This window comes from Ahaetulla prasina, chromosome 7 (genome assembly GCF_028640845.1).
Source record: "Ahaetulla prasina isolate Xishuangbanna chromosome 7, ASM2864084v1, whole genome shotgun sequence".
NCBI classification, from domain to species: domain Eukaryota; kingdom Metazoa; phylum Chordata; class Lepidosauria; order Squamata; family Colubridae; genus Ahaetulla; species Ahaetulla prasina.
This window is the reverse complement of record NC_080545.1, coordinates 79,802,866-79,947,044: the sequence shown is the minus strand read 5'-3', so window position 1 is coordinate 79,947,044 and position 144,179 is coordinate 79,802,866.

The window sequence follows — 144,179 nt, the reverse complement described above, 5'->3', positions numbered from 1 at the left end:
AATTCAACCCATGAATAACCCATTCATGAGAATTGCCTGTCTAGCTTTTTCTTCAGAGGTGGAGAAACCGTAACTTCCGTAGGTAGACTGTTTCACTATTATACAAAAGCCTTTTTTAATTGTTTTATATTTTATATTATACTTATTTTATTTTATTAAATTTAAAAAAATAAAATTATTAAATAATACTGGTTATTTAAAGGAAAAGTTGGTAGTTGCAATTTATACCCATTATCTGTGTAGGTTAAATTTTTCCTTGAGTCAAATTTCAGCTGCTGATGACTAGGTAAAGGTAAAGGTAAAGGTTCTCCTCACACATATGTGCTAGTCGTTCCTGACTCTAGGGGGTGGTGCTCAACTCCATTTCAAAGCCAAAGAGCCAGCGCTGTACGAAGACGTCTCTGTGGTCATGTGGCTGGCATGACTAAACACCAAAGGTGCATGGAACACTGTTACTTTCCCACCAAAGGTGGTCCCTATTTTTCTACTTGCATTTTTTATGTGCTGGGACAAGTAACGGGAGCTTACCGCATTACGCGGCACTAGGGATTCAAACTTCTGAACTCTCGACCTTTCGATCAACAAGCTTAGCTTCTTAGCCACTGAGCCACCACATCCCTTATGATCCCTTAGATAGCTGATGAATATCTGTACATATAATTTCTTCGCCAGAGTAGAGAACTACCGTACCATTGCTTTCTCTGAGATATTTTTGACTTCACAATCTAGTTCCTAGCCTGACATTTCTAGTACTATTCAAGTAATAATCAGCCTTTATGGAAACAGTAAAGGCTATCTCAGTGGTCAGACATGCTTCAATTAAATTGGTTTGTATCAGGGGTGAAAACTAATTTTTTTTTTGCTACCGGTTCTGTGGGTGTGGCTTGGTGGGCATGGCTTGGTGGGGCTCATGTGATTGGATGGGCGTGGCTATGTGGTTGGGGGATCAAAAGACAGAAACTCACTAGCAATGTCCTGCTGGAGCAGGGTTGGACTAGATGACCTCCAGGTCCCTTCCAGCCCTGGATTATCCTCTGAAGCTGTGTCTAGTGCCAGGTTTGTACTCCTTCCTTCCTCCCTCCCTCCCTCCCTCCTTTTTTTCTCTCTCTCTCTCTCTCTCAAAAACGAACACATTTTTCCTCCCAGACGGCTCTGCTAGGCAAACCAAAAAATGGGGGGGAGTTGTTTGTCCTCCCAGCAGGCGTCAGGGAAACTTCAGGGAAGCCTGCTTGGAGGAAAAATGGACTCCCCCTCCCATTTTTTGGTTTGGCTAGCAGAGCCTGCTTGGAGGAAAAATGGACTCCCCCTCCCATTTTTTGGTTTGGCTAGCAGAGCCTGCTGGGAGGAAAAATGGACTCTCCCCCCCTCCTGTTTTTTGGCTAGCACCCAGCTGAGCTGCGTGATCATCAGAGGCTTTTTTTTTGTACTTTTAAAAGCATTTTTTTTCCGGCCGAAAAAATGCTTTTAAAAGTACAAAAGGAAAACAACCTCTGATGGTCGCACAGCTCAGCTGGGCATGGGCTAGGGGGGAGAGATTTTTGCTACCAGTTCTCCGAACCAACTGCCACCATTGCTACCGAATTGGGCTTTTAAAAGTAAAAAAAAAAAAACCTCTGATGATTGCACCACTCATCTGGACATGGGCGAGGGGGGAGGGATTTTTGCTACCGGTTCTCCGAACCAACTGCCGCCATCACTACTGGATCGGGCGATCCGGTCCGAACAGGGAGCATTTCACCCCTGGTTTATATGTGGCATAACATCTCTTCTTCCAAATTTTCCCTCATGCACTCTTTCACAATCACCTTGATAATGGGGAGTTTGGTCGAGTCTTTCTACTTTCTTTTATTGCCCTGCTTGTGAGAATTCAAGGGATGAACCATGCCTGACATCAATCAAATAGAAAGTAAGTGAGCACTATTAGACTGTCTTCCCTTGATGCATATTTGTAGACGAAAGCCGAAGTGATATAGTGGCTTTAAGTGAAGTAGTATGGCCGGTGAGACACAATCCTTCCCCAATCATGGAAACTCATTGACTGACTGAGCCCCTAACTATCTCTGAGTCAAAAACTACTATGGATCAAAAAATAAAAAAAGGGAAATACTGTTTCCAATTTTTTTTGTTCGTGAGAGGGATAAAGACTTTATTTCATCATGTTTTCCCTTGAAACTGAATTGAATCAAATCATTGGAAGCCAGAAAGGCTGCAATATTACAGCTATGATTGTAAAATTAAAGTCTCAACATTCACGCATAACTCTTGCAATGCAACAAGCATGCTCCTCATCCTTGAAAACCTTCCTGAAAAATTCTTCTTCCTGTGCAACTGGTGTTTGGAGGCCTGCTGTTCACCTCCCAGAGATAACATGGAATCTCAAAACTTAACTCTTGATAGACTTGTCCTCCATCCCTCCATCCAGTCTGTTTTCAAACCCATCCAAATTAGTGACCATCAACTTCTCTTGCTTTCATAAATTCCACAGATTAATTATGCATTATGAAGAAGTATTTTTGCCTCTTATAAATTTTGTCTCTTCAAAATTTCTTTTCAGCCACCTTCATGTTCTAAGAGAGGAGTGTTGTGGTCCGCCAGCAGCCTGCGGAGCTGGCAGCGGAGTCGGACAATGAGGAGGCTGGGGAGGACAATGGGCCAGTCCTGGAGTCATGGGAAGGCCTGGACGTCGGAGGCAGAGATGGGGCTATGGCCATCTGGGAGCCATGCACGGACTCTGGAGCCTCCAGAGGCAGACAGCAGAGAGGCAGAGGAACAGGAGGAGCTTGTTCCTAGTGCACACATGCGAAGAGCTGCCAGAAGGCAAGAGCAGCTAAAGCAAAAAGGATGACTCGGGAGTAAGGCCAGGAGATGATTGGCCCCTCCCATAAGGCTTAAAAGAGCAGCAACGGCTGTAGGAAAGCAACGTTGCTACAACTGTTTCTTGTCTTCTGTTTCTGAATTTCCTGGGGTTCTTGCCAAGAAAAGCCTTTGGCAGGGTGCCAAAGGAGACAAAGGTTTGTGATAAGGCCGAAGGACTTTTTATGAAGGACTTTGTTTTGGACTTAATTTGAACTAAGCTGAGAATGAAGTAATTCTCAGCTGTTCTAATAAAATATGTTTGTTTAGGACTGATTGTGTCTGGTAATAACTATTTGGCCTAGGTCACAACAGGGAGAATATTCTATTTGTTTTCTTAACTATGCATGATTTTAAATACTTTGTTAAGGTCCTCCCTTAACTGTTTTTTTCCCCAAGGAAACACTTCCAAACATTCTAATCCCTTTTATAAGAAAGGTATTCAAGTTCCTTGATAGTTTCCATTTCTGCATTTTCCCCCAGCTTTACTCTAATCCTTTTGCAGACCTGGAAGCCATCTTTCTACTTTTGTGCCTTTGGGCTTTAGGCCTGCCACAAATTCTACTGAGGGAAAATGGGAGGGGGGGATTGTGCAGAGTGAAGAAGCTATGTAGTCAAAATAGAATTATTTTAGAAAGTCAAGGCCATTGTACCCTGCAGCTGTGCTGAGGAGAACGAGGAGATATCTTCTGTCCCCGAGGGTACCTGATTGTTTCATGTGATGGACATGTGGGTAAGGGGCAAAAGACTTGAACTTTCTCTTGGGTGAGGAAAACCCAGAAGCTTTCAGATTCGGGTTTTTCCAGATGTGCCAATATGACATCTCTAATAAAAGTTAGCTTTGAGGAACTTCAAGCCTCGGAGTTTGATTTCGATGAGGGTGTTATTTGGAACCCCGACACCTTTCTTTTTACTTATATGAAGTAAATGGGCCAAGGAGAAGTTGAAGACTGAGAAATTAATGGTTGGTTGAAGTTGATAAGTTTCTCAAAGAGAGAGTTGGGGGCAAGAAATCTAAAGAAGAAAAAAAATGAAGAAATGTATAGATATGATGGAAGCAAGAATTTCTTTTGCAAATTTAGAAAAGTAGGATGAAGCAAAATGAATAAAATTGGTCTATATTCGATTTAGTCGTATTTTCCTATTCTCATTTCATGGATTTATTTTATTCCTTTCTGCATTTTGTATAATATTACATAACATGAAAGGGAATTGTGTGATTGCTACATGCGTACATATTATTGTTTATTGTAAATTTGCTTTTCTTATCTCTTAGGAAATGTTTGACCTAATATATAGTGTCTATGTTACAATTTCACATTATTTCTCCCTCCCCCACTAAATTCCATTGAAAATTTATTGGTTTCTGTTTGCTATGCTATTATTGTTATTATTATCGTAAGAGTTACAGTGGCACAATGGTCTACTTTTGCTGACTGGCAGCTGTCTGCAATTTGGCACTTCAAATCTCACCGGGCTCAAGGTTGACTCAGCCTTCCATCCTTCTGAGATTGGTGTAATGAGGACCCAGATTGTTGGGGACCATGTGCTGACTCTGTAAAACTGCTTAGAGAGGCTGTAAAGTACTGTGAAATGGTATATAAGTTTAAATGCTAATGCTATTGCATTCTAGTCATTAGTTTTTAACAATCTTAGTTCTTTGTATAAAACAGGGGTCTCCAACCTTAATAACTTTAAGGTTTGTGGATTTCAACTCCCAGAGTTCCTCAGCCAGCAAAGCTGGATATAGAATACTGGCTGGGAACTAACTATTGGCTGAGAAATATTGTCTTAGGAAAGCTAGTGTCTCCTTCAAATTCAGTTCAGTTCAGCATAATTTTGTGGACACGTTCATGCAGCGCCTGTGATAACATTAAGAAGTGGTTTGCCATTGCCTTCTTCATCAACTTATTAATCATTAATTACCCATCCCTCTGAGGTCACACAGTGAATTTATTTTGCATGATGGGGGTGAAGTGTGAGTTAATGGGATGGCCTACCAAGGATTGCTAAAGCTAAAACAAAGCTATCTTGTTTAAAACTAACTTGTAGTCAGTCCTGCAACATTATTATTGTTATTCCTGTTGTGACTGTTAAATTCCATGGCAAGTAAAATGTTGAATGAACTTTGTTGAATTAAGAGATAGTTATTCATTTTCTTTTTTAATTTTTTTTTAAATATTTTATTATGACACAATATGACAAACACATAACATACAACATATAAATATATCTTCTTTTTAACCAATGTTTCTTAGTAGTCTTCTTTCCGTTTATCTACCTTTCCCCCATCTCTCTTGTACTGTTTTATTTTCTTCATTGTCCCTTTTCTTTGGTTACATTGTATTTTCTAATACTAATAGCCTTACTTTTATACATTTCTATATATTTGTTATATACATATTTTACATTTTTAGATTCTCCCCTGTATATATTGTTCTTTATTTCTAGTCTCAAGCCATTCATACCATTTGTTCCAAATTATGTAATAATCTGTCTCTTCTTTTTCTTTAATTTCTTTTGTTAATTTGTTTATCTTGGCACATTCTAAAACTTTTTCTATCACTTCTTCATCTGTTGGTGTCCTTTCCTATTCCCATTTTTGTGCATATGTTATTCATGCAGCTGTTATAGAATAGAATAGAATTTTTTTTATTGGCCAAGTGTGATTGGACACACAAGGAATTTGTCTTGGTGCATATGCTCTCAGTGTACATAAAAGAAAAGATACGTTCATCAAGGTACAACATTTACAACACAATTGATGATCAATATATCAATATAAATCATAAGGATTGCCAGCAACAAGTTATAGTCATACAGTCATAAGTGGAAGGAGATTGGTGATGGGAGCTATGAAACGATTAATAGTAGTGCAGATTCAGTAAATAGTCTGACAGTGTTGAGGGAATTATTTGTTTAGCAGAGTGATGGCCTTCGGGAAAAAACTGTTCTTGTGTCTAGTTGTTCTGGTGTGCAGTGCTCTATAGCGTCGTTTTGAGGGTAGGAGTTGAAACAGTTTATGTCCAGGATGCGAGGGATCTGCAAATATTTTCACGGCCCTCTTCTTGATTCGTGCAGTATACAGGTCCTCAATGGAAGGCAAGTTGGTAGCAATTATTTTTTCTGCAGTTCTAACTATCCTCTGAAGTCTGTGTTTTGTTGTTGTGTTGCAGAACCGAACCAGACAGTTATAGAGGTGCAAATGACAGACTCAATAATTCCTCTGTAGAATTGGATCAGCAGCTCCTTGGACAGTTTGAGCTTACTGAGTTGGCGCAGAAAGAACATTCTTTGTTGTCCTTTTTTAATGATGTTTTGATGTTTGCTGTCCATTTGAGATCTTGATATGATAGAACCCAGAAATTTGAAGGTTTCTACTGTTGATACTGTGTTGTCAAGTATTGTGAGAGGTGGAAGTATGGAAGGGTTTTTCCTAAAGTCTACCACCATTTCTACGGTTTTGAGTGTGTTCAGTTCCAGATTGTTTTGGTTGCACCACAAGGCTAGTCGTTCGACCTCTCGTCTATATGCGGATTCGTCATTGTCTCGAATGAGACCAATCACTGTTGTGTCATCTGCGAACTTCAGTAGCTTAACAAATGGATCATTGGAGATGCAGTCATTGGTATACAGAGAGAAGAGAAGTGGGGAGAGCACACAGCCTTGGGGGCCCCTGTGCTAATTGTACAGGTATTTGATGTGATCTTGCTTAGCTTCACCTGCTGCTTCCTGTTTGTTAGGAAGCTTGTGATCCACTTACAAGTCTGTTCCGTACCTGTAGCTGGTTTAGCTTAGTTAGAAGAATGTCTGGAATGATGGTATTGAATGCTGAACTAAAGTCTACAAAAGGACCCTTGCATAGGTCTTTGGAGACTCAAGATGTTGTAGGATGTAGTGCAGAGCCATATTAACAGCATCATCTGTTGATCTATTTGCTCGGTATGCAAATTGCAAGGGGTCTAAGAGCGGATTCGTGATGGTTTTCAGGTAGGAAAGCACTAGCCTTTCAAAGGTTTTCATGACTACAGATGTTAGAGCAACTGGTCTGTAGTCATTCAGTTCCTTGATGGTGGGCTTCTTCGGCACTGGGATGATGGTAGAGCGTTTGAAGCAAGAAGGAACATAGCACATCTCTAGTGATTTATTGAAAATATGGGTGAAGATGGGGCCAATTGGTCAGCACAGACTTTTAAGCAAGAAGGAGTTATCTTGTCTGGGCCTGGAGCTTTTCCTGGCTTTTGTCTGTGAAATAGGTCCTGCACTTCCTTTTCTGTGATCACTAGGGGTTGTGAACCCAATGAAATGGGGTCAGTTGTAGGAGGCTTGGCTGTTGTTGGTGTGTCTGAGATGGGGTTGTGGAGATAGGTGGCTGTAGTTTCCTTTCAAACCTGCAGTAAAACTCATTCAGGTCATCTGCCAGTTGTTGATTACCTTCAGCCTGGGAAGGAGGTTTGCCATAGCCGGTGATATTTTTAAGAGTTTTCCACATGTTTGCTGGTTCATTTGCTGAAAATTGATTCTTTAGCTTTTCAGAGTAGCTTCTTTTTGCTGCTCTTATCTCCCTTGTTAGTGCATTTCTGGCCTGATTGTACAGCATTTTATCACCTTTTCTGTAGGCTTCCTCTTTGGAATGTCGTAGCTGCTTAAGTTTAGGTGTAAACCAAGGTTTGTTATTACTGTGTATTCGCAAGTTCCTTGTAGGTACACATAGGTCTTCACAGAAGCTGACATATGATGTTACAGTATCTGTGAGTTCATCCAGGTCTGCAGAGGTATCTTTAAAAATATTCCAATCAGTGCAGTCAAAACATGCCTGTAGCTTTAATTCTGAATCCTCCATCCAGGTTTTCACTGATTTAATTATTGGTTTTATGGCTTTAAGTCTTTGCCTGTAAGCAGGTACAAGGTGAATCATGCAATGATCAGAGTGTCCTACAGCTGCACGTGGTAAAGACCGATAGGCATCTTTTAGTGTTGTGTAGCAGTGGTCTAGAGTATTCTTGCCTCTGGTGGGACAATTGACATGCTGAAAGTATTTTGGTAGTTCTTTCCTTAAGTTTGCCTTGTTTAGATCTCCCAAAACAATGGCCAGTGAATCAGGGTGTTTGGCTTCAGCCTCCATGATTTGGTCAGCTAGAGTTCGTAATGCCTCATTTACACAGGCTTGTGGTGGGACATAAACAGCAATTAGAAGAAATGAGGAAAATTCACGAGGCGAATAGTAAGGTTTGCAGTTGATAATTAGAGTCTCTAAATTGTTGTCACAGAATTTGTAAATTATGTTAAAATCTTGACACCAGGATGAATTAATATATAGGCATAAGCCTCCTCCTTTCTTTTTACCAGATGTTTCTGGAATCCTGTCTGATCGTTCAATTTGAAATCCTGGAATGTTCAGGCTGCTATTTTCAATTGATTCATTTAACCAGGTTTCAGAGAAGCATAGGACTGCTGAATTGCGAAAATCAGAATAGTATTTGTTTAAGAGGAGTATTTCATCCATCTTATTTGCAAGTGAGCGTATATTTGTTAGGAAAATTGAAGGCAGAGGAGTTTTAGTGCGAGTTCTTAGCTTGATTAAGATCCCAGATCTTTTACCTCGTTTCCTTCGTTTCCGTCGTTTGGTTTTTTTAGTAATCCATGGCTCCGTGGGAATTGCCTCCTCCTGTGTTAGAATCTCCTCCGTGTTTGTAAAGACAGGCGGGGGTGAGATTAAAGAAAGCTGCTCCTTAAAGAAATGTTCCTTAATTTTTAGCAGATGGTCTCGTGAGTAGGAAATCCGTAGTGAGTCACAGAGAACAATTAGAAATAAAGAAACAATTAGAGAGCATTTCACCGAGGCAGCCTTCGTCGGCGCCATCTTAGGTGCAAAAAAAAAAAAAGTTATTATATAGTTATTATGTAGTTATAGCTGAGATAGTCATTCATTTTTGATGTTATGTCTCAGCTATTAAGAGTAGAAGACCCTTCCTGAACTGAGTCGCTTCCAAAAGTCTTTGGAATTCCAGAGATTATAAGAACTTTAGAGCAGAGGTCTCCAACCTTGGCAACTTTATGACTTGTGGACTTCAACCCCCAGAATTCCTCAGCCAGATTTGCTGGCTGAAGAATTCTGAGAGTTGAAGTCCACAACTCTTAAAATTGCCAAGGTTGGAGACCCCTGCTTTAGAGGCTATCATTTGGGGACTGGTGTGTTAGAATCCTTCTTTGAATTACATTTTTATAACCAGTTATGGAAATGAATGATTTAATTTTTAACTTTATCTACAGGTGACATTTTGTGAATCATAACTTGTCAGCACTTCCAAGGAACCCAACATAATGCTGAATAGGTTGTCAGTTTCTGTATAATTACTTCAGAGCTGTCATTTTATCTGTGCATAATACGCGAGTCTTCTCTGTACTATATGCTTAATGCATTAACAGTTGCAAAGCAAATGTAAACCCACCCTAGTAATTAATATTCTCTGCTGATCCATTGCTTATTACTAAGAACTTATTACCATGTTATTCTTTCTAATCCTTTCTTTTCAATTTCCTTAATTAATCAAGATGACATTTATTATAATTCTGAACATAATACACCACAGTTCGATTAATTGCAGCCCTGCCACTTGCTCACAATGACATCACTTTGATCGGTTGGAAGGAAGTTCCAAAATCAACAAAATGAACAAAATGAACTATTTCTCTAAGATCCAGGAGTAGCATGGCCAGATGAGAGTCTGTCATCTTGTTATTTGAGCAGGTGCTTCTGAATTTCCTGAATGTTGTCTCTCTTTCCCCCCACAGAAGAATACATGTAAATACATTGGTTGCATCCAAAGCATCCCAGAAGAAGTAAAAAAATGCAGTATAACCGATCCAATTTTCACAATATCCATTAATACGTGGATGAAACGTATCATTTACCCTCCCCATGGACTTCAATAACAGTGCAATTTCCACAATATCTGTCTCAGGAACATATTTGTCCCCATTTAAAAGCATAGACATTCCTTCATTCCATTTATACCTCACTGCGATTTGATCACGATGCTCAACGCTCTACACAACTGTTGCTTATAGCACATTTGTGTTAAATCTAAGAACATTGGACATAACATCTGTCTCAAAGCTAAAAAGTTCAAGAACATAATAGTCCACCTACAGAATTTCATTATTTTTCGCCTTTGAAGAAACTTCAAAAGAAACGTGTCTTTCATAAAATTGAGTGAAAAACAGTAGATAAAGATACCTGTATATAGTGTATAGTAACCTCCAAAATGAATTCTGGTGGAAGACAGAATACACTCTGGATTTACTTTTACATCCCTGGGTGGGAATCCTCAGAAGATCTAGAATAGATTGAAAGATTCATTCTCTTGGCAGAAAGAGAGGTCCCCGTTTTTGGATCTAACCTTAGATGTTTCTATTTCTTAACCATTTCTTTAGTTCTTGACTACCTGCCACTTCTACACTTTTTCCAGCCTGATGATAAACAAGGGCATTCATCAGGGGGTTCTTATTAAAATATCTTTTTTTTTCTTTTGTCTCTAAAAGACCGCAACCATTGTTTGAGTTATGGGTCACTCAGGACAAATTGAAAAAAAAAATCCACTTATATTTTCCTTTCCAGATTAAGAATTCCAGAAATAAATTCAGAATGCTTGGCCTCTCATGATAAGCAAGATTTTAACCATAACTTGCCCAGTATAGTATATTTAAAACATAATTTCAATTACTAAAGAATGGTAATATAGACTAATATAGTTATCAAATCAAATGTATTTAGCATATAAAATGTAATCAAATGGACTTGAACAACCTAGCTGTCTCTTCTCCTGGTCCATTGATTAACTTTTGTATGGGAGCATCACATGGCATCAACTGACATGGTCAATTATTTAATGACTATTTTTTTCCTATAGCAAAGGAAGTTGATAGACTGCCACTTTTATTTTTCTATCTTTAAATTCTCCTTCCCTCAATGGAGGATTCCGCAGTGACACAATTAGAAACAGCTTCACTGTAGAGAGGTCCAAATGAATAATACCCATCATCTGTTAATGTTCTTCTTCTCTTCTAGCTTTTGGTGTAAACACACTGACAAATTGTTTTGAGAAGCCCTGTTGTCATGGGGCTTCAGTAGAACTTTGTCTTGATACTTTCCAACAAGTTATTTTGCAATTAATTGACCCTCTGAGGTAAATTTAAGGACACAGCCCAGTCAACTAATTATGGTCACAGAGTGGAGCTTGTTAACTTGTGGCTAGCACTGAACAGGGAAACACTGCAGAGAAAAACAGAATTCAGAAAAGAGAGCTTGTAGATACTCTAAAAGCTGGACAATATTTGACTTTAAGGCTATGCCTGCTAGATGGAGGACATGAGGACAAAAAGGAGGACATGTCTTCCTTTGGCCAGACTTCTGGTAACCCTACATGTGATGTAAAGGCTAATTAGTTTAGTTTAGTTTAGTTTAGTTTAGTTTAGTTTAGTTTAGTTTAGTTTAGTTTAGTTTCATTTCGTTTAGTTTAGTATAGTTTAATAGACTGCTAATTGTTTAAAATGAGAAGGAATAGAAGTTCCCTACATTTCTAATTCTTGGCCAGAGAGCACAAAATGAAAATGCATGCCGGGAGGACTTCAGACTGCATACAAAAGTGGAGGCCTAGAGAATAGGTATATTAAATGTGCCAGAAAGAATGTGTCGGTCAGCTTCTTGACATCTATTCTCCCTATATTGCACAGCTCCCTTTTTAAAAAATAAAGCTTTTTTAACTTCTAAAGAATCTTGGGAATTGTAGTTGTTGAAACTGCTAAGAGTGATTTAAGTAGCAAAAAAAAAATCATCCTTCACATAATCCCTTTTGCAGAGAGCACCATTATGCAGTGCCTAGAGAAGATTATGCAGTGCCTAGAGAAGAATTCCTGGCAGATAGATGGTGAAGAAATGGAGGTAGTGACATATTTTATTTTCCTGGGCTCCAAGATCACTGCAGATGGGGACTGCAGCCAAGAAATTAAAAGACGCTTGCTCCTGGGGAGGAAAGCTATGGCAAATCTAGACAGCGTACTAAAAAGCAGAGGCATCACCCTGCCAACAAAAGTGCGTATAGTCAAGGCTGGTTTTCCCAGTTGCAATGTATGGCTGTGAAGTTTGGACCATAAGAAAGGCTGAGCGCCAAACAATTGAGGCCTTTGAACTCTGGTGCTAGAGAAGACTTCTGTGAGTCCCTTAGACTGCAAGGCGATCAAACCTGTCAGTCCTAGAGGAGATCAACCCTGACTGCTCTTTAGAAGGCCAGATCCTGAAGATGAAACTGAAATACTTTGGCCACCTAATGAGAAAGGAGGACTCACTGGAGAAGAGCCTAATGCTGGGAAAGATTGAGGGCAAAAGAAGAAGGGGATGACAGAGAACGAGGTGGCTGGATGGAGTCACTGAAGCAGCAGGCATGAGTTTAAATGGACTCCAGAGGATGGTAGAGGACAGGAAGGCCTGGAAGAACGTTGTCCATGGGGGTCGCGATGGGTCGGACACGACTTCGCAACTAACAACAAAAAGAGAAGAACCAGGGAGTAGGAAGCCAAATAAATGAAAGCTGTTAGGTGAAAACAAATAAAAGGAAACATTCATTCCCTCTTGATCCTCATCCACATGGCTTCTGTGCAATGGCACCATGATGGTCTGCTAGCATGTCCTCACAAAGGAGCCGCCATCTTGGTGCCAAAGCTGGAGCAAGGTCAAGGCCCAGAAGCAGTGTTCTGGCAGAAAAGAGCGTTTTCCACCAGAAACACACAATCCCATCTCCTACGTGGCCATTCTGATTTGCATGGAAGAGGAGACCAATGGAGGTCAGCAGCTAACGTGGTTCCAACTAGCCTCTTCCCATTTGGCCATGGGGTGCTAGAAATCCATGACCTTTTCTGAATTAGCTGCTGGAGAGAACACAACTTCCCTGGCATCTATGGTCTTGTGTGTGTGTGTGTGTTATGGGACTCAGGTAGAAATAACATCCTAATGGAAGATAGTCTATCAGAGAGCTATTCCTGCCAGTAAATGTTGGTGCCTCTCTAACTTGAGGTTTGCTAGAGAGGAGAAAAAGGTGGAAGGCTCTGTACTTGTTGGAGAAGAGTAAAATTTGAAATTCCTTTTTTTTTTTTTTTTGGGTAGCAACCCAGCAGGAAAGGAATAAAATTAGCAATTAGCACTTAGACTTATATACTGCATCACAGTGCTTTAAAACAGGGGTCACCTGGAACACAGCCCACTACTGGACCTTAAGAGCCACTGTGGCACAGTGGTTAGAATGTAGTACTTCTGCTGATCACCGGCTGCCTGCAGTTTGGCAGTTCGATTCTCACCAGGCTCAAGGTTGACTCAGCCTTCCATCCTTCGAAGGTGGGTAAAATGAGGAGCAAATTGTTGGGGCAATAGGTTGACTCTGTAAACCGCTTAGAGAGGGCTGTAAAGCACTGTGAAGTGGTATATAAGTCTAAGTGCTATTGCTATTGAGCCTTTCAGAACTGGGCTGCAGAAGTGGCATGTGGCACTCCATTTGTGCAAGAGGTGGGTGCTGTCCTTCCATCTCAAGGGCATTGGGTGTTTTACCATGTGTTAGGTCTTCTATTCCCACTGGAGTCAATTTACTTTTATGTATATGTTTCTCCTGACATTCTGTATCACATGCTGCTCACTACTTTTCTACTACTAGGTCTTAATTTTTCCATCCAATGCCCAATTAATATTTTGTCAAATATTTTAGCAAAGTATAATAATTTATCTACTTTCTCTACTTTCTCTCCCTTTCTCATCAAACACTCTACTTTGGACTTCGATTTATTTTCATATCCAACTTGTTGCATGCAATCTATTTAACATTCACTGCAAATCATGTAGGTTTTCTTCCTACCACAGGGCATCAGATACATGCAACTGATCACCAGTGAATAACTGTCTACTATCGCTGGTATTTCATGAACCTTTATTCATTCATACATTAAACAACAAGAGTTCTTATGGTGCCTGCTTACTTTTTGTTCATCTTTGAACCGTTTGCTAACATTCCATAGTTTCATAATTTAAATGTATTTACTACATCAAGGGTGTCAAAAATTTCATTAAGGGCTGCATCAGGGTTGTGTTTGACCTTGGGGGGCCAGGGTGGGCATGGCCAGTTTGACATCACTTGTTTTGGGGGCACCTGTGGTGGCCTGAGCACTCTGCCAGTCACAATGGGCTCCTGAGCTCTGTTTTCAGCTGCGACAGCTGAAAAGCGACTACTCATGGCCCTCCTGAGCTCTATTTTCTCTGGCAGAGGTACCATAGGCCAGTCCTTCATTGTTTTCTGGGCGACCCCACAGGCCAGATCTAAGTACCCCATGGACTCTGCCATCCTACACTTGCTCTAATTTAGAAAGCAATATTTTTCTCACATCCCCTCATTTCTTTTTTTTTTTTACAGTTTTTATTAAAAAACATTTTTTTACCTATACAGCATAAGAAATACATTCAAATACTTAGATCGTATCATAATTTTCTACAAACACAAAAAGATATAATACTTTATATTACTTCCCAACTATTGTTCATTATTACCTCTCCTACTTTTCTCTCATTCATAATTCCAAACACATTAAACAAACTTGTAATGTTTGCATTCACTCTTATTGCCTTTCCTTTTACACAAGAGAATAATAACAGCATTGTTCCAATTGTCAGGAACAGATGTAATCTTCACTTAGACACTAAACAAGTTGCACAGCTCTTCTGTAAGCAAACCACACCCATATTTTAACATTTCTTTCATTATACCAAACATCTGCAGCTTTACTATTTTTTCAACATTATCATAAAGTTTATGATTTCCTTTCCATCCATACTTCTTGCATGCTAACATACATACTATTTATTTCAGTTCTACTCTTCAACATATCAATAGCATTGTCATAAAAATCTCTAAAACATTTGTTCAGGTAGTCTCTCATGTCAATTTAATCCCAAATCATTTCATTGCTTTTATTCTTCATTTCCTTTGTTGTGCTCTTTCTCTAGCCTTCATTGTCCATTACTACAACATTTTCTTCTGTTTCTAGCAACGGCCCTGTACCTTTTCTCTGAAAACTATAGTAATTAAAAGACAAGCGATGGTGGAAGTGAGAGCATTATAAATAATTCGCTTTCCCTCTACTAATTCACTTTGTAAGTAGCATAGTTTTATCAGCCTTGGAGTATGCTTGGAAAACTGTTCCCCCATCTTTTTAAAAAAAAAAATATTTTGTAGAATTTCTAATTGAATCTAATGAAAAAAAGACTGTAATATACTCTATACTTCTCAATTTTTTACAAAATGGGCAAACTGGTGATGGCACATAGTTAAACTCAGTTTGTTTTGTTATCCAAGCTAGATCAACCATGGCTATTTCTTAGATGGGGAACAGTCTAGGAAATTTGATGGCTATTGGTTAGATAAGAAAGTTAAAAACTTGAAATAAGGCAGTAACAAACTGCTCCTATAATGTTTACTGAAGAACAGCACAAATCTTGCATGGCACAGTTGTATAGTTGAGTTGTGCTCAATTTGATAATTACCTGAACTTTATATTTATGCTTTCAAGAAAAACTGATCGGCAGGTGAAAGATAAAAGCAAAACAATAGCATTGATGATGTATGTAAGTATTGGCACTTGTTCTAAGATATGCATTGCTTTCCATGGATTTAGGGAAGGGGGAAATCCTTATATTTTCCAGTCCCTTTGGTAGACTATCAACTCAGTGATTCCATTGTTGCCAGAAGCCTTCTCAGGTGCTATGATTCATTGCTTAAGTTCTGTATTGTAGGTGAAAGAAATTGCTATAAATTTCACTGGGAATGAACTGATACAGATAGGCCACCAGAACTGCACCAAAAACTAGTAGCACAAACCTGAATCTGCTGTTATTCTCTGCTCAAAAAAGCATCCGAAACATATTTGTGAATGAAGCAAGCATCAAAGCAAAAATGTATCCTAGATGTATGAATAAAGTGGAATTCTTAACTCACTGTGCCCAACTGAATTGAAAATTGCCTGGGTCCATTGAGATATCAGAGAAAGAGAAAGGGAGAGAGTACATGTATCTGCAACCATGGCTGTGTAGTTTCTCAGTAAAAATTCAGTATCAACAGTATCAAGGGAAGGGTGAATCATGAAATCCAGAGATGGAGAGATTCAGCTTCTTTTCTAAAGCAGCAAAACAAGGAAGCCAAGTTAAAAGTGTCTTGTTTAGAGGCTCCAGTGACGTCACCCTCCTGCTGGGTGCTCAAACAGAGCACTCCGTGTTAGAAGATTGTAAAAGTCAGTGAAACAGAAAATAAATCACTGTTCACTGAGCTTAGCATAATCTCTGGGTGAAAGAGATTATCAGAATTGTGGAAGAGTGGCAGGTCTGACAGGGGGTTTGCTCTTAAGAGCGAATTTTCCTGGATTTATGACCCCACCGAATTCCACTCCTTCCAACTTCAGCACGCCCCTGTTTTTATCAGGGAAAAGGAGAGGAATGTTGCTTCTGCTCTAGAGAACTTATTAAATTGATTGATATTCCAAGCAGACGGGAATTTCACAAGCGTTCGAACTTTGATGTGGAATCAGCACGGCAAGTACCGACTCCCTTTTTGAAATTTGAAACCTTTCTTTGTCTTTGATTAATTGACTTTTAAAATGGCGTCTAAAAGTGAAAGTAAAATTTTTTAGTACGATGAAGCAGCGTTACTTGTGGATTGTTACAAACGGAGTTTTTATACTGAAAGGAGGAAGGAGAGTTATTAAGTTTGAATTCCTGATTCTTTTGAAGACAGAATGGCAGCTAAACCTTTAAAGCCTTCTGGAAGAAGGGGATCTGAACCAAGTCTTGAGGAAATATTGAAAGAACAATTAAAACTTTCTGAAGATAGGCAAAAAGAGATGATGGAGAATTTTAATGCAAAAATAAGAGAAGATATTCTTATGGCAGTTCAAGGACTGAGTAAAAAAATTGAAGGATTGGAAGTGGAAATGCAACAGATCTCTCAGTCAAATAAGTATTTAGAAGATGAAATGAAAGGTGTTCAGAAAAAAGTGGATCAAAATGAAGATCAGGTTGTGATATTACAATATAAACTTATGGAAGGAGCTCTTAGAATTCGTGGTATGCGAGAAGAGCGTGGAGAAGACTTAAGAAAAATTATATCAGAAGCATTGGCTGAATTTATTGAAGCGGACCCCCAAGAGGTAGCTTACCAAATTGATAAAATATATAGAGTTAATTCTTGGATTGCAAGACAGAGAAAGCTTCCTCGGGACATTGTGGTTTATTTTGTGAAAAGGACTATGAGAAATCAAATTCTGCAAGTTTCATATCAGACAACTTTAAAAATTGGAGAACAGGAGTTGAAGGTGTTGAAAGAGATTCCTTCAAAGATGTTAAGAGACAGGAAGCAATTTGCTTTTTTTACACAAGAACTTAAAAAACATCAGATTCAATTCAGATGGGAGGTGCCAGTTGGACTGACACTATTCTATCAAGGAAGGAGATATAGAATTGACACGGTTTTAAAGGCAAAGGATTTTCTTTCTACAGTTTTGAAAGTCGAAATAGAAGTGATAGAAAAACTTCAAGAGACTCAAGAAGGCGTGGTGACCCAAGAGCCTTTATTGCTGCCAGTATTAGAGGAACCACAAGAGCAAAGGGTGACAAGAGGAGCCCTTAAGCGTAAAGAAGAGCAACAGTCTCAAAGTAAAAGTCAGGATCCCATTATGGAAGCTGTGGGAGGAGCTAGACGGAAGATACCGGAGGAGGAGCTTCCGTTGTCTGCTTCAAAGCTTCAGGAGGCCAGTAATGGCAAATAGAATCTTGTCATGGAATGTTAATGGCTTGAATTCAGCTCAGAGAACAGAGGGAGGAGCTGAACCGGCCGATAGCTACTGGAGAAATAGTGGAGGCAATTAAACAATTAAAAATGGGGAAAACCCCTGGTACAGATGGTCTTACAGCAACTTATTATAAAAAAACACAGGATGAAATATTAGGCCCACTTAAAGAATTATTTAATCAGATACAATTAGGAGTGGGAATACCCCCGTCATGGAAAACATCTTTTATTTCACTGATACCGAAAGAGGAGCAAGACTGCTCTAAACCTGGTAACTATAGGCCGATTTCACTTTTAAATAATGATTATAAGATTTTTGTAAAAATAATAGCAAATAGATTAATGTTAGTTTTACAACAAAGAATTCATACTGATCAATCTGGTTTTATAAAAGGGAGGCAGATGAGGAATAATGTTAGACAGATTATTAATATATTGGAATATTTGGAAAAGAAGAATACTTCAGCGGCACTTATTTTTTTGGATGCAGAGAAAGCCTTTGATCGATTGCATTGGGATTTTTTATTTAAATTAATAGAGAAAATGCAATTTGGAGACTGTTTTATTAGAATAATTAAAGCGATTTATGGAGAGCAAACAGCACAGATTATAGTAAATGGTAGTTTGACAGAAGTTATTAAGATTGCGAAAGGAACAAGACAGGGATGTCCCTTATCACCATTATTGTTTGTTTTGACTCTGGAACCATTATTAGATAAAATACGAGAATTAATGAAAATAGAGGGAATTAAGATTAGACAATATGAGTACAAAGTTAGAGCTTTTGCAGATGATGTAGTGGTTACGTTAATGAATCCTATAAATTCAAGTAGATTTTTGTTGGAAGTAATTGATAAATATGGAAAGGTATCAGGATTTAAAATAAATCAGAAAAAACAAAAGTGATAATTAAAAATATGTCTATACAACAGAAACAAAAACTAGAGGAAATGACAGGATTTGAGGTAGTAAAAAGGTTAAATATTTAGGGTCTATATTAGCTCATCGAACAAGAAACTTTATAAGAATAATTATGACTTGCTATGGCAAAAAGTTCAGAATGATATGAATGGCTGGAAGAAATTGCAGTTATCCCTATTGGGAAGGATTGCGGCTATTAAAATGAATGTGTTACCTAGATTTTTGTTTCTGTTCCAGATGATACCTATAATTAAAAGGATAAAAATTTGGAAGATTGGCAGAGTGGGATTAATAAATTTATATGGCAGGGTAAAAAGGCGAGGTTAAAATGAAAATAATACAGGATTCACGGGAAAGAGGTGGTTTAAGAATGCCTAATTTTAAACTATATTATGAAGCAGTAACCTCTCAGTAATAAGTGACTGGTTTAACTTAACAGAGGAAAGAATTTTGAATATAGAAGGTTATGACTTGTTATATGGATGGCATGCGTACTTATTTTATGGAAAAAGTGGATAGGGCTTTTAAGAATCATGTGTTGAGAAGTGCTCTTTTGGTCTGGAATAAATATTCCTATAAATTAGATTATAAGATTCCTATATGGGCGAGCCCTAGACATGCAATAGAGAATATAAATATAGAACAGAAACAGGAAATGATTACATATAAAGAACTTTTGTATGCTGAAGGAGGTAGATTGCAATTAAAATCATTACAGGTATTAAATGAAGAAGGGAGGAATTATACTTGGTTTCAATATGGGCAAATAAGTGCTAGATGGAAAGAAGATCAAAAAATTGGTATAATGCAAAGGGAGGAAAATTTAATAAAGCAAATTAGAAATCAGACCCAGGAGCATATAAAGAGATTGTATAATGTGTTGCTTGAAATAGATTCGAAAAGGATTTGGTAAAGGATTGTATGATAAAATGGGCACAGAATATTCAGGAACCAATAATGTTGGAAACATGGGAGAAAATTTGGGTTAGAAATGTTAAGTTTACACAAGCACAGAATTTAAGGAAAATTTTTATAAGATGTTTTATAGATGGCATTTAGATCCCAAAAAATTATCATGTATGTATCCTAATATCCAAGCGAAATGTTGGAGGTGTGATTGTGATGATGCTACATATTTTCATATTTGGTGGACTTGCAAGAAAATTAAGGTCTTTTGGATAAGAATTTGGTGGATTATTCAAAATGTACTGAAGAAGAAGATAAAGTTCCTGCCACAATTTTTCCTTTTGGGAATTATAATGGATTGTACAGGGATTGAGACTAAACTGATTTTGAACTTAATAACAGCAGCAAGACTGTTGATTGGACAATACTGGAAGAAGAAGAGATACCTACAATAGAAGAATGGATATTGAAAGTTATTAACTTGGCTGAGATGGCTAAAATCTCAGCGTTTTTAAAAGACAATACGCAGGAAAGATATTTAATTGAATGGAAAAAATGGATTGATTATCTACAAAACAGATATCAGATTAAGAAATATCAGATTGCCTTTGAATAATTAGAAAGTTATTTTATGTAATGGGGAGGGGGTTGGGAGACGAAAAGCTTTGGATGTGGTTATTTGGATTGGTCTTTACCTTGTGATTGACCCGGGAAGCCGGGGTGGGGAGGGGGATGTTTTGTTTTTTTGTTTTTTTGGGAGGGAGGGGGAAAAAAGGGGGAAAATGTTTTTGTTTTTTTTAAAACTCTTTCAATAAAAAAAAAAAAAAAAAAAAAAGTGTCTTGTTTAATGACTAAGCAGGAGCAAAAATCCAGAGATAAAGCCAGCAAATATATTGCAACCGAATAATCACACATAATTAATAAACTGTGTCAATGTGGACTCTAAAATATATTTTTAAGTCTTTGGAATCAGTTTTTTTTTTAGTAGGCGTTTTGGGGCAGCATTTAGAACAGCAATGGTGAAGGGCTCAGTGCAGGGGTGGGCTGTTGGGGGTTTGCAGGGGTTCAGGAGAATCTCTAGCTAAGATTTTGTGCAGTTCGGAGGACCCCCAAATCCTGTCTGGCCCCACCTACCCTGCCACACCCCTCCTAGGAGTCCCCATGCAGCCTGTTGTGGATGCAGGTAAGTGCAGGGGACACATGGAGGCTCAGGGAGGGCAAAAAACAGGCCTACCAGAAGTTCGGGAAGGCCTCCAGAGCCTGGAGATGCTGTTTTCACCATCCCAGAGGCTCAAGGAAAGCCTCCAGAGCCCAGGGAGGGCAAAAACGGCTTCCTCCGCCATGGTGCAGGAGGCTGACTAGTCCAGGGCTCTCCAACCTTGGCAACATGAAGCCTGGCGGACTTCAACTCTCAGAATTCCCCAGCCAGCTTTGCTTTGCTTTGCTCTCCAAGGTTGGAGAGCCCTAGACTAGGCCACTCCCACCATAGCCACACCCAGCCAGCAACCAGGCAGAGAACCCCTTGCTAAATTTTTTGAAGCCCACCCCTGAATTACATGAGAATGCTCTCACAATTTCCGACAGTTCAGAGGCTATGCAAAAGCTATATCCAGAGGGTTGAGAGGCCTAGCATGTCTTTCAAAATGGCAGGTCCTGTCAAAGGTTCACCATCACTGGTTTAGAAGCTGGTGGGCAGTTGGTAAAATGCATTTTATCCAAAATGCAATGTAGAGGCATGTCAATGATTTACATGCCTCTACACTGAGCATACAACCACCCCTTCAGGTCTAATATTTTCAACCTACTCCAAATCCTTAGCAAAATAATTTATTGGTTTTAAAACAAGCATATTCATCTCCTTAAATCTCTGGCTCAAAATTTGTTTTCAGATTTTGAATAATTTATTGGCATTCATATTAATGTCAGGGTTAGTGCACACTGCTGACAAATAAAAGAGCAGTGAATGGGGAAATCAGGCACACACACAAAAATCACACAGTGGGAGAGTAGCAAGGGCACACCAACATAATTGAATGTTAGCATTTTCTTCCTGTCTGCTTTTTTCTTTGTTCACTGCCTTGTGCTTCAAATGAGAGCCTTGGTTAGTTATATATTTAAACAGTTCCAGAAGGGTTTTGCTAGGACAGGAGTTCCCAGACATTATGGAAATACAAGGTATACTTAAATTTTTCATAGAGAATTTTTTAAGCAAATGAATAAGTCATGCATGGCAAGTTTTAGCTGTCATCCTGACATGGGGTGAAGTTGAGACAGTGATTCTGATTTATAATGTTATTCTGCTACTATTAAATGCTTACCATTTATCAAGATTCCATAATATAACACTGGGAATCCCATTTGATCAAGGTAGGAGGGGGATACATATAGAACACACATCCAATATTTCTGTTCTGACATCCCCCTACTGGCTATTTGATTCTTTTTAAAAGTGAGAAATATAGGTTTAAAAAGTAGTGTGCTTATTAATTCTCTTATTACTAGCTGGACGCTCGTGCTTCACTACAAAACTATGTGCTCAGGTTTGATAAATTGACACTTACAGTCTGAAACTTAATGTAGAATGTGTAACTCTGTAGCATCAGAGTGTGTTAATGTAACGCAACTGGCAGTTGGAACAGAGGGGGAGGGGGAGTAGAATGTCCCAGCCCACAGCATCCATCTGTATTCATCTGGTTAGCATCCTGTCAGTGTGTGAGAGAGTTGAGGGGTGTTTGGAAACTCAAACCATATTTGCTGTGTGAGCAAGAAGAAGACAGGAAGGAGCCTTGCCATGGCTTAGCTCAAGTGTTTTGTATTGTACTTGTTTTGTACTTGCTGTGAAAGTAAAACTGAAAGTGAAACTCCTCTCCTTTGCTTGTGTTTTTGCATTTGTAACAGATTTCTTTTCAGGTGGGGAGGGGGAGTAGAACTCCTTAGCATCAGAGCATGTTCATAATAATATAGGAAATACTAATGTTCTGATGGTCATTTTGAAAAATCCTTTCTTAGTGAGCACCTAGAAGCCAAGAGGAACATACGTGGCAAATTTCAAGTTTGTAGGTTTTACAAACTTGGAGATTTCTGGAGATTTCATGATTACAGTGTGAGTGGTTTTTGCTTTTTCTATATATAGATTTCAGAGCAAGATAATTCTTCTATTATTTTAACAGGAATAAGAGACAAAATTAAAGACCTTTTTTTTACCAGGCCATATTAACAATGGCAGTTGGTGGAAAATGGCACACAGGTTACTGACTTTTACATACTCAAGATATTTTGCTTGGAGTGACTGTTCTTTAGAACCAATCAGGGAACATGTGTGACTTAAGGAATGTAATGGACAACATATAGAAGCAGAATGCCAAAATACAATCTATAATGGAGACTTCGCTGGTTTCCTGGCTGTGACAAATGAAGCAAAAAGTTATATCTCCAATCTAGACATACATTTATAATATTATAGATTTTATATTTCATGTTGTGTACATTTATCTCTTGTGGTTTTATCGAAATGTGATGTGAATGGGCCATACAATAAATAAGTAATAACAATACATACGCAAGAGAAAATGAAAATTGTTTATTTAATTTATACAGCCACCCATGTTAAATAGATGACTCTGGGCAGCTCACAGCAATTAAAACTGTTAAAAAAAATTAAAAAGGAAAATGATAAAGGAAAACAAAAAACAAATACAAGAAGCAAACCTTTATATAAACACAATATTTAAAACCCTATATAAAGCTATGTATGCATAGTGTCTATGGAGATTCTCAATCATCCAGATGTTGTCCCCAAGGTTGTTCAAGAGGCAACTTGACTTTCTTTGTTTATCCTTGAAGATTTTTCACTTCTGGTGGAGGGAGGAGAGGATGTAGATAAGAGAAGGAGACGAAGGTCTGGAAAGTAGAAGAAGGTAGAAGAGGGAAGAGTGTTAAAAAGGGGGGTGGTGACTGGGCAAGCCCGACTAATTGTATATAACTGTACATTGGATGAGCTGTTTGATATGATTGTAAAAATAAAACTTTTTATGAAAAAAAAAAAGATTTTTCACCTCTCATTCCCTAAACTTCTTCAGTTCTGAAGAAGCTTTTGGGATGAGAAACAAAACATCATCAAGGAAAAAATGAAGAAAGTCTAATAGCCTTTTGAAAATGCACCTTCAAGACTATGTATGCATACATAGGGCTTTAGGCTGTGCAAAATTCAGAATAATCTTTGGCTTTGACTATGCTTCAGATGAAGCAGGCCTTCAAAGCTGCTTTCCAAAGCAATGCCCCCACTTTTTCTTAACTGAAGCAATGCTATTATGTTCTTTTTGCTTCATCTGGTTCCTGATGTGTTTGGTTATTAGACATGCCTTAAAAGCAAAAATGAACACAAATTGCATCAACCTGGTGCCTCATCAAAGCAAACTGTATCATTTCTGTGGCACAAAAAACACTTCCTCAAGGCAAAAATGCAGCTTATTCACATAGGACTGGTAGGATTTTCCAGACAATCAGGCAAGTTTAGCAATTCAATTTATGTATAGCTGTACATAGAACAGCTGGTTCTCATATTTTTTTTTTAATGCATTGCTTCATTCATCCTGGATTGCAATGTCTGAAGGGGACTAGCAGGAATTAGCTTGGCCAGGATCTTCTGCATCAGGGGTGTCAAACTCAAGGCCCGTGGGTCGGATCCAGTGCACAGCGTGCTTAGATCTGGTCAGCGGGGATGCCCTGGAAGCAGTGAAGGACCAGCCCGTGGTGCCTCTGCCAGCAAAAACGGAGCTTGGGGCGGGTGGTGGTGGTGAAGCCTTCCCAAGCTTCATTTTCACTGGCAGAGCACTGCAGGAGGCCCCTGCAGACACCCCCACACAAGTGATGTTGAGGTGGCCACGTTCCCCCCCCAAGGTCAAACACAACCCTGATGCAGCTTTCAATGAAATCGAATTTGATACCCCTATTCTACACTGGCCCAGAAGTAAAGAGAACTAGGGATGACATGATACTGAATTCCAGTATTTGAGAGGCAGCCACAAAGAATAGGCGGTCAACTTATTTTGCAAAGCACCAGAGGGCAGGACAAGAAACAATGGATGGAAACTAATCAAGGAGAGAAGCAACTTGGAATTAAGGAGAAACTTCCTAACAGTGAGGACAATTAACCATTGGAACAGCTTGCCTTCAGATGTTGTGGGTGCTTGATCACTGGAGATTTTAAAGAAGAGATTGGACAGCCACTTGTCTCAAACTATATAGGACAGTGATGTGTGGGGGAGTTGCGCACATGTGGGCCCACACCCATAATTCTATGTGCCTCGTGTGCCCCTCCACATTCCCCCTGCTTTTGTCACGCAATGTCACGATGGGCACAATAGGCCCATTTTTCTCTCTGCCCAGACTCCAGAGCCTTTCTAGAAGCCAGGGGAGGGCGAAAACAGCCTTCCCCACCCCCCTCTGGAAGCTGGAAACTACCGGTTTGCTGACTTCCGGTGGGACTGGAAGGCCTGCTTTTGAGCTCACGTGCCCACCAATATGGCTTCACGTGCCACCTGTGGCACGCGTGCCATAGGTTCACCATCACAGGTATAGGATCTCCTGCTTAAGCAGCGGGTTGGACTAGAAGAGCTCCAAGGTTCTTTCCAGTTCTATTCTGATTCTGGTTATTTAGAATATGAACCATAGATTCATTCTCTTGCTTAAAAAAATTGCACAAGATTTTTTTTAAATGACCTACAAGACTATCTTCTGGTTTTATTGCAAGAGTTAAGATAGATATTTTTCATGAAGTTGTTAAAAAATTCTATAGCTCTCATTCTATGATCCGGAGCTGTGGTGGTGCAGTGATTAGAATGTAGTATTGCAGGCTAATTCTGCCCACTGCCAGGAGTTCAATTCTGACAAGTTCAAGGTTGACTCAGCCTTCCATCTTTCTGAGGTCAGTAAAATGAGGACCCAAATTGTTGGGGGCAATATGCTGACTCTAAACTGCTTAGGGAGGGCTGTAAAGCACTATGAAGTGCTGTATGAGTTTAAGGCAGTGATGGGATTCAGCCAGTTCGCACCACTTCGGGAGAACCGGTTGTTAATTTTCTGAGCAGTTTGGTGAACTGGTTGTTGGAAGAAATCATTAGGGCAGAGAACCGGTTGTTAAATTATTTGAATCCCACTGGTTTAAGGGCTGTTGCTATTGCTATCTTAAGGATGAAAGAATGTTCAGCCTCCCTCTCCATTCAGAAATGACTACAAACTCAATTTTTAAAACTGCAGTGGTCCTTCAATATTCCTCAAGTTCTCCAAGAACGAGAAAGAATTACAGCAAATTTTGGAGCCTGCGGAATTCTCCCTCCCATCTGAATCAACAGCAGTGAAAAGTCAGTGAGGGAGGCAAAGAGAACAAACAAAACCAAATGTCTAGGAAATAGTGAAAACCATGATTGCATTTCGAATTCCTTTCTGATTGATACAAGTTGGGTTTTTTTCCCCCTTCCATGTACGATTGTTCTATATCAAAAGTATTGGGGTGGGGGCGGAGGTTGATTGAGTCAAAAAAGCAAAGATATGATTGTACACACATAAAAATGGCATGAAAATCTACTGTGTTGCAAAAGACTGCTTATTAACTCTATGCAACACCTACGGCATGTCCACTTCTGCCGATATGCTGCTGAAGCAGGTCTCCTAAAGAAAGTGCAGGGGTCCCTGTTTATATAATGAATGCATAAATCATGGTGTCATCTTTCTCTTTTCTCCCCATCAATATTTTCCTTCCCAGGACTGCTGCTGTTGACTCACACTTCACTTCCAGAAAAGGTCGTCATCTGTAAACAACTATTCTACTTGATAATTGAAGATTATTAGAGATTAACAAGATCTGAGAAGCAGCTGGTCTCCTTCTCTAATCAGCATTATTTTTTCAAAAAAATATTTCTTTCTTTCTTTCTTTCTTTTTTCTTTCTTTCTTTCTTTTTTCTTTCTTTCTTTCTTTTTCTTTCCTTCCTTCCTTCCTTCCTTCCTTCCTTCCTTCCTTCTCTTTCCTTCCTTCCTTCTCTTTCTTTTTTCCTTTCCTTCCTTCTTTCTTTCTTTCTTTCCTTCCTCCCTCCTTTCTTTCTTTCTTTCTTTCTTTCTCTTTCTTTCCTTCTTTCTCTTTCCTTCCTTCCTTCCTTTTTTCTCTTTCTTTTTTCCTTTCCTTCTTTCTTTCCTCCCTCCCTCCTCTTTCTTTTTTTCCTTCCTTCTTTCTTTCTTTCTTTCTTTCTTTCTTTCTTTCTTTCTTTCTTTCTTTCTTTTTCTTTCTTTCTTTCTTTGTCTGTCAAATGTAATTTTAAAGAAATTTAATGTACTGTGACTCTGTATTTCGGTACTATCAGATTATGTTTCATGGCACCTAATTTCCGATTAAGTGGCTCAACCATGAATAGTTGCAAGTGGAATTTGTACAATCTTGATTTAGAAAAAGAAACCTAGGCAGGGTAACAAATACTGTATGTAAGAGAAACTGACAGTTTGAATCCACATTGGGTTAATTAGATGCTTTCTTCCTGTATTTGGAACTGACATTTAATCACAAATGAGACTACAAACCAGTGATTCTTCAGTGATGGCTGCACCTTATTATAATTTATAATATTCACATGTGCACCTTGTTGCAATCACCCAGACATATGTGATCACACTGTCTTCACATATTGTGCTAAGCCATTGTTTGTTTCATAGTGGTTTGTGGAATATCGTCATTGGCTGAAGTTAACTACTGCATTAACCATCATTAATGCATCAACAAAGGCTAAATAGATAATACTACAGGCAGGGAGGGCATGTTATAGGTTTCATCTACTAAGAAGTTTCATTCCAATGAAATTAGCCCCGACCCTATTGACTTTTTGGAAATTTTTCAAAACCTGGTTATTCCAGCAAGTCTGAGAATCACTTAGAACACAGCAAAGCTGTCCCCCCCCCAAAAAAGCAGCAAAGCTGGCTGGGGGAATTCTGGGAGTTGAAGTCCGCCAAGGCTTAAAGTTGCCAAGGTTGGAGACCCCTGCCTTAGAAATAGGCAGCCTGTGAGATAACTGCATTAATTTGCATCTTTGAAACACTCTCCTCTAGTGTTATTTATATTTAATTGTTGTAATGGCTATTTAAGATATGTTTTAAGATGCATGGGCAGCTATACAAATTTGATAAATAAATAGCCAAATCCAAACATTATGGACACCCCAAGAACCCTTAGATAGCTGTTCTTTTCAGGATAACACTACAATGCTCAATTTATTGTTGCACATAGATGAATATATGAATATGAATACATTTTAATAGGGTAGAATTCATTATGGGATAGCCCAGGCCTCATAAGTCCAAAGCTCGTGGAATGGTGGCTCGTAGGGATTTTGTTTGGAGTTTATGTCTGTAAATATTAGAAAGAATAAACATCTCAAGATGATTTATTTTATTTATTTATTTTATTTGTCACAACATTATATATAAGCATAAGCAAGAAATATCTATACGATATATAAGCATATATATAATCATAAGTATGTAATAACTATATGAAATTGGATATAACAAAAGGAAACAATAGGACAGGAACGGTAGGCACGTTTGTGCTCTTATACACGCCCCTTACAGACCTCTTAGGAATGGGGTGAGGTCAATAGTAGACAGTTTTTGGTTGAAGCTTTGGGGATTTTGGGAAGAGACCACAGAGTCTGGTAGTGCATTCCAGGCATTAACAACTCTGTTACTGAAGTCATATTTTCTGCAATCAAGATTGGATTGGATTGGATTAAGTTTAAATCTATTGTGTGCTCGTGTATTGTTGTGATTGAAGCTGAAGTAGTCTTCAACAAGAAGGACATTGTAACAGATGATTCTATGAGTTAAGCTCAGGTCATGTCGAAGGCAGAGGAGTTCTAAATTTTCTAAACCCAAGATTTCAAGATAGTCCCACATTGTTTCAGAATTCAGTTAAAGTGTTCTTGGCCCCATTTTTGCAGCTACAGGACTAGAGAGCTTCATACTGACTAGCACTTGATACTGTTCTTGATTTAAGATTACTCAGGAGTTCAGGAAAAATGGAGGCTTGACTAAGAACTGGGAAGGTTCTTCTATGTAAACTTCTCGACTGAACCAAATCATTGTTTGAATAAGGAATTCCTTTGGGACACATTCCACCAGTTGCCCAGCTTGTACCTGCCAGCTTTCTGCTACTCTAGAAAGGCAGCATCATACCATGTTTAATGGATGGACTAGTCCAGAGGCAAAAAAGTGGATCAGTCATTGGGGACGTAACATTTCCAGTACATTGCTTGGGGCAGTGGCTTCATGGGCAAATACAACCATGCAGGCTTCAGCTTCAGTCTTTGGCAAGAGCTCAACATGTACTCTAATTGGCTAACAACATGTAAGCTGTCATTCTGCATTACATTAACTTTGGTTCTTTGGAATGAATGGCTAAAAAAGTAGAGGTAGGAATAATAAAGGCAGATTTGTCACCTGGCAACCTTCTCTGGTATTGCACTGCTGATCAAAAGGAACTGTGCCCCGAGCAATACAGAAATAAGAACATTGTGAGTTTTGTACTAACAACATTTTACTCACAGATAAGACTTATTTTCTAAGTCTTTCCAAATATTGGTACTCACCATCCCTAAGTCAATGCTGTGCAGATTTTATGATAATTTACTTTGCTAACATGTTGACTTTAAACTCATTTCCATCCCATCTGTTTCCTCACTGATATTTGGTGATTTTTTAAAAAAACAACTTTTATTAACCAATGAAAGGACATTTTTTTAAAAAATGAATAAAACTATCCCTTAACAACAAGAACAATTGCAAACCATTTTTGAGCAAAGCTTATATGTAAGAAATACATTTATTGTGGTTGTTTAACAGATCATGAAGGTAAAAATTATCAGAATGTCCACAAAAATTTAAATATGGGGGTAATCGATTCATGGTGAACGTCCCTGCAGAACTAGCAATACAAAAGAACATGAGTTGTGGTTTCTATGGAACCCATATCATGGGACAGTATTGGGTTTCCTATGGAATTTTCCTGTACAGGTAGTCTTCGACTTACAACAGCCTGTTTAGTGTCCTTTGAAGTTATAACAGCACTGAAAAAAGTGTTATGACTGTTCTTTCACACTTACAACCATTGTAGCATCCCCATGGTCACATGATCAAAATTCAGACGCTTGGCAACTGACTTATATCTATGATGGTTGCAGTGTCCTGGGTTCATGTGGTCACCTTTTGAGACCTTCTGACAAGCAAAGTCAATGAGGAAGCTAGATTCACTTAACAACCATGTTACTCAGTTAACAACTGCAGTGATTCACTTAACAACTGTGACAAGAAAGGTCACATTTAACTGACTCACTTAGCAACATACATTTTGGGCTCAATTGTGGTTGTAAATTCAAGGACTACAAGTATTTCCCTTCCAGGACAGATGTGGGGAGAGTATTAAATCAAGCTAAAGATAAGAGTCCCCTGAATTTTATTCATAGATGACTGCAAAGTAATATTATCCTTCCAACAGTGCCCCCTCACCCCACATCCTATCAGAACTAATTCTTCCATTGCTCTATCATCCTGCTAGAATAGTGAAGTTTCTTGGACGAGAAGTGAAACATTTTCTTTTTCTTCCTCAAGGATTCTTTTTCCTCAGGGGAAAAAAAAAAAACCAGTCTAGTTGCCTTTTGAAAAAGTACTTTTGAGACAACTATGACCTGGATGATTGAAAATCTCCACATACACAGATACACATATTGTCTGAGTCTTTCTACATGGTGGAATGTGGAAAGCCATCCCCAAGAAAATGCTGTGCTGACTTCAAGATAAGTCACTTAGCTAACATATTGACTTGTTGGAAGGAAAATCCATCTGGTTCAGTTCCAAGCTGAGAGAAAGGCACTGGAAATAAAATGGAGGCTGGAGGCTGATTGGGAAGGAAGGTTCCATTTATTGATGAAGCAGAACCACCAACCACATGTGATTCTGGGACAGCTGACAAAATGGAGTTTAGAGCAGGTGGGTTTTTATACCTTCTGGATTCCTATGGGGTCATGTAGGGGTCATGGCTGGCTCTATAGGTGCTATATCCTAGGTGCTCGTCTGAGCTATTTGTCAGCCAGTGGTGGGTTCTAACTGGAGTTAGCACCGGTTTGCTTTGCGCACACGCTTTGCATGCAATCGGCATGCGAGTACTCGCTTTGCTCGCACGCACGCCAAACTTGTGCTTTGCGCAAATGCATTGACTGGCTGAACAGCTGAGGCATTGTAATCCACTCTACCACGCCTTTCAGCTGGGCTAAAAATGAAGGAATAAAGGTAGGTATAGTGCAGGGGCTGGTGGGAGGACCCAGATGACAGTCAGAGTGAACCGGTTCGCTGTCACATCAAGATCTCCGCTACCGGCTCTCCCGAACCGGGAAGAACCGGTAGCAACCCACCACTGTTGTCAATCTTTGGCTTGTTGCTTAAGTTTCTGCCTGACCCAATCTTTTTGAATGGATTACCAAATCTGCATTTTTAAACGCTGGCATCCTCAATTTCCCTTGGGGCAGAGACACTGGGGCTGGTTTCTGCCTTCCTTAGGTTTTTTTTTTTCTTCATTTTCTCCTTTAGGGGAAATATTCTATCCTGCCTTTTTAATATTCCCAAAATATTTCATGCTTGGGGTGGTGGTGGGGCTTCCCACAAACTTTAAATCCATTTCCACCCCATTCCATGCTTCCTATCTGATCTTTGACATTGTAAAGCAATGCCTTCTGAAATTCCATAAAGAGGGGACCGGGCATGGATAACAGTGGGGCAGAAGGGAACAAACATGACTCTTGCTGATCCCCATTTTATGTGCAACCTCATTCTGCTTCCACTTGATTTCACTCTGGATTCCTGTTACAAAATTGCATGACTATTTTGAAGTAAGTGGATTGATCGGTTGCAAATATTCCTCACTGCAGCAATTGATTTCCCCTTTCTCTGCATGATTACTCTCAAATGAGCAGGAAGACCAGTCTCAGGTTCCATTCTCCACCATTATTGCTTCCTACACCTCCCTTTTCTCTCCCCTCCCACCCCCGCCATTGATGATATTTAAAACTAAGCTAAGTGCAATCATATCCCTTGTAGTGCATGGCTGTTAACATTCATATCCGTAATGCTTTTCCCCTTCTGGGGGTAAGCTGTGTTATGCAAATGACAGCAAAGGAGTAAGAAATAATAAGCATGAGAAATTAACAGCAGGAGATAAGAGGAAAGGGAAAGGAATCTAAATGCAGAAAAGCTTAAAAGCCTTCTGTTCAGCATAATGGAGTGATCAGCAAGCCTCGTGAATTTAGAGTTTAGTGTTGCATAGGGCAGATACAAGGGAGGATTCTGTTTAAGAATCTGTCGGAAAATGGACTAAATAATATAGAGGCAAACTCTAATTTTTGGAAGGGCTGGGCTAATTGAAATGAGAGAGAGGGGGGGAAAGGGACCGGGGTGAAACCCAGCAGGTTCTGGAGAACTGGTAGCAGAAATTTTAAGTAGTTCGGAGAACTGGCAAATGCCACCTCTAGCTGGCCTCAGAGTGGGGAGGGAATGGGGATTTTGCAGTATCCTTCTGCTAGGAGTGGGAGGGAATGGGGATTTTGCAGTATCCTCCCCTGCCACGCCCACCAAACCACACCAAGCCCACCAAGCCACACCCACAGAACCAGTAGTAAAAAAAATTGAATTTCAGCACTGAAAGGGATCCAGCAGTCAGTCTGTTCAGTGAGGAGGAAAATACCCATAGACCCACCATAATTATCTCTTCTTTTGTTTCTTTTCAGAAAGCAGGAATGGTAGTAGAGATGAATGGACATGCAAGAATATAAGCTCCCAATGAATAGATTGATTGCAAAAAAGGTAATTAGGCTATTAAGAAAGAATTCCAGCAACTGCACATATGTTTCCATGAGATGGCCTGGTTGAAGTTTTATCAAATCACAGCACTTTCCTAAAGCTTTACACAGCTGTAATGGGTTTAGAGAAAGGTAGCCTCCGTGAGATGATTGGATTTAAGGAGAGTGGGGTGGAGAGCAATAATCATTTCTCTACTGAAATGCTGCGAAAGATCAATCCAAATAGCAGATGTGGAAAGCAAGCCCTTAGTATCTAGTGAAACCATTTAGAAGTTTGCAGTCTTATCTTGACCAGGGATTGACCCTGTATAGCTTCTCCTTGCAGCATTCTCAGATTCTTTCTAATACAAGAAACTTATTTTTAGAGTACTTATTGTCAACTGTCCCCTTTAAAAAAAAAGAATTTTAACTAGTTTCCTCCAAACTTCACATCAGTCTCACTTCTTAACTAAACCTAACCTTTAGGGCCAGTGGAGACCTGAGTCTAAACAGCAAGTTGAAGCAGGAGTCTTCAAAGCACCTTGGAAGAGAATTTAATAGATTTTCTATTGTTTCTGATGTCCTTACAGACACAATAATCTTTCATTCACTTCCACATATGAGAGTGTCAATACTGAGTAATATAACAGATCAGCTAGCTATTGAGTTTTATTATTTACTTAAATCTCAGAGTGCTTTTTGATTCGTTCATTCTCTCCTTCTCTCCCTCTCTCCCTCTCTATCCCTCCCTCCCTCCCTCCCCACTTTCAGTGGTGGGTTTCTACCAGTTTGCCCTGGTTCACACAAGCCAGTAGCAGCGATGGTGAGCTGAGAGTGAACCGGTTCACTCTGACCATCAGCTGGGCCCTCTTGCCCGCCCCTGCTTATACCTACCTATACTAATTCATTTTTAGCTCAGCTGATAGGCGCAGCAGAGTGGATTGCCATGACTCAGCTATTCTGAAATGGATTGAACTTGCACAGAGTGCAAGTTTGGCGCACTTCGTGAAGCGAACCAGTTGAAACCCACCACTGCCCTCTCCCTTCTCCCCTCTTAAATGACTTTGGATGGCTTTCTTAGCCCTTTAAAGTAACATGTCAAAAGCCTTAACTTTGCTCTGTTTTTCTTATCAAAATCTTTCAGGCAGAGCTGAGTTCAGTTCTACTTGTAGCACTCTCATTATAGGTTCTAGACAGACAATCTAGTACATGCTCTTGAGTTCAATTGTATTTCAAAAGCCCACATGATTGGGATAGATTTAAATCTCTAGATATTGACTGAATGAGTGCTAGATTTAGTGAGATCCTAGCTGTCCTCAAGGATGAGGAGTTGACAGAATGACCATGCAAAATCCCTTTTGAGTAGAAGCAGCTGAAAACTCCTAATGCACTCATTTTGGGAGAGAACCAGCAACAAACAGCTTGCAGAACCAAGCTGTCTTTCCCAGTTGAAATAAATCACAGCCCTATGCCTTAAAAGACAAAACAGATCAGTCTACCACGATTCCAAAAGATCATTTAGCATCTGTTTCAAATCAGGTCTAGCACAATTGTGGAGGTGCAGTAAATCTATAAAAATTAATACTAAAACAACTGGAGCACCACTTGAACACCATTGGCATTGACAGGCCTGCATTGACAATTTACCATCAGTCAATTGCAAAAAGCAAGGTTACTTGGAATAGCTCACATTCTGGGATGATCACTCTAACACAGGGGTGTCAAACTCAAGACTCGCAGGCCGGATTGGCCCACTGGATGCTTAGATCTGGTCCACAGGGCCACCCTGAAAACAACTGGCAGAGGGCAGCAGGAGGCTTTCATGACTGAAAAGAGAGCTCAGGAGCCAGTTTTCACTGGCAGTGTGCTCGGACCACCACAGGCTCCCTGACACAAGTGACGTCAAGCTGGCCACGCACACCATGGCCACACCCACCCCAGCCCCCAAGATCAAACACAACCCTGATGTGGCCCTCAATGAAATCGAGTTTGACACCCCTGCTCTAACACCATTCAACACCTGCATCTGCCTTTCCCCAGGTCCCTTGGCAAGGATTCAATAGGTGGACAAAAATTATATATTGGTAGGAGCAAAATGTTGGGTTGTCCAAGCCACAGTAACCATACAGGGTAGTGTCCAATGGAGATGAGGAACCATGCTTAAAGCATTTTTTAGTGACCAAAGAAGCTGGCCAGATCTAGTATATATTGGAAGAAGAGAAGAAACCCTACCTTAAAACTTCAACAATTACCTACAAACTTTAAGCTATTTCCACAGTGGGTTGAAGATGCACTAGACAAGACATCATTTTCTACAGTTTTCTAAAAATGGTTATTGAGACATCTTCTCACTACAGGTAGCTGGATGTGAGGATCAGATCTGAGACTTTGGTGCTAGGCAGTTTGGGGGTGATTCTGCTGTGCTTTTCTCAACCTTGCTATCAGGATTAATGTCATATGCAGAATTTAGTACTCCTGCTATTTTCATTTCTCTCTGCCAAAAACAAAGCATATGCAGACATTTCTATTTTTTTCCGTGACAGTTTATGAACAATTTTTTAAAAATCAAATCTTGAAGGTACTCAAATCAAATTGATTAGCTCTTAAATTGCAAACATATGTTTTTATTTTATTTATTTTGTCGAGTAGATATTAGATAATATATATAAGTATAAGCATGAATTGAATACATAAAATGAATACAGTTAAAGGGAACATTAGGACAGGAACGGTAGGCACGCTTGTTAGATTCGGGCAATAACGAGGCAGGAGACCAGGATAGTGACAACAGCTCTTTACTATATGGTGAACCCAGCAGCCAGTGCTGGGAAAAACCTCTCTTTATATACAGTTTAGCCGGAGGCTTCAACCAATCAGCAACGTGCTATTTTCCCGCCAAAACTTTTAAAGATACATTACACTCCTTCCCTCCCAGAAAACACTTTACCATTATCTGCATAAAATTAACATCTTATTTTTCAACGTAATCACGCAAGTAGACTGGGCGTCTCCTGACTCTTTCGGACCTGCGCAATTCATTCTCTGGGAGTGAGTCGAGCTGGCCGGAGGGACTGTTTGTTCCTCTCAGCTCCTCCTCTAGGCCATCCGGCCCTGGATTATTTGCAGAGTCGTCCCTGCTGTTTTCAGGAGGAACCGGTTGGCGTCGCTGGATCTCCTGGAACTCAGATAAGTCCCGCGTTTGCCCCGGGTTTGAGTCAGCTGTGTATTCAAATGTTTGATAGTCAGGGCCTGTTTCATCTGATTCTGATTTACCGGTTATGCGTTTCCTTATTTGGTCTATGTGGCGTTTCCATACCCGGCCATCCTCTATCTCTACTAGATATGATTTTGGTCCTGTTATTTCTATGATCTTTCCTGCTAACCAGGTCGGGCCCTCGCTGTAGTTGTGTGCCCACACTAGGTCGCCTATTACCATCCCTCTTGTTTTTCCGTGTGCCCCTTTGTAACCGTCTGGTGTGTAGTTTGGGTTTAAGCGGTCTAGTGGGCACCTAAGCTTCCGACCCATTAATAGCTCGGCCGGGCTGCGGCCAGTTGTTACACAGGGGGTTCTGTGTTGGACTGCTAGATATGTATCAATTTTTGTTTGCCAATCGCCTGGCCTGATTCTGGACAATGCTTCCTTTGCGCTCCGAACGAAACGTTCTGCAAGGCTGTTCGTCGCAGGGTGGAAAGGCGCCGAGAGGACATGTCGGATGCCCTCCTCTGCCAAGTACCCCTCAAACTGGGTTGCCGTGAATTGCGGGCCATTATCGGAGACTAAAGTGTCGGGCAACCCGTGGGTTACAAATGGGTGCCGTAGGACTGAAATCACGGCCTCGGCTGTCATGGATCTCATGAGAATGATTTCCAGCCATTTGGAGTAGGCATCGACTACTACCAGAAAGGTTTGGCCGTGGAAGGGGCCGGCAAAATTGATATGGATCCTAGACCAGGGGCCCTGGGGTCTCTCCCATTCCCGAATCGGGGCCGTTGGGGGTAGCGGTCTGGACTCCTGGCAGGCCTGGCATTTCCCTACCCTTTCAGCAATTTCCGAGTCCATTAAGGGCCACCACACATAGCTTCTCGCTAGACCCTTCATTCTCACAATCCCTGGGTGGCCTTCGTGAAGGAGATCCAATACCTTTTTCCTCAATTTCTCCGGGATCACCACTCGATCCCCCCATAGCAGGCACCCCCCTTGAGCTGAGAGTTCCCCACGTTTTTACAAACTCTTTAAAACGCCGCCCGCGCAGCGGGCCAACCTCTTTGTACCCAACCAATCACAGTTCTTATTGTAATGTCCTTATACGAAGCCCGAGCCACCTCTTTGGATGTGACTGGGCCAGAGTCCAAAGAGTCAATTAGCAGAACTGGTATCCCCGGAGTGGGGTCTTCGATAGTCTCTGGCAACGGGCATCTGCTCAGGGCGTCTGCATGCCCCAATTCCTTTCCTGGCCGGTGTAGTAATTTGTAAGAATACGCTGCCAGGAAGATAGTCCATCGGGTCAGTCTGGGCGAAAGTGCCACGGGCGTTGGGCGGTCGCCTGCCAACAGACCTAGCAAAGGTCTATGGTCCGTGATGATTTCAAAATCACGACCAAATACATATTCATGGAATTTCTTTACTCCTGAGACTATAGCCAAGGCTTCCTTATCAAGCTGGCTATAATTCCTTTCAGTTGATGACATGGTTCGGGAGTAGTACGCAATAGGGGCTTCTGTGCCATTTGGTAATCTGTGGCTGAGCACAGCCCCCACCCCATAGGGAGATGCATCGCAGCTTAACACTAATGGCAGCGTGCCATTGTATTGGATAAGGAGGCTATCACTCGTTAGGAGATTCTTTACCCCTTCGAATGCCCTAGCTTCCGCCTTTCCCCAAGACCATGCAGCCGTCTTTGCTAGTAATTTATGCAGCGGCTCGGCTATTGTTGCCTTATTCCTTAAGAATACCGCGTAGAAGTTGACCAGACCTAAGAATGCCTGTAACTCAGTTTTGTTCTTTGGGGCTGGGGCCTTCCTGATGGCCCGTACCTTGCTCTCAGTGGGGTGAATCCCTTCCCTGTCTATTCGGTAGCCCAGGAATTCCACTGATTCAACCCCGATATGGCATTTGCTCAGTTTAACTTTTAGACCGGCAGACCGGAAAATGCCCAAAACTTTTCTCAGCCTCACCCCTAATTCCTCTAGGTTCTCAGCGGATACCAATACATCGTCGAAGTATGGTACCACCCCTGGTAGTCCTTGCAATAGCCGCTCCATGAGGTTCTGAAATAGCCCTGGAGCCACACTAACCCCAAACTGTAACCGGGTGCACTTAAAAGCCCCTCTGTGAGTCACAATTGTCTGTGCTTCGGCTATGCTGCTATCTACGGGTAGCTGTTGATAGGCTTGGCCAAGTCTAGCTTGGCAAAGACTTGCCCATGCCCCAACGAGTGCAGTAAGTGCTGTACCACCGGGACGGGGTAAGCATTCTTTTGCAGCGCTTTGTTAAGCGTTGCCTTATAGTCAGCGCAAATCCGGACCGACCCGTCCGGTTTGACTGGGGTGACTATAGGGGTCTCCCACTTAGCATGGTCAACTGGCACTAGAATTCCCTGGTTTACTAGTTTGTCCAGTTCCCGGTCAATCCTGGGCTTTAGGGCGAACGGGACCCTCCTAGCCTTTAGACAGATAGGGGCAACTTGGGGATCTAAGTTAAAAGAGATAGGGGTCCCCGTGTACTTGCCCAGGCAGTCTTTGAAAACGTCCTCAAACTCCTTCATGAGTGCGTCTTTGAGGTCGACTTCATTTCTGAAGATTCCCGTCACTCCCATGCCCAATGCTCGGAACCAGTCTAGACCCAATAAGCTTGGCAGGGTCCCATCGACGATGGTTATGGGCAGAGTTTTCTTGTATTTTACGTACTCGACGTGGACGGACGTTACCCCTCGAACAGGGATGCGATTCCCTTGGTAGTCTTGTACCCTTAATTTCTGTGGTTGCAGCTTGCGCTTTGCGATGGCGGGTAAGGCTCTCACGAGATTGTCCCAGGACATGATTTTGATCGATGAGCCGGTGTCCACCTCCAATCGGCACGGCACCCCCTCAATCTTTGCTTTTGTAAAGATTTTTTTCTCTAGGCGAGTTGATGCGTGACCCACTCTCACGACAGTCTGATTCAACTTCGCGCCTTTTTTAAACTGACCACTCACGGGCCGCTTCGCCGTTCCCATGCTCTGATTGGCCGGTTTGAATTTTTGGCGGGAAGGTTGGGGTGCTCGACAGGCCTGTGCTAGGTGCCCCTTCCTTTCGCACCGCTGACAAGTTGCATCCTTCCATTTGCATTGTTGTCGTTGATGTTGCCCTCCGCAACTTGCGCAGTCACCCCGGTCCTCTTTCTCCGGCCTCCCGGTGTGGAAGACCCCTTCCTCTTCCTCACCGTCCGACTCAGCCTGGATCTCCTCGTTGTGGACCGGGGTTGATTTCGCACCAGCCGTTGGTGTGAGCGGTTTTTGTAGGGTTTCCGCTGCTTGGGTAGACATATCGTGAGCCCTGGCTTCGTCCAAGGCGTTTGCCAGCGTTAGGTTGCTTTTAGAAAGCAGCCGCCTCCGCAAACGGATGTCCCTGACCCCGCGGATGAGTTGCTCCAGCAATGCCTCGTCCAAGTCTCGGTACTCGCAATGTTTTGAGGCTTTTCTCAGGGCGGCCATGTATGCGCTGATGGACTCGCCCTCTTGCTGTCTGCGCTCCCCGAATTCGAACCGTTGCACGTACTTGGACGGCGTCGGTGCATAATGGGCTTTCAGCAAGGTCTGCAAAGTTTGCCACGGTACCGACTGTACCGGCGTTGGCTCCGCCAGAGATTCTGCGGTGTCGAAAACTTCTGGACCGCAGTGGCTCAGGAAATACGCTCGTTTCCTGTTGTCTGAAACTCCTTGAAGTTCGTTCGCCTCGAGGGAGCACTCAAAACGAGCCATGTATGACCCCCATTTTTCCTTGGCTGGGTCGAATGGCGCTGGCGGTGTGTAGCCGGACATCGCTGCTTTCCGCCCCTTGTTTGCTGGGTTCGTGTCTTCCTGGTGAGTTCAGCTCTTTTCCTGGCGCTCTTAGCCTCGAGATCCCATCCTCGTCGCCAGTGTTAGATTCGGGCAATAACGAAGCAGGAGACCAGGATAGTGACAACAGCTCTTTACTATATGGTGAACCCAGCAGCCAGTGCTGGGAAAAACCTCTCTTTATATACAGTTTAGCCAGAGGCTTCAACCAATCAGCAACGTGCTATTTTCCCGCCAAAACTTTTAAAGATACATTACAACGCTGGTGCTCTTATGCACGCCCCTTACAGACCTCTTAGGAATGGGGTGAAGTCAACAGTAGACAGTCTTAGGTTAAAGTTATTGGGGGGTTTGGGATGAGACCACAGAGACTGGTAGTGCATTCCAGTATTAACAACTCTGTTACTGAAGTCATATTTTCTGCAATTGAGTTTGGAGAGGTTCACTTTAAGTTTGTATCTATTGTGTGCTCGGGTATTGTTGTGGTTGAAGCTGAAGTAGTCATTGATAGGTAGGACATTGTAGTAGATGATTTTATGAGCTATGCTCAGGACATGCCGAAGGCAGTGTAGTTCTAAGTTTTCTAAGCCTAGAATTTCAAGTCTGGTGGCATAAGGTATTTTGTTGCGAGCCAAGGAGTGGAGGACTCTTCTTGTGAAATATTTCTGGACACGCTCAATTGTATTAACGTCCAATATGCAGTGTGGGTTCCAGACAGATGAGCTGTATTTGAGAATTGGTCTAGCAAATGTTTTATATGCTCTGGTTAGTAGTGTAATATTACCGGAGAAGAAGCTACGCAAGATTAGGTTTACAACCTTTAATGCCTTGTTGTTACAGTGGGCTTTGGTACTTAGATCATTTGATATGAGTACTCCAAGGTCTTTGACAGAGTGAGGGTCATCTACAAGGTCATGTCCACACAGCTTGTATTTTGTGTTCTGATTCTTTTTGCCAATGTATTTGTTGGTTGAGATTGATATCACAACTGCTCTCTTCAATTTTTGAATCTCTCATTTGGATCCAAACCAGGCAGATTTGCACAAACTTAGACCTTGTTTATGTAGTCCCTAGTATATCATAAAAGCTGGTCCTGGGTTCAAGAATTGATTCCTCCCAGGAATCCCCAGAAAGACTCTTTCAGCTTCTAGATAGTTTATTGTAGCTAAGAATGTTGCCAGGAGGGCCGGTTTGGTTTAACACTTAAATTATCAGTCTAGAAATTGGGAGACTGAGTTTTTAAGTTCCACCTTGATGATGTTGGTTTGCAACTTTATTGTTTGAGAGGACTCCGAGGATGACCATGGACAGCCAAGAAAACAAACCAATAAATCATCAAACAACTCAACATGGAATTCTCCCTCAATGCATAAATGACCAATGAGCCATTTGAAGATCTAAGGAATAGATTTGTCATAGAAAAAATCTATCTATGTGGTTGCTAGGAGTAAAAAGGACTTGATAGCACATAATCAATTGTAAACTTTTTATAACTTTTGCTTGCATCATTAAGAACTACTGTAGAGGAAAGGACAGAATAATACAGTAGTAATTTTAAGCAACACTAAGCTATTGACCTTAATGGGAATGAATCTCTGTCTTGCACAATGACTTGTCAGAGTTAGCAATCGTCTTCTTACACAATAGTCAAAGCAATCTTCTTAAAAGTACAGGACATCACTGAAGCCTATTATTGTATATACTAAATAAAACCAACCCTCCTTTGATAGAGATGTTCGCAGTAAAACTCTCATTGTACACAACATTAATTGCTCTTTAGGATATCTAGATCTTTGAAAGAACTACATTCTGGGCTTTTCTAAGTTATTTTATCTAATTGGGTTTTGTTTTGTTTTTAATTGAATGTGTGATCATTGCTGTTCTGAGTTTTAATCTGGAACGTTTGTAGAGAGTAGGATGTTGCAAATGAGTTACAGTTTTGCTTTGCTTGTCCTGCAGTATCTTAAAATATTCTATGAAACCATCTTCCATTGATCACGTGTCTTGAAAACGGGCTGCAACCCAATGGTTATGCTGGCAGGAAATTCTGGATATTATAGTCACTATATAGCTAGAGAAACTTGAGAAGCCAATTTTGAAAATGGCTTGCAACTCTTTTTCTTTATATTGCCTCCCATTTTTCTCTGCATGTAAGCATAGTTTCATCACTAAGCCTTTTAAATTAAATAAAAGAAATGGCCACAGCTTGCCCACAAGCTGATTGAAACAGATTGTCTCATACGTCTGTCTGATGGACTGCCACAAAGTGAGTGGGCTGAGAAGGAGTGACTGCCCAAAAGTCACTCAGTGAGTTTCTGTGACTGAGATTGGACTAGATATTGAATCACCCTACTCCTAGTCCAGGGACGTGGTGGCTCAGGGGCTAGGACGTTGAGCTTGTCGATTGAAAGGTTGGCAGCTCTGCGGTTCGAATCCCTAGTGCTGTCATGTAATGGGGTGAGCTCCCATTACTTGTCCCAGCTTCTGCCAACCTAGCAGTTTCGAAAGCATGTAAAAATGCAAGTAGAAAAAATAGGGACCATCTTTGGTGGGAAGGTAACAGCGTTCCGTGCACCTTTGGCGTTGAGTCATGCCGGCCACATGACCACGGAGACGTCTTCGGACAGCGCTGGCTCTTCGGCTTTGAAACAGAGATGAGCACGGCCCCCTAGAGTCAGCAACGACTAGGACGTATGTGTGAGGGGAATCTTTACCTTTACCTTACTCCTAGTCCAGTGTTTTAAGCACTGTTCAATGCTGTATCTTCTCAAAACATGCAGAATTTTATTTGTAATTATTTTTAGTTATTAACAATCAAAACTGTTCATCTAGTTAACTGTTCATTTAAATAAAAGCTGAAGGAGAACTTCATTTTTCAGAGGTGATTTTAGTAAAGGAGGAATTTAAGGGTAAATACAAAGTAGATGAAAGATTCCAGACTCAGAGGTCTTAATTGGTTTAGACCAGTGTTTCTTTTAATCATGGCAACTTTAAGATGTCTAAACTTCAACTTGCAGAATTCCCAGGCTGTTGACAGTTGAATCATACTAAAAAAAAAAATCTAAAGTTTTTTCTAGAAGCTGAATGGCAAATGGGCTTTAAAAATGAATAAGCAGAGTAAAAAAAAGAGCAAATATTTATTCTTCAGTGAAGAAAGAAAATCAAGCATGTTTGTGGAGCAGGACACCAACTGGGGTAAATGGATCCCCACAGATCAATTATATTGTACATGGCAGCAGTCCCCAGTCTTTCCAGATTGGTAGACCAGTGTGGGAGACAGGGGATAGTTCTGTGTGAGCAGCAGGTGCACAGGTACACACAAGCAGCTCCATTTGTGCAAGTGGAGGGCACACATGCCCACTGTTCACACAAATGGAGCTTCACGTCCATGCCACTTGCACGACCCAGTTCCAAATGGGCCAAGGCCTGGTACTGGGCCACGGCCCAGGGGTTGAGGAACCCTGGTATGAAACAAGAAGTGATCCCACGGTGGCGCAGTGGTTAGAATGCAGTACTGCAAGCTACTTGTGCTGATCACCAGTTCTGCTGCCAGCAGTTTGGCAGATCGAATCTCACCAGGCTCAAGACTGACTCAGCCTTCCATCCTTCCGAGGTGGGTAAAATGAGGACTAGATTGTTGGGGACAATATGGTGACTCTGTAAACCGCTTAGAGAGGGCTGCAAAGCACTGTGAAAAGCAGTATATAAGTCTAAGTGATGTTTCTATTGTAAGATCTATAGTTAAATTACAATATGAAATAATAAACATGGAGGAATGGGATAAGAGGTAGGAACAAAGTCAGAAAACCCACTTAAATTCCACCTGAGATTAAGATTGGGGGAGGGGGTTCCACTTAACATCAAAATTGGCAATTCCGCCCCCCCCACATACACACACACCTAAGATCAAAATTGATGTTAGGAATATGTTTGTTTTTCTTGCAAACCCATACTTGAGAGCAACTGTAATACAGTATGTTTGGAGTTTTAAATTAAAATGGAATCCATGCAGAGTACTGAGCCAGAAAAGTTTTTTAAATAGCTCATGCAAAAAAAAAAAGCATTCAGAAGTTGATAGATTTTGGCCACCAAAAAACATTGCTGTAGTCCCTGAACTAAGATTATATTTGTCTGTTGAAAACGCTGAACCTCCCACACCTCTGCAGTCTGCTCTGAATAATACAGTTCCTGTTTATGCTTCAAGTGGGCAACACATTTCCCAAGCATATGCAAGCACCTTGAAAAAGAAAATAAAAAAAATTACAGCCAAGCTGCATCGCTTGTAAGAAACTGTTTGATAGGTATTGTGTAAAACATCTTGGAACTCAGGTGCCACGAAGAGTATAAATATAGTTTAAGCATATTAAAATTAAAGTTGCCAGCTGAATTTTCCCCAAAGCTAAGTCTGAGATGAATTTCCGAAGCTTTACTTAGGCAAAAGTATTTGTAGGCATACCATACTGAAAACAGCAGGAAGAATTTCAATTAACGGGAGAAACATCACTGTAGAAACAGAAGAAAAAGTCAAGTTGAAATGAATAGGATCAGGCAATCAATGTTGCAGTATCTTGTGAGTGTTATTATTCTGGGAAAACCAGAATGGAACTTCAGCCACAGAAGCTCATTTGGGTGTCTTTGCGCCAATCCTCTTTCTCAGCCCAGCTTGTCTTGCAGGATCATTATGAGGATAAAATGATGGATGATGACATTTTGAGCTCCCATAAGGAAACGTGGGATATAAAGCTAGTAGACGCTTGAAATGCTTAGATTTCAGACCCTGTGCCAGCCTATACAAGAATCCAAAAGACCTAGCAGAGTCTACCATTATTGTAGCTAATGGGGTTACTGTTAATAGTGGTTGCTTGATGTAAACATAGTGAGTCATGAGCTGTACCAGTATTTCTCAACCTTAGCAACTTTAAGATATATAGATTCTATAGACCTGCAAATAATAACTACTTAACTTGTATAAGTTAATCCAGGCCTGCTCAAAATCTTAAGGAAGATGGAGCTCCCTCATATTTACTATACATTATTTATTTACTTATTTACTTTCTCCCCCCTCTCTCTATCTCTTGCCTGTTTATCTGCCTATCTGTCTGTCTGTCTGTCCATCTCTCCATCCATCCATCCATCCATCCATCCATCCATCCATCCATCCATCCATCCATCCATCCATCCATCCACCTACTTACCTATCTATCTATCTATCTATCTATCTATCTATCTATCTATCTATCTATCTATCTATCTATCTATCTATCTATCAATCATTTATGAAATTTATATATCTGCCTATGATCTCACAGCAATTTTAGATAGATAGATAGATAGATAGATAGATAGATAGATAGATAGATAGATAGATAGATAGGTAGATGGGCTTTACAAAAGAGTGTCAAAGTGGGGGGCAGTTTAATTTCTGAAGGGATGATATTCCTAAGGGAGGGAGTCACCACAGAGAAGGCCCTTCTTCTGGGTCCTGCCAGATTTACCTCCTTAGGGAATGGGACCCACTACCTTCCTTGCCTCCCAACTGTAGTGTGTCATGTGGATTTGACTGGCAAGGGACCACTTTTAGAGACTTTTACCTTTAAATTTTAATGATAACTTGTGGTTGAAAGAAATTGGCTATTGACATAGCTAATATAAATCCTTTCCTGTAAGGTAGAATGTCTAATCAACATTAGCTGCCTTGGATCTCATAGAAAGAATTTTGGAAACTACTTTTTCCCTACTTTTATTTTTCACTTACATTAATATTGTGGATAATCCCATCCTTGTACATTGCATTTTTAAGAGCAGATTTCCATTTGACTGAGTTTAGGGGTGGCATTGGACTTTATTCATTGATCAAGGGTTAGGTGTTCCCTTCTCTTATTATCAGCAGTTTAAATAATCATGTGCTCCCTGCATTGCACTATTTTTTATCAAGACCCTGCTTGGCTTCCTCAAATGACTCTGCACTTCACTGCGTCACACAATCTATCCAGAAATTGCTACAAAGCATTTTAGCAGACTATAAAATCTCTCTCCAACCCCTATGCCTGTCCCCATCCCCAAATATATTACATACATCATATATCCATGGTGGTTGTTTGTTCCCAGCTGCCATCTATATTTAATTGGTCTTATTATAACAGTTTTAAACTGTTTTATGATTGTTTGTGGCCCAGAGTCACTTGCTTGAGATGGGCAGCTATAGAAAGTAAGTCAATCCATCCATCCATACAATGCACAAGTCTATTGGCAATAGTCGTCTTACTAATCTACGGACCAAAATATACTTTCTATAGTCCCTGAAGTTTGAGCTTTCTTTCTGGTGTGAGCTAAAAACAAAGAGCCTTCAGCTGTTCCTTTTATTACCTCCAGTTGATGCTCTTTTTTTCTATCAGTCCAAACCAGAATCAACTCACCCCAATTACTATTCAATAAATAGGCCCAGATAATGTTTCTTTTCCATTTTTTTATTCCAAGGTGAACTTCTATTTAAGTCCGTTTCTGCCACATTTTTTTTTAGAGGGAAATGATGGAACATGGTTGGAATGTCCTTCTCCCCCAAAACTTTGATCATTCTTCTCTTCTCTTTGCCATGCATCCTTTTTGAATTGCATTGAATTAATTTTTTTTTGCTCTGTATTAAAAAGAGTTTTTATCGGTTTCAAGAGTATTGCCAGTAAAATCTCTCTTGTGTTATTGTAGTTGATTTAAAATCCAGCTCTGGGTATGACTAGCTCAAATTATTCATCCCCAAGCCCCCCATAAGAAATACCTTCGATTTGTCAACAACAAATTCCTTGGCTCAATTGTTTTTTGTGAATAATTTAGGTGAGAAGTTAGCATTCACCCTGAGTGAACCACGCACCTATTTGGATTTTTATGAAAGCATTTGTCATTGGGTAATTGTTTGACTTATAGTTTATGCAAACACATTTCAGCCTCCAGGCTCTTTTCTTCCAAACAGCGTGCACATTGCTAATTTGCTATTCATCGTCCATTATTTATAGCATGGGGCCAGAGATGGAGTGGGGAATTCACCAGGTATCATTTCTGTTTCTGGATGGCCAATGATGCAAATAATAACAACTTTTGAATGGTAAAGAGTGAAGAGTGATGGAATGTAAGAGAGAGAGAGGGGGGGGAGGGAGGGAGGGATGGAGGGAGAGAGAGACGGACCCTTCCTGAAGGCTGTGCGAATAAAGGGAATTGTGTGAAATAGGAAGGTCAGTGTGTGATAGAGCACTGATAGAGCACTGTTAAAGACAGTCTAATTTCAAGCAGCAATCCATGTAGTTAGAATTAGCTTATTTTATTTATTTTATTTATTTATTTTGTCAAACACAACAGTATATATAAGTGTAAGCATGAAATAACCATACGAATTGGATACAATCAAAGGGAACATTAGGACAGGAACGCTGGTGCTCTTATGCATGCCCCTTATAGACTTCTTAGGAATGGGGTGAGGTAAATAGTAGATAGTCTTTGGTTAAAGCTTTGGGGATTTTGAGAAGAGACCACAGAGTCAGGTAGTGCATTCCAGGCATTAACAACTCTGTTACTGAAGTCATATTTTCTGAAATCAAGATTGGAGCAGTTCACATTAAGTTTAAATCTATGGTGTGCTCGTGTATTGTTGCAATTGAAGCTGAAGTAGTCTTCAACAGGAAGGACATTGTAGCAGATGATTTTATGAGTTATACTCAGGTCATGCCGAAGGCGGCAGAGTTCTAAATTTTCTAAACCCAAGATTTCAAGTCTGGTGGCATAAGGTATTTTGTTGTGATCAGAGGAGTGGAGAACTCTTCTTGTAAAATATTTCTGAACACACTCAATTGTATTAATGTCCGAAATGAGGTGTAGGTTCCAGACAGGCGAACTGTATTCGAGAATTGATCAAGCAAATGTTTTGTATGCCCTGGTTAGTAGTGTAATCTTTGTGGAGAAGAAGCTACGCAAGATTAAGTTTACAACTCTTAAAGCCTTTTTGGCGATGTAGTTGCAGTGGGCTTTGGCACTTAGATCGTTTGATATGAAAACTCCAAGGTCTTTGACGGGGTGAGGGTCATGTACAAGGTAATGTCCATCAAGCTTGTATTTAGTGTTCTGATTCTTTTTTCCAATGTGTAAGACAGAGCATTTGCTGGTTGAGATTTGGAGTTGCCAAATTTTTGACCATTCTGACACAAAGTCAAGGTCTTTTTGAAGGGTAGCCGCATTGTTAATAGTGTTAAATAGTTTAACATCATCGGTGAATTACTTATACTTTTATAAGTATAAAAGTATATAAATATATATATATATATATATATATATATATATATATATATATATATATATATATATATATATATATATGTAAGTATATAAGTATACTTATACTTTTATAAGTATACTTATACTTATATACTTATATAAGTAATTTTATACAATTACTTATAATATGGTCACAGAGGTCATCAATGTATAATATGAAGAGTGTTGGTCCTAGAACGCTGCCTTGGGGAACACCGCTATTGACAGGAGCAGGATTTGATAGGGCACTGCCTATTTTGACCACTTGTCTGTTTGACAGGAACGCTGTTATTCAATTATGGAGGATTTTTAAATTGCGACTTTATTCATTTAAGAATATATTATTCATTACACTGTAAAAATTTTGTATGGAGTTACTTTTGGTACCAAGGCCATGATTGGAAATCTCTAGGGAAATGGGAGGAGGTAGGACTGCACTGTTTCAGCTGAGTTTGATTAGTTGTTGGGTACCAAGAAGGGAATGGATTGTGTTAGGAATCTCTTTTTGCACACTTTCACTCATGTGCACATTGCACCTTCAGTGAAGGAGGAGATCCTGGAGGACCAGCTGCTTCAAATAGATCCTATCCATGGTGGGATTCAGCTGGTTCAGACCTGTTCGGGTAAACAGGTTGTTAAATTTCTGGCTAGCCATGCCCTGCCTTGCCCTTTCCAGGAGTCCCCACATGGCCCATTTTGGCTCCCAGGTAAATGCAGGGAGGCCTACTAGGCTAAACAGGGCATGGGGGGGATGCGATACTGCTCCTCCACAGCCCGTTTTTGCTCCCAGGAGGCTGCAGAGAGGCCTAGTAGGCCCAAAATGGGTTGTGTGGTTGTGGTGTGCCCTCTGTGGTCCATTTTTGCTCTCAGGGGTGTGCAGGAGACCGAGTGCTGCCTGTCACAGCCCCTGGCCATGCCCACCATGGCCACGCCCACCCAGCCAGTCATTAGGGCAGAGATTCGATTGTTAAATTATTTGAATCCTACCACTGATCCTATCTATCCTTTTCTGTGCATCCTATAAAATAATGATGAAGTTTCCTCTCCTGTAAAGATTCTAAGGGAGAAGTGAGAAATATGTTTTTCCCAATAGCAGCACCCACCTTTCGAACAGTCTTCCACTGGAAATCTGGTTGTTCCTGAGCCAGGAAAACTATGATAATAGAACTATTCAGAAGAGTGAAAGCATGGAGAACGGATGGTTGGAAACCTAATATTATTGACTTCAGTGCAAACGTTGAATTTGTAGTTGTGTTTTGTTATGGATTTTCTTACCTATGTTATATTCGTTTATTGTCCAATTGATTTTTTTCCTTTTACTGAATCCAGTCCTTGTGGAGTGTGGTACTATAAAAATACAATAAACAAATCATCAGAAAATATAGCAGTCCCTTTGAAGAGGGTTTGGGTTAGTTCTATTTTTTTTCAAGGACTATTTTCAGGCATGTCTGGAACCTCCTATTCTGATAGCTTTTAGATTTCCACTATCTATACGTTGAAAGTATGTATAGTCAAGGCTATGGTTTTCCAAATTGCAATGTATGACTGTGAAAGTTGGACCATGAGAAAGGCTGAGTGCCAAAGAATTGAGGCCTTTGAACTCTGGTGCTAGAGAAGACTCCTGCGAGTCCCTTGGACCGCAAGGCAATCAAACTGGTCAGTCCTAGAGGAGATCAACCCTGACTGCTCTTTAGAAGGCCAAGAAGATGAAGATGAAACTCAAATACTTTGGCTACCTAATGAGAAGGAAGGACTCACTGGAGAAGAGCCTAATGTTGGGAACAATTGAGGGCAAAAGAAGAAGGGGATGACAGAGAACGAGGTGGCTGGATGGAGTCACTGAAGCAGTCAGCGTGAGCTTAAATGGACTCCAGAGGATGGTAGAGGATAGGAAGGCCTGGAGGAATGTTGTCCATGGGGTCGCGATGGGTCGGACACGACTTTGCAACTAACAACAACAACAACAACAATGTTTGTTGAGGGCATGATGGCTCAGCAATTAAAGACACAAAGCTTGTCAGCTGGAAAGTTGACAGCCCAGGTTTAGACCCGAGCAACATGCAGTGGGGTGATCTCCTGTTACTTGCTTGAGCTCCTGCAAACCTAGCAGTTTGAAAGCATACAAATGCAAGTAGATGAATAGGTACCACTTTGGTGAAAAGGTAACAGCATTCTATAGTCATACTGGCTACATAACCATGGAAGTATCTTCTTCAGACCATGCTGGTTCCCTTGGCTAAGAAATGGAGATGAATACCTTCCCCTACAGTTAGACAAGTCTGGACAGGGAAAATTTTTCCTTTACCTTTATATGTTTTAAGATTATTTTCTGTTTTAATTTCTTAGGGTTCAAATATTTTGAGGATTCTGTATTTATAATAGCCTATGCTAATGGATTTCCAGAGGAAAAATTACAGGCTACAGAAACCAGGAGCACAACTCAGGTGACCCTGAGGACACAGATAAACCTCCATGTGCTTCAGCAACCCTCTAAAACAGGGGTGTCAAATTGGCGGCCGGTGGGCCAGATGTGTCACATACAGGCCACGCCCACCCTAGCTCCACAAAGGGGGGGAAATGTTGTGGTAGGTCACGTGACAGCAACATGATGCCATAAGTTTGACATCCATGCTCTAAAAGGATGCAAATGACCAGCGGTCTGCAAGGAATAAAATTCCTTCCATTCCCCACTATCCTGTCAGAGTTGAAGAAGCTTCTTGGATGAGAAAAGAAACGTCTTCAAAAGAAAAAAAACAAGAAAGTCCAGTTGCCTCCTGAAAAAGCACCTTTGGGACAACCGTGAACTGGATGACTGAGAATCTCTACAGACTTTTAGCCTATGCTAAGCCATTATTGTGTAGGTGAGAAGCTGGCCAGGGCAATATTTAAATTCAGTGCAAGGAGGCACTTTATCCACTTAATATATAAGTTATGCTTCCAACAAAACAATTTATCCTAAAGATAGAACATATATGCAATCCTGGGTTTGTTGCAACTGTGAATAGAATACTGAAATGTTACATTAGGACTATACAGGTGGACTTCTTCAAAGATATTGGCTCAATTAAAATATTTATTCTGTGTTTGTTCTGAGAAAGATGAAGAATGGAGAATGGATTAATTACTTCTCAGCATAAAGCAAGTATTTGTGGAGAAAGAGGACAATGAGCTAAAAAGTGACAAGCAATTGTATAAGTTTTGAGAGAAATTTGGTTTAAGTTTAAAGGTTTTTTAACAAGGAATAAAATGAGTCTCAGTACACTGAAGCAATTGGCAATGGATTAAGAGGATGCCAACCGTTACTAGATTTCTGAACAGATGAATAAAATGACATCTCCAGATGCTACTGAAACTAACCGTGATCTCAGCAGTATTGGAGGTTAAAGAAGACTTAAGGACAAATGTGTCATTCAAAGATCCATTAGGAGTGATTAGAATAGCCCATGCATGCAAATAACATTTCTATCCAATTCAAGTGATAAAGCCCAATGGGTAAGAAATTTACTTCACTCCTTCAGCTGGCAAAAGAAATCATTTCTGCAGAAAATAATAGGAACATATGAAATCCATAGCATGTATTCTTCATCGAGGTATCACAATATGCAGGGACTTAAACTTTCACTGCCAACAATTTTGATCAACCTCTCTTGTTTGGTTGACCACTGATCAGAGGTGGTATTCAGCAGGTTCTGACCAGTTCTGGAGAACTGGTAGCAGAAATTTTGAGTAGTTCGGAGAACCAGTAAATACCATCTCTGACTGCTCCTGCCCCCATTTATTCTCTGCCTCTCGAGTCCCAGCTGATCAGAAGGAAATGGGGATTTTGCAGTATCCTTCCCCTGCCATGCCCACCAAGCCACACACACAGAATCTGTAGTAAAAAAATTTGAATCCCACCACTGATACTGTTTTCATGTGACACCTATTTGAAGTGTACTATACACATCACTTTAGAAGTGTTGAAAAGAGAAATTTAGAAAAAAACAATATGGTTTGGAAAAGTGGGCAACCAAATTTTCTTGCAGCAAATTTAACCAGATAAATCTTGAATTAATCACAGGTCCTCACTTAATCAGAAATACATGGCAATCCACTTTAGAATACACCAAGGTATCAAAACGTGGGCTAAGGTGGATTCTGACTAGTTTTGAAATTGATAGTCATCTTCCTTATTTCAAAAATAGGTTTAGATCATTTTGAAGAATACTGGTTTAATCATGATTTATATGAAAGAAAGATTGAAGGGATTCCATAAATGAGTAAAAATGTTTGTATTTATTAATTTATTAAGCCTAGCTTTGATAATATCACAGAGTCTTCCATAAAACCCCAAGTTCTTACAAATGCTTGTTATTTGGAACACAGTAACAACTCACATTGTGCAAGTTAAATGCAGCCAATAGGACTTAATATTATTTCTTTGTTATAATTAATTTTTTGCAGATAAGTGGGCAATCAGCCAGGTAAAGCATAAAGGTAATTAAAATTCAGCAAAATCATCTTGATGTGGCAAAGAACATAAACATTCTCTGCAGGTAATTTTATCTGTGAAGTATCTGCTGACATAAATTCCTGAAGTTTATAGAGATTCCCTTAAATGCCACGGATAAGACTTGGCAATTAATTCAGAGATAACAATCTGATGTTTATCTCCTTAGTAAATTAAAGAACCCTGGTGTGAGTTGTGCACTTTCTTTTTGCAATGCCAAATGATATTATTAAATGCCAGTTGGAAAAAAATGCTTTGTACTCTAGATATGGAACAAAAAACTTCTTTAGAGAAATCTCACTCAAAGAAGATTTTAGCTCAGGTTGAGTAGCATCTTGAAGTTTCACAAAGACCAAAGTGAAGCCCATAGAGTGGTCAAAAAGAGCTACTTAAGTCTGCACATCACAATGAAGAATTCAGACCCTTTCCAGCTGCTATGTCAAATGCTGAGACAAAAAGAGCTTATTTAAAAGAAAATTAGAGATGGAGATAAGGACCATCTGATGGGAGTGGTGCAATGGCCTAGAGGTGGAGCTCTCGCCTCACAATCAGGAGGCTGTGAGTTCAATCCTAGGTAGAGGCAGATATTTCTCTTTCTGGGTACAATGAGAATATATCTGCTAAACAAATCTCCACATTGGCATTAGGAAAGGCATCCAGCCAGTATACACTCTGCTAGCTTCATTCAGTTGCCCAGACTCCACCCTGCAAGGAATTATGGGGTTGTTAAACAACGATGATGATAAGGACCTCACCTATCTAATATCTTCCCCATTTCTGATCTTAATTAAGTTCTTTAAAAAAAGACCCTAGAATGTGTCTGTATTCTTCTGATAAGGATTTTATCTGGCTACCTTTTTTTTCTTTCTTCCCGTTGTGTAGGAAAAAGAAAACAGACCACACTCTTTTACTTTTTTCTTTTTTTTGATGACAGAAGAGCTATATGGTAGTTGATCTTTTCCAGCATGGTGGAGCTGGAGAAGAGAGCTGGAGAAATAGCTGCAATAGCATTTATTGACTCAGAAATGGAATTGAGGAACTGCAGGCATTTGCCTGTTATTTATACTCTGGGCCCACAGGGCCTTAACCAATCATAGAACTTTAAAAATCCTGACCAAATGTAAGTGTTCTAAATTCCCCTCCAAAACAGTTGGGGTCATCTAAAGGTTAGTTTTACTTTAGCACAGGTAACAGTTAGCGTCATCTAAAGGTTAGCTTCATTTTAACACAACTATATACATTCAATACATGACACAGAGGACCTTGGAAAGATTGGTAGGGAAGATAAGGGCTAAGATGGCCTCTCCTAGCAGTTCATAGTTATGCAGATATGAATCTGGCATGATTGATGTCAGGCACCAAGAACAACATGTGAAATTACTTCTGAGCTTTATTATTGTTCACCTATAGACAGAACTTTGCCAGATTAAAGCAACCATCTGCATAATTATAGATGTACTCTATGAACTGCTAGGGATGGGCCATCCTGGCCCTCTTCCTGTTTGTCTATCCAAGTTTTTCTATCTCTTTGAATAGAATAGAATTCTTTATTGGCCAAGTGTGATTGGACACAAAAGGAATTTGTCTTGGTGCATATGCTCTCAGTGTACATAAAAGAAAAGATACATTTGTCAAGAATCATAAGGTACAACACTTAATGATAGTCATCGGGTACAAATAAGCATATTAGGAAGCAGTCAATATAATCATAAGGATACAAACAACAAGGTTTCACTCATACAGTCATAAGTGGAAGGAGATGGGTGATGGGAACGATGAGAAGTGCAGATTTAGTAAATAGTTTGACAGTGTTGAGAGGATTATTTGTTTAGCAGAGTGATGGTGTTTGAGAAAAAACTGTTCTTGTGTCTAGTTGTTCTGGTGTGCAGTGCTCTATAGCGTCGTTTTGAGGGTAGGAGTTGAAACAGTTTATGTCCCAGATGTGAGGGGTCTGTAAATATTTTCACAGCCCTCTTTTTGATCGTGCAGTATTCAAGTCCTCAATGGAAGGCAAGTTGGTAGCCATTGTTTTTTTCTGCAGTTCTAATTATCCTCTGAAGTCTGTGTCTGTCTTGTTGGGTTGCAGAACAAACCAGACAGTTATAGAGGTGCAGATGACAGACTCAATAATTCCTCTGTAAAACTGTATCAGCAGCTCCTTGGGCAGTTTGAGCTTTCTGAGTTGGCGCAGAAAGAACATTCTTTGTTGTGCTTTTTTGATGACATTTTTGATATTAGGTGTCTGTTTTAGATCTTGCGATATGGTAGAACCTAGAAATTTGAAGGTCTCTACTGTTGATACTGTGTTGTCTAGTATTTGCCTTCTAAAAAGCAGCCCCCACTCCTGGGACTTCAGTCCTCTACACCGAAAAGTATTAACCTGCAGTTCTTGGAATTCTTCAATCTTCGTCTATGTCTAATTTGTGTATTTGTAAATATAAATCATTTTTTTTAAAAAAAAGCATTCAATTTTTTCAATTGTTACTCTTTCAGAAGAACTCAAACACAGATAGCAATGTATTTAGAATTTTTTAGTCCTTGGGAAATCATTTGACAATGTCAGTCATTTTTTAATAATTATGAACACATTATCACTTCATGCAGCTTTAAGAATGAAACTATTTGGGTTTCTTAAGCTACAGTTTGATACCTGCTTACTTAGCAGTAAGTTGATTAAATTCATTGGGATTTATTTGTGAGTAGGCTTATGTTTTAACATTTGGCTATTAAACAATAATCATCTTGTCTAGAAAATTATTCACAATGTTTGCATTCCATACCCATCCTTTCATGCAAAAGCATAATCCCTTTGGTTTAGTTTGAATCTTATCACAGATGAAATTATATTTGTGGCTGTCACTGAAATATATTAAAATTATTCTAAACAAAACATAGTTCCATAACCTCAATGTAATATATCTGATCCTGCTGCTGAGTTATTAGCTATCATTTGGAAAGCAAACTAATTATGGTAAAAAAATAATTTCAGGTTCATTTTGACCTTGTCTCTCAAAATGATAATATATACTGTATGTACAGAACGGTTTATGAAAAGGTTGTATAAAAACTGTCAATTACATTCTCTCTCATTCTCTCTCCCTCATTTTCTTTCTCTCTCTCATTCTCTCTTTTTCTCATTCTCTCTCTCATTCTCTCTCTCTCTCGGTTTATCCACTCTGCCCCGTATTTCTGTACAGTAAAGCATATCTGCTAAAGATAAACCTCTTCCTTTGGAATTAGAAATCTAAACGTAGAGCTGGAAATTCAAATGAGTCATTGTGAAATCAAAAAAGTAGGCAATAAGTAATGAAAAAGTAAGACAATTTTTTCCTAAGAAAACTTTATTAAATTCATCCTTTTGTTTGGGTTACAGAATTATTAAGAGAAGCCTTTCCTATCACTCCATCTTCACCAGACTTACTTTATCCAATCAGGGCAAGCCTAACAAAGTCAAATTCCATAATGTTATTTGCTTTATTGTGTCACGTGTCACTTGATAAAATCAGTGTGTCTAGAATACAGGTAGTCCTTGACAGAATCCCATGGGCACGTGATCAAGATGCTTGGCAACTGACTCATATTTATGATGATTGCAGTGTCTCATGTGATCCCCTTTTGTGACCTTCTGACAAGCAAACTCATTAGGGAAGCCAGATTCACTTAACAACCATGTTACTAACTGCCGTGATTCACTTAACAACTGTGTCAAGAAAGGTCATAAAGTAATAAAGGTAAAGGTAAAGGTTCCCCTCGCATATATGTGCTAGTCGTTGCCAACTCTAGGGGGAAGTGCTCATCTCCGTTTCAAAGCCGAAGAGCCAGCGCTGTCCAAAGACGTGTCCGTGATTATGTGGCCGGCATGACTCAGCGCCAAAGGCGCACGGAACACTGTTACCTTCCCACCAAGATGGTCCCTATTTTTTCTACTTGCATTTTTACGTGCTTTTGAAACTGCTAGGTTGGCAGAAGCTGGGAAAAGTAACAGGAGCTCACCCCGTACACAACAGCACTAGGGATTTGAACTGCTGAGCTGCCGACCTTTTGATCGACAAGCTCAACATCCTAGCCCAATTCAATTAACAAATGTCTCACTTAACAACATAAATGTTGGGCTCAATTGTGATTGTGAGTTGAGTACTACCTGTAACTTCCCATTCCTGGATGTTCAGACTGTGAGAACATCTTGATGTGCTATGTTTTTTTTTTTTTGTTTGTTTACATTTATATCCCGCCCTTCTCCGAAGACTCAGGGCGGCTTACAGTGTATAAGGCAATAGTCTCATTCTATTTGTATATTTTTTACAAAGTCAACTTATTGCCCCCCCAACAATCTGGGTCCTCATTTTACCTACCTTATAAAGGATGGAAGGCTGAGTCAACCTTGGGCCGGGCTCGAACCTGCAGTAATTGCAGGCTACTGTGTTCTTAATAACAGGCTGTTCTTAATAACAGGCCTTACCAGCCTGCGCCATTCACCTAGAATCTATGTGCTAGATTCATGTGCTACTTTCACTCCATGTGAGTAGTAACATTCACACATTTTAAACCATGGTTTGTTTTAATCATGGTTTATTCAATCACCTAGCACAATCTGATTGATTGAATGAGTACATGTCATCAAGTTATTGTCAACTCTTAACAAGAACATAGATTTTTTTTCATGATGATCTGTCTGCAACTTGGTTGTTCAGCTCTTCAGTGGCAACCCCATCATCATGGTCCGTTTATCTTCCTATGGTCATCCTCTCCATCTTTTTCCTTCCATATTTCCCAGCATTCCTAGCTGTAGAGAAATAGGAATTTGCATATGTCCAAGTAGAATACCACTCTAATGTTACCACTCTAATGGCTGAAATTGAAGAGGAACTAAACAGCCTTTTGATGCAGGTAAAGAAGGAGACTGCAAAAGCTGGCTTGAAACTCAACATTAAGAAAATTGAGATCATGGCACCTGTCCCTCTCAATTCGGGGCAAATAGATGGGGAAGAAATGGAGGTAGTGACAGATTTTATTTTCCTGGGCTCCAAGATCACTGCAGATGGAGACTACAGCCAAGAAATTAAAAAATGCCTGCTCCTGGGGAGGAAAGCTATGGCAAAGCTAGACAGCATACTAAAAAGTAGAGATATCACCCTGCCAACAAAAGTGCATATTGTGAAGGCTTTCCCAAGTGCAATGTATGGCTGTGAAAGTTGGACCATAAGAAAGGCTGAGCACCAAAGAATTGAGGCCTTTGAATTATAGTGCTGGAGAAGACTTCTGTGAGTCCCTTAGACTGCAAGGCGATCAAACCTGTCAGTCCTAGAGGAGATCAACCCTGATTGCTCTTTAGAAGGCCAGATCCTGAAGATGAAACTCAAATCCTTTGGCCACCTAATGAGAAGGAAGGACTCACTGGAGAAGAGCCTAATGCTGGGAAAGATTGAGGGCAAAAGAAGAAGAGGACGACAGAGAACGACTGGATGGAGTCACTGAAGCAGTCGGAGTGAGCTTAAATGGACTCTAGAGGATAGTAGAGGACAGGAAGTCCTGGAGGAATGTTGTCTGTGGGGTCGCAATGGGTCGGACATGGCTTCGCAACTAACAACAACAACAACAACAACAGCAATAAAGTAGGATAATTTGAACCTGAGTCTAATCGTTGACTTCATTTATTATTGAGAAATAATGAAAGGAAAAAATGTTCCAGGATTTTGCCAGAAGGAAAGAATTTAAAGCCTGATTAGCAAGGATTTGTAATTTATGACCCAGAAATCAGAACCTGATCTGATACCAAATCTTTGTATTCATTAAGATAAATAAAGGCAGGAGATTATGAGAAAGATTATGTAGTTGCTGTTACTTTGGAGTTAATAAGGCACTTCTAAAGGCAGAAAGTCAAAAATGAAATTCTGAGGGAGCGGGTTATAGAACCGAATAGTGATGCTGTGTGTGAGACTGATACTCACAGCAACTTAAAAATAAGATGTCTACTGATGAGTAAGCAAGAGTGGTTAAAAAGGGAGAAGGTGCCAGGCTTTCTTCTTTCCAGGTGGAATTTCATTTCACTCTTGGCGATGGACTAGAGAAGAAAGGGAGTTTGGAAATATTATCAGCATGCTTAGTCAATGGAGTAAAAGAGGCCAACAAGTTTCTACCAGAGAACAAATTTAGCCAGGGAAGTGGCATGAACGGTGGTGTGGGGTAATAAGATAAGATCAGTCTAGAGCAGGGATTGGCAACCGACAGCTCTGGAGCCGCTTGTGGCTCTTTCATCCCTCTGCTGCAGCTCCCTGTCACTGGCTGACTCTACAATTGATAGGGCTTTTGGTTAGGACAGGTAGAGGAAAAAGGACGCTGCGCTAGGAGGAAACGATGGTGGGGGAACTAGACTTCCAGTAGGCAGAGGAAAAAGGATGCCATGCTAGGAGGAGACTCTATGGTGGGGGAACCAGACTTCTCATTGGCTCCAGAATTGAATGGGGGGGGGCTTCCAGTTAGGACCTTTGTGGTTCTTTGAGTGTTTAAGATTGTTGACCCCTGGTCTGGAGGAGAAGTGTTTTTGTTTTTTTTAAGGAGTCCCTGCAGATTTTACTCTACTCATCCTTGCTGACTATAGCGGGAGGTAATCATCTCCATTTCAAGGTCATTAAGCCAGTGCTGTCTGCAGATTTTTCCGTAGTCATGTGGTCGGCATGATTATATGCTGAGGCATGGGGAACCCTGTTACCTTCCCATCAAAGCGATACCTATGTATCTACTCACATTTGCCTGCTTTCGAACTGTTAGGTTGGCAGGAGCTGAGACAATGATGTGAGCTCACCCTGTCGCATGGTGCTCGGGTCTCAGCCGACAAGCCCAGCGTCTTAACCATTGAGCCACCTTACCGCCTCATCCAGAGGAGGAGTGGACTGGACTAAAATCAATCAGGATAGAGAAATTGTAATCTAGAAAGAGGAGTAAAGGAAAGAAGAGTAAGAACATAGCTAAGGGCTCTAGGTGTTGACTTGGGCACTTTGTCAAGGTAGGTGGAAGTGGAGTTATTTAAACGTGCACTATATTTTCAGAACATATTGCACATTTATGGAAATCATGCAGTCTTTTGCATCTGTTTGGGAGAAAATGCACTGCTAGATTCTCAGCAAGCCTTTTCAATTCATCCCATTGAGTTTAATAGCTTACAGTTCTAGAATCGCTACAATATTGTTTGCAACATCTGTAAGGTTGTCATTTTGTTAATGCAAATTGTTCCCAATTAGAGATTCCTTTTTTAATTTAATTAACAAAGCAGAAACTAAGGGAGTCTCCAACCAGCCTGCCCTGCTATTTGAAGACCTGACAACTGACAGGTTTAAAGTGAATTGCTAGAAAGATCTGCCCTGGTGTATATCATGAGAGCTGGCTTTTCAAAGTCAGAACAGTTTCTGTATTAGATCAGGGGCTCAGCCAGGCACAAACTGAAAGCAGTCTTGCAAATCAAACCTGTAGGGCAATTCCATATTTTGTCTTCTTTTTAAATCTTCTCCTACCTTGTAAATGTGGACAGCAACATCAAGGGGAGGAGGTCAAATAGATACAGCACTGCAATGCACATTCTTTTCCTTTTGCCTGGGTGAATGTGATATTGATACAAATATAAAAGGAGAAGGTGATCTGACATCACAATTGCTATCTTGTCCCTTTTGATTCTCTGCCTTGCGGATACTTCTGGTGGGTAGGTTATAGGGTTGGATTGGACATAAAACCAAATCAGGGACTAAGCCATGGAGAAATATTGCTTTCCCTTTTGGGTCCCATAAATCATAAAAGTTAGAGTTGAAAAGAACCATTTAGGCCAGGGGTAGTCAACCTTTTTATACCTACCGCCCACTTTTGTATCTCTGTTAGTAGTAAAATTTTCTAACTACCCACTGGTTCCACTGTAATGCGCTACGTATCATCATCTGTGCATGCCTCTTGTGCATCGTGGATCGGGTTTGGGGAGGGGGGCGCCGGCTACCAGCTCTCCTTGTCTGTTATAGCTGGGTGGTGTGTGGGGAGATGCGTGAGCTATTCTGGGACGAGGCTCTTTTGTTTGCGCCATTTAGTTTCACTTACGTAACATGAACTAAACTTATTCATTGGCAATACAAATAGTATATTTTCAGAAATTTAAATTGTCACGGGGAATTTTATGAAAACCTAATGAAAATGTTTTTAAATAATGCTATGAAATTTTTTTAAAAAGTCAATTAAATTAAAAAAAAGGAAAGTGCTTCAGTATCAGACAAAACCCCTACCGCCCACCATGAAAGCTGGAATGCCTACTAGTGGGCAGTAGGGACCAGGTTGACTACTTAGGCCATCAAGACAATCATCCTCCCTGTCTAGGAATCCAATTAAAGAATCCCTAACAGAATAACAGAGTTGGAAGGGACTTTGGAGGTCTTCTAGTCCAACCTCCTACACAAGTAAGAGATTGGTTTCCCCCTGGAGGGGTTCAAAAAGCTACAGAAGTGAAAATTGGTCCTAATGCCATCGAATCCCAAGTTAAGTCTGGGTTATACAAAAATATCTGCAGCAACCCCATAGCTGTGGAAACAGCTTTGCAGCGTAGACAGCTTTAATTTATCCTTGGGTTATCCAAAGGTTTCTGCAGCACAAGCTCCTTCAACGTTCTATCAAAGAAATTTGTTTACTTGGAACTGGGCCCCTTTAGGCTTTTCTTCTCTATCCTCCTCTTTTCAAACGTATCTTGCTCTCCCTGAGGAGGAAGATTGACAGAAGTTTTCTGACCTATAACCTGAGGGAAGATTCTAGCCAGGCAAAAAAGAACCAAAGCAGTCAAATTTTATTTTTATTTATTTATTTATTTATTTATTTTGTCACCCAGTATATATAAGCATAAGCATGAAATAATTATACAGTATATAAGCATATATATGAGTATATAATAATTATTTCTGCAAAAGAATGTCTGATTCTTCCAATGCTGTTGGCTTGCTCTAAAACATCTCACTGAACTGTCGCATCCCAAATTTCCACAGCCAAGGATGGGAGCTGGGCCTTGCTTAGTGCTCATTAGAAAAGTTATAGTTTAGCACATCTGAATGGCAGTAAAATGGAAGAAAACACCTCTAAAAGCTCCGGTCATTATGTCTTGTATGACTGAAACAAATGTATCCTACTTAGGAAAGGCTGTTTTTGAACTAGAATTAATTAGTTCTCCCTCGTGACGTCTCGCCTGGATTACTGCAATGCTCTCTACATGGGGCTCCCCTTGAAGGGCATCCGGAGGCTGCAGTTAGTTCAGAATGCGGCTGCGCGGGTTATAGAGGGAACCCCTCGTGGCTCCCGTATGACACCAATCCTGCGCAGACTGCACTGGCTACCTGTGGCCTTCCGGGTGCGCTTCAAGGTTCTGGTAACCACCTTCAAAGCGCTCCATGGCATAGGGCCGGGTTATTTACGGGACCGCCTACTGCTACCGAATACCTCTCACTGACCCGTGCGCTCTCACGGAGAGGGACTCCTCAGGGTGCCGTCAGCTAGGCAGTGTCGTCTGGCGACGCCCAGGGGAAGGGCCTTCTCTGTGGGGGCTCCCACCCTCTGGAACGAACTCCCCCCAGGACTCCGTCAACTTCCGGACCTCCGAACCTTCCGTCGCGAGCTCAAGACACATTTATTCAGCTGTGCAGGACTGGCTTAGATTTTAAATTTATAGGGGTTTTAAATTGGTTTTAATATTTATATTTATATTTTTAATAATTTGGCATTAGAATAAGTTTTTTAATGATTATCTTAATTTGTATATAACTGTTTTATGTGCCTGTGAACCGCCCTGAGTCCTTCGGGAGATAGGGCGGTATACAAATATGAATAATAAATAATAAATAAATTAATTAATTAATTGTCCAATTAATTGTCCCAGCTGTTCCAGATGATTGCGGCAAGATTAAAATGTGTATTGACTTCATTCTTTCAATCCTGTATTAAAAAAAGAAAAGAAAAAAAAAAAGGAAAGGAAAAGGAAAGGAAAAAAAAGGAAAGGAAAGGAAAGGAAAGGAAAAAGAAAAGAAAAAACTTAATGAGAAAACTGCAGTCAAGGAGAGATTCAACCTAGAAATATGGAGAAATTTTCCGACAGTGAGAACAACCAATCACTGGAACAGAAGTTGCCTTCAGCAGTTGTGGGAGCTTCATCATTGGAGGCTTTCAAGAAGAGATTGGACTGCCATTTGTCAGAAATGGTGTAGGGTCTCCTGCAGGGGTGGGTTCTAATTTTTTTTACTACTGGTTCTATGGGCGTGGCTTATTTTGTGGGTGTGGCTTGGTGGTCATGTGACACTGGGCGTGGTTTGGTGGTCATGTGACACTGGGCGTGGTTTGGTGGTCATGTGACTGGGTGAAAGTAGCTTGGCCATCATGTGACTGGGTGGGCATGGCCAATAACAATAAATAATAAAAATAATAAAGTATACAAAACAATAAGAAGTACCAAAACCAAGTTTCGCACTTTACACACACACAACACAACGCAACACAACTGACTCACACACAATGTAAAAGCAGCTGCACTTCACCCAAAAGGGCCCCTGCAACAAGAGGAACCTCACAAAGCCACAAAAAGCTCAAAAACCAAGTGGAGGGGGGATTGGGTGGGCCAGAGAAAAAAAGTTTTTAAAATGCTCCTCTGAGGATCCCTGCTCAGCCACATGATCATCAGAAGGTTTTTTTTTCCTTTTAAAAGCCCCTTTTTGGCTGAAGAAAAGAGGCTTTTAAAAGTAAAAAAAAACAACCTCTGATGATCAGAGAACCGGTTTGGGGGCGTGGCCAGCCAGCCATTACCACTGGTTCTCTGAACGCCAGCAGAGTTTTACTACCGGCTCTACAGAACCGGGGCGAACCAGGGGCAACCCACCACTGGTCTCCTGCTTGGGGTGTGTGTGTGAACTGGATGATCCCTTCCAACTCTGCTAATCTATTAGATCTGTTTTGTGTTTATATTAGATCTCTTACTCTTGTGTTGGTTTTTAGAGCCCTTCCTTCCTTCCTTCCTTCCTTCCTTCCTTCCTTCCTTCCTTCCTTCCTTCCTTCCTTCCTTCCTTCCTTTTATTTGTTTATTTGTTTTTCATATTTAACCACCCATCTCCCTCAAAAGAGGGCTCTGGGCAATGTACAATATAAACAATAAAATTAACATTTAAATCAGAATTAATTTAAGATTAGAAAGCTTTAAAATTATAAAAATAATATTTTAAAATTTGAAAGGTGAAAAATTCCAAGATAGGTGGTTAGCAGTTGTTAATACAGGCGAGGATTGGATTTCTCGCGGGGACAGCCAGCCCCATGTTTGTGTGGGCCTCTGTGTTCCTCCATGCAAGGCTGCACAGCCAGGTTTTCACCCCTTTGTGAAACCCCAAGAGACTGGGGATGTTCCTCACCTCAGACAGAAGATGTTCTACAGCGCAGGGGTAATGTGCAACCTTTGTCAGCCTGGTTTCTAAAAAATTTTAAACTATAATCTGCATCACCTTTCAACTCCCATAGAAGCGGCTAACATGCTTCAGGATCCATCCATCCAAAGGAATTTTACCAACTTTGGTCTTGATGCTGATAATGCTTAGGAAGTCTCAGTTTATGAGCCAGCAATGTTACTGTTGGGGTGATGGTGGTGTTAATGGTATAATACAAAGATAATGGATCTTGGAGTCCTATGAGACAATCACTTAAATATGAGCCAGCAATAGAATAGAATAGAATAACAGAGTTGGAAGGGATCTTGGAGGTCTTCTAGTCCAACCCCCTGTCCAGGCAGGAAACCCTACACCACTTCAGACAAACCAACATCTTCTTAAAAACTTCCAGTGTTGGAGCATTCACAACTTCTGGAGGCAAGTTGTTCCACTAATTAATTGTTCTAACTGTCAGCAAATTTCTCCTTAGTTCTAAGTTGCTTCTCTCCTTGATTAAATTCTACCCATTGCTTCTTGTCCTGCCCTCATATGCTTTGGAGAATAGCTTGACTCCCTCTTCTTTGTGGCAGCCCCTGAGATATTGGAACACTGCTATCATGTCTCCCCTATTCCTTCTTTTCATTAAACTAGACATACCCAGTTCCTGCAGCCATTCTTCATATGTTTTAGGCTCCAGTCCCCTAATCATTTTTGTTGCTCTTCTCTGTACTCTTTCTAGAGTCTCCACATCTTTTTTATATCATGGCAACTAAAACTAAATGTTCTGCAGTTGCCAAAAAAACAAATGCAATCCTAGGCTGCATTAAAAAAAGGTTAGAATCAAGATCATGTGAAGTAGTAATACCACTGATAAGGCCTTGGTAAGACCTTATTTGGAATACTGCACCCAGTTTTGGTCACCACAATATAAAAAAAAAATGTTGAGACTCTGAAGAGAGTGCAGAGAGGAGCAACAAAGATAATTAGGTGGCTGGAGACCAAAAATATCAAGTAAGGTTGCAGGAATTAATCAAGATAAACCGCTCCAAACTCAATTGTAGAAAATATGAGTTCAATAACAAAGTGGTCAATGCCTGGAATCCACTACCTGACTCTGTGGTTTCTTCCCCAAAACTTTAAGCTTAAACTGTCTACTGTTGACCTCACCCCATTCCTAAGAGGTCTGTAAGGGGCGTGCATAAGTGCATCTGGGTGCCTATCGTCCCTGTCCTAATATTCCTTTTTACTTACTCTTTTCATGTATCCAAATTACGTTTATACTTTTACCTGTTGTCTTACATATGATTGACAAAAATAAATAAATAAAGAAAATAAATAATTAATGAACTGGGTATGTCTAGTCTAGTGAGAAGAAGAACGAGGAGTGATATAATAGCAGTGTTTCAATATTTGAAGGGCTGCCACAAAGAAGGTGAGGGGGGGTGTTCAAAAAGGCACCAGAAGGCAAGACAAGAAGCAATGGATGGAAACTAACCAAGAAGAGAAGCAATCTAGAACTAAGGAAAGATTTCCTAACAGTGAGAACAATCAACCAGTGAAACAACTTGCCTTCAGAAATTGTGGCTGCTTCATCACTGGAGGTTTTTAAGAAGAGACTGGACAGTCACTTGTCTGAAATGTTCACCTGCTTGAGCAGGGGGTTGGATTCCATTGCCTTCCACTGAGGACCTGTATACTGCACGAATCAAGAAGAGGGCCGTGAAAATATTTGCAGATCCCTCGCATCCTGGACATAAACTGTTTCAACTCCTACCCTCAAAACGACGCTATAGAGCACTGCACACCAGAACAACTAGACACAAGAACAGTTTTTTCCCGAAGGCCATCACTCTGCTAAACAAATAATTCCCTCAACACTGTCAGACTATTTACTGAATCTGCACTACTATTAATCGTTTCATAGTTCCCATTACCAATCTCTTTCCACTTATGACTGTATGACTATAACTTGTTGCTGGCAATCCTTATGATTTATATTGATATATTGATCATCAATTGTGTTGTAAATGTTGTACCTTGATGAACGTATCTTTTCTTTTATGTACACTGAGAGCATATGCACCAAGACAAATTCCTTGTGTGTCCAATCACACTTGGCCAATAAAATTCTATTCTATTCTATTCTATTCTATTCTATTCTATTCTATTCTATTCTATTCTATTCTATTCTATTCTATTCTATTAGATTACCTACAAGGTCCCTTCCAACTCTGATGATGTTCTATAAAAGGCAAAAACCAAAGAAACCACTCTCTTTGGCCCCTTCCTTCTGCTTTCCTTCTCCCTTTCGTTCATGTACAAACAGAATCAAAATCTGCTTTTAATGTGAAATCACATTCCCGAAGGTTTAAAAACATAAGCAAAGTAGTGGACAACTCTATAAGTCAGATCAAAAAGGTTGTTCTTTTTTTGTTTTGTTTTGTTTTTTGGTCAGCTTGTTTGTTCCCTGAAGCACATTTGGCTTCCCTCCTTCCTTAGTACTCCAAAGCATATCAGACGTTTGTCTTCAAAAACCAGAACGTGATGTAACAAGAATACCTATTCCCATTGTACATTATACTTAAACATTCCTCTTTAAATTATGCTTCTGCTTGTTAAAAAAAAAAGAAGAAGACGACACCAGCTGTTTTTCCTTCTTTGTTCAGATCAACAAAGAACATCTTGTTTCATTTCAAGTTAAAAATCAAAGAGGCAATCTTTTCTTTGGTGTTCAGAAACTTTTTTTGGGGGGGAGGGAAATTAAAACTAAAAGGTTACCTTAGTAAACTCTTTGGGGATGATGAAAGCAGGGAGATTCTGCGGCTGTTGTCACTTCAGGAATTTTCCATCTTGCTTTCTTGAGAGAGGTTGTCCAGAGCTGATTGGCCTTTGTTTTTATTTTTTGTTTTGTTTTTTTAAGCATAGGAAACAGCAAAACAGAAGCTCTTTAATCTGATTAAGAAAACGTTTCCTTGAGAATTCTGTCACTAAGGCTCAGTCACGACAAATTCTCCTCTGACTGAAAGTAGCTTCTTCAAGATTTGCGGGGTTTGGGTTTTTTTTGCCTCTGTGTGTATTATTTGTAAGATAAGTAGAAGAAAAAGAAGTTGGGAGATATTTCTAAATGATGCTCCATGAATTGGCATAATTTCTTTTAGGCAAGAAACATTTAGGCAAGAAAAACAAAATGCACAGGCACAGTATAGGTGGTACCTGGCTCAATAGTAGTAATTGTGAGAGGGATCTTGGAATCCTAGTGGACAATCATTTAAATATGAGCCAGCAGCAGCCAAAAAAGCCAACACAGTTCTAGGTTGTATAAGCAGAGGGATAGAATCATGATCACTTGAAGTGTTAATACTACTTTATAAGGCCCACTTGGAATATTGCATTCAATTTTTTTAAAAAATTTTTTTATTTGAATTTATATCCCGCCCTTCTCCGAAGATTCAGGGCGGCTTACACTGTGTTAAGCAATAGTCTTCATCCATTTGTATATTATATACAAAGTCAACTTTTTTATTGCCCCCAACAATCTGGGTCCTCATTTTACCTACCTTTATATCCTGAAATTGAACTTGCAGTAATTGCAAGCAGCTGTGTTAATAACAGACAGACTTAGTCTGCTGAGCCACCAGAGGCCCCATTTTGGTTGCCACGATGTAAAAAAGATGTTGAGACTCTAGAAAGAGTGCAGAGGAGAGCAACAAAGATGATTAGGGGACTGGAGGCTAAAACTTGAAGAACTATTGCAGGAACGGGGTATGTCTAATTTTAATGAAAAGAAGGACTAGGGGAGACATGATAGCAGTGTTCCAATATCTCAAGGGCTGCCACAAAGAAGAGGGAGTCAAACTATTCTCCAAAGGACCTGAGAGCAGGACAAGAAGCAATGGGTGGAAACTAATCAAGGAGAGAAGCAACTTAGAACTAAGGAGAAATTTGCTGACAGTTAGAACAATTAATCAGTGGAACAACTTGCCTCCAGAAGTTGTGAATGCTCGAACACTGGAAGTTTTTAAGAAGATGTTGGAAAACCATTTGTTGGAAGTGGTGTAGAGTTCCCTGCCTAAGCAGGGGGTTGGACTAGAAGACCTCCAAGGTCCCTTCCAACTCTGTTACTCTATTCTATTCTTTGTTTGGCCTTTGAAATACTTTTGAAGGAATGTTTCTGCAGTCAAAGTTGTAGATTCACATGAAGAAATCATCTCCTTGATTTACCTCCAGCCACAAAAACCTTACTTCAAAATGAAGAATATACAGGTAGCCCCAAGTTACGACCACAATTGACCCCCAAATTTATGTTGCTAAGTGAAACATTCGTTAAGTGAATTTGTCCTATTTTACAACTTTTCTTGTCACATTTGTTAAGTGAATCAGTGCAGTTGTTAAATTAGTAACGCAGTTGCTAAGCGAAACTGGTTTCCGCACTGGCTTTGCTTGTCAGAAGGTCACAAAAGGGGATCACATGACCCAGGGACACTGCAACCTTCATAAATGGGAATCAGTTGCCAAGCATCTGAATCTGAATCACGTTGACCATGGGGATGCTGCAACGGTCATAAGTGTGAAAAAGGGTCATAAGTCCCCTTTTTTCAGTGCTGTTGTAACTTCGAACAGTTACTAAGTGAACTGTTATAAGTCGAGGACTACCTGTATTTTGAATAAATGTGAAAATTAGCAAGTTTCTGATTGACAAGGAATGGCTGTCAATTGGGGTAGCAGTAACTTGGTTGGACAGTTGGTTGTTAGTTGGCTGGTTTAATGAAGGACTTACTGTTTTGAAGAATGTTTTGAGAGTTTTGCTAAAAGTCACTCAATTAGGTGCACAAAAGCCTTTCTCATTATGATGAAAAAAGGACAACAAAGAATGTTCTTTCTGCACCAACTCAGAAAGCTCAAACTGCCCAAGGAGCTGCTGATCCAGTTCTACAGAGGAATTATTGAGTCTGTCATCTGCACCTCTATAACTGTCTGGTTTGGTTCTGCAACCCAACAAGACAGACACAGACTTCAGAAGATAATTAGAACTGCAGAAAAAACAGTTGCTACCAACCTGCCTTCCATTGAGGACCTGTATACTGCACGAATCAAAAAGAGGAGTGGTGAAAATATTTACAAATCCCTCACATCCTAGACATAAATTGTTTCAACTCCTACCCTCAAAATGACACTATAGAGTACTGCACATCAGAACAACTAGACACAAGAACAGTTTTCCCCCGAATACCATCACTCTGCTAAACAAATAATTCCCTCAACACTATTTACTGAGTCTGCACTACTATTAATCTTCTCATCATTCCCACTTATGACTGTATGACTGTAACTTTGTTGCTTGTATCCTTACGATTTATTGTTTCCTGATTGCTTAGGAAACATAGTCATAACCCTATGACTATCATTAAGTGTTGTACCTTATGATTCTTGATGAACGTATTTTTTCTTTTATGTACACTGAGAGTATCTGCACCAAGACAAATTCCTTTTGTGTCCAATCACATCAAAAAGTTGGCCAATAAAAAGTTCTATTCTATTCAATTCTACTCTATGAACACTCCAGAAATGTTGAGCAGATGTGTTGCGAGAATCAGTGCATCATATTAAGCCAAAAGCAAACAACAGTTGACTGTTTATATATGCCAGGGAATATTTCTATTTCAGGTACAATCCATTCGGAATATTTCTATCATATGGCTTCCTGTTGCAATTCAAGTACATTTAGAATTGCTAGGACAGACTCCAAAATACCCCAAATCTTTAAAGCTCCAAATTATAAATTTGTGTTTTTTTAACATGCATACATGTAGTTTTCAATTTATGATCATAAACTGAGCACGGAATTAAGGTCATACTATGTTGCGGTCATAAGTTGATGCAGACTTACACGTGGCCAGACATCACTTTTTGATATTTTTTGTGGAAGCTGTTAATCAAACACAGCAGTCATTAAATAAATGCTGCAGTTGTTAAACGAACACCATAGTTGTTAAGCAAATCAATTTTTCTCAACAGGTAGGTTGTTTTTTTCCCCCTGAAATTGGAAACAAACACTGTAAACTGGCAAAAAAAAAAAGTCAAAAATTATGGCCACGTAGCCATGGGACCCTATAAGAAGCTGTAAACATGAGCCAGTTGCCAAGCTTTCAAAACGCAGTCACATGACTGGGGGTGGGTGATGCAGTCACAGTAATTTCTAACAGTCATAAATGACTGATAGACTACTTGTAAATATAACCCACCCTTTTATGACATTTGATTGTTGTTGCTGTTGCTTTGATCTTATGACCATGTTCTTTCTCTACTGTAGGGGTGTCTGGATCCAGCCCGTGGCATGCTTTGATCTGGCCCATGGGGTACCCTGGAAACAGCAAAGGACTGGCCCACGATGCCTCTGCTAGGAGTGCGCGGCCCTCGCAAGTTCCATTCGTCGGCAGAGGGTTGCACGATGCCGTCACAACTGAAAACAGAGCTTGGGAGCACTCCCAACATAAGTGACGTTGAGCTGGCCACGCCCTCCCTGCCCCCCCCCCCGAGGTCAAACACAACCCTGATGCGGCCCTCAATGAAATTGAGTTTGACACCCCTGTTCTACTGCACGAGTTTATTTTCCTCAGCAGTTCAGCTATTTGCCACCTGTAAAGTTGTAGACACATTTATCTGCCCACAAACTGAACTGTGATTGGTAAGATAAACCTGCTTATTTTCTTGATCCGCATTTTTTAATCAGTTTATTTTTGAAATGACTGTTAAAAACAGAGTTCTGCCGGCCAGAAATCGAAAGAAGATTGCAGTCTTAGAGAAGAGACACGTCTTTTTTTTTTTTCATCTGTTCCTTCTGATTAAAGCATCTTGTTCAAAGCACTTTTTTTTTGTTCTGTTTCAATAGGCAGCAGCTGTTAATGCTGATGTTGGTGTGGGACCACCAATATGTGTCATCAAAGGAGCTGGGAGGATATACATAAATCACTCTTCAAACCAAGCTACCAAATAATCACTGTGTTGCAGAGCTGCATATAAAAGAGGAGGAGGAAAAATATTTGAGTCCTAGATGAACAAATATGAAGCCCTAAATAAGATTTTTATTTTTATTAGTATTTATCATAGAAAGGGAAGAAAATCTATTTAGAGTATGGACAGACTAATCCTCCAAAAGGGGGCAAGTGTGATTAAATCTGCTACATTACAGGTGAGCTCTTAATCCTCTGCTTTTGATCGTCTTAGATCCAGTGGCATATTAAATGAAACATATTATTTATGAGGCATGCCTTAGTCAACCGTGAATCTCCTTTTAATGTGGCTGACTGCCTCTGAAACCTGGAGAAAGTATGTTGTTTCCTTCTGATTGCTGACCCTTGGTATCACAGCAATGAAGAAAGAACAGTGGAAAGAAAAAAAAAGCTGTCAGCAGTAGCCTATCTACAGCAGGAGTGTCAAACTTGATTTCATTGAGAGCTGCATCAGGTTTGTGTTTGACCCCGGGGGATGGGGTGGGCGTGGCCAGGGTAGGTGTGGTCACCTTGACGTCACTTGTGTTGGGGGCACCTGTGGTGGCCCGAGAGCTCTGTCAGTGAAAACGGGCTCCCGAGCTCCATTTTTAGCTGTGACGGCCTTCTACAGCCCTCTGCCTGCTAAAACTGAGATGAGGGGGGCTGTGTGTGCCCCCCGAGCTCTGTTTTCATTGCCAATAGGGCCTCTGGTGGCTCAACAGGCTAATGCAGCCTGTTATTAACAGCAACTGCTTGCAATATTGCAGGTTCAAGTCCCACCAGGCCCAAGGTTGACTCAGCCTTCCATCCTTTATAAGGTAGGTAAAATGAGGACCCAGGTTGTTGGGGGGCAATAAGTTGACTTTGTATATAGTATACAAAATGGATGAAGACTATTGCCTGACATAGTGTAAGCCGCCCTGAGTCTTTGGAGAAGGGCGGGATATAAATGCAAATAAAATAAATAAAATAAAATAAATAAATAGAAGGCCGTCACAGCTGAAAATGGAGCTCGGGAGCTGATTTTTGCTGGCAGAGGCAAAAACGGGCTAGTCTCTCACTGTTTCCAGATCTAAGCACTCCGTGGCCTGCTTCTGGCCTGCGGGCCTTGAATTTGACACCCCTGATCTACAGCATTCTACATCCTGGTATCAGTTAAAAGTTCTTTTAGCTTCATGTATTCAGCCAATACAGTATGCCAAATAGCATCATTTTGAAGTAGATATAAAATACATATAAAATAAAGTAAAGCCAGTTTGGTGCTGTGGTTAAGGCATCAGGCTAGAAACTAGGAGATTGGGAGTTCTAGTTCTGTTAGACCCAAAGCCAGTGAGGTGGTCTCAAGCCAGTCACTCTCTCTCAGTCCTGGGAAGGAGGCAATGGCAAACTACTTCCTTGATCGGGATGCCTTGTGCACAGTCACTCACGCGCTCGTTACCTCTCGCTTGGATTATTGTAATGCTCTCTATATGGGGCTCCCCTTGAAGTGCACTCGGAGGCTTCAGTTAGTCCAGAATGCAGCTGCGCGGGTGATAGAGGGAGCTTCGCGTAGCTCCCACGTAACACCGCTCCTGCTCAGACTGCACTGGCTACCTGTGGCCTTCCGAGTGCACTTTAAGGTGTTGGTTACGACCTTTAAAGCGCTCCATGGCTTAGGGCCTGGGTACTTACGGGACCGCCTGCTGTTACCTCATGCCTCCCACCGACCCGTACGCTCTCACAGAGAGGGACTTCTCAGGGTGCCGTCCGCCAAACAATGTCGGCTGGCGGCCCCCAGGGGAAGGGCCTTCTCTGTGGGGGCTCCCACACTTTGGAATGAGCTTCCCCCAGGCTTACGTCAAATACCTGACCTTCGGACTTTCCGCCGCGAACTGAAGACATACCTTTTTATTCGCGCAGGGCTGGCTTAAATTTTAAATTTTAAATTTTAAATTACATAAATTTTATCGATTTTAAATTTTCTACTAATTTTAAATGGGGTTTGGTTTTATAAATTTTAAAGTTCTAGGCTAATTATAATAAGTTTTTTAACTTGCATTTTAAATTGTATACTGTGGTGTTTGTATTTTATTGTTGCCTGTACACCGCCCTGAGTCCTTCGGGAGAAGGGCGGTATAAAAATCAAATAAATAAATAAATAAATAAATAAATACTTCTGAATTTTTTTCTATGAAACTACTGGGATTTGCCCAGGCAAAAAGCCGAGTTCAACATTGACTCAAAGGCACGAACGCATCACGAAATAAATTCTTACTTTGCTTCATGGTGTACTACCCTGCCATCAGACATTTCCCCCAAATGATCCTAAATTGGTGAAATTCTTTTTCAGAACCTCTTTGACAAACACGCACCTCTCAATTTGCGTTTTTCTCTTTTACAAGTTCATTTTCCAGAGCACTCATACATAACACAAAACTATGAAACGCGGTGCCTCATTTTAAAACAATATGTTCCTTACTTCAGTAGTGTGTAGACTTAAAATGTGTGGGTTCATGAATCAACTGAAGCTAAGGATTATGCCATGAAAATGTCTGTAAGTGGTGCTACAAGTCTAATAAATGCAAAAGTATAGTAGAGTGTGTGAGGAGGGAAACAAATAGCAAGCTACAAATCACTAGCTCTTGGAGAGATTTATCCTTCTCCTTCTGGAGAAAGGAAGAGAAAAGAAATTAAAAGTATTTAATTATTGCTAGATGGAGAATCTAGCCATTCACTTTCGCGTAAACGCTAGTGGTGTTATGTAACACAAAGCAAAGCTGCATGTATAAATAACGGTGTCCTGCCTTTCTGTTTTGAAGAGCAGTTGTGTCAATTCCATCTCTTCTGTAAGAGAAAGAAAATGTGGCCAGCTATGGAACCAACAATTATTCATATTCATTCAGACTTTTTTCCTGCCCTTATTATTTTCATAGGTAACTCAAAGAGGCAAACATAATCTTTCCTCCTCCTGGGTTGTTGTGGGGAAAATAGCTGAGCTGAGAGAGTGTGTCTGCAGTTGAGTGTTGTAGTCCGCCAGCAGTACGTGGACCTGGCAACAGAGTCAGACAGTGAGGAGGCTGGGGAGGACAATGGGCCAGTCCTGGAGTCGGGGAAGGCCTAGACGAGGGCTTTGCATCAGAGACAAGAGATGGGGCCAGAGCCATCTGGGAGCGATGCCTGGACTTGGGAGCCTCCAGAGGCAGAGAGCAGAGAGCAGAGAGGCAGAGAGGTAGAGAGGTAGAGAGGCAGAGAGGCAGAGAGGCAGAGAGGCAGAGGAACAGGAAGAGATACGCAAAGAGTTGCCAGAAGGCAAGAGCAGCTGAACAAAAAAGGACAACTCAAGAGTAAGGCCAGGAGATGATTGGCCACTCCCATAAGGCTTAAAAGAGCAGCAATGAGCCATTGGATTCTTTGTAGAAAAGCAACATTGATTTCTGTGCTTCTCTTGAACTTTGTGAGGTTTTTGCCAAGAAAAGCCTTTGGGGGGTTGCCAAAGACATCAAAGGTTGGTGATAAGGCCGAAGGACTGGTTATTAAGAATTTTGTTTTGGACTAAGCTGAGAATGAATTAATTCTTAGCTATTTAATAAAATAAGTTTATTGAGGACTGAATTGTGTTTAGTAATCACTATTTGGGCCTTGGTCACAACAACTGGCTTTCATGCCTAAGGTTAAACTAGAACTCACAGCCTCTTGTTTTCTAGCCAGGTGTCTTAACCACTAGACCAGATGTGTCCAGCCCATGATCCATGGGCCTCATGCAGCCCCGGACAGCTAATAATATAGCACCACAATGTTATAATAAAATATATTTTTTAAAAAATGAAGTTTGTTATTTATACACATTGACTGTATTATATAGTTAATATGCAGCCAGAGACAATTCCTTTTCACTCAGTGCAGCCCAGGCAAGCTAAACAATTGAACACCCATACACTAATCCACTGGTGTCAAGCTCGCTGCGTCACATTGCCATCATGTGATGTTTCACGATGTATTTCCCCTTTGCAGAGCTGGGGTGGGCATGGACTGTGTATGACATATCCACCACCAGTTTGGCACCCATATACTTGTTGTGGTCCACCAGCACCTGCGGAGCTAGCAGCGGATTCAGACAGTGAGGAGGCCGGGGAGGACCAAGGGCCATTCCTGGACTCTTTGGGAAGCCCGGACAAAGGTTCTGCATCAGAGGCAGAGATGGAGCCAGGCCCAATTGGAAGCGATGCATGGACTCCGGAGCCCCCAGAGGCAGACAGCAGAGAGGCAAAGTGTTGTGTCTTGCCCGCCCTCAGAGCAGCCAGGGCCTTCTTACCTGCTCCCGAACACTGAGGAATGTATGCCTCCCGGCCCAAGTCCTGGCTCCATGCCCACACAAACTGCAGAAGAAGGAGAATCTCCCGGCCCCAGCCCTGACTCCATGCCCAGGCAAACGGAGCAGCTAGACCCCTCCTCCTCCTCCACAGCATGTGAGCCTGAGGAGGGTTTATTCCCAACAGCTGATTGGAGTAATCCTCGCATCAGAAGATTGGATAGGCGGAGGCAACAGAGGGAAGGGAGGGGCAGGCCTTAATGAGTGCTGAGTCATGGAGCCACACCCCATGGCCTATATAAAGGATCTACTTTCTGGCAGTCTCTGAGTCAGGCAAAAGTCAAACTTATCTTGCTGAAGTCACTTACTGGTCTCCTGCCTGCTCTGAGGACTTTGCTAGGACTTTGGGCAGAGCTGCAGAGGCAAGCCTGATTCGGATTTCCCTGACCCAGCTGTCAGCGGAGGAGTGGGACACGACACAAAGGAACAGGAGGAGCCTGTTCCTAATGCACATATGCAAAGAGCTGCCAGAAGACAAGAGCAGCTAAAGCAAAAAGGAGGACTCGGGGGTAAGGCCAGGAGATAATTGGCCCCTCCCATAAAACTTAAAAGACCAGCAATGGCTCTTGGGATCTTTGCTACATTTGTTTCTAGTCGGCATCTCTTTTTTTCTTAACTTCATGGGCCTTTGCCAAGAAAAGCCTTTGGCAGGGTGCCAAAGAAGATAAAGGTTTGTGATAAGGCCGGAGGACTTTTTCTGAAGGATTTGTTTTGGACTTAATTTGGGCTAAGCTGAGAATGAAGTAATTCTCAGCTCTTCTAATAAAATACATTTGTTTAGGACTGATTGCATCTGGTAATAACACCTTGGGCCTAGGTCACAACAACACTAGAATGTAATGACTAGATCAAACTGAATGTAAACCACCACACCAAACAATGCAAAAATAACTATCCACTCAGGTCTTGTTCCTTTCCGTTTTCCATTCTTTTCTATAAAACAGTTTTAACATGACGTTTTACAGTTGGGCAGAAATTCCCTGACTGGTTTTAATGCCAAATTTCATGAGAAAACAGTAAATTCATCCAACAGGGGAAAATTAGAGGGAGGGAAGCTGAGTGAGACAATTATTGCTAACAGTAGAATTGCGTCTTTATCAAAAGAAGAACTCAATTCAGTGGGAAAAGTAGTTGGTAGGGAATTGTGTCTACAGATACTGATTTGTATAGCAAAATACCTAGCCTTTCCATGTGCGAAGGAGACTGTGGGCTCCTGAATTGTTCTATGTACTTGTTGCCTCTCTGGTTATCAGTTTCCCTTGAATCAAATACAGAAAAGAACCAGAGGGACCTCGACTTTGATGCCAACCAGATTATCACTTCTATCTGCCTATCTGCACTGCACATTGAAGCTGCTTCTCCCCTGTGCTGGCTGGATACTAAATCGGTTTATGAAAATTCTATCCAGACTGGCATGATTTTGTAGCAGCTTGGCAGGTGTTGAGCATACATGCACAGATGCGTGAGCACACACACATGCACACGCACACACAAACACACATAGGAGTTTTTCCTGCCTATATCCAAATGCCAAAGATGAAAAACTGAAATATTTTGCCTGCAGAGTAGATGTTTTGCTGCTTGGCTGTGGTGCTTCCCTTCAACTTTGTAGAGTTGTTTGTAAATACACTCATTCATACCTTTTTTAAAAATTAAAATAGTCCTGCTGCCTCATTGCTTGTTTCTAGATATCCTGCGTCATTACTCAAATATGTCAGATGAATTCAGATCTTTAGAGTGTTAATGCTGAGCTCATTTCACAATTCAATACTCTACATTTATTGGACTCCAGCAAGAAGTCATCCCTTAAGATCACACAGAACTTAAATAACTCATTATTATGAAACCTGTGGGGCATATGAGACAGATGTTAGGAAGCTCTTCAAAAGTCTTGCATAGATATCTGCATAGCAATAGCAATAGCACTTAGACTTATATAACACCCCACACTGCTTTACAGCAGTCTCTGAGTTGTTTACAATGTCCAAATATTTTCCCCAACAACAATCTAGGTTTCCAATTTACCAACTTCAGAAGGATGGAAGGCTGAATCAACCTTCAGCTGGTCAGGATTGAACTTCAAGCTGTGAACAGAGTTAGCCTGCAATATTGCATTCTCCCCACTGTGCCACCAGGTTTCATCTGCATGGGTATTTTGAATTACCTGGCATTAGAATATAGCAATAAGAGATTAACAGAGTTGGAAGGGACCTTGTAGGTCATCTAGTCCAACCCCTGCCCAAGCAGGAGACCCTACACCATTTCTGACAGATAGCAGTCCAGTCTCTTCTTAAAAGTTTCCAGTGATGAAGCTCTCACAACTTCTGAAGGCAAACTATTCCATTGGTTGTTCCATCACTGTCAGAAAATTTCTCTTTATTTCCAGGTTGAATTTCTCCTTGTTCAGTTTTCATCCATTATTCCTTTAGGTGCTTTGGAAAATAGCTTGACCCCCTCCACTTTGTGGCAGCCCCTCAAATATTGGAATGCTGCTATTATGTCTCCCCTGGTCCTTCTCTTTACTAGACTAGCCATTCATTGTATGTTTTAGTCTCCAGTCCCCTAATCATCCTGGTTGCTCTTCTCTACACTCTTTCTAGAATCTCAACATCTTTTTTATAGTGTGGTGACCAAAACTGGATGAAAACACTTTCTAGCACTTCAGAAACAGTTTTCTTCAGTGCCACCAGGGTTCATAGGAAGTGAAATAGACATGCTGGAAATCATTTCCCCTGAGTCTCCTTATATCTGAAAAACAAAGACCCAATTCTTGTATTATTAACTTTTAGATTGATTATTGTAATAATCAGTCCTCCTTGGAAGTCCTCCTTGGAAGATAGTCTAAAGTCTTCTGTTGATTTATATCAATGTTTCTCAGCCTTGGCAGTTTGAAAATGTATGAACTTCAACTCTAAGAATTTCCTAAGAAAAATTCTCTAATAATTCCCCAGCTAGCAAGGAGCAGCACGGCTGGCTGGGGAATTCTGGGAGTTGAAGTCTGGGAGTTGAAGTCAAAACATCTTCAATCTGACAAAGTTGAGAAATACTGTTTTATACAACTAATATCTTGAAGGATGTCTATGCACCATTTGTCTACTTCCAGTCTCAGTGTAATGTTTCACTTATAATACTGTACATGACATCTAAGAAACAATATTCTTATATCCTCCTTTCTCTTCATACTAAAATTGTTCAGAGATGCTTCTTTGAGAACATCTCACTACTTTCAAGTTACAAGTAGTGAATTACTAGTCCTTAATATACAAGGTACATTAAGTTTACAGGATAGTGAATTTCTGTAAATTAATTAATATACATGTCTAAATTATTGGGGGTGATTTGTCCGTTTAAAAAGAAGATTAAAATTAAAGCAAAACAATAATTAGGTGTGTTTCTTTAACTACTGACTTTGAATTGTTGGGTAATCCTAGCCTTCTTTTATTTAAGATGTATTAATTTATTTTAATTTAAGATGTTTTGAAATTTATTTATCATGATTTTATTGATAAATATTTTTAATACTATAATGGATCATTCAGTGATTTTTTCTTGTTAAATTTATTTACTGTCTATCTCACTGTGGCTTAAAAAAAATAGCAGCAACAGCCACTGGTTTGGTCTGATTAAAATGTTGTCCAGTTCAACTGTCTAATTAAGTGGTCCCCAACCAACCTTTTGGGCATGAGGGACTGGTTCCATGGAGAAAGATTTTTCCCTGGACTGGAAAGGCATAGTTTTGCATGCTGCCTGAATCCCGTGGATGGAGCTTCACTTGTTTAGCCCAGTTTCTGGCATGCCACAGACCAGTGCTAGTCCACAGACTGGGGACTCCTGCTCTAATTCAATTAACACTATTACCTTTGACAACTAACTGAAATTGTCATACAAACAAATGTACAGATGTATGCACACAGAAAAAAACCCCGCTCACATATCTTATATAAGAAAAATATTAGGCAGAAATATGTATTGTAGTTGCTTGCTATTGCAAATGATAATCAGGGTTTATATCCAATCCTGTCTAGTAAATTGTTTCAACTCCTACCCTCAAAACGAGGCTATAGAGCACTGCACACCAAGACTACTAGACACAAGAATAGTTTTTTCCCAAACGCCATCACTCTGCTAAACAAATAATTCCCTCAATACTGTCAAACTACTCACTAAGGCTGCATTATTATTACTATCAGTCTTCTTATCGTTCCTGTCACCCATCTCCTCCCACGAATGACTGCATGACTGTAACTTTGTTACTTGTATTCTTATGATTTATATTTATATTGATTGTTTACTGATTGCATATTTGTACCCTATGACTATCATTAGGTGTTGTACCTTATTATTCTTGATGAATGTATCTTGTCTTTTTATGTACACTGAGAGCATATGCACCAAAGACAAATTCCTTGTGTGTCCAATCACACTTGGCCAATAAAGAATTCTATTCTATTCTATTCTATTCTATTCTATTCTATTCTATTCTATTCTATTCTATTCTATTCTATTCTATTCTATTCTATTTCTAAACGTATCATAAACAGCATACATGGAAAAGTATAATAATGGATCATGAGTAATTTAACCCTAAAATTAATCATAAACCTAGAATCATGATATCAAGTATGCTATGTTGTGGCCTGTGGGCTGCCAGCCACTCTAGCAGCCAAATCAGAGGAGGAGGAGGCTTTGGAGTCAAGGTCAGCATCAAGACAACCTGAGAACTCCAAGGGAGAAGAGAGAATGGAGCTGGCAAAGAGAGAGGGAGGGAGGGAGAGAGAGAGAGAGAGAGAGAGAGAGAGAGAAGCAGAGCCTGGGCCATCCATCAGCCCTCAGATGGAGAGTCAACAGCCCCCAAGTCTGGAGGTGGCTGATGAGGAAGAGGAGAAACAACTGGGTCCAGTGCCTGGTACACGGCTGCATAGAAGGCAGAGAAGGGGACAGCAGTGGAAAGCCGTGAGATAATTCTGGGGAAGGAAGAGCCACTGCTGCTAATGAGGCCCCACTCTAGCTCTGCGGATAAAAGGCAGGGGGCAAAGATGAATAGGTATAGCAGACAACCATTCATCTTCCAGCTGGAGTGACTTGTTAGCCTTCAGGATAAACTTTTTTCCAAGGCTGCCAGCATTCCTAATAAAGGAATCTTTTGAGTTCACATCATAGGATTTGTCGTGTTTGGCAGTTGAGTCAGAACATGCTATGACTGAAAAATCAAGAGTCAAAAGTCAAATTCATAGACTGCCAGCCAAAACATCTTGAATGAGGGTCAGTCTTTATTTCTTGGGTAAAGTTTAATTGAAAAGAAAATGATCTTATCTTACTTTCTGTAATAGAATAATCCAGTAATCAATGTAAACAGGAGGAACCAACCAGAACAAAAGTTAGCAAACTACACAAATAGCAATAGCATTTAGACTTATATACCGCTTCATAGTGCTTTTACAGCCCTCTCTAGGTAGTTTACAGAGTCAGCATATTGCCCCCAACAATCTGGGTCCTCATTTTACCCACCATGGAAGGATGGAAGGCGGAGTCAACCTTGAGCCTGGTCAGATTTGATCTGTCAAACTGCTGGCAGCTGGCAGTCAGCAAAAGTAGCCTGCAGTACTACACTCTAACCACTGTGTCACCATGGCTCCATTCGTCAAATGAAAAATGGAGTGGAAAAAATGCCCCTCCATATTTTATTGATCCCTAGTTCTCAATAGATCTACCATTATGGTCAGTGAAAATGGATTACATATAAAAACTAGTTTTGGTGGTGTGGTTAATCTTAGAAATTGAGAGATTAAGAATTCTAGTTCCACTTTAGGTATGATGCCAGTTGGATGACCTTGGCCTGTCCTTCAGCCTTAGGAGAAGGCAATAACAAATCAGAATTTTATTTAAAAAAACCACCTTCTTTTGCAGTGTTTTAGAGGTCACCTATTTTATTGCCCAGTACTTCCTGCTGTCTATCACATGACATCCACATTCTTTTAGTAATCTCTCTAGCTACTGAAAATCATACTTGTTTGTCCTACAATCAAGGTTTCTGTCTTCTGACGCTGCTCAAAAATACAATGTGTGCCAAGGAAAGGCACAACAAAGAAAGATAGGAAACTATCCAATGCAAATATTAACATGCAAATGAGTCTACTTCTGTTTAAAATGCTTGGCAGCACCCTCTCTTTGACTGCTAAGTGAGAACAACTTGCTGGGGGGCAGGGTGCACACATCAGGATTAAAACAACAAAACTGCCATCGTCACAAGACCATGAATTCTAACACATTCCCTTAGAAGTTTTAATTTGAGGATTTTGTAATTCGGCCCCGTTTCCTATTTTAAAAATAAGCTTTCCAATCCATCACAAGTCAACATTTAATTTGCATTCTTTGCAACTCAGAAATGATGGAAGTGACAAACTTGCTTTCATCAGAAACCAGAACAAAAGCCAGCCAAAGGGCAGCCAAGACGTAACTCAGTCATGCATGGTGGGAAGCTGTAGATGCTGCTCAGAAACCAAATACTATCACCGCTAAATTAACAATTGTTTGAATCTACTCTGGCACCCTGCCTGTTCTTAGATGGCAGCTTTTCTACTCTAGAGTAGAAGGGGTTGGCTCATCCTTTCTTCTGGTGGTTTTTTACTGCCAATCAAGGAGACCAACCAGGCCAAATTCATCAGGCATTCGCAGAGGTTACCAGTGCTACAAATTCCTTTGCACGACCAAGTAAAGTAGGCGATTTATTAAACTCCTTGGGTTGTAAGATTTCAAGGCAAGGATCTGCAGGCCAACCATAAAAATTATTTTTGTAACAGAAATGCTTTTTTTGCCTTTCCTGTAGCATTCACTGTACTGTACTGAATTCCCTGTTCTTTACCTCTTTATACCTCAGATTCATTCTGATTCATTATTTAGCAATGTTAGAAAGTTGCAAATGCAAATGACTTCATTCCAAACTTCTAAATCAAAACATGGAAGTTTGGCAATCCAATCTCTTTCAAAGTTCTCCAGTGAAAAACCTTTTTTCAAAATTTATGAAATAGGGAAAATAAAACACAAAATGTCATATTTTTGTGAACATACCGCATAAAAATGCACTATATTATAGGCAAATAGTTTGGGGAAAGCTCATTCAAAGAATTCAAAAATTCATATAATGTTGCCCCCAATTCGACCTGGTGCCGAGGCCAATGAAGGATGCCAGGCACAAGGTGCAGGTTTTGATTGCTTTGTACTGAGGAACCCCAAGGAAAAGGGCTCCTGGCCAGAATGCCAAGAGAGCCAAGAACAAAGGATTAAGAAAGCTTTATACATTTTCACTAAAGAAGATAAACATTTTAGTAATAATTCTACAATTTGTTCTATTGGTCTCTAGCTGTTCCTATTCCTAAGCCTTGGCTAATGAATGTCCCAGGAGTTATCTAATACCAATTTTATTTGCTGCAGGCCATCTTTATTCCTAACTTTTAGCTGAGGTCTGCAAGTTGCCTAACTGTTTGTTACTTTTGTCAGCTTTCTAACTACCCAGAATTGTTACAAGCTTTACACGTGCATATTTATTGTGATTAAACATTCTTTGTTCTTGTCAGACAGACTCCACAATTACAGGCTTCCTGATTTACTTTCAAGTGTGTGCCACGACCTGGCTTTATTTTAGCAGACAGCCCATCATAAGTAGAGAAATATTTTACTTACTACTTCCTTATTCTTTTTTTTCTGAGATTTTCATATCTTTATAACAAACAAGATCACCATGGTTGTATATATTGTCAAATGCTTTGGAAAGCGTTAGGAATTTTTTTAACTTTTATTATGTAATTACACTCATCTGAAGCTATGTGTGAATGACTACAATGCATCAACTTTAGATTTTCTCAGATTGTCACTTTTAGTATATTTCTACCCTGTTTCCCCAAAAATAAGACATCCCCTGATAATAAGCCCAATCGGGCTTTTGAGTGCATGCGCTAAAATTGAGTGCATGCGTTAAAACCAGATGGATTCCTAACTGGCTGACCAACCTCACTCAAAGTGTAGTCCTCAATGGAACTACATCCACAGGGAGGGAAGTATGCAGTGGAGTACCCCAAGGCTCTGTTTTAGGCCCAGTACTCTTCAACATCTTCACCAATGACTTGGACGAGGGGATAGATGGGGAATTCATCAAATTTGCAGATGACACCAAGCTGGCAGGAATAGCCAACATTCCAGAAGATAGGCTCAAGTTACAGAAAGATCTTGACAGACTTGAACATTGGGCGCTATCTAACAAAATGAAATTCAACAGTGAAAAAAGTAAGGTTCTACATTTAGGCAAAAAAACCAAAACCAAAAACAAAACAAAATGCACAGGTACCGTATATGTGGTAAACAGAGGGATAGAATCAAGATCACGTGAAGTGTTAATACCACTTTATAATGCCTTGGTAAGGCCACACTTGGAATACTGCATTCAGTTTTGGTCGCTGCGATGTAAAAAAGATGTGGAGACTCTAGAAAGAGTGCAGAGAAGAGCAACAAAGATGATTAGGGGACTGGAGGATAAAACATACGAAGAATGGTTGCAGGAACTCAGTATGCCTAGTTTAATAAAAAGAAGGACTAGGGGAGACATGATAGCAGTGTTCCAATATCTCAGGGGCTGCCACAAAGAAGAGGGAGTCAAGCTATTCTCCAAAGCACCTGAAGGCAGGACAAGAAATAATGGGTGGAAACTAATCAAGGAGAGAAGCAACTTAGAACTACGGAGAAATTTCCTGACAGTTAGAACAATTAATCAGTGGAACAACTTGCCTGCAGAAGTTGTGAATGCTCCAACACTGGAAATTTTTAAGAAAATGTTGGATAACTATTTGTCTAAAATGGTGTAGGGTTTTCTGCCTGGGCAGGGGGTTGGACTAGAAGACCTCCAAGGCCCCTTCCAACTCTGTTATTATGAAAGTCTTCCCCGAAAATAAGTCCTCCCCGAAAATATTTAAACGCAGAGCTGGAAATCAGGTAAGACAGCAAGAGGAACCCCATCTTGTTCCACGCACCGCAAAACAATTAGACTTTCTCGAAAATAAGGCCAAGTGTTTATTTCAGGGTTGAAAAAAAATATAAGACATTTTTGGGGAAACATGGAATTTTTTGTAATATGAGGAGTTGCAAACGTTGCTCTGTAATATAATACACTTTTGTAAATCTTTTTCATAAATGTTCTCATTTATATATACATATATTCTTTTCCTGAATTTACTTTGAAAGAAACTGAATTACAAAATTTGAAAATGGTTAAAATTTAGATGATAAATAACATTTAATGGAGGCATTGATTTAAAAAAATGTATAGTGAGCTAAACCACAATCAAATGCAAATAAAAAAAAACCCTTTCCTGTCGTTTCTGAAGCATACACATAAATATCACTTAAAATAGTATATATTTTTTTATCTGATAAAACATAGGCACAGAAATAGATAATCAACTTGCAAACTGAATGTTTCTCTTTTTAAAAATACACATTAAAGAATGAACTGATCCATATAACTACTGCTACAGTAAAAAAAATCTATGAAGTATTCTCCCCTATGCTTTATTGCTTTGTCTCTTATTTTCCATAAGAGTCTGCTAATTTAATATAGTTTAGTCAATGGCAGAGATAGGTTACTGAGGACTATAAATTGTTCCATGGTGATAAATGCACATATGTGCATGCATAATGCATCTGGTATGTTGCAGTAGTTAATCTATCTGTGCAAGTAAACACCAGGAACAATCTTGACTGATGTACCATTTATTTTCTTTGTAGCAATAAATAGATGTCGTTTATGGAAATATATATGCATTAATGTTGACAAATTACTACTCTGGATTTTAAGGACTCATTTTCTTGTTCATAGAGTCTAGAGTAGTGGCCAGTTTGATTTTGGTCATTTTTAGGATCTACATCAGTGGTGGATTGCTACCGGTTCACCCTGGATCAGGCGAACTGGTAGCACTGGTGGGAGGCTCCGCCCACCCTCTCAGACATCTCTGCACATGCGCAGAAGCTTCTATGTATGCGCAGAAGTGTCATGCACGTGCGAGCGTGCAACCACGAGCAAACCGGTAGCGACTGGATTTGAAACCCACTACTAATCTACATAATAATGAAATATTTCTATTCTTTTCAGCAGCAGAAGAGAATTGGAAAAGGAAGAAGTCCTGAATGACTTACTATAAAAAATAATATTGATGGGAGGGATTTGATATCTGTAGCCGGTTGGATTACAGTATTAGCTATAGGCTGCCGTTGGCTGTATCTCAGAAAGGCTGGAAAAAATACATGTGACAAAAGACATCAAAGTTGATCATGAGGGCTTTAAACTGATCTTATGGGACTTAAAGATGAAAAACCAGAAATAAAGATTTGTGTACTGCAGTAAGCAAGTGACATAATCACAGGGGCCTATTCAATTATTCAATGAAATATCAAGAGGAGTGCTGACTTACTGTATTTGTGTTTTCTGTTGTCTACATTTTTATAATCAGCGTATAGAAAACAAGACGAGCTTGTACGCATTACAGGAAGGCAAATATGATTTAGTATGCATAACTGAGACTTAATCTTATTAAACAGGAGATTTGAATAGGATGATCCTCATGTTTGAAATAACGGTCACTGAATAGGACAGTCTATGCAGGAATCCAAGGGAAGAATGTTGGGAAATATCTGAACTGTTGGGGAGTTAAAATATAGCAATAGCACTTAGACTTATATACTGGTTCACAGTGCTTTACAGCCCTCTCTAAGTAATTTACAGAGTCAACATAATTGCCCTCAACAATCTGAATCCTCATTTTACCAACCTCAGAAGGCTGAATCAACCTTGAGCCTGGTGAGATTCGAACTGCCAAATTACAGGCAGCTGGCAGTCAGCAGAAGTAGCCTGCAGTACTGCATTCTAACCACTGTGCCACCACCGCTATAAGAAGGAATAAACACATCTCTTCTGTTAGTATCTACAACAGCCTTTCAACCAGATAAAAATTAAATGACAGATCTTTCAAACAGTGATAGAGAATTTTAATTAGTCCAACATCTATTGGGAGATAAATTGTGCCAGATATGCTCTATTCAGAAAATTTCTGAGTTACCTCAGTCTCAGCTTTGTTTTTCAAAAGATGGAGAAATGGACAAAATAATCAGCTATCATTCAAAGAAGCTGGTAGGAAACAGAAATTCTGATATTAAAAGAAACCAAATCTGGTTGTAATCCAATACATAACAATGAGTTTTAAGAAAACATTTTAATAAATTCAGAACAATAAGCACGATTTCATGGCATGAGGAAAGATAGCAAAAAGAGATGGAAATTCCTAAAAAAAAGTGACGCTGAAAAAAATAAATAATTCCAATTAGAGGAAAATGAAACAAGAGAAGTCAATGTAGCTGCAGAGAAAGCTTGAAGTAAATTTAAATTAAAAAGAACATATAGAAGAAGCATATAATATATGAAATTGTTTAGCAAATTAGTTAATTAAACATGAGCTAAATGACATGTCAAAGCAGGTTTGGAAACCATATTCAAAGAATGCTTGTAAATAGGTTCTTATCAAACTGTAATGCAGTATTTCAGTTTTAGTTCTGGGCTAATTATTCTTAAACTTTTCATTAAGTACCGGAACAAAAAGCCAAATGTTATCAAATTTGCAAATTGTAAAACTGGAAGAGAGAAATAAAATTCAAAATATTCTTACTTATTACTTAAAGTCAATAAGTAAAGGATAAAAAAATAACATGACCTTCAGCAAAAACAAATGCAAATTTTATTTATAATTCATTTAAAAGAAACATCCATCAAAGACAAAGATACAGAATGGGGGGATACCTGGCTTGGTACCAACATGCTTAAAATAGAAATTTAGTTGATCACCTGCTACATACCAGCAGTGTGAAACTGCTACTAAAAAGCAGATTTAGACTGTTTCAATGGAACAATTCTCCCCCGCAAATGTTCTGTTGCATCCCACTGAGGTAAAACTGGGACATTTTACAAATTTTTTAAATTACTGTATTAATCATGGGAAGCAAATCTTCAATAATACTACACTGGTTACACCCTACCTTGAATTTTCTGTCCAATTTGGGGCATGACATTTTTTTAAGTTTCAGAGGAATTGGAACAAAGCTGAGAATAACAGTGAGGATGATCCATTGACAATAAACCAAGACTTACGAGGAAAGATCTAGAGCAGGGGTAGTCAACCTTTTTATACCTACCACCCACTTTTGTATCTCTGTTAGTAGTAAAATTTTCTAACTGCCAACCGCTTCCACAGTAATACGCTGTGTATTGTCGTCTGCGCATGCTTCTCGTGCATCGTGGATTGGGTTTGGGGGGGATGCGCTGGCTGCCAGCTCTGCTTGTCTGTTACAGCTGGGTGGTATGGGGGGAGATGCGTGAGCTATTCCGGGACGAGGCTCTTTTGTTTGCGGTCGCACTATAGCGCCATTAATTTCACTTACGTAACATGAACTAAACTTATGTGCGGGCATTACAAATAGTATATTTTCAGAAATTTAAATTGTCACAGGAAATTTTATGAAAACCTAATGAAAACGTTTTTAAATAATGCTATGAAATTTTTTTAAAAAGTCAATTAAATTAAAAAAAAGGAAAGTGCTTCAATATCAGGCAAAACCCCTACCGCCCACTATGAAAGCTGGAATGCCCACTAGTGGTGGTAGGACCAGGTTGACTAACACTGATCTAGAGGATGATACATGTTTAGAACTGAAAAAAGGGTGAGGGGAAATGTGTGGTTATAACTAAAAAAAAAACAAGGTTTAAGGCCAATTCTCTGTTGCTTTGAAGTACAAGATATAGAAGTATGATTTCAAGTTAACAGGGAGGAGAACTATTGTTACAGGAGAATATTTGTACCTCAGGGTTGAAACGAGGGGTTCTTGGTATTTTCTGAGCTTGTTTTCTTGCAGACATTCTATTTGCCAAACTATATAGCATCATCAGTGCTAGCTTTTGCATCATCACTAGCACTGATGCAGTGGGGGTATTCACTTACTTTCCCTACCGGTTCGCAAATGTGAGTGCCCCCGTCCACACATGTGCCCAGCCTTCCGTGCATGCAATTTGCTGGTGCGCATGATTTCTTCGCATGCGCCCGGCCTCAAAAACGTGCCTAAATAGGATGGCATAGAGCTGGCCCACCTGCGATTTCCGTTACTGGTTCCGGCAAACCTGTAAAAAAACATTCTACCTGTAAATGAGTACTTTAATTTCAACCATAATAACTCAAGGGCTATCAACAGATTTAAATTCGATGTCATTCGCTCTAATCTTATTTGTAGGAAATATGACTTCTGCAATAGAGTAGTAAATGTCTGGAACACTCTACCTGATCCTGTTGTTCGTCTCTCTAATCCCCATACCTTTTATCTTAAACTGTCTACCGTGGACCTTTCATGTTTCTTAAGAGGTCCCTAAGGGGGCGTGCATAAGCGCATCAGCGTGCCTATTGTCCGTGTCCTACTGTCCCCATTTATATGTAATCATTCTATGTGTTCATGGCTAGGTTTTGCCTATTTATATCCTTTTATTTGTGCCATTTTTTTATGTGTCCATGTCTATGCTTATACTGTTACTTGTTTCCTTGTTCTTGTTGATAAACAAACAAACAAACAAACAAACAAACAAGCAAACAAATAAATAAACTGGTCCGAACCAGCTGAATACCAATGCTGCACTAATGATGTTATATCTAGTTTGAGTAATGAAACACCCGCAAGAAAACAACCACGCTCAGAGAGCGCCAAGGACCCCTCAAAGTACCTTTTCCTGCTAGAAAATTCAGGGGACAGAAATCAAGTTCTTATTAAGAGCATCTTGATAGGAGCATCAATGACTGAGGAAGGTGGTTAGCTGGCTCTTTTGTGGACCTCTTCAAGTGGAAGTTGGAGTGATATTTGTCGGAGATACTTTAAATAGGACTCCCATCTTAAGAGGCATTTAGTTTCAGTGGCCTGAATGGCCTCCTCTTCATCTGAGTGTGTCCAAATGATAGTAATTGAAATTGAAGAGGAAAAAAAATACTTAACAAAATATGCAGTAATTGTAATCTATTGTGCTGGGAAAATGGCTGATCGTTACCTCAACAAGGTTCTTCATGCTAAGAAAACGACCTGCTCCATTTTTTGATTTTTTGATTAAATGCCTCAAGTTGTGTGCCCTCTGTGTCAACCTGGCTACTTTGCTTTGAAAAAATACAGCTTCTATGGATGCAACGCACCTAGAAAGAACCTGCTTTGGTCATGCAAAGTGATACGAAGTGGCCATTTTGCTGTGTAGAGGTTTTGGGGTTTTTTTGTTTTTGTCTTTCAAGAGGTACTTCGATGGAAGCTTGTTGAAGCAAAGGGCCCTTCAAACTTCTGACCGGCTAATGAAGGCTGACTTAATTATATTCAGGAGCTTTAAGCAAAGTATCTTCAGGGAGTCAATAATACTTTTTTTAGTGTAGATGGTATCTTGAAAAAGGGCTCAAGGAGAATAAGCTCATTAAATATATATATATACACATATATATTCTTTCCTGTTTGTTCTTCCTAAAACAGTGGCAATAAAGCTCTTTAATAAGTTATTTCCCTTTGCACTTTGAAATGTACGCTCTCATCTTCTTTCTTTTTCTTTTTCTTTTTTTTTAAAAAGAGCCCATTTTTCAAAGACACATTAACCAGTGAGTGTATTATTCTATTACAATAACATGAAAACCCGTAATGAAAGTTGGTTCTTTGCAGCGGAACGAGCGATCACACAAAATACTTGATTCCATATTTCATCAGCCTCTTAATCCTATTATACATACATACACTCCAGTAAATGAAGAATGAAAATGTTCATGATGTTCCCTCTATTCAAACCAATTGACAAAGATCAATGGGCAAAGTATTCTTTTGCAATGGCAATGGTCATGTGATCTACAAAGTTGTCAAGATGCTACAACTGGTACAGAATGAAGTACAAAACTGGGGGCAAATGAAGTCTGCTATTGCAGATTGTTTTACAGTTTCTGGATTAATTCTCAGTAGATTTCCAGGCCCAATGCAGTGTCAGTTTTGATCATTACCTATGCAGGGGTGAAATCCAGCAGGTTCTGACAGGTTCTGGAAAACCGGTAGCGGAAATTTTGAGTAATTTGGAGAACCGGCAAATACCACCTCTGGCTGGCCCCAGAGTGGGGTGGGAATGGAGATTTTGCAATATCCTTCCCCTGCCACGCCCACCTAGCCACACCCACCAAGCCACACCCACAGAATCGGTAGTAAAACAGTTTAGATTTCACCACTGCTTCAACTTATGACTACAACTGAGTCTAAAATCTCTGTTGCTAAGGAAGATGATTGTGAATTTTACCCCATTTTACCACCTTTCTTGCCATAAATGTTATGTGAATCACTGTAGTTGTTAATAGCAATAGCATTTAGACTTATATAGCACTTCATAGTGCTTTTATAGCCCTCTCTAAGTAGTTTACCGAGTCAGCATATTTCCCCCAACAGTCTGGGTCCTCATACTAACTAAACCATGTTAAGTCAGTAGTATGGTTGTTAAGTGAATCTGGATTCCCCATTGACTTTGCATGTCACAAAAGATGATCACATGATTCTGTGACTCTTCAACCGGGACACTTCAACTGGCATAAATACATGCCAGTTGCCAGGTATCCAAATTTTGATCACATCACCTACGGGGATGCTGCAACACTTGTAAGTGTGAAAAATGGTCATACGTTCACATTTTTCAGTGCCGTTGTAACTTCAGACGGTCATAAACAAATGGTTTTAAGTCAGCCTGGAAAACCCTATGAAATCCCATTTTCTGTCTTGTGTAGATATCAACAAAGGGTTAGGGTTAGAGTTCTTGTAAGTTGAGAGGAGAATGAACCTGGAAGAAGTCATTATCCATAAAAAGGTAAAGATAAAGGTTCCCCTCACATATATGTGCTAGTCGTTCCCGACTCTAGAATAGAATAGAATAGAATTTTTATTGGCCAAGTGTGATTGGACACACAAGGAATTTGTCTTGGTGCATATGCTCTCAGTGTACATAAAAGAAAAGATACGTTCATCAAGGTACAACACTGCTCTAGGGGGCAGTGCTCATCTCCATTTCAAAGCTGAAGAGCCAGCACTGTCTGAAGACGTCTCTGTGGTCATGTGGCCGGCATGACTCAATGCCAAAGGCACACGGAACGCTGTTACCTTCCCACCAAAGGTGGTCTCTATTTTTTCTACTTGCATTTTTTATGTGCTTTCGAACTGCTAGGTTGGCAGAAGCTGGGACAAGTAACAGGAACTCACCCCGTTACACGGCAGCACCAGGGATTTGAACCACTGAACTGCTGACCTTTCGATCGACAAGCTCAGCATCCTAGCCCCTTGAACTACCATGTCCCCTTTCATTATCCATAGCTGCCTTTAACTTTTGGACTGTGCTGTCCCAAATCTTTTCTTGGTTCCTTTAAGAAGAGACTTGAACTCTTGCTTTTTCAATGGGGAATGTGCAACTAGCTGAGGATCTTTGGCTGATCATTTTAGATATATTTCAAATGATGGTTTTATATACCCTCAACTCTAAATGGCATTTTCACATCCAATGCCAGACCTACTTCTCTCTTTGTACCCATGATACCACAATGACTCAGCTGGCAGTAATGGTCACTGGGCTAATGTATAGGTTCTTGCTTCTTGCTTCTGCTGCGTCAATCTGCCATCATATGGTTGTCTCTTCCTGGTATAGTCTGATCATTGACTTTTGTGATGTTGCTCATTGACCTGGTTATACTCTCCAGAAAAGAAATCTTTAGTCACTGACTTCCCAATACCCAACAGGCTGCTAGAGTTGTGGCCCAGTGGCAATAGTATAGCATAGCCTTTATTGTCATTGTACATCATGTATACAATGAGATTGGTTTTAATCTCACTGGTACAATCCATGACAAAAAATACAAACAACATAAATAGTATAAAGAATAATCCCTATGCAAGTAATTAGAGGGGAAAAGAAAGAAAAAGAAAAACTAGTCACACATTTCCATGTGTGCATGAGTGATTGCGGTTGTGTTTAAGAGTCTGATAGCCCAAGGATAGAAACTATTTTTAAACCTATTTTTTTGGCTGGCTATGCTTCAATGTTTTCTGCCCGATGGTAAAAGTGCAAAGAGACACTGATCAGGGTGTGAATCATCTCTGAGTATCTTCCTTAGTCTACTAAAGCAGTGAGACCTGGCAATGTCATCCAGTGGTGTTAGAGGGCAACCAATGGTTTCTTGTGCTGAATTGATCACTCTCTGTAGTGCCTTCCTGTCCGCAGCAGTTAAACCAGCATACCATACTGTAATGCAGTATGTGAGGACACTTTCTATCGTGGACTGATAGAAAGAGGTCATCAGTCGTTGTTCCACCTGATTTTTTTGCAGGACTCTAAGGAAATGAAGTCTCTGTTGGGCCTTGCCAATCACCAGGGACATATTGTTTTTCCAGGTGAGATCTTGACTAATAAGCACTCCCAAAAATTTAAAAGAGGAAATCCTCTCTACACAGCCCCCCTCGATATACACTGGGGCTTTCGGAAATCTAGCACCATCTTCTTTGTCTTACTAATATTTAGATGTAAGTTGTTTTTTGAGCACCATGTGGATACCTTCTGGACTTCTTCCTTGTATGCTCATTTGTCCCCTATAGTCTGAATTCTGTGAGTTGAAGTCCACAAGTTTTAAAATTGCCAAGTTTGGACACTCCTGCTTTATGTCATTGTTAGGAAAAGTTGTTCTGAGTTGATTTTACTTTACAAAGTAACATTATTGCGGAAAGATGCCAGAGATACTGTACTAACAGGCTGTTAATGGTTGGGAAGCTTCTGTCCCTGCAGAAATTCTGAATGGAGAAACAGATGGACATCATCACACAAGGCAAAGTCAGCTGGCCTTCTTTACTGTCCTTCCCTCCAGAATCCAAATTTGCCAATGTGCCATACCAAAGTGCTACTCTAGAAAAGTAAGTGAAAAAAGTTACAGTTTAATTTTAAGCATTTAAAATGTATTTTTTTTTCTTTTTAAAGTGGATTAAGGACTTTCTGTAGTGATTCAGTCCCAGTTCTCTATAGCTTTTAGAACAGGCTGCTGGGCTGCCTTTTCCACATCTCTTGCAAAGAAGGTGCACAAGTAAAACTGCTAAAACTTTATTGTGGTGAAATCTTTAAAGATATAAAGCGCAGACTTGGCATGCTAATGTTCTCTAAAGGTCTGCCATCCGTTCTAATTCCATTCTGTCAAAAAAGAAGAAAAAGAAAGAAAGAAAGGAAAAGAAATCTGCAGCCTTCGATGCTCTCCTGCTATAGCTTATAGTAGAAGCTTTTGTGAATTAAATATTGAAGTGAATTAGTTTGCCTCTCAATCTTGAAGTGCAAAATTAAATTGAATCATGCCTCTTCTGAACCTCAGATCTCCAGTTTGGCTCATAAAAGCCTTTTCCATCTACTGAAAGTGGCAGAGTGACATAAAACACTTCGATGAGGCCAATCGTATTGCCCCCACTGCACAAAATGCCTTGTTATGACACACTGTGATTGCTTTGCATTGGCCTATTACTTAGATGTTGTTGTTCATAAAATTGCTTAGATTTATGGTTTGCTCTGTTCTGTAAGTCTTGCCTTGCCTCCCTTCATGCAGCTTACTTAGCTTGTGCTGATGCAGAGCAGATGTTAAAACTCCTCTCCCTGCAATTGATGCAGTAGAGAAACATCTGCTTGATAGACTTCAAAAATAACAAGCCATACAGTTGCATTGTATGGAAATAAAGGGATTCATTTCTGCAGTTCCCAAGATTCCAGTTGAAAAGAATATTCTTATCTAAGCTTAAATCAAATCTAACTCAAGTCACAGATCAGATTGAATTATATTAGTATTCTTTGTCTCCTCTGCTATTCAGCCAACAGAGGAAGAAGAAAAGTTCACATGAATAGGAAACATTAATTAGATAATCCAAAGCTGAAACAACTACAAGAGCATAACCTCATGCAACATACTTGCTTTGTTTGATCACTTCTCCTATCTTAGTGGCTTCTACTGTAGATGCTTTGAGACTTCAGTTCCCAGAGTTCCAAATAGCCTGACCTAGCTAGGAACTCTAAGGTTCTACTCTACTCCCAATATATTTGGGAATAATCAAGCTTGAGGAAACCTGAGTTTGTTCAACCAAACCGAAAAATGAAAACAATATTGCAAATGAGAGTCTGCTCTATTAGTTGTTATGGCATTGGTTGTTATGGGGAACCTGTTACATTCTATGTAGAATCTGGCTGTATCCATGCAATTCATGGCACTTTCTTTCTACGTGTGGAGATGGACTCTAAAAATGAGAGAGGAAAGGAGAAAGAGTTTTAAACAGAGAGGGAATAAATAGAGAAAAGCAACTCTTCAAGAAAAAGGATTTAAAATTATTTAAAGTTTTAGAGGTAGAAACCGGTATACTAGAATGATTCCGGAAGCAAGTAGATACCCATAGTGAAGAGGGTAAAATAATATTGCTCTTTCCTACCAGACAGGTTTTGAACCAATTAATGTTTCTATAAAAGAGCATTTTATCATATTCCAAGAAGTTTCAACAGGAAAAATGATCAGGATGAAATTTTTCTTTTCTAAAAAAAAATACAACTGGTGTCCCAGTCTAAGATGATAACATTTAGTTTTTGTTCACCTTGCCATTTGAGTCTCCTGCGGCAATTCAAGGAGAAAATTTCAATGAAGATTAATGCTCTTTCCATCCATAACTGGTAAATGTCAGTTGTGAATACTCATTAGCTCCTAGTTTCTGATTTAAAGTAGAGAACATTCAGAGTTCCATCACTAGGTCAGGTACAATTTAGACCCCAAACATAAATTGTCTCCCCATCTGTTTCTCAAAATTTAAAAATTACAGAAAAATCCAGGTCTTTGCCATTGCTCAGAATCCAATGCAGGCAAGTCACGATAACTCTTGCAATCTCTTAGGTTCACCTTTTGAGCCCTGCTGCCCAAGAATGATGGAACTCTCTTGAACAAATGGCTCTCCAAGCCCTGAAAATTAGGACCGGTGTCCTCCCCAAATTGATTCTAAGGTTACTTTGAAGCTTCTCAGCATCTTTCCTAATACTACACAATCCCTGTCCATTTTGGGAGAGATGGGCAATGGTGGAAAAAGGGGATGTGGGAAGTTAGCACCCACCCCTCTCCTAGGAAAATGAGATATTTTAGGAAATATTAAAAGGGCATAATATTTTCCCTAAAAGGGAGGCAGAAACTCAGAGGCCCCCTATCTTTGTCAATGGGCCTGGGCCAGTCTATTCTACATAACAAAGATCTATCTCCTTCAGACAGAGCCATAATAGGAATTGCCCAAAGCCCTTTCATTACATCTTCACCCAGCAAGGCTCAACCAAGCCTAGGTCTCAGGACAGTCTACAGAGTTGCCCCTGCATGGCCCCATGAGAGTCTGACAACCAATCAGAATACGAGCTCAAATTCAAAGCCCAACAGAACAGTGGTGGGTTTCATTTTTTTTTACCACCGGTTTTGTGGGTGTGGCTTGATGGGTGTGGCATGGCTTGGTGGGCGTGGCTTGGTGGGCATGGCAAGGGAAGGATATTGCAAAATCCCCATTTTCTTCCAATCAGCTGGTACTTGGGAGGCAGATGAGGGCGGGAGCAGTCAGAATTTTTACTGCTGTTTCTCTGAACTACTCAAAATTTCCACTACCAGTTCTCTAGAACTGATCAGAATCTGCTGAAACCCACCTCTGCAACACAGGGCATAAAACCAAGGCACTTTCAGCATTACTGCCCTTTTTCTGCTCAGGAACTCAAGCCATGTGATCCTGTTCATCAATAAACCTTCTTTCCAAGCAACTTCCATGAATCCAGTGTCTTTTTCCCCATTTGGAACTGAACCCAGAAGGATATTTCTTCCAACAGGGAAATGAATTCCAAAGAAATATCTTGCTCTCTGACCCTACCTAATCCTGAAAGGGCACAAGGTTACTTGGTTGGAGAATCATATTGTACTTAATAAACATATTAAAAGCATTTGGTTCAAATATGTTATACTTCGTACCTGTCAGGGAGAGATGAAAGTATTCTGGAAGAAGCAGGGAGTGATTTTAGAATGATACTACTTTGGCAATATTTTTGCAGTGTGCTGCAATGACTATGATCCTGTGACTTTGAATCCTGTATTAGCTCAAATTAGGGGAAAGCAGCAGTGAATTTAAGAATTGTTGGGCCAGAGGGAGTGAAGCCTCAGGCCTGATCAGCCTTGGTTGATCAGTTATTTTATTGCATGTGTTTTGTATTCAACCAAACCACTATAACTTCTCTGCTGAGACAGAAAAAAATAAGAAATCATTATATTCATTAGGGCAAAATCATTTTTAAGAGTGATTATACAGTTTTGGTCATTAAGTTGTAAATAAAGGATATGAAGATAAATAAAAGATGTTTTAGCACAGGATGATCAGTTTCTTAACAGGGGCCGGCGTGATAGGGGAAGGTAGCAAAAAAGTAAATATTCAGCACAACTGAGGCATCCTTTTTTCCCCCCACAGGGATTTATTTCACTGTGCAGTTGCAGCAGCCATTTTGACCTTTTTGACCACACATCCCTAATTCCCAAATTATGGACATGAACAGATTTGTTAACTGCAATCTCTCTTCAGCATTAATTTCTGCTTCTGCATTAATTTGAAATAAATAATATCTGTAGAAAATAATGCAGTTTTGTACATGCATCTCGACAGATACTGTAGATTTTTATATCTAGTTTCACAAATATGTACTTTTTTTTGCAAGCCAAATCCATGTTTATTTTTCTTCACTAATACTGCATAGTCATTTGTGTACATATCTGCTACTTTGAGACTATATGATAAACATTTTGAAGAGATTATTATTATTATTTTTAAAAAAAGATGAAATTCACTTCACATATTAGGGTTTTGGGGTTTTTCTTTTTTTACTATATATCTCTTCACTGCTCTATAGCCTTTATGGTGATTTATATTTTTAAATCGCAGGTGGGATTTAATGGAATTTAAGAGCAGTGTGGGAAGCCAGAAAAACTGCAAACTTCTAAGAAAGATTTTACAGAGGGCCCAAAAATGTTCTTCAGTTATCAAATCATCAATATAGGTGCAAGATTCTATATCCCTGTCTATGATAGGTTCACCAAAATCAGTGGTGAAATCCAAATTTTTTTACTACCGGTTCCATGGGCGTGGCTTGGTGGGCATGGCAGGGGAAGGATATTGCAAAATCTCCATTCCCACCCCACTCTGGGGCAGAGGTGGTGTTTGCTGGTTCTCCAAACCGCTCAAAATTTCTGCTATTGGTTCTCCAGACCTGTCAGAACCTGCTGGATTTCACCCCTGACCAAAATCCTTGTCTTCTCTGAAAAAAAAACAAAAAAAACAACCCACATCTATTTCATTTCAATTATACTGAAGGAATGTTTGGAAAAAAAGAGAGAATACTGTTATTGTACAGCCATTAATTTGAAGGCCTTTGTAAATGACCATTCAAGACAGTCATTCTGCACCTAGATGTGTGCCCGCTGTGGCAATAGTCATTCCTTTCACTAAACAGAGGATCACATTTTAAAATCCTTCCCTCACCTCCAATTGGTTTATAATCTGGTCAAAAGTAATGGATTTACGAGAAATGAATGTTAATATTTTATTATCAGCAAAAAAAATAAAAATTCAAACTTTATTAGCCAAAAATTAAACATAAAAATTATTAGCAGAAATTTTCTGCAAATTGCAGAAGAAGATAAGTGTAAGCTTTAATTAAAAATATTTTTTAAAAGGAAATTACTTTTTCAAAGTCTTCCCTCACAGAAGATAAAAGAAGCAAATTAGCTGAAGAGAGAATTTTATGGCCAAAGAAGCTATCCCAGAAGTACTGTATTCTGACTATAGCATTATCTTCTTCCAATTTAACTAATCTTCTCTTAGAACCATTTTAAACTTATGGCCTTCCTCAATTTGTGGATAGGACATTGTGGGAAGAACACCCATCCAAAAGAGGGAATGAAGCGCCTATGATCTTCTTGATAATGCTGACTTACAATTTTTAGCAGTTACGCCAACAAACACAATGTTGAGAGATGCTCGGAGTTGTTCCCCCAACTTCTGCAGGACCCCATGTCTGCTTTAAAGAGCCAATTATACTTTCACAACAGCCTCATATTGGCTGCTAATCCATTACAGCCAAACTTCTTAGACATAACATAAGTTTAAAAGATGTAATTAGAGGACAAAAAAACCCAAAACAGGATTGTGCTAAGATTCAACCCACTAATTACTCAATCAAATAATTGAATCGCTTCATCAATTTGATTCCTGAATGATTGAACCACATCATAAATTTGAATTGACTTGAGTTTCTTTTTGTTCCAAACTGATGATTCAAATAATTTTTCATCCTGACACTTTTTAGAATAAAGCTTTCAAAATACATTAGAAATTCAAACTAGATCCAGGTTGTGTCAGGTCCCAGTCGTAGGATAAAGCCCACCGCCTACCGTCTGTCCATCTCCATAATTCATGGTAGAATAATATCGAACATCACAAATGAACTAATAGAAAAGATACTCAGATGCTGTGAAGTGTGTATATCTACAAAGAACGGGCTAGTGCAGAGGTCTGCAAACTTGGCTCTTTTAAGACTTGTGGACTTCAACTCCCAGAGATTCTCAGCCAACTTTGCTGGCTGAGGAACTCTGGAAGCTGAAATCCACAAGTCTTAAAAGAGCCAAGTTTGCAGACCCCTGGGCTAGTGCAGGCAGTGGTATTCCATATGACACTCCATGGAAATGAGATCAGACTTTGAAGAAGCAGAACAAAAAAGTGTTGATGCTTTTGAAATTTGGTATTGGAAAAACTCTTGAGAAGAACAGCCAAGAAAGCAAACAAATGGATCATCAAACAAATCAACTCAGAAGTCTCACTTGAGGTACAAATGTTCAGGTTCAAATTATCCTACCTAGAACACATTGTGCAAAGACTTAGCTAAGAAAAGTCTATAATTTTGGGACAAGTAGAAAGAAAGAAAAGAACGGAATGGTGAGCAGAAAGGTGAATGGGATCAATTATAGCCATGATGGGATAGATCATCATGATTAGGGACAGATCATCATGGAGAGAAAAAAATACGCAGTTGTTAAGAAATGACATTGACATAATGGGACATAAGCAATCAATCCATGATCAATCCTTTGCAGGCGTGAGAAGCCTCCAGCTGCCGCTGCTGGTTTGGTTCTGGCTTGGAAAGAGGCGGCAGCTGCAGACCCTTCATGCCAGCAAAGAATGGCAGCTGCAGGCTTCTCACACTGGCAAAGACCAATGGCTGCAGTCTTCTCATGCCGGCAAAGACCGGCAGCTGCAAGCTTCTTGGTGGGGGAGGGGAGACATGGTGAAGCTCAGCCACATTTTGGGCCCTGCTCTGGGCTTCCACCTGCTTGACCTCCAATCTGCCTCAGGTCCCACATGCAGCCCATCTGCATCCAGTGGGTTTCACTTACCTTCACTGCTGGTTCAGAACTGTGAGCATCTCTGTATGTGCGCGCACGCTCGCTTTTCTCATGTGTGGCGCTTCTGCACATGCATAGAACCTTCTGTGATTCACAGAGCATCCGTGATGATGTCCAGGCTGGTGGGAGGAGCCTCCCACTGCCACCGCTACAGGTTCACTTGAACCGGAGCAAACTGGTAGAAACCCACAAGTGGGCTAGTGGACCCTCCTGTCCTCCTCATGCAAGATTGGGGGCTGATCATTTTCTTCATAACAGGTCTTCCTGCTGATATATACATTTTTCCATTTGTTTTTTTCAATTTAAGGGGGAAGAAGGCATCTCACCATCACTAAATAAGCTCTTGTCTTATTGCACAAATATCATGAAAATTGCATTCAAATACCAATGGTGTGCATTTACTAGTGTTGTATATCCAAATTTATTTTTGCTACTTTACCTACCTGTCCTATCTCTCTCTCGCTCTCTCCTGTGTTCATTGTCTCTCTCTCTCTTTCTCTTTCTCTCTCTCTCTCTCTCTCTCCGCCCTGCCTCCCTGCCTCTCTCTGCCTCATCTCTCCTCTCTCTTGGCAATGGGCCCTTTTATCAGTCCTGTGGGGAAATATCTTTGGCAATTTTCTACCAGATTTGCTTGGTGAAAGAGAATTTACTTTCAACATTTCATTCACATCAAAATACAATTGAGTTACTAATTCAGGGAAAGTATAGGCTGCTTTTGCCAAATGGCATATATGTTGTACGCATACAGGTGTGGATCACATTATTGATCTATTTATATATGGTTAGACCAGAATATTTGCAAGCCTTTTGTAAAATAATTCCAAACAAAAACAAAAACAACAACCCCCTATCAGTTAATTCCGCATCGTGGGAAAATTAACTTTGTTTTGTTAGTGCTGAAGCAACTTTCAATCAGTTCATTTTGGATGACCTCTGAGCTGAAGTGTTAGAGAAATGCAAATGATTATCTTCCAGCTCTGTCACTGAATGATGTTCATGATTTAAAAAGCTTTGTTCTCATTTGCCTTTCACTCAAGATTTAAGAAAAGGGTGGCCTTAAGTCAACCAAAACAAAAAATGAGTGAAGGAAAAAGAAAAAGTAGGGGGAGAACTGTTAGGAGATCATTTCATAGTCCTAGATATTATGAAAAGCACTGATGTAATCCTGATTAATATTAGAAAATGTTTACAATTCCATCAAATATGGAATTGAACAGTACTACAGATGCAAAACGATGAAAAACAAGATCAAGTTGAGTTTGGCTATTGGAAGATTAAAAGAAGTGGATTAAGGAAAGTGGGGTTGGTGACTTGAATCCTGCCTGGATTAATCCATACAGTTTTCTTGGCAAGATCTCAGAAATGGTTTGACATAACCTTCTATCTAGAGCTGAGATAGACAGATGACCATAGTCTAGCCTAAGTTGGGACTGGAACTACTAGCTTCCTCATTTCTAGTCCAGTATCTTAACCTCTATACCATACTGGCTTTCAGATTGACTTTACTGAAGGAGAAAGAAAGTTTGGGGAGGGGGAAGATAAGGGGGTATATAATCTGATGATAGCCCTTAATCAATGCACAGAATTCAAATGAAAATATTCCCAAGAGCTGTCTGACCTTTGCTGGAATGCAGGTGGCAAAGGGGAACTCAAGATATTCCTGGGAAATTGGTTTTATTGTTGAACTGCAGTTACAGTTAGATTTTTTTCCCCCTAACCTTCAGTTAGCCTTCTTGTAACTTAAATCTATTACTCGATGTTCTATATTCCAGACTGAGAGAAAGAACAAATCTTAACCTTTTTCTATGTCATGCCCTTTCAGGAATTTGAAAAGAGCTGTTATATTTTCTCTCCTTTTCCTTCTCTCTCCTCTTAATCTTCTTTTCTTAAGGCTAAACATATAGAGCTGCTTCATCATTTTTAGTACCAATTATCTTTCAACAGTTTCTGAACCTATTCCAGTTTCTCCAAATCCTTCCTAAAATTAGTGCCCAGAACTGGACACTGAGATAAGATTTAACCAAGTAGAATAAAATGTTCCTATGATTTTAAAAGTACACTTCTGTCAATGCAGCCTAAGACGGTACAGCATTAGCCTTTAAGTCTGTACAGTATTAGCCTTTTTCCCCCTAGCAACATCATACTGCTGAGTCACATTCAGCTGTCAATCAACTACTGTTCCAATGACTTTTTCCACACATCTGCTACTTACTAAGCAAGTTAATAGGTACAGTTTTTAACCGTAATATATTTTTTGAACTGTTTTGTAAGCTGCCCAGAGTTATTGACATGGGTGGCTGTAGAAATTGGGCGGTCATAGAAATTGAACAAAAAACCCAAATAAATAGGTTTTTCCTGCTAAATTGCATCAGAGCTCTTTCTATAAATTGTATAGTATAATGACCTTATAATATATAATATATAATTCATTTAGGAGCACAGTGGCTTGTGTGGTTAGGATGCTGGGTTGAAGCTTAGCCATGTTCGAGACCCAAAAGCTGCCAGGGGACGGGGCGAGCTCTCGCCCTTCACTCCACCTCTTATTGGGGACATGGAAGGAGCCCCCAACTAGGCATCCCCTGGGCAAAAGTGATGTCACCAGTTAATCCTGTTAACCCAGTTAACAGTACCTCGGTGCTTCTGACACGAGTGCAATGTGATAATGATCTTGTTTTGAAAACATTGCTTTCTCTGCTCTCATAAGTTACTAGGACGGTGGAGGCTCATGGAGAGAAGTGGATGTGAAAGTGTGTGAGGGTGAATTAACGAAAAAATATAACAGGATAATCGGGCTTTTGAACACATGCGCGAAAATAAGCCCTCCCCCAAAAAAAGCCCTAGTGAAGGGGTGGGCGTGGCCAGCACAGAAGGCAGTCCTTCCCTTCCCCGGTCAGCTAATGGCAGCTGGGCCATTAGGAGGCAGCAGCGCAACACAGCAGCCGCCATGTGGTGACCACGCTCACCTCCTCCTGCACCTCCAAAATAATAAGACACCCCCCCCCAAAAAAATAAGACTAAGCTCTTATTTCGGGGTTCAAAAAAATATAAGGCAGGGTCTTATTTTCAGGAAAACAAAGTCCTTTTGGCTAAGTTGTGGCGGGTTTGGTTTGCTATACCAACAGGACTTGTTTTGTTATTTCTACTTTTGTCACGGTATGTGGAGTGATATTTCAGGTGGCATCTGTCTTTTTTTACAGAAAAGTTGTTTTTATCACATGCAGGTGTGTGCCAGAAAGCCATGCCTTTTCTCGAGTTATAGAAGGAATTTGGGGTAGTTGATGAAAGCATTTTGTGAAATATACAAAGTATATATATCTCTTTTTTTTCTCTCCTCCACCTGGGAAATCCCATCCTCAGGATTGGATTATTATTGTTTAGTTGTGTGTGAGGGAGATGCATTGTATATATCTTCCTTTGAAAAAGACTTGCGTGCATTAGTCAATATCATTCTTCTGTGAAGAACTGGTGCAACTTTACATTTCTGGAGGGCCTTAGAGGATTGCTGGTGGTTTCTAGGATTCAAAGCGTTTTTCAAGTTCTGCTGTTGTTTATCAGGTTGTTTTCTGAGCTGCTGCTTTGTAATTTCTCTTTGTATTTCAGAGTAATGTTTTAACTTGGCTATTCTTGTGAGCTGCCTGGAACTCAGTGGAGGATAAATAGAATATCAATCTGTCAAGTAAACAGACCAATAAATATTAATAAATATACATTTCTCCAAAGGGGTAAAACGGTTTGTTGGTGTCAACAAAACCCACCTGGAACATCTGAAAGATTGACAGTTTCACTGTAGCCATAACTTTAAAGTTGCATTGCAGCTGAATGACCCAGCACTTGTTTTCGTATAAAAGGGTTCAGCATCTGCAAGTCAGGTTTGAAAAGAGAGATGTCTGAGCTGTTGCCTCTTGATCTAAAATAGACACCGGTGAACAAGATGGACCAGACAGCCTGGCTCAAAACAAGGCAACTGTTCTTTATAGCGTTGTGGATCTCTATGGCAAGTGTTTTCAAATCCTTTTAGGCAAGGGCACCTGAGGGTTAAAAAAACACAAATTTCCAGATCAAGAGCAAATTTGACTGCTTTTTTTTTTTAAATCCATCATCAAACCTCATCAAGTTCTCATAAACCACTCTTGGAATAGTGCATTCATTTCTGGTCACCACAATGTTTTTAAAAAAAGTGTATTGAGACTGGAAAGAGTGCAGAAAAGAGCAGCAAGAATGATTAGGGAGCTGGAGGCTAAACTATACAAAGAATGGTTACAGGAATTGGGTATGACCAGTCGAATGAAAAGAAGGACTAAAGGGGGCAAGGTAGCAATGTTCTAATATTTGAGGGGCCCCTACAAAGACAAGGGGATCAAGCTATTTTTCCAAGGCACCAAAAGGCAAGACAAGAGAGAATGGATGGAGACTAATTAAGGAGAGAAGCAACCTAGAACTAAAGAGAAAATTCTTAATGGTGGGAGCAATCAAACCAATGAAATAGCTTGTTGTGGGTGCTGCATCACTGGAGGCTTTCAAAAAGAGACTGGACAACCATTTGTCTGAAATGGCAGAGAGTCTCATGCTGAAGCATGGGATTGGACTAGAAGACTTCCAAGGTCCCTTCCAACTAGAATAGAATAGAATAGAATAGAATAGAATAGAATAGAATAGAATAGAATAGAATAGAATAGAATTCTTTCTTGGCCAAGTGTGTTTGGACACACAAGGAATTTGTTTTTGGTATTATTGTTCTGTTCTGTTCTGTTGTGTCCCCCCAGGATTCCATGGAATACATCTGAAAAAATCCTGCAGGAGTAGCCTGTCTGAAATTAGCTAATAAGAATATAAGGTATTCCAAGTAAAAGAACTGAGCCCTGGTATTAAATATACTGAATTATAAAAATTAGTTTTTCACTATTCATTTGAAGGTGAATTATATGTCAAGTACATTCAAAGGCCGTGCATTGGAGCATTTACTTTTTTAAAAAAATACACCCTTGATGAGTTCTATTGTATTTTTTTTTTAAGGGATGGTGTAATACAATTGTAGCTGTTTCCTAGCTGTATTGCTAACTGGCTAAATACCTTGCTCCTACGTGGGTGGGGGGGAACCCTGAATATTTTTATTGCTTTTAATCCTTTTGTTGTTTTAAAATATTTTTAGTATTTTTAATTGTTTTTTTTAATTTTAAATTGTTGGCCATCCAGAGTCATTGAGTGACATGGATAGCTATAGAAATTAATTAATTAATTACCTTCAGTGTGCAGCCATCATTAACTAAACAATGATGACATTTTGCATCACCTGAGGTTCTTTTGAAAGGAAGCTTCATATCATTCTTAGTTCTACAAAATTATAACTTTAAGGGCTAGAAGCACTCTTGCTAAATCTAAAAAGAAAAGAAAAAATCAAGAGAAGTTTAAAAAGAAAATCCCAAGGGCATCTTATAAATTAAACCATAAAATCTATGTTCCAGATTTGGCTAGAAGTGTAAAAAACTTATTTTTCAACTGTCTCTGCATTACTTTAACATTTAACATTTCGTGCATGCTTTCTTAAAAGCATTACATGTACATCTAAAGAATATATAAAACTTTTGAACTACTGATGAAGCTTGGGAATTATTCAGCTTTAGAAATAGGATGCTTGTTCCTGGGGAGGAAAGCTATGGCAAATCTAGATAGCTTACTGAAAAAACAGAGACATCACCCTGCCAACAAAAGTCAAGGCTATGGTTTTTCCAGTTGCAATGTATGGCTGTGAAAGTTGGACCATGAGAAAGCTGAGTGCCAAAGAATTGAGGCCTTTAAACTCTGGTGTTGGAGAAGACTCCTTTTTTTTTATTTATTTACATTTATATCCCGCCCTTCTCCGAAGACTCAGGGCGGCTTACAGTGTGTAAGGCAATAGTCTCATTCTATTTGTATATTTACAAAGTCAACTTATTGCCCCCCCAACAATCTGGGTCCTCATTTTACCTATCTTATAAAGGATGGAAGGCTGAGTCAACCTTGGGCCTGGTGGGATTCGAGCCTGCAGTAATTGCAGGCTGCTGTGTTTTAATAACAGGCTTGTTATTATTTAATAACAGGTTTGGACTGCAAGGCAATCAAACTGGTCAGTCCTAGAGGAGATCAACCCTGACTGTTCTTTAGAAGGCCAAGAAGATGAAGATGAAACTGAAATACTTTAGCCACCTAATGAGAAGGAAGGACTCACTGGAGAAGAGCCTAATGTTGGGAACAATTGAGGGCAAAAGAAGAAGGGGATGACAGAGAATGAGGTGGCTGGATGGAGTCACTGAAGCAGTTGGTGTGAGCTTAAATGGACTCCAGAGGATGGTAGAGGAAGGCCTGGAGGAACATTATTCATGGGGTCGCGATGGGTCAGACATGATTTTGCAACTAACAACAACAATGAATTCTTACAGGATCCTGCTTTGATTTAATTTCTATACTGAAATCTGTTCGAATCCACTTGATTCAGTCCAAGGAATTGAGATTTGTATTGGAAGAGATTCTGTAAAGATTTTCAGGCAACCATGGTTGCCATTTAAAAAAAAAATGGATATAAAGAAAGAATTGGCAATTTATTTATTTTTTATTTTTTATTTTTATTTTATTTATTTGTCACAACAGTATATATAAGCATAAGCAAGAAATAACTATACGATATATAAGCATATATATAAGCATAAGCCTAGGCAGGGGGTTGGACTAGAAGGCCTCCAAGGTCCCTTCCAACTCTGATGTTATATGTTATATGTTATATGTTATATATCAACAAGCATGAAATAACTATACGAATTGGATACAATCAAAGGGAACATTAGGACAGGAACGGTAGGCATGCTGGTGCTCTTATGCACGCCCCTTACAGACCTCTTAGGAATGGGGTGAGGTCAATAGTAGATAGTCTTTGGTTAAAGCTTTGGGGATTTTGGGAAGAGACCACAGAGTCAGGTAGTGCATTCCAGGCATCAACAACTCTGTTACTGAAGTCATATTTTCTGCAATCAAGCTTGGAGCAAGTCCGTTCTTCAAGATATCATTAGCTTGATCATAATGTCTGACCAAGTGCTAACATATCTTCCTTGTAGATATTTTATAACAACAGAATATGGGGCAATTCTTCTTCATCTCCCTAGTCATAATATTTTCTTTACACAATACTGTAATTATGTTTTGAAGGGGTGCTCAGCCTTTTCATTATTTTTAAATGCAGAACAAAGTAACCTAATTCTGTCTACATTCTCACCTCACCCTGGAAATTCCACTGGATTGGAATTCTAGATTGGGTGTTGATTGATAGATTCAAACCACTGCTTCTGAAAACAAATCTGATTTCACAGAATGTATTTTAAATCTAAGATGACAAGCCTGTGACCCTTAAATCTTTTTTCTGTAGCCTCTGGAATACACTCCAGCTCTAACTGCTAAAATTAGGAGAAAGGTTTCCCACCCTTTTCGGATGGAAGGAACATGAAAATTACATTGCATATTCTAAAAATGGCTTAATGTTATTTTCTTTAAAAGAAAAAAAATATCTGGCCTTTTCCACAAGCAAACTATCTCTCTCTCTCTCTCTCTCTCTCTCTTTCTCTGTGTGTGCGTATATGTCTCTCTCTTTCTGTCTCTCTCTGTCTCTCTCTGTCTCTCTGTGTGTCTTACTGTCTCTGTCTCTCTGTGTGTGTGTTTGTTTGTGTGTGTGTGAATCTCTCTCATGCTCTCTCTCTTTGTCTCTCCCTGCCTCCCTCCCTCCCTCTCTCTCTCTCACATACACACATACACACACACAAAAGACACACAAACACAGACTTAGTTTACATCATTATTCTTCCCACTGCAGTCACTGCTCTTCTCCCCCTCCCCCGCCTGGCTTCAGATGGCGAATACACAGAATCTCCAGCCCTAGGGAATAATTAAATGAGCCCAGTGCAGATCTACATGATTATTCTTTTCCAGTTGTGAATCTTACTTAAAAATAGAAAAGGTCAGCTAGGGGAAGCAATGAATGCTTCTCCTGAGATAAGCCCACATAAAGCTTTCAGGTTACTTATTTATTTATTTAAAAGCTGCATAAGGGTGCAAAAGAATAAACATGAATAAAATTAAATAATAATAAATAATAATAAAATAATAAAATATAACAAATCAATGACATAAATCAATATACAGTCAAGAGCTGCCAATAAACACACACAGAGACACAGACAAAACAGAATGGACTTATGAGCCCAAGAGCCGTTGCTGCTTTTTTAAGCCTTATTGGTGGGGCCAATCACCTCCTGGCCTTACTCCCGAGTCATCCTTAAGCCAGCAGCCTCCAACTATTTGGGCACCAGGGACCAGTTCCATAGAGAATGGGTTTTCCATGGACCAGAGGGGGCTGCTTTTGTGTGCTGCCTGTATCCTGTGTAAGGGGCTTTGATTGTTTGCACGGCCTGGTTGCTGGCATACCACGGACTGGTGCCAGTCCATGGACGTGGGGGTCAGGAACCCCTGCCTTAAGCCACCAACCAGGAGTTTTGACAGTTCTACACAAGGTCAACAGAACTGAGGCCAGCCTAATATCGAGGAGGCTAAACAGGAGCCTTATGTTGTGACCTAGGCCCAAGTAGTTATTACCAGACACAATCGGTCCTAAACAAACATATTTTATTAGAACAGCTGAGAATGAAGTAATTCATTCTCTTAGTCCAAATTAAGTCCAAAACAAAGTTCTTCAGAAAAAGTCCTTCGGCCTTATCACAAACCTTTGTCTTCTTTGGCATTCTGCCAAAGGCTTTTCTTGGCAAAGCTCCCCAAAGTTCAGAAACAAAAAATGCCAACTAGAAAGAAATATAGCAACACTGCTTCCTACAAGGAGCCCAAGAGCCGTTGCTGCTCTTTTAAGCCTTATGGGAGGGGACAATCATCACCTGGCCTTATTCCCGAGTCATCCTTTTTGCTTTATCTGCTCTTGCCTTTTGGCAGTTCTTCGCATGTGTGCACTAGGCTCCTTCTGTTCTTCTGCCTCTCTGCTGTCCACCTCTGGAGACTCCAGAGTCCGTGCATTGCGCATTGCTCCCAGATGCCGTCTGGGCAGGGGTGGGATTCAAGTAATTCTTGAATCCCACCAGTTCTCTGCCCTAATGATTTCTTCCAACAACCAGTTTGCTAAACTGTTCAGAAAGTTAACAACCGGTTCTCCTGAAGTGGTGCGAACTGGCTGAATCCCACCACTGCATCTGGGCCTTCCCCAGAGTCCAGGACTGGCCTCCTCAGCCTCCTCACTGTCCAACTCAGCTGCTAGCTCCACAGGCTGCTGGTGGACCACATCACCTTGAGCCCAAAAGACTCTTCTTTTATAAACTGGCAACAAGAAGGAAAGTACAATCCCACCCAGAACCAAAGGTGGAAAATCTTCAGAATTAAGGCTAGATTACACACACACACACTCACTCACTCACACACACACACAGTACCAACTGCAAGTGATTCTAGTGTCGCTAATATAAAAGGCCACTAAATAATTAATGAAAGGCAAAAGGGATGCACTTTACCTATTGTAAGCCTTGAAAAGCCTTGTCCAATGCAGTCCCAATACTGTACCCCAGCCTAAATCTAACTAAAAATAATTGACATAATATTTCCTTCAGATCCTTTGAAGCTGCAGCTTACCAACCTGAAAAGTAAAAGTTGGAGACTGGCTTCTTCAAAAGGGGCTCCCTTCTGCCCCCCCCTCTCTTTTCTTGGTAGTTCTGACATCCAAGCTCCCCAAAATGACCCAATGGATTGCTTTTGCAACAGGAAAATACCAACAGTAGTTAATTTTCAAATGATGCCAAATAAGAATCCTGATTTAATGCAAAATCAGAACCACGTTTACGAACTCTGAGGATCAGAACTTCAGGGAGTATGTTTTTCTGTTAAATCCAGCCAGACAAGACAAAGTGCAGGCTGACACACACACCCCTCTCTCTCTCATAGAATTTTTTATTGGCCAAGTGGGATTGGACACCCAAGGAATTTGTCTTTGGTACATAAGGAGAATAAAATACATTCATCAAGAATAAAAAGATACAACACTTAGTGATAGTCAAGATTACTAATAAGCTATCAAATCGTATTAGGAAACAAATAAAAACAATATAAATTGAAATATACATGGTTTTAGTCATAAGTGGGAAGAGATAGATACTAGTAAGGAAGAGAATAATAATAATAGTAATACAGTCTTAGTAAATTATTTGACAATGTTGTGGGAATTAGTTGTTAAGCAGAGTGATGGCATTCACTGGATGGAAAAAAAACTGTCCTTGTGTCTAGTTGTTCGGTGTGCAGTGCCCTATAGTGTCATTTTGAGGGTAGAATGATCCTCCCACTTCGTTGAAGTCCAAAGTGTCATTTCTTTTACCTGGCTATGGCTGCATCTTCTAATTACAGGAAACATCTTAATCACTGTGTAGAGGTGACGTGAGTGTAATATTATGACAACACTTTCAAAGAAAACGAATGATAGATGAGGAACACAGCTAAACCTCTGACACAAACTTGCGTTCTTTGGTTTGCACTCTCTTCTTAGCTCTCCATCTCCCCCACCCCCTCAAAAAATAAATAAAATAAATAAAAAAGGACTCCCTCCCAGCTGCAATTTCTTCTCATTTGTTACCCTTCTGTGGAGGCCATTAAACACACCCCATGCTCATTCTGTTCTCGGCTTCAGGGCACCATGCAAAGAAGAAGAAGAAGGAAGAAGTTTTGGGGATACTGCCTGATGGTAATTGGTAACTTTCTCAATTGGAATATGTGTAAATAGCTAAATACATGTTATGGAATAGCCCACTGGGCTTTAATAGAGGAGATCAGGGAGAGAGGAAATGAAATCAGTTGTACCCAAGAAAACTTGGAGACTGCCAGGCCTTCATTGCCAACTCTCAAGGGTCTCATCTTTGTGAAACCCCCTCCTCTAAAGTCACAAAAGTCCTATTTTTTTCCAATAGTTCCCTAATTGGTAGTATGGTTCCCTAATTTTTGTTTTTTGCAGGGGAAATGCTCCTCTTCACCTCACTTTTTTTTTTCTTAAAAGAGAAGAGAACTATCTTCTCTTGTAATAAGGCAAGACATAATCATCAGTGGGTAACTCTCTCTCAGTTTGAGCCAGATTGTTGGCACTCTGGCATGCCTATTGATGGAAGGCAGAAACTGGATTGCAGTTGTGAGCAACTTCTGCTGTGCCAACCTCCCTCGATGTAGCCAAAGGCAAGAAAAGGTTGACGTGCATGTATTGCTGTACTCAGTCAAGGCCGTATTTGTGTGAATGGGAGTGTGGCCACAGAAGGATTACTGATCATGCAGATAAATAAATACAGTGCCAAATTCCTCTTCCAAATTCCTAAAACCTTTGAAAGAGGTTTCTGTTTTGCTAACTTCCTTTTCTGAAGGCTGAATTCGTTTTGATTTTCTTTTAGTGCTTTATTATTGCGAGCTGGGAGGAGATGATTGTGGGTTTTATTGCACCCCAATTATACATTCTGGATGCCCTTGATTCTTAAATTTCTTCATGGCGAATTTTAGCATGATTCAACTGAACAGTGGAGGATAGTAGACTGCTGGACTGTATGGTGAAAACCAGAATATATATATACAGTATATATGTACAGATCCACCATCTCATAGCAATAGCAATAGCACTTAGACTTTACAGCCGTCTACAAGCAGTTTACAGAATCAGCACATTGCCCCCAACAATCTGGGTCCTCATTTTACCCACCTCGGAAGGATGGAAGGCTGAGTCAACCTTGAGCCTGGTGAGATTCGATCTGCCAAACTGCTGGCAGCGGGCAAGCAGCAGAAGTATCCTGCAATACTACACTCTAACCACTACGCCTTCGTAGCTCATATTTAAAGGAAGTATAAAAATCCTACTCCTCACTCAAGAATTTCATATGAAATATGTTGCTTTGAAAAATAATTCAAAAGCTCATCCTACTTTTGTATTTTAATAAAAATGATTTAAAGACACAGAATAACTTTAGGCATAGGATGATTATAAATTCTACTCAGCTGCCTGGATCTAGTATTTCTTCATGCCATTAATAGTGGAACAAATTTCTGGCCATAACTTCCTCTTTTTCCTCTAGATTTTGGTAAAAACAGATTGGTAGTAGTAATTTTATGATGCTCACGAACCAGTGTCACAAATAAGAATCATTAAAAATAAAATTAAATAAACAACTGGTGGTGGATTATCAGAAGGCAGTTAAAGTCTGCCTGATTTTGCAAAATTTAACTACTTTTAAAGAGACTACTTCTGACTGAACAATTGTACAGAAAAGAGATAGGTGTTTCCTGGGTATTTTATAAGGTGAGGTGTCATGAGCTAGGTCCATGAGTCCTTATAGAACAATGGTAATCAACCTGGTCCCTACCACCCACTAGTGGGAGTTCCAGCTTTCATGGTGGGCAATAGGGGTTTTGTCTGATACTGAAGCACTTTCTTTTTCTTAAATTTAAGTAACTTTTTAAAAAAATTTCATAGCATTATTTAAAAACATTTTCATTATTTTTTCATAAAATTCCCCGTGACAATTTAAATTTCTGAAAATATACTATTTGTACCGCCCACGCATAAGTTCACGTTATGTAAGTGAAACTAAATGGAGCTACAGTGCGACCGCAAACAAAAGCGCCTCGTCCCAGAATAGCTCGCGCATCTCCCCCCACACCACCCAGCTGTAACAGACAAGCAGAGTTGGTAGCTGGTGCCCCCCCCCAAACCCAATCCACGATGCGCGAGAGGCATGTGCAGAGGACAATACACGGCACATTATTGTGGAACCGGTGGGCGGTTAAAATTTTTTACTACTAACAGAGATACAAAAGTGGGCGGTAGGTATAAAAAGGTTGACTACCCCTGTTATAGAAGGTATGGTATAGTAGGACTGAAGTACAATGAAATTAGGGCAATTGCTTATTTGCATCAGGTTCTACTATTAAGCAACTGCCCTACACTGAGAGCATATGCACCAAGACAAATTCCTTGTGTGTCCAATCACACTTGGCCAATAAAAAAAAATATTCTATTCTACTTTCATTGTAGTTCAATCCTACTATACTGTACTGTTAAGTAGTGTTTCTGGATATGGGGTGTCAAGTCAGCCAAGATGGAGGTTCTTAATAGTGTGTTCCATGCTCTGCCCATATTGACAGCAGTATAAAAGAGGCAAGGGCCGGTTTAGCTCACGCTGGTAAAAGCCTGTTATTAAGAACACAGTAGCCTGCAATTACTGCAGGTTCGAGCCCGGCCCAAGGTTGACTCAGCCTTCCATCCTTTATAAGGTAGGTAAAATGAGGACCCAGATTGTTGGGGGGGCAATAAGTTGACTTTGTAAAAATATACAAATAGAATGAGACTATTGCCTTATACACTGTAAGCCGCCCTGAGTCTTCGGAGAAGGGCGGGGTATAAATGTAAACAAAAAAAAAAGGCAGCGCGATGGCTCAGCGGCTGAAGACACTGAGTTTGTCAGCTGGAAAGCTGACATTCTGGGTTTGAGTCCCAAGCACTGTGCAATGGGGTGAGCTCCCGTTACTTGCCCAAGCTCCTGCCCACCTATCAGTTCAAAAGCATGCAAATGCAAATAGATAAATAGGTATCACTTCGGTGGGAAAGTAACAATATTCCATGCGTCTTGGTGTATAGTCATGCTGGCCACATGACCATGGAAGTGTCTTTGGATAACGCTTGTTCTCTCAGCTAAGAGAGAAGTTGGACATGACTGGATATGGGAAATCTTTACCTTTACTTTATAAAGGAGGCAGAGCTTGGATCATGCTGCCGTATCACCTTGCCTGATACTTATCTTCCCCTTCTTGTCCCCTTCTTCCCACAAAGATACCACTGCTGATCATAGTCCTAATTTCAAACTACAAGGACGAAAACATTAGGACAATGTTTTTATCGGGTGCCTAAAACTATCAGCCACATTTTATCATGTCCATTTATCATGTATACATGATACATTTATTCTTATCGTGTATCATGAAAAGAAGCAGGTCATTGCAGGTCATTGCCTATGTCAACTACCCCCAATTGTATCTTCCAAATGCATTGGACTCCAACACCCATAAAGCAATGTTGGCAATAGTGGTGGGGGATTATGGGAATGTATTTATTTATTTATTTATTTATTTATTTAATCAGATTTTCATGGTGGTCTGAGCATTTTATAATCTGATTGCAACAGTACATTTAAAAAAAAATATGAATGACAAGGAATGGCGAACATTGCGATCTCAAATAAGGAGACCGCATCTTCCTAAAATGCCCTGTAGAAGATCCAAATCTTCAAGGTCCTTTGAAAATTGAGCAGGGAAGGTACAATCCTTACATTGGGAAGGGGACAAGGTTCTTTCTAAATGAGAGAAACCACCACTAAGATGTCTGTGGAGATTCTCAATCGTCCCAAAGGTGCTTTTCCAAAAGGCAATTTGGCTTTTTTGGTTTTTTCCTTGAAAATGTTTTGCTTCTCATCCAAGAAACTTTTTCAATTCTTCTTCAGAATTCAGAAGAATAGAGTAGAGTAGAGTAGAGTAGAATAGAATAGAATAGAATAGAACAGAACAGAACAGAACAGAACAGAACAGAACAGAACAGAACAGAACAGAATAAGTAGAGTAACAAAGTTGGAAGGGAACTTGGAGGTGTTCTAGTCCAATGCCCTGCTCAGGCAGGAAACTCTATAGCATTTCAGACAAATGATTGTCCAACCCCTTCTTTAAAATGCCCAGTGTTGGAGCATTCAAACTTCTGGAAGCAAGTCATTCCACTGATTAACTGTTCAAATTATTAGGAAATGTCTTCTTAGGTTGCTTCTCTCCTTGATTAGTTTCCACCCATTGCTTCTTGTCCTGCCTTCAGGTGCTTTGGAGAATAGCTTGACTCCCTGTTCTTTGTGGCAACCACTGAGATATTGGAAGACTTCTATCATGTCTCCACTAGTCCTTCTTTTCATCAAACTAGACATATCCTATTCCAGCAAACGTTCTTCATATATCCAGTCCCCTAATCATCTTTGTTGCTCTTCTCTGCACTCCTTCGAGAGTCTCCACATCTTTTTTACATCATGATGACCAAAACTGGATGCAGTATTCCAAGTGTGGCTTTACCAAGGCATTACAAAGTGGCATTAACACGTCACCTGATTTTGATTCTATCTTTCTTTTTAATGCAGCTTTTTTGGCAGCTGCAGCACACTGCTGGCTCATATTTCAAGGGGGGAAAAAAGAAACTGCAGTTGTCTTTTGGGAAAACACCTGTAAGATGGCCTCACCCCCAAAGGAAGAACCTTTAGAATGTCTTCTCTTACTGATCACACTTGATAAGCTGAAGTCAGAGGTGGTATTCAGCAGGTTCTGACCAGTTCTGGGGAACCGGTAGCGGAAATTTTGAGTAGGAGAACTGGTAAATTTTGAATCCCACCACTGGCTGAAGTATAAGATAAACAGGAAGTACCTGAGCTACTCAGGCCTTAAATTTTGTATATATTTCTCAGATTATGATGCCTATTGGGATTTACCAATTTTTGGCATTTTGCATTTTTGTAACGCTATTGCAATGCACTTCTTACGTCCATATCTATATTTATATCGTCTATGTCTATATATCTTAAAAGGAACATTATAGTGTGCGTTTTAGGATAATATATGTTTTGATAGGGACGCGGTGGCTCAGGAGCTAGGACGTTGAGCTTGTCGATCAAAAGGTCGGCAGCTCAGTGGTTCAAATCCCTAGTGCTGCCGTGTAATGGCGTGAGCACGTAAAAATGCAAGTAGAAAAAATAGGGACCACCTTTGATGGGAAGGTAGTAGCGTTCCGTGCGCCTTTGGCGTTGAGTCATGCCGGCCACATGACCATGGAGACGTCTTCGGACAGCTCTGGCTCTTTGGCTTTGAAAGAACACTGCCCCCTAGAGTCGGCAACGACTAGCATGTATGTGGGAAGGGAACCTTTACGTTTACCTATGTTTTGATATAATATCTCCAGTATGCCAGAGTAGTATTTCAGTAGATATTTAAGCTCCCATTATTTTCTGCTGAAGTTTTCTTTTAAAAATCACTGATGAGTGCCAAAAGTAACCAACTGAAAAATGAACATGAATGGAACCAATAGGACAATCCATCTATTCTTACCCATAGAAATGATTTAAGAAAAGGCAAGGCCCCTTCAATCATTGTGCAAAAGTTCAGTGTAGGAAATCATGTTGGGGAGATTAATATCCTACAGTTTTTATCCATCTAATTTAATATTATCTCTTTGGATGGGCAGTTACAGCTTTACACGGCCAGAGATGTTCCTGTCTCTTGCTCCTGGAAGTTCTTCAACCAGACACTTTCTGTATTCTGATAATGGTCCTAAAGTAAGACATGCGTTCTTGCTCTCTCTGTCTCTGTCTCTCCCTCTCTCCCTCTCTCTCTCTCTGTCTCTCTCTGTCTCTCTCTCTCTCTGTCTCTCTCTGTCTCTCTCTCTCTCTCTGTCTCTCTCCCTTAGTCTCTGCCTCTCTCCCTCTCCCTCTCCCTCTCTCTCCCTCCCTCTCCCTCTCCCTCCCTCTCTCCCTCTCCCCCCTCTTCCTCTCTCCCTCCCTCTCTCCCCTCCCTCTCTCCCCTCCCTCTCCCTCTCTCCCTCTCCCTCTTTCTCTCCCTCTCCCTCTCCCCCTCTCCCCCTCTCCCTCTCTGTCAGCTCATGGGGCCATGGAATCTCACTGTTGCAGGTGCTTTCCTGCAACTCGGAATTAGATGGCTCTCTGTGCCTTCCTTTAACACTCTGCAACTTTCTATTTTCGTTTTACTAAGGCTGCACATTGCTGGGGCGATTTGAGGTGCATTTTCAGTTCAGCAGAACCGTTCTAACCGCCACTAGATGGTGCTGTCCTTGTGCCGCACTTTAAATACTTTCCTTGAAATACTGTTTTGCTGCACTAGAGATAATTATTTTAAAAATTCATCTGAACTAGCCACTGCTCCATAATTCATGCTCTGCACACGGCATGACAGCATTAAAGACATACTGGCTGAGCTTCCCCTCACCCCTTAATTAGAGGCTCAGAGAATTTAGTCATAGATAATCTGCATTCCGTCAGCCACCCATAGGCACCACAACAGGATAACCCACGCGTTTTATAGAACACTGATCTCTTAATTAGATGCAAAGTGGGATGACTTTGTACCATAAGTAGGGAATTCAAAGTGTTTGGTTTAATAAATGTTTCCTATCAAATTGAAGATCCATACATAGATCTTTTGACTCTAAACAGAGCTGCAGAATCAACAGAAACAATCAAAATTTAACTGCACCTTACATTTCCCTGGCAGAGTTGGTTGCTTAAAATGACTGCATTAATTTTTATGAAAATGCCAATGACATTGTAAATTAATTAACCCAGCTGAGATAGCCACAATGATGGTCTTCAATAAAAATGTATCAAATAGAACAGCAGAACATATTTTTAAAAAATCCATTCCTAAAATCCTGAAGAGAACCCATCAAAGAGTAAAATATGAGCTGGAGAATGAATTTGAATTGACAGTAAAACAAAAGGGATGATTTAAATAGATGCACCTATTTCAAGGATTCTCAAAGCCACAGAAAATCTGTATTTTGCTCAAACTTACAATATGTTTTCAACTTCTTGAATACCATCATTTATAAAAGTTGAGAGTTGGTGTGCTTTGGTTACTTAGTGTTAAATTTAAAGTAGGAAGACGCAAATTCATATCCTCAGTCACCAACAGAAACTCACTGAGCTATCAATCTACTATTCAGGATCAGAATAGAATAGAATAGAATAGAATAGAATAGAATAGAATAGAATAGAATAGAATAGAATAGAATAGAATAGAATAGAATTTTTTATTGGCCAAGTGTGATTGGACACACAAGGAATTTCTCTTGATGCATATGCTCTCAGTGTACATAAAATGTTTATCAAGGTACAACACTTACAACACTTAATGATAGTCACAGGGTATAAATTTAACACTTAATGATACAACACTTAATGATAGTCATAGGCTATCAGGAAACAAATAAGCAATCAGGAAACAATCAATATAAATCATAAGGATACAAGCAACGAAGTTACAGTCATACAATCATAAGTGGAAGGAGATGGGTGATGGAAATGATGAGAAGATTAATAGTAGTGCAGATTTAGTAAATAGTTTGACAGTGTTGAGAGAATTATTTGTTTAGCAGAATGATGGCGTATGGGAAAAAACTGTCCTTGTGTCTGGTTATTCTGGTGTGCAGTGTATAGCGTATAGCGTCATTTTGAGGGTAGGACAGTTTATGTCCAGGATGTGAGGGGTCTGTAAATATTTTCACAACCCTCTTTTTGACTCATGCAGTATACAGTTCCTCAATGGAAGGCAGGTTGGTAGGAATTGTTTTTTCTGCCGTTCTAATTAGCCTCTGAAGTCTGTGTCTGTCTTGTTGGGTTGCAGAATCAAACCAGACAGTTATAGAGGTGCAGATGACAGACTCAATAATTCCTCTGTAGAACTGGATCAGCAGCTCCTTGGGCAATTTGAGCTTTCTGATTTGGCGCAGAAAAAACATTTTTTGTTGTGCTTTTTTGATGACATTTTTGATGTTAGCTGTCCATTTTAGATCTTGCGATATGGTAGAACCTAGAAAATTGAAGGTTTCTACTGTTGATACTGTGTTGTCTACTATTGTGAGAGATGGAAGTATGGAAGGGTTTTTCCTAAAGTCTACCACCATTTCTACAGTTTTGAGTGCGCTCAGTTCCAGATTGTTCCGGTCGCACCACAAGGCTAGTCGTTCAACCTCCCGTCTGTATGCGGATTCATCATTGTATCGAATGAGACTGATCACTGTGTGTCATCTGCGAACTTCAGTAGTTTAACAGATGGATCATTAGAGATGCAGTCATTGGTATACAGAGAGAAGAGAAGTGCAGAGAGCACATAGCCTTGGGGGGGGGGGCTCCCTGTGCAGGTATTTGATGTGATTCTACTTAGCGTCACCTGCTGCTTCCTGTTTGTTAGGAAGCTTGTGATCCACTTATAAATCTGTTCAGGTACCTATAGCTGGTTTAGCTTAGTTAGAAGAGTGTCTGGAAGAATGGTATTGAATGCTGAACTAAAGTCTACAAAGAGGACCCTTGCATAGGTCTTTGGAGATTTAAGATGTTGTAGGAGGTAGTGCAGAGCCATATTAATAGCATCATCTGTTGATCTATTTGCTCAGTATGCAAATTGCAAGGGGTCTAACAGTGGGTGCGTGATGGTTTTCAAGTGGGACAGCACTAGCCTTTCAAAGGTTTTCATGACTACAGATGTTAGTGCAACTGGTCTGTAGTCATTCAGTTTCTTGATGGTGGGCTTCTTCGACACTGGGATGATAGTAGAGCATTTGAAGCAAGAAGGAACATAGCACATCTCTAGTGATTTATTGAAGATATGGGTGAAGATGGGGGCCAATTGGTCAGCACAGACTTTTAAGCAAGAAGGAGTTTTCTTGTCTGGGCCTAGAGCTTTTCCTGGCTCTGTGAAATAGATCTTGCACTTCCTTTTCTGTGATCACTAGGGGTTGGGAACCTAATGGGATGGGGTCAATTGTAGGAGGCTTGGCTGTTGTTGGTGTGTCTGAGATGGAGGTTGTGGAGATAGGTGGCTGTAGCTTCCTTTCAAACCTGCAGTAAAATACATTCAGGTCATCTGCAAGTTGTTGATTTCCTTCAACCTGGGAAGGAGGTTTGCCATAGCTGATGATATTTTTAAGAGTTTTCCACATGTTTTCTGGTTCATTTTTTGAGAGCTGATTCTTTAGCTTTTCAGAGTAGCTTCTTTTTGGTGCTCTGATCTCCCTTAACATTGAGTATGCATACTAGAAATAGGGAACATATAAGTTTGTGAGCATGCCAATACACCCACTTACATACAGTAGAACTAATAAACACACACTCAGCTGAATTGGGAATATTAGTTTTATCTGCATTATTATTACAAAGCTATCTCCCTCACTGTGTTAAATAATGCCCATTAACCTCACTAATTTTAATAAAGCTACTAGGCATTGTATTGGATGCACTGATAATGAATCACTTCTGAATTTTTACTGTACTATATCACATTGTATAATTAAGGAGAAATAAGAGAATATGTTCCGTTTAGCTTATTTATTGGAACTTTACAAGGTTTTAATTTGGAGGTTCATCTCAATTCACAAATTCTATCTTATCTCTTAATTAAACCAGAAAGTTGAAGTCAATGGTTAAATCAGACTGGGTGCACTTGAATCAATTCAGTGATGTGGAATGCCATTAAAACATGCAAAAGCCCCTTTCAAAAAATGATTCAGAAAATCAACCAGAATTTATTTCAATGTTCAAATCTAACTGAATCAATGAATCTAATTAGGATTATTTATTACAGTTAGTTCTCCTTCTTCTTGAAGTATAAGTTCCATTGAATGGTAGTAGGAGGGAGGAGGTGTGTTAGTGTGGTTGTATTTCAATAGATGTGTATCTAATTTGCTATAGTTTCCTCTGCTGATTAGGATATCCAGAAAGGGTAATATGATGTCGTTTTTCTTTTCTTGTGAATTTTATTACTTTTGAAGATGAGGTTGATTATTTCATGTGTCTTCTCTGATTGTTCCTTTTTCAATTTGATAAAAATGTAGTCTATATGCTGGATCCACACTTTTAATTTATGTGTTTGAGTGCTATAGTTTTGAGACATTGCATTATGCTTTCTACTATGAAACCCTGAAAACTGTGAGCATCCAAGCCAAATCCAAAAACGTTCAGACAAGAGACCTAACATCATTTATGCCAAACTAATGGTGATACAGACAAAATTTGATTGATTGGGGCCAGGATAGCTCAGGCAGTAGAGAAGCCTGTTATTAGAACACAGAGCCTGCAATTACTGCAGGTTCGAGCCTGGCCCAAGGTTGACTCAGCCTTCCACCCTTTATAAGGTAGGTAAAATGAGGACCCAGATTGTTGGGGGGGCAATAAGTTGACTTTGTAAAAAAATATATACAAATAGAATGAGACTATTGCCTTATACATTGTAAGCCGCCCTGAGTCTTCGGAGAAGGGCGGGGTATAAATGTAAACAAACAAAAAAAAAACTATGACCCACCTTAATTTTAATTCACAAAACAGATGTGAATATGAAAAGGAATATGTACAGTTGTAGTATAGGGGTAAGATTATGGGCAAGGGTATCAGACTTTTAATATTTATTAAAGAAAATCTATCTAGTAGTTAAGAAGGAGTATTAGGTATGTTTACTGTATTGAGTTGTTGATAAAAAATAATAAAGGGGGAAATAGATAAATAAATACTACAAAAGGAGTTCCAGCTAACGTCACGGCAAGTTTGGCCACAAGGAGTGGATCGCCACGCTCCTGCGCTGAATTTTCCCTGTTGGAGGGCTCCAAAAGGAGCTAAAGCTACTCTATAGGGGTGGTGAGCACCCCTGCATGCTTTGGGGGAATCACAACTCTCCTGCTTGATTCAGGGTTCTTCCCTCTTATTTTTGATGAGAAGAGGCAGCCATTATGGCTGCCATGAACCTGGGACAGCCAAGGCAACAAAGAAAGTGCAGGAGCTGTGTAAATAAACAGTGATCAGAACCTGGTGAGATGATTCTTTTGCTACCTAAAATTTAACCCTAAAAGGAAAAAATATTCGGAAAGAGACTCTTAGTACTATTTGTTAAAGTGGCAAACAATTATTCAGATAAAAATCTCAGACCTGAAAGAAATGAACTTAGGAAAGAAAAGCAATTTTTAAAAAATAAGATAAAATATAGAAAATTGGACTTCTAACCTGGGTAGGTGCTGTTTTGGAAAGGCATTTTAAAATGCTGAAACTTTTTACTTAAATAACTGACTTTGCTTCTATAAATTGAATTAACATTGGATTAAATACCAGTTAGAATTGAGACAACATTGAAACCTAAGCTGAGATCACCACCTACTGTTGGATGGAAAATATAACAAACCCCGACAAGCCTAGGAAAATTTCTGATAAGAGGAATAAACAACATCTATCTGGAAATCTGTAGTGATAATTATTGTTTTATATTGATCCATTCTATGTCCATTGGAGGCTCAACTATGAGACCAAGGAAGAAATCTAATTAAAGCAACCTTTGAAGGTTAAGACATATAACTAAACTTATAAAGTGGATTCAAGGAGACACTTGGAAAGCTTTCTGGACTACTTAAAAGGAAGTGACTAATTAACTGTGGGATATAAAGAACAATGACTACTGAACTCTCTGAGGAGCAATATTAGGCCTGTATATGTGGTTTTTGGACTATTGAGCAAGAGTGGGACAAGATGAGATGCTTCATCAGAGGGAAATGAGTGGATTTTTTGGAAGAAATGGCACTGATGTTTCAAAACATTAATGACATTATGACAAAGAACTCTAGAGAGATAAAGAACCTAATGCATGGCACAGATGGGAAAATAGAAAGCATTTAACAAGGGACAATGAATAAAGATCATTATGTCCAGGAAAGCGAGGAGATAACAGAAAGAATTGAGGAAAGGATAGAACAGACAAATAAAGCAAATAAAGCAAGAAGATAAGAAGGAGAAGATAATAAAGATAAAAATGACTGATGAAATAAAGCAAGGAAATTTTTAAGAGATTTAAAAATGGATTGGGATAAACAGGATGATATTTTCAAAAGGGACACAGGAGAAATAGGAGTTTGGGCAGATATTCTGGAGGCCTGGTAATATAAAATGGGAGAGATGGGAGAAATATATAGACTGAATAGTAAATATGTAGAGATTGATAGAGACAAAGATCCAAGAGAGAAAATAATAAATAAGAATTGAAGCATTAAAATGGGCAAGAGATGATGGATCAAAAGGAAAGGTCTTTTAATATAATGGTGGACTGACTGAAGCCTGTCTGAAAGTTAGAATGGAAGTAGAAATAAGAGATAGAGGGAATATTATTATACACATTTTTATATAACAGAATAAAAGTAATAACTAGATGGGAAGACTAGTGGTTGGAGGAGGGTATTACTATGCATGCTCAAATAATACTGTGATTGGAATTAGAATAGCACATTGAAACAGTAAACAACTAAATAATGAAGGATTACATCTTAATACAAATATGCATATTAATACTAATATAAGTTTGATTAATATGATAAACATTATTATTGTTATTTGTATCAAAATGAATGACACCCAGATGCCACACTGTTCATGTATTGATATTGATGTATATTTAAAAAAAATGTTACAAAAGGAGTAAGTCTTTTAAGTTTTAAGACTATATTTTCAGTTCCATAGTTTGGGTTGGAAATGCAGTAATTCTAATTACATTGGGAAAACACTTTTTAAAAAACATCTCCATGGGCTGATTCCTGCTGTGTTTACTTCTGAAAGCAGTTTAAATCTATTCTAGCTTTACAAATCTTTAATAGAAGCTACTATTAAATTCTTTGTTGTTGTTGTTGTCTTATTTGACCTTTCAGCAATTTTCTAAAAACTTTTAGCGAGTATTATCCAATATAGTAATTAAAATGGGAAGTGAAATTCTCTAATAATTGAATTGATGAACAGGCTCAAAAGGTATGTTTTATTTGCAAATCCATTTGCTATATAGAATAGAATAGAATAGAATTTTATTGGCCAAGTGTGATTGGACACACAAGGAATTTGTCTTGGTGCATATGCTCTCAGTGTACATAAAAGAAAAGATACGTTCATCAAGGTACAACATTTACAACACAATTGATGATCAATATATCAATATAAATCATAAGGATTGCCAGCAACAAGTTACAGTCATACAGTCATAAGTGGAAAGAGATTGGTGATGGGAACTATGAAACGATTAATAGTAGTGCAGATTCAGTAAATAGTCTGACAGTGTTGAGGGAATTATTTGTTTAGCAGAGTGATGGCCTTTGGAAAAAACTGTTCTTGTGTCTAGTTGTTCTGGTGTGCAGTGCTCTATAGCGTCGTTTTGAGGGTAGGAGTTGAAACAGTTTATGTCCAGGATGCGAGGGATCTGCAAATATTTTCACGGCCCTCTTCTTGATTCGTGCAGTATACAGGTCCTCAATGGAAGGCAAGTTGGTAGCAATTATTTTTTCTGCAGTTCTAATTATCCTCTGAAGTCTGTGTTTTTCTTGTTGGGTTGCAGAACCGAACCAGACAGTTATAGAGGTGCAAATGACAGACTCAATAATTCCTCTGTAGAATTGGATCAGCAGCTCCTTGGGCAGTTTGAGCTTACTGAGTTGGCGCAGAAAGAACATTCTTTGTTGTCCTTTTTTAATGATGTTTTTGATGTTAGCTGTCCATATAAAGAAAATATTTTTCCTTCCTAATGAATAAGGCTCTTCTGATTTCAGTCTCAACTAGGACCGTTCTGCACTGGTCTGCACTGGACTGCAACCTAATCTATTTAGTTGTTATATGCTTCCTTTTGTTCTTAAAGCTATCTTAAAATTCCAATCGGGGTTGGAGTAGTTTGGCAACAGGGCCACATTTTCAGATTGGGGCTTAATGTGGACTGCAGTCACTGTAGATTCTGACTGGCCATTTCTCTGCTTATTGTTATTCCCATCCATGCAGGAAGGCAAAACTTGTTGCCTGGTTTCTGCGTAGCCATCTCTACTGGGCCTGACATTTTCTTTTAGAAGATGGTTCCCTCCATGGGATTCTCCATTCTTTTCCTTTGCTTTCCCACAAGTCTGTACATGTAGCTGTTCTATCTTAGCGAACAATAATGAAGTCCGGGGTTAAAGCAGTAACAAACTTTATTAGCAAGTCAATACTCAAGAATAACTATTAGAGCTAACGTGCTCCTTAGAACAACAACATTCCTTGCCTTGACAGCAGCTTAAATAGTTAGCTGTCAAGGCTGAAGGACCAATCAGAAGGCAACCGGTTTCCCGCTTTTTGGGCTAGCCGCGCCTGGACCAATCAGATGCGGCCAGCAACAGGCAAAGGTTCCTCGGGTCGTAACTCCGAGGACATAACAGTAGCTGCCTTCATTCCCCTGCCACGTTCCTTCATTTAATCCTTTCACCTTCCACCCTATCCTCATATTTTATTGTAGCATTGTCGCTTGGATGCTACAATGATTAAAACAAAAGAAACCCATTGAAGTCCATAGAAATTCTGTGGCTACAAAGAATTGATGGTTGAAGTTCATATAAATGAGAAAGTAGTATTCTTTGAAACCAGAGGTAGGTTTCGCATAATTTTACCACCGGTTCATCATGCACCGAAAATGTGAGTGCGCATGAAAGCTTGCACATATGCACGTGGCTTAAAAAATGTGGCTAAATAGGACAGCATAGATCTGGAGCGGGTGGGCGGGGCAGGTTGCTACTACCTCTTAGATCGGGTGATTGAGGAGGCAGGAGACAGGTCTTGTGTAACAACAGCTCTTTGTTGTATGGGGTGAACCCAGCAAATGAACCCTAGGAGAAGCTCTTCTTATATACTATTCTGGCTGAGGCACCAGCCAATCAGTAACAAGTATTTTCCCTCCAAAAGTTGTCCGAAGTGGTCCGAACCAGCTGAATACTAGCACTGTTTGAAACATAGTACTTCTCTGCCTATTATGTAAGATAAAGTTATTTGTTTTATATAGAAGGGTAAGGTTGATGGTATCATGGGGAGGGGGAGGGAAGCAAACGGAATATACATCAACCAGCCAGGGCAGAAATCAAAAGCCTGTTAAGCAATGTAAGAGTGGACTGGAGGTGTGAGTCTTTAGGCCCATTGTTGGATGAACTAAAGAAAAATTAAGGATGTGACTGACCCACTGAGATAACACAACAGCCTGGCAACTTTGAATGAGATGGTTATCTGGTTTCAATGGGTACATTTATTCAGAGATGGTCAAACTAAAAAGTCAAGGCAAAAAAAATCTACTGGAAAGAAAGATACAAAGGAGAGATTGGAGAAATATACACAACTGTGCAGGGAAAATATCCAAACCAATGATATATACTAAGAGACTTCCACTAAATTAGAACCAGATTCTCTGAAAAGTGCAGTTACTTTGCACAGTCACCCATGCCCTCGTTACATCCCGCCTGGACTACTGCAATGCTCTCTACATGGGGCTCCCCTTGAAGAGCACCTAGAAACTCCAACTGGTCCAGAATGCAGCCGCGCAGATGATAGAGGGAGCGCCTCGTGGCTCCCATGTGACACCTCTCCTGTGCGGCCTGCACTGGCTTCCGGTGGTTTTTCGGGTGCAATTCAAGGTGTTGGTTACCACCTTTAAAGCGCTCCATGGCTTAGGACCGGGCTACTTACGGGACCTCCTACTGCCACCAACAGCCTCCCATTGACTTATGTGCTCCCACAGGGAGGGCTTCCTTGGGGTACCGTCAGTTAAACAATGTCGACTGGCGGCCCTTAGGGGGAGGGCCTTCTCTGTGGGGGCTCCTGCCCTCTGGAATGAGTTGCCTCCGGGGCTTCAACAACTCCCCGACCTCCAGACTTTCCGCCGCGAGCTAAAGACTCTTTTATTCCATCGAACAGGGCTAGCTTAAAAAATGTTGTTTTAATGGGGTTGTAGTTTTATTTTATTGTTAGTTTTTAGTATTTCGGCCATAAATTATATAAATTTTATATTGTTTTTAAACTGTATTATATTGTGTTTTTAAATTGGCTGTGAACCGCCCTGAGTCCTTCAGGAGAAGGGCGGTATACAAATTCGATTAATAAATAAATAATAAATAAATAAGGAGAAGGGCAAAAGTTATTGGAGAAGATCCTGAGGTATAAAAGGAAAAAAATAAAGCAAATTGAAATACAGGGCTGATAGCAGACTAGAGGGGCTAAATACTATGACTATGATATATGCGTGAGTTTACAAGAACTCCATGAAGTAATTGCTGCCAAACAATCCTGGCAAAATAGTGTCCACTGAGTCGCAAAGAGCTGGAAGCAAATGAATGACTTAACAATTGCAGCAACAATCTACTGTAAGCAATAGTATTTGAGGGATTCAGTCTGCACCGTCCTGATATGTACTTCTTAGACTATTTCTTAGACTAATGTGCATCATTGGGACCCAGTGACATCATTGGGACACAGTTATACTTTGGATTTTATACCTCTCTGCATGCATGATGACATTCCTGAGTCATAATACATTTAGGATGATACTACAGTTGCTTTTAGCCAAAAGGTCAAAAAGCAATTATGCATTAAAATTAGAAATACGTTGCACTTCAAGTCAAAATGGTGTTTTGGGGCAAGCATGGGAGCTTAATCTTCAAGAACCTGGATCTCTTCCTGGATTTGCACAGGGCTTAATTCCTTAATTCCAGGAAAGTGCCTCTTTTGAAAGAGAACTACTAATACCAGTCCCATGCCCACTCTAAAGCATGCTATCCAGGGGTGGGCTTGAAATTTTTTAGCAAGGGGTTCTCTGCCCGGTTGCTGGGTGGGTGTGGCCATGATGGGCGTGGCCTAGACAGCCTCCTGCACCACAGCAGGGAGCTGTATTTTTGCCCTCCCTGGGCACTGGAGGTTTTCCTCGAGCCTCTGGGAGGGGAAAACCACCTCTCCAGGCTCCAGACGTCCTCTGAAGACTGGAAACGGGCCTGTTTCCGGCCTTCCTGAACTTCTGGTAGGCCTGTTTTTTGCCCTTCCTGAGCCTCCACACATGCCCTGCACCTACCTGAATCCAAAACGGGCTGCATGGGGACTCCTGGGAGGGGAGGGGCAGGGTGAGCACGGCCAGCCAGGAGTGGGATTTGGGGGTTCTCTGAACTGCACAGAATCTTAGCTAGAGGTTCTCCCGAACCCTTGCTAACCCCCAGCAGCCCACCCCTGATGCTATCGCTCCTTGTCATAAAAGTACGATGGAAAATACACCAAAAATGATTCAGTCTAATCATATACTCATATGTAGTTTGAGGACTGTATTATTAGTTACTATAATGCTGAAGATTTGCTGCTTGGTAGATCACCCTAAATCAACTCAATATTTTTCTCATTAGTCTCACCTGTATATTGAACTAATTTGAGTTTAAATTTCATATTGCTGGCTTAATTATTTTTGCTCACCAGTGCCAGTTATGGGGATGCATTCACCTGTGTATAAATAGTTCCTATTGCCCCTTTTATTCAAGCACAACTTATGATTAGTCCATTGATGTCATCATCATGCAGCAGCTGACATCACAGCTTATCATTATCACCCCTGGTGTACTGAGTCTACCAGGAAATACTAAGGGGTGATTCAAATGGGAAGAGTGCTCTTATACAATCATCCCGCTAATGATGTGAGGAGGGGAGGTAATATTAGCTCGCAAGGAAAGTGGCATTTTAGCTGCCGGGTTGTTTTTCTCTGAAATTTGGTGAAGCATCTTTTATTTTGATGGAAGTTTGGATTCAAAACTCATTCTGCTAGAAGAAACTCAAAGATGATAGTTAAACCTGTGAGAATTGTTGTGTTTTATATGTTGCTCTGCAAACTAATACTGTACACACAGGACATCTTGTCAAAGCATTTAATGTTGCTTCACAGGGTCCAGTAGCTGTGGGGAAAAAACTTCTGAAAACATTTAGTGAATCTGACTATTGTGCAGAGAAAAGGCTAATCTCTCTTTCCTTCAGGATTTAATCTATTCGAGAAAGTTTAGGTGACAGTGATGGACACTGCAATCTAACGGTCCTGCCTTTTAATGCTAAATCAGTTGGTCCTAAAAAGATCTATTATCCAAGACTTATTTTCAGATGGAAGAGCTGATTTGGCATGAATGGAAAAGACCTAGGTAAGAGAGGGAGAGTTAATTCATCAACAATATCCCAGGAATACTCTGTATTGCATCACATTAGTTAGAAGGCAGAAAGGTGAGTTAGTTTTAGACTGCAAGAATTCCTGATAACTAGCAACTAACTTGTTCTGACAGGCCGCTGGTATATCTGGGTGCTAATATTGTATATTGCAGAGATTGGAAATCTCTGCTTTTCTATATGTTGCACAACTACAATGCCTAGCATCTTTAGCACTGGTGATATTGATGGGATGACTGAGATTAAAATATACTAGCTAGCTTTTTGACAGGCACTGACTTTTCATTCGGTGGAATTTATGTGACACCACTTTGCACAGTGTGCAAATTTTGGCACCTGGGCAACGTGGAATGTTAGATGAAGTTGGCCTCAGCCAGCTGGCCTTTCTAAAGGATCTTTTCATTGACTTGATTTTCATCTTGACTGGGTATATACCTGATTGAATCAGACACTTTCGATATGCCAAGAACACTAATGCTGAGCTATGGAAATCTTTTTCTCTCTCCTGGCCCCAGTTGCTAATGGCACCTGCATTCATGAAATTGTGATGCTGAACAATTTCCCCCCCCCCCAGAAATCAGCCAAGAAAATTCTCAGTTTTAAGGCATTTTTGCATTATTAAATATTATTAGAGGGGGGTGGGGGGACTATCAGAAGACTTCTGAGGCATCAGGAGAAATAAAATAACACCTGTCTCTTTATTTTCTTTAGTCTACAACAGAGGTGAGTTTCAGCAGGTTCTGACCAGTTCTGGAAAACCGGTAGCGGAAATTTTGAGTAGTTCAGAGAACCAAGTCCCAGCTGATCGGGAGAAAATGGGGATTTTGCACTAACCTTCCCCTGATTGGGGAAGGAATGGAGATTTTACAGTATCCTTCCCCTGCCATGCCCACCAAGCCACACCCACCAAGCCACATTCATAGAACTGGTAGTAAAAAAAATTGAAACCCATCACTGGTCTACAACCCTTCCATAAATATTAATATTGCCCAATTTAGCTTTATCCTGGTCAATTAAATCAACCAGAGAATACAGACCAGATATTTTAGGAAGGTATACAAAGCTCAGTGCCTCTCTGGGCATGGAAAGTCTTGCCTGATTGCCAACCTTCAAAGGAGGCAACTAGAAGACCTCTGTTAAAGTTTGATTATTTAGTGGTTTATAAACATCTTGAGAACATACGAAGAGCCCTGATAAATCAGGCCAAAAGTCCATTAACTCCAGCATTCTGTAGCACACAGAAGCTGACAAGCAAAAATAGGAAGGTGACAGTTTTCTTCCATTGTTAGTGATATTGTCTTTCAGCCAGAAGATTAAGTAGCAGCAACATAGATCAATTCTCTATGACAGTGATGGCTAACCTTTTCTGGACTGAGTGCCCAAAGCGCGCCCAAACCCCCAAAATGCCATGCATGTGCATGAGAGGGCTCTCTGCATGTGCCCCTCCCCCGTGCATGCACACATGGCCTCCTGCACATGCCCTGCCCTCAGTGCATGTGTGGCAGAGACCCGAAGACCAGTTGGCCAGTAGGAGGTGCGCGAGCATGTGAGGCAAAGACGAACTGGGGTGACAGCTCATGTGCCCACAGAGAGGGTGTTGCGTGCCACCTATGGCACGTGTGTTTGCCATCACAGCTCTATGAATACATTCAGTCCTTTTTAACCATTGAAATTAGTAGCTGGTCCCTCAACTGATAGGGCTAAATTCCAGATTTTAATTATGAGTCATGTAAAAATATATTTGTCCTACTTTTTTATGAGTTTTCCAAGGGTGCTCAGAAATTAATAAGCTGATATGCCACTTAAACCTCTCAAAGTCAGTTGGATAGGAATTATAAATTAACGATGTCAACTGCATATAAAGAAAATCTTTATAAAATGTTTTACAGATGGCATTTTTCACCCACAAGGTGGGCAAAGATGTTTAAGGACATGTCCGCTAAATGTTGGAAATGTCATCAGATACCTGGTTCATATTATCATATGTGGTGGACATGCCCAAAAGCAAAAAAAAAGGACAAAAATACACACACGGTTGGAAAAAACAAAAAAGCAACATGTAGATTTAAAACCAGAAATATTTTTGTTGGGCATTTTACCGGATAAGTATAACAAGGGGAATACAAATTTGATTGTACATGTATTAACTGCAGCTAGAGTTGTATTTGCACAACAATGGAAAAGTGAAGAAATCCCTACAGATGAAAATGTGATTAAAAATATATTAGAATGTGCAGAAATGGATAGACTAATACTTACAATTAAGGAAAAGGAAGAAACTGAATACCTTTTGACACAGGACTTATTTTATCAATGGCTAGCTAATAAAAGATAGATAAAAGAAAAGGACTAATGATACAAGGGAGGTTTGTTAAAATGGATAAGCAAATATTATTATTATTGTTATTATTATAGAACTAATACCAATGTAATGAATATTGTTGTAAACACTTTGATTATTATTTCCTAAAAAACATTTGTACCCAGATAGCACATTGTTTAACTAAAAATGGAGTCTTTATATGTTATAAAATAAACTAAACATTTATTTAAAAAAAAACCTCTCAAAGTCAGTATAGGTGTGAGTGAGTACTCTTACACGTACTCACTCACAGCATGAGTGAGTACTTGTAAGACCAGCTTTTCTGTCAGGTATAAAGTCAAGATTGTCAGATCTTGCCAGACCTTGACAAGAGCCTCACCTGAGCTTCTGCAGGTGAAGAGGTGAAGATGTCCTTAACAGACAGGCAACCACATTTCCTTTATTTCGATGTTAACATGGGGTATTTGAAATTAAAAAGGGAATAACACAGTCTTAGCTTTCTTGTCCCTGGGCTTCTGCAATGAGTGACACTAATCACCATAATATGCTAATTTGTTAATATAAATAAAAACTGTTACTACTTGAAGGATAAAAATAAATAGCCTCGCAGAAAATAAGATAAATCTTTTATCAGCGATGATGTGCTTGCAAAGTCAACATGGGTATTCTCATTGGAAATAGCATTCACTGCTCTCTGGGGCTCTTGGACTTTAAGTAAGTGATTATGATATATAATTAATGGGGCTGTGGAGATTGGGGGAGAAGATCACTTACAGAACATCTACTCTTTAATTTCAGTGGAGATGCAAATGCTCCCTCGAGAGGAATAGAGCCGAAGAAATAATTTCAAGTTTAACATTTTCTTTTGATATGCATATCAGGGTTTTTTTTTTCTCTTTCCATCTCCGCTTAATTGGCTTAAAGGGTAAACTCTTCCCTGAAAATTGAATCTGGCTTCACAGGGCATCTTATTTATTGTCTCTCTGTAACTTCCAAACAAATTGGTTGCCTTTACAGTGGAGCCAAAGATTACAGATATAGTAATTTTTTTTTCTCCCTCTTTTGTGCTAGCATCACAAACTCACCCCGGGATCATTAAATCAAGCTGTGTTCTTTCCTGTTCGTTCTTCTCCTTGTCTTTATTTTTATTTTTCTGTGTTGTTATTTTCGTTAAATGCCAACAAAGTATGCAGTTTTGTACGCCAGACAAAAGGAAATTCAACCTCCGTTTTTTTAAAAAAATTGCTCGCTGTGGTGTGTTTGAAGCTAATTTTGCTTTTCAGCAAAGATTTTCACCCGCATATTTTTTTTTTAAATTATCATTATCAAGTTTTGGGGAGTGGGCCTCAGGTCTCTCACATGATAGTGGTACCATCAAATATTTCACTTGCTTATGTGAATGATTCTAAACATAATTAATCCATATATCAAACATTTCAATAATGAGGAATGGAAGACATGATGTATATTGACAAAGGACACACAATTAGAGAAGATTGTTACCCACATCAGTCTGGCTTCTTTTTGACAGTCATAAAATAGGTTTTCTCCACCCTTGTGGAGGGAGGAAAATACTTTGATATAAAAAGTGCTATCCTATTCTTTTACTGGATCTCATCATGGAGAAAGGTAGGGTTTTTGCCCCCTGAAATCTAACGTGGGTTGCTTTCAAAACAGCTGTCAGGGTTCCGATGGATGCCCTAATTCAGGGGTAGTCAACCTGTTATAGCTACCGCCCACTTTTGTATCTCTGTTAGTAGTAAAATTTTCTAACCGCCCACCGGTTCCACAGTAATGCGCCATGTATCATTGTCTGCGCATGCTTCTCGCGCATCGTGGATTGGGTTGGGGGGGGGGTGCTGGCTACCAGCTCTGCTTGCCTGTTACAGCTGGGTGGTGTGGGGGGAGATGCGTGAGCTATTCTGGGACGAGGCTCTTTTGTTTGCAGTCGCACTATAGCTCCATTTAGTTTCACTTACGTAACGTGAACTAAACTTATGCATGGGCAAATAGTATATTTTCAGAAATTTAAATTGTCATGGGGAATTTTATGAAAACCTAATGAAAACGTTTTTAAATATTGTTATGAAATTTTTTTAAAAAGTCAGTTAAATTAAAAAAAAAAAAAGGAAAGTGCTTCAGTATCGGACAAAACTCCTACTGCCCACCATGAAAGCTGGAATGCCCACTAGTGGGTGGTAGGGACCAGGTTGACTACCACTGCCCTAAATAAATCATGAGCATCAAGCCAAGCTTCAAAATAAATCCAGTTATTTATTAGGAGCTTCATGTTGGCACATTCCCAGGTGAAGCCAGCTTTAACCCCACGTAATTTATGCCCCAATCATGACCCTTTCCCCCCTCCCCTTCCCAGGGTGTGTCATCAATCACATTCACCAATGGAGCAATTTCGCGGGTTGTAGAGACCACTCCCCTCCAGCTGCTGTGGGTAACTCTGGGAGACAACCTTGAGAGAGATAAGTCTGGAAAGTGCATCTGTCTTTGGCTGCCGTGCTGTTTCGTCAGTTTCCCATCCCGCCCCCCTTGCCTATGGCAACTCAAGAGCAGGCCAGGGATGCTTTGTGAGTTGACAACAATGATTTGTGGGCACAGTCTCATTCAGCATCATCTACTGGCAGGAAAACCAGCCATTCATCAGTTTTGAGTGGCAGAGCAGGGTGAGATGTCATTTTATTTTATTAAAAAAATTTCAGTTGCCTTTTTAATAAATTTACTGCTGCTTCCCATAGTAAGAAGGATGACCACCCAAAGAATGAACTCCCCTCTTAGCAGAATCCTGCCACTACTACTATTACTTCAGTGTTAGAAGCACGAAAGTTCTTCCATGGTGAAAGGATTTACTGGTGCCATCACTGTTACTGGTGCCAGAAGACACCCAAGCTGGGGGGCTCTTTTCCCAACCCCATGAAAATGCCCACCAAAGGGGTACTCATTTATTTATTTGAGGTTGCCCACTTTCAAACTACTTGGTCAGCAGGAGCTGGAGTGTGTGATGGGAGCTCACCCTGCCCTATGGCAGCGAAGGGTCTTGAACGTGAATCTGTCAATCATCAGCCCAGTGTTCTAACCTTGTCAGCCACTGTGCTACTTCAAATGAATGAGCTTAGGAAGAATTGGGAATTCTGCTCTGAGCTGCTCTGTTGTTATGTAAGGATTTGCTTCCATATAGCAAGAGCTAGAAAAGCTTGTAGACTAGAGCATTAAGCCTGTTCCAATTCCCCCAACTCCCTCTTTTTCAAGTTGTCATACTAGCAGAAAATATCGAGAAGGCTGTGTCAAATCTTGGGGAAGAATCTAAATCCTTAGAAATAAAATCTTTCCCCAAAGTAAACTTATTCTTTTGAGTTGCATAATATAGGAATAAATCAGGAAGAGTCTAGTAGCACCTTTTCCACCTAACCAATGTTATTAAAAGGCATGGATGTTTGTGAATGCAGGTCTCTTTTTTCAGTTGTCTGGAAGCTGAGTCATGGCAACTGGACTTCTTTTGTTTTTTGGCTTGCAGCAAAACATTTCAAATCCAAAAAAAAAAAGAGATAAAAGGAGGGAAAAAAAGAAAAGGAGTCCAGTACCATGACTCAACTTGCAGACAACTCTACCTGGATGACTGAGAACTTTTATCGATTATCTTTTGCTGTTGAACACAGTTCTCCTACAGTGTAATAATGGAAAGAAACACTAGTACATTTGTTCTGGACAGAATTCATTAGTCCTTCCTGCCAACCTGAGCCCCAAAGATCTAAAGAATTTGCTTTCTCTGCTGAAAATAAAATCTAGGGATCAGTAACATCTACAGGGTGGTGAAATATGTGATCCATCTACTTTTTTATATGTATTGTTCAAACGCATAGAGCTTCAACACCTCACCTTAAATTGGGTTCCCCCCAATACCTTGCAGATCACTCCCTTCCTAGAGATTTTCCATTCTTTGAAACTTCTGCCTTGTTGCGATTTAGATTTGATCCCATATATCTTGATCAGGGGTCTCCAACCTTGGTCCCTTTAAGACTTGTGGACTTCAACTCCCAGACTTCCTCAGCCAGCTTTGGATCCCTATTCCCGTGGAGTTTATAAAATCTGAACCATGAGGACTTCCTATTTCATCTGGAAAGCAATCAATCTTCTTCCCCACATAACATCTCTTCTTTCAAGTGTGGGATGACAGATTGCGAAGAGATTGAGAAACAAATGGAATGAATTTCAAACATAAAAGAGGATTAATGGCCTGTGAGAATAACCTTGGAAGACAGGAGGAAGAGCAGTCAGATGAGATATCTCAGTCCATAGAAAGAAAGGGGTTTGGGAATTGGTCTTTTCCTAGTTCTCTGGAAAGTACAGACAAGGAAGGGGAGGAATGCTTTCAGACTTGCAAATTCTGTTACTGCAACCTTACATTAAAGGTAGTGTAGTAATCTGTGAGAAACAGACAAATAACCTATTGGACTACCAGAATCCATAGGTCTCAGACGGATAGCAGGTCCTAAAAAAAGCTACATGAACCAAAGTTTAGATAGAAAGATTCCGAAGTGTATCAAAACTATTTGTAACCCTGCTGAGCTGTTGCTGTGAAAATGTGATTTTGCAAAGTACGTGGTTCTGAGATATATTTGGAATCAGAACATTGAAACTGTGAGAAATAAGGAACTGAAAGTAATCGATGGATAGAGGTTTGAGATGTACACAGGTATATGTGGAGACTATCTGTCAGTGAGAGAGAACAAGGAAGTAAGTTGTGAAATGCGTGCAGAAAAGTCTAAAAAGAAAGTCTTGGGATGAGTTCAGGGCCTCTGCCACAGCTACTCCTTGCTGAACTTAGCTATGCAGTGGACCTCACTGCAATGGGTTATTGATATAAGTTGTATTATGATGGCTGTTCATTTTCCAAATTGCTCATGAAATAAACATCTGAACCTTAAAGTAAAATTTATTGCTTGTGGTTTGTCTTTATTGGGATATTTTTACGACAACTCACATAGTACTCACACCTTGAGTTTCTGGACTTTGAAGGGCTGACAAGTTGGTATTTCCATTGAGGACCTGTATACTGCACAAGTCAAAAAGAGGGCTGTGAAAATATTTACAGACCCCTCACATCCTGGACATAAACTGTTTCAACTCCTACCCTCAAAACGATGCTATAGAGTACTGCACACCAGAACAACTAGACACAAGAATGGTTTTTCCTCAACGCCATCACTCTGCTAAACAAATAATTCCCTCAACACTGTCAAACTATTACTAAATCTGCACTACTATTAATCTCATTGTTCCCATCACCCATCTCCTTCCACTTATGGCTGTATGACTGTAACTTAATTCCTTGTATCTTTACGATTTATATTGATATTGATTTTTCTTGATTGCTTATTTGTACCCTATGACTATCATTAAGTTTTGTATCTTATGATTCTTGATGAACATATCTTTTCTTTTATGTACACTGAGAGCATATGCACCAAGACAAATTCCTTGTGTGTTCAATCACACTTGGCCAATAAAAAATTCAATTCAATTCAATTCAATTCAATTCAATTCTATTCTATTCTATTCTATTCTATTCTATTCTATTCTATTCTATTCTATTCTATTCTATTCTATTGATAGGAGTGTTCATTAGTAGCCTATCTCATATACAGCTCCTCAGTCTGGATTGTAAAAAGGCAGATTCAAAACATTCAGAGACTCTACCTTAATAAACACATGAATAAAAGCAGTCGGAAGGTTCTTATTGCATCCTTGCTTTTTGCTATATAATTCTAAAATCCCAGCTTCCTACACTTGTATTAGATTTCAGATAAAGATATTTTGAATAGCTTTCTCATTGAACTTTTTTAGATTAGGAAGAAAGACCAGACAAGGAGCAGAAATGCCACTGTGGGAAATGGTCAAGAAAAGCTAAAATGGCAGGATTGATATAGAAGAAGACAAAATACCAAAATGTAATAAAACAGCAAAATTAAACAAAACAAAGTTAAACCTATAAAAAATTAACAAGGAGAAAAAGAAAGGCGGAGGAAAAAACCTAGATAAAATAAAAGTAAGCTCTTCCTTATGGATAGCGACTGTTTTCTAATAAATGTCGCGCAAAATAAAAACAAAATATTATTGTAAAATATTATAAACCATCTGACATTCTTTTATTAGTGAAAAATATTGAGCAGTTTTTTTCCCCCAGGAATGGGTAAGTTTTAGAAAGGTGGAAAATGTGCATAAGAAAAAACAGTTTTTCCGCCACCTTCAGCAATGAGCTAAACAACAGAAATATTTCAAATTGCAATTGGAGATATGGGTAGGATCAAATGGAAAAATATGTTCTTTATGGCAGGGGTCCCCAAACCCTGGGCTTTGGACCACTACCAATCCATGCCTGTTAGAAACCAGGCCGTGCAAATGACAAGTGAGCAAAGCATCATCTACACATGTGCAATATCTAGGTTGTACACAAAATGATCCCCCCCTCCTCATGGAAAACAATTTTTTTCTTCTGAAACCAGTCCCTGGTGCCAGAAAAGTTGGGATCCACTGCAGTGGTGGGATTCAACCAGTATAACAACTGGTTCGCTGAGTGTATGCTCCAGACATGTGCAGTGTGTTTGAAAACAGCTCTAAAACTTACCTTCTTCTGCAACCCCAGTGAGTAAAACAGTTTAGGTGCAGCAATCCACTCTGCTGCGCCTATCAGCTGGGCTTCCAACAAAGGAAATATAGGCCAGTATAGCACGAGGACAGGCAGACGGCCCCAGCTGATCATCAGAGCAAACTGGTTCACTCTCAGCTGATTGTCAGAGCTACCGATTCGCCAGAACTGGCTGAATCCTACCACTAGTCCACTGCTTTATGGTCTCAAGCTATGTAAATCTTTAAAGATAATTAAATACTGGGCCAAATATTGGACCTAGACATCCTTGTTTAATTTCCAGAATGTTCCTGATTTATCATCACTTTTGAGATGTTGTAGGAAAATAAAACAGCACCTAATTTAATCCTGCCATAACATCAGGAATAAAGTAATTTTATTCAAGGACACTATAACAGAGAAGAGGCTTTACTAGAGGGCCTCCTCAGATATTCTCAATAAAAACATTCATCAAACTTGATAGATGACAGCTTTCCTTGAAATTTCTACCAAACAAATATTTGGTTTAGAGCAGGATTTATGAGCAGGTATGACAGTATAACGATAAAGCATAAAGGGATGCAGTGGTTCAGTGGCTAAGATGCTGAGCTTGTCGATCGAAAGGTTGGCAGTTCAGCAGTTCGAATCCCTAGTGCCACATAATGGGATGAGCTCCCGTTACTTGTCCCAGCTTCTGCCAACTTAGCAGTTTGAAAGCGCGTAAAAAATGGAAATCCATGTACTTTTGGCGTTTAGTCATGCCGGTCACATGACCACAGAGATGTCTTCAGACAGCGCTGGCTCTTCAGTTTGGAAATGAGCACCATCCCCTAGCGTCAGGAACGACTAAAACATATGTGCGAGGGGAACCTTTACCGTTACCTTTTATGGCAGCATGGTCTACGTTTATGCAGCAGGGAAAATGTGTATGATAGAACAATTTATCTTAGTAAGAAACAATTGTGGAAGTGAGATTTTGATTGTGAGTTGAACCTCCCCTGGGGAGTTGCAGACAAAGTCCAAGGAAGGGGTGAAGAACCTTCTTGTAAACACTGTTACAATAAATCTACCTTTCTCAAATTTTCTTTGTATTGCTTTCATCTTTCATTTATGTCCATTTTGTTCCTTGGGTTTTTATGGGAGATTTGTACATAAGATTGTATTAAAGGGAGATGTGATGGCAAAAAGTTAGGAATCCCTACTTTAGAGGCTTGAAATCATACATCTGCATTTATCTTTCTTTTAGAGTATCTGCTTGCTTAGCTTTTACTTCTGATATCTTAAAAACCAAAGTGTATTTAAAAAAAAACTATGCTTTTTTGATATTGTAAAGAAAATAGGAATCATATGTTGAAAGCTTTGGTTGATATGCTTCGCACAAATAAGGGCATCTGATTCTTGACTTCATAAAGCAAATTCAGTTGCCAATGTTTTGAAGAGATATGAGTAAAAGAATTGCCAGATTCTCAGGAAAGCAAGTTTTGTTATCTCCCAGGATGAAAAATGCATCAAAAGATTCTCTGCTCGTATTGAAAGACAAGAACGAGTAAAGGCCAAGTAAGCTTTTAGATGGTGACTATGAACTTTTCTTTTAGTCGCTACCACCAAGAATTTGATAACTGCGGGGTTTGATCTGAAATTCTTTTTGAACTAGACACTTACAAGGGACAGAATTTCCATCTAGTTTGTTTCATTAATGGAAAATAGAGAAAGCACACCAGGTGGCACGAATATAATTATGTAGGTCATCACCAATCATGGGCCACCTCTGAGAGATTTTTTTTTTCCTGTTCTTGGTATGGCAGCATGGTCTACCTCAGGGGTCAGCAACTGGAGCCACATGTGGCTCTTTCACCCCTCTGCTGTGTCTCCGTTACTCAAAATATGTGTCACATCCACCAATGCGTGACATGCGCCAGCACACGATTTATTGAGCTTTTCGACCCTCGGTAGGCCAACAATGGATAAATCCAAGACAAGTAAAGTTTCTGAAGAAAACAGAATGTTTAATTCAACTACATATGCTAGTTTTGTGGCGGCTCAAGAAATAGTTTTGTTTTTGTTTTTTTTATTTTGTCGAGTACATATTGGATAATATATATATAAGTATAAGCATGAATTGAATACATAAAATGAATACAATTAAAGGGAACATTAGACAGGAATGGTAGGTGCACTAGTGTTCTTATGCACGCCCCTTACAGACCTCTTAGGAATGGGGTGAGGTCAACAGTAGACAGTCTTAGGTTAAAGTTTTGGAGGTTTTGGAATGAGACCACAGAGTCTGGTAGTGCATTCCAGGCATTAACAACTCTGTTACTGAAGTCATATTTTCTGCAATCAAGTTTGGAGCAGTTCACTTTAAGTTTGTCTCTATTCTGTGCATTGTTGTGGTTGAAGCTGAAGTAGTCATTGGCAGGTAGGACATTTTGGCAGATGATTTTATGAGCTATGCTGAGGTCATACCGAAGGAGGCGTAGGAAGGGTATTGTGGCTCCTTTTTTTTTTCTCTGGGAAATGGGTCTAAATGTCTCTGAGTGTTTAAGGTTGCAGACCCCTTGTCTACCTGTATACAGCAGGGAAATGTGTATGATAGAACAATTTACCTTAGTAAGAAACAATTGTGGAAGTGAGATTTTTTTTTTTTAATGAGGTGGCAGTTCACACAAAAATGTGTGAGGGTAAAATGGTTCCTGGTTCATATTTGCATTATTCAATTTTTGCAAAATAGGATCAAAGGAATCAAAGCAAGATGGGCAGCAAATAAATAGAATAAATAAAGACATTATTTTTTTCAGATAATTGTCTTTTTTAGTTTTTCGTTTTTTCAAATAAAAACATTCAAAAGACTTCATAATTATTTATAATCATCATCTTCTTTTAATGACCCCATAATTCTCTTTCCGGGTGGAGTCTGGGCAACTGAATGGAGCAGAGTGTTTACTGGCCGGATGCCCTTCCTGTCGCCAGTGTGGAGTTATATTCAGCAGAAATATTCTCATCGTGCCCAGAGAGAGACATATCTGCTTCCACCTAGGATCGAACTCACAGTCTCCTGATTGTGAGGCGAGAGCTCCACCTCTAGGCCACCGCACCACTGTTCATAATTATTTATATTAATTAAGTTAAATTTTGATTCGTTAAATTGAGCCAAAGGACTTTTATTATTTTTACCCCTTTGGTTCATATGTATATAGATGAGGTATTTTTCAACGTTTAGAGTCTAAACTTTAGACGTAAGAGGTTGAGCCTTATTTGCCTGTTTCTGAATGCCTTATTCTTTATAAAATACAGGACTGCATATTGAACTAGGAGAGTTCCATTTATAGGGAAACACTTTCTATGCTGTTTATATAATACATTTTTCTCCCAAAAGTTAATTTGATCATCTTTCCTTGCATATTCATATAGTCCTTGACTCAGAACTATTCATTTAATGACTGTTCAAACTTATAACGATGTTGAAAAAGTTCTTACGACTGTTTTTCACACTTACAACCATTGCTGCATCTCCAGGGTCATGTGATTCAGTCGCTTGGCAATTGATACATACTTATGATGGTTGCAGTGTCCTAAGATCATGTGATCACTTTTTGTAATTTCCTGAGAAGCAAAGTCAATAGGGAAGCCAGATTCACTTAACAACCATGTTTCTTTTTTTTATTAAAAAAGTTTTTACAAAAAAAAAAGCTTTCCCCCCCTTTCCCCCCCTCTCCCCCGCTACCCCCCTCCCCCCTCCCTTCAAAAACCCCCTCCCCCCCGACTTCCCGGAACAAACACAAGTTATAGTTTAAAAATAAAACAAACATATGTTAAAAATTTCCCCTCTCAACTCAGTTATACTCCTGCGATTCTCATCAAATCCTAACCTCTCCCATAGCAAACAGAAATAATACATCCTAATCATTCAAAGGCAGTCTGATATCTCTTAATCTGATATCTGTTTTGGATATAGTCAATCCATTTTTCCAATTCATTTAAGTATCTTTCTTGTGTATTGTCTTTCAAAAAGGCTGAGATTTTTGCGATCTCAGCCAAATTAGCATTTTTTTTTACTTTTAAAAGCATTTTTTATAACCTCTTCGGCTGAAGAGGTTGTAGAAAAAATGCTTTTAAAGGGTTCTGACCATCCCAGCTGAGTTGCATGATCATCAGAGGCTTTATTTTTACTTTTAAAAGCATTTTTTTGGCCAAGGAAAAAATGCTTTCAAAAGTAAAAAAAAAACAACCTCTGATGATCACGTGGCTCAGCTGGACATGGGTGGTGAGGGGGCAGGGATTTTTGCTATTGATTCGCTGAACCACCCACTGCCATCGCTACCAGATCAGGTGATCCGGTCCGAACCCGGAGCATTTCACCCCTGGCTTACCTACATAACAGTAAATAACATGTAGTTGAGTGACTCATACATCATGCTAAACTATGAACTTTGGTGTACAATTAACAAAGGCTGAATTCAAATATCCTGGTAAGCCATAAAGAACCCAGCTGCTGAAGAATGAGTGTCAAATATATCCCACATGGGTTATCAACCTAATATCACCTGCATATTTTAGTCTAAAACTCCCACAGTTTGATAATTAGCCCTGACTGCCCTGGCAAAAATTTGTATAACATCCAGTTGCTTGGTGATAATACAGAGAGAAGAAAATCAATGAAGAAACAATTTTCTTCAAACGGATAGAGAACATTCCAGGAAGATTTTCTTGGCAAGGTTGAAGGGAACATAAGAAAGAAAAGCAACAGATAAAGCAAGTGAATTGGATTAAAGTGATTATGGGAATATTCTTGGAAAACCTACAAATGTTCTCAAGAAGACAGGTTGAAAATGGTGGGCACTTGTTCATGCAGCACTATGAGTTAATCTGAGCCACTAGCATCTAACTGCTTAAATGAGAATTTTCATTTGAATAAATTAATGCAGCTGAAATGGGCTACTGTTGTGGATGAACAAGTACAAAACAATATAGGTTAGAAACTGATCCCCCCCCCATTCCTATAGCAGAATAGACAGAAGCACATACTTTGCATATGGAAATTCTCCAATTCAATCCTGATAATACTCAGATAGAAAAGATCCTTATAAAAGCTATTATAAAGAGGGCCTGACCTGGGATGCTCCCGTTGCAGCACTGGTCAAAAGGGCCCAGCAGAGACTATATTTCCTGAGACTTCTCAGGAAATAACAACTGAATGAAAAACTGCTGGTGATGTTCTACCATTGCACCATAGAGAGTATTTTAACTTACTGCACCTGTGTATGGTTTCCCAATTGCACAGTGGCGGATAGGACAGCATTCCAGAGGGTCATTGCCCAGAGGATCATTGGTTGCCCTCCCCTCTCTTTGGCTTGATAGCTCCCGCTGCCTTAAGAAAGTTCAAAACATTCTTAAAGATCCATCTCATCCCGGGAACCCTTTTTTTTTTTTTTTGAACTATTACCATCTGGCAGATGTACAGGATAATAAAAACAAGGACAAATAGGCTGAAAAACAGCTTCTATCCCAGGGCAATAACCATATTGAATTCTACAGTATAGTGCAATATCGGGTTTTCAATTTCAATTATATAGAATGTAAAGGCTGTATGTTTGTGTTTTTATTTTTATAGTTGTAATGTACACTGAAGACGGCATTTAATTTCATCGTACCATGTGTAATGACAGTAAAGTAAAGTAAAGTAAACTAAACTAAAAACTAAACTAAAGGAGCTGTAAAACAGTTGATATCCTCTGCTAGATGGACCATTAGTCTATCTCACTGTAAGATCACTGCCCATTTTCCTTGCGTCCTACTGAAGGAGCTTGAGTGGAATTCTTTAGCACTGCCAACTCTGTGGTTGGAAGAGGAGTCCGATTATGTTCTTACAATGAAATTAAACAGAAACAGGCTTTTGAATGTCTATTCCAGAGTGGTAATGAGGAAATTTTCAAGTTCAAGTTTCACAATGAAAATTAGGATTCGCATCTACAAAAAATCTCCACAATTAAAGATAGTATGGGAGGTGGGGAATATTAGGATAGGCTAATTCTTCTATGGATTTTTTTTTGTGCTGTCTCACTTCTCCCTTGTTTCTACCCCTTTTTAAGCTTGAGGTGGTACAGTCCATCGCTTACTTTCAAGTCATATATCATGCTGAAGTGTTGTTAGTATCAATTCAGTTGCAACCTGCTCTCCAAAACTTTTGATGGACATAAGATTATTTCGCATTTTGTAAACAATCTTTATAATAGAATTTGCATTCTCTCATAGGACTAGAAAGAACATCTGGCTTTTAAATCATGGAAAGGGGAATGCTTTTGAAGTCAGTCTCTTGCCCCAGGTTAGGAAGCTAAAAGAGTCTCTATCCAAACTGTAAAACTTACACCAGAGAGTTTCCTATAGACTAAATTTTAAAGGCTAGATCTTTTGTAATTCTCATTAAAACTGTTCACATTTTATGCTGGTTATAGAAACGGTAAGATTTATTGTTGTGGATTTATTTCCCACTGGTATCGTGTTGTGATTGTTTTTGCTGTCTAAGTGTTCCAGTTCTGGATGATGAAATGAGGTGTTTTCTTTACCAACCCTCGTTTTGGAAAAATCTTATAACTTTCTGGAAGAAGTTAACCACCTCTTGTTACATCACCTCTTTTGCACATACTGTTTTTTTAAAAAGATGAATCTTACCTCATGGGATATATATCCCTGCATTTAACCTGCATTTCTGCACAAGCTTTCAAGTTTGTTTAGGGGACGTTTGTCCTGACACAGCTGAACTTGCCTCCTTTCCAGATGTTTAGAACTGTTAATATGCAAAATGCAATGAATATGTAGAT